At 38.5% G+C, this 144,179-nt stretch overlaps 2 protein-coding genes and 3 long non-coding RNA genes across 15 annotated transcripts; 2 read left to right on the forward strand and 3 right to left on the reverse strand.

Moving 5' to 3' along the window:
• The first annotated feature begins 13,885 nt into the window (after window positions 1–13,885).
• LOC132477473 (uncharacterized) lies at window positions 13,886–84,286 on the forward strand. Of its 3 annotated transcripts, none has more exons than XR_009530272.1 (5): window positions 13,886–14,124; window positions 59,793–59,887; window positions 67,122–67,187; window positions 79,313–79,394; window positions 82,553–84,286. It is a non-coding gene; the product is annotated as an uncharacterized LOC132477473 (long non-coding RNA). The 3 variants fall into 3 exon arrangements; XR_009530271.1 differs by lacking the exon at window positions 13,886–14,124 and adding an exon at window positions 53,633–53,829; XR_009530273.1 differs by lacking the exon at window positions 13,886–14,124 and adding an exon at window positions 54,133–54,414.
• Window positions 27,667–53,420, reverse strand: LOC132477629 (uncharacterized). Of its 3 annotated transcripts, XR_009530301.1 has the most exons (6): window positions 53,098–53,420; window positions 39,334–39,457; window positions 33,602–33,642; window positions 30,662–30,749; window positions 28,976–29,071; window positions 27,667–28,287 (listed from the first exon to the last, which is right to left on the reverse strand). It is a non-coding gene; the product is annotated as an uncharacterized LOC132477629 (long non-coding RNA). The 3 variants fall into 3 exon arrangements; XR_009530302.1 differs by lacking the exon at window positions 33,602–33,642 and having other exon boundaries at window positions 28,986–29,071; XR_009530300.1 differs by lacking the exon at window positions 33,602–33,642.
• Window positions 84,287–98,238: 13,952 nt separating the features above from the next.
• Window positions 98,239–118,818, forward strand: LOC132477477 (uncharacterized). 2 transcript variants are annotated; one of them, XR_009530275.1, is made up of 4 exons: window positions 98,239–98,444; window positions 99,690–99,748; window positions 101,105–101,171; window positions 117,947–118,818. It is a non-coding gene; the product is annotated as an uncharacterized LOC132477477 (long non-coding RNA). The 2 variants fall into 2 exon arrangements; XR_009530276.1 differs by lacking the exon at window positions 117,947–118,818 and adding an exon at window positions 116,641–116,748.
• Window positions 106,967–111,206, reverse strand: KCNRG (potassium channel regulator). Its single transcript, XM_060080265.1, has 2 exons — window positions 110,626–111,206; window positions 106,967–107,207 (listed from the first exon to the last, which is right to left on the reverse strand). Exons 1-2 carry the CDS (start codon window positions 111,204–111,206, stop codon window positions 106,967–106,969), a joined length of 822 nt encoding a protein of 273 aa, XP_059936248.1.
• TRIM13 (tripartite motif containing 13) lies at window positions 112,585–125,069 on the reverse strand. 6 transcript variants are annotated; one of them, XM_060079841.1, is made up of 4 exons: window positions 124,970–125,069; window positions 124,534–124,709; window positions 124,305–124,414; window positions 112,585–114,173 (listed from the first exon to the last, which is right to left on the reverse strand). In XM_060079841.1, exon 4 carries the CDS (start codon window positions 114,163–114,165, stop codon window positions 112,942–112,944), a length of 1,224 nt encoding a protein of 407 aa, XP_059935824.1. In that variant the 5' UTR covers window positions 114,166–114,173; window positions 124,305–124,414; window positions 124,534–124,709; window positions 124,970–125,069; the 3' UTR covers window positions 112,585–112,941. The 6 variants fall into 6 exon arrangements, 5 of the variants coding, with proteins under 5 accessions (XP_059935824.1, XP_059935821.1, XP_059935825.1 ...); XM_060079838.1 differs by having other exon boundaries at window positions 124,305–124,417; XR_009530274.1 differs by lacking the exon at window positions 112,585–114,173 and adding an exon at window positions 118,911–119,085 and having other exon boundaries at window positions 124,305–124,417.
• Window positions 125,070–144,179: the final 19,110 nt, after the last annotated feature.

A 144,179-nucleotide genomic window follows, 5' to 3' on the forward strand; every position in this document is an offset into this window, starting at 1 on the left:
ATGTAGAAATTTTAAAATGATGTTATAGAACAATACTTAATGACATAGGAAATATTCATGTATATCATTTAATGATAAAAGCAAGTTTAAAACACATTAGGATGTGATCCTAATTTGAAAAAAAAGACTACTGTATAAAGATATGACTGGAATGATAGACACCAATAACAGCATTATCTCTGGGTAATGATAGGAAAAGTAAATTTTATTTCGTTCTTTGTGCTTTACTGTATTTTCCATACTTTCTACAGTGAAAATATATTATTTTCATCATCAGGTAAAAAATAAATTTTATTTTTAAAATTAATCACATGTCATTCTTACAGAGAAATGGTTTCCTTTCTTCCTTTTTGTCCTATCCTACACCTCCACCCCCCCCCCCAAAAAAACAGCCTGAATTTCGCCAGTTTTCCTGACTTCACCTGGGTTCTTTTCCTGATTAAGTCAAGTGGAAACAGTCCTGGAGGAAATTAGACTGTAAAGACCAAATGCTTCATAAATTCATGTTCAAAGAAGGCAAGTAAGACCATAAGTGGCCAAAAGAATTTGGTGATGAAAATAAGCCACTAAATGGATTATTTACTTTAGTCTTTACGGATAAAAAATGTTAGCAAGCTTTGCATTCTTCAATTACATTTTGAAGCAGAAATGATGGCATTTTATTCATTTATTCATTCAGTCACTTTAGTCCATTTGGGCTAATATAACAGAATACCATAGATGGGGTAACTTAGAGATAAGAGAATTTATTTCTTACTGTTTTGGTGGCTGGGAAGTCCAAGATCTTGGTGCCAGCAGAGTCAGTGTCCGGTGTGGGTCTGCTTCCTGGTTTATAGACAGAAGTCCTTTCACTGTAGCCTCACCTGGTGGAAGGAGCAAGGGAGCTCTCTGGGGTCTCTTTTACAAGGGCAGTAATCTCATTCATGAGGGTTCTACCCTCATAAGCTATCATCTCCTAAAGACCCCATCTTCAAAATACCATCACATTGGGGATTAGGTTTCAACATAGGAATCTGGCGGGGGTGGGACACATTCAGTCCATAGAAGTCATCAAACACTATGCACTTCTTATGTGCCCACATGGTGCCAGGCTTGGAACACAAGCCTGGTCCTTGGCTCAAATCCCTCACAGGCTGCTGAATTCACAGCTGCACTTGTGGTTTTCAGGGCACCCACCTCTTCCTCACCCATCCTTTTCTTCAGCCACGGCAGTTCTTCTTTAGGTGTCAGCCTTCCATTAAAGTTTCACTGGAATAAAAGATTCTTTGGCTTAAAAAAATAAAAGAACATTTGGAACTCTCTGCTCTACTCTTATTTAATCAACTAGATGCTCTGGAGTTGAGTGGCAACCACTCACAATTTTAAATTAACTCATGGGTAAGACTATTAGCCCAAATGCTCCCCACCCCCAATATGATGTGTTATAATTGTATGTTATCATCATCTGCTTTGAAAATTTCCCATCAACCTTTCCCACCCTTTAGCACACCAAATTCCTTAAGTGGGTTTGAATTCTTAACCTTTGCTGGTAGAGTATAACCACATCCCAGTTGGGGACCAGGGGACTGTTTTTCTTTAGGCCACTTGACTATAATCAAGTGCTCTAGCTCTTTTCCCCGAATTCTGACCTAGAACTAGAATAAGAACTATTGGAGAATTTGTTTAAAATGGAGAGTCAGGCCCCACCTCTAGAAAATCTGATTCTATGAGAGTGAAGTGGGATTCTATGTTTTTAACGAGCTGCCCAGGTGTCTTCTAGCTTGATAAACACTTTTGGAGACAAAGATTCTAGCCTTGGTTAGGGAGGCTCAGAATGTTGTTAGATCTCAAGAAACCTTGGGCATCTGTTATAGCACATTTTCATTATTTACCTGTTTATATATTCTGTTTCACCCACTAGATTTGAAGCCCCTTTTGGAAAAGTAACTTGCCATAGTCTCTGTATCCACTGGCTCATTGCAATTCTACTATGTCCAATAAATGTTTGGCATTAAATTAATTAATAAAACAAAGAACAGCAATCATTCATCAAATTATGATCCTACTGGACTAAAGTATTTTTTTCCATCAATAGACTACTATTAATAAACCTGTTATTAGAGTTCATATGTTTTTTTCTCCTGTGAGATTCAATTCAGCTAAACAATTAGGAACAGTTTTTTTTTAAAAAATTTCTTACAGTTTGAATTTTAAGAGTGTTCCATGAGGTAAACAGGATAAGAATAGTTATCCAGCTGTTTTAGCTGAGGACACAGGCCAAGGAAGGATAAAATGACTAGCAAGTACTCACAGTTTTTAGTATTTGCACAGGCAAAACTGCAGTGTGTTGTAGTGAAAAAGCATACTCTTTATTGCTGCGTTTGAATTGGAGCCCTGCCATTTACAAGCTGTGTGATCTTGAACAAGTTATTTAAATTTTCTGAGCCTCCCTTTTTTTGTGCATGTACTCTATACACAGGGACAGACAGCAGGTTTGTCTGAAGCATTAAATGTGTCTAGGAGAGTGTTTGGCACATAGCAGGAGCTGAGCACACATTGTATTCCTTCCTTCCTGACACACTCTCCACAGCAAGGACTCGGTTTGTCTTTGCCTGGCAGTAGTATGTGCTCAACAAATATTTATTGAGTTGATTGATTAATGTAATCCTGGGATTAAAAAAAATACAAACGTCTTTTCCTTTTACCTATCAAATGTTATCAATCTATAAAATTATAATATTACCATAATCCCTCCCCCAATCACAAACCCCAGATGGTCTACATACTAATGACAAGCTATATTCAGTCACAACCCAGGGAGAGTGACTTAGAGACTACAAACTGTGAAATAAAGAGGGAGTTTCCATTTAAATATAAGACTATACATATGTTTCTCTGTATAATAAAACAAAACTAATACATCAGCATCTCTTTATTCTGAAATTTTTCTAGCAAGCAAGGATGGTAAAACAAATTAATCACATGTGTGAATTCAGTCTGTATAAAACATTCCTACTTATTGTGATCTCCTTAATTTTTATATTGGCAACCCTAAAATAACTTATAGGGATACTATAAGTTTACTCAACCCTATTTTTTCCACAGGGATTGAAAGTCCTCAAATGTGAACACTCTTAATATGATTTTCTTTTCAAGGATCATCACTCTCTGGGTTGCAAAAAGCCCTCATGAGAAGAGTGAACAGAACACAGACTTGGAGTCAGATAGCTCTGCCACTTTTACTCACCAAGTGACCTTGCATAATAAACTCACTAGGCCTCAGTTTCCTCATCTATAAAATGGAAATATAATAGAAATATAAACACCTACTTCATGGAGTTGCTATGAGGGTTAGGAAAGGCAATGTACGTGAAGTGCCTATGAAACACAGCAGGGACTCAATTTATTGTCCCTTCTGCCCCTACCAAAATGCTACAAACGGATTCAGTGGTTCCAATTAAAAGTACAACATCTAGGTATTTTCATAATTAATCATTAAGACATCAAACTAACATTTTTTTAAAGTCTAGTTATTTGCAAGACTTTTCCTTTGTCCCTCTAGAGAAGAGTCATTAGCTTATAGCAGTCCTGAGACTCACAAATGTCATGAAGGCGCCGGCATTTCCAGAGAGGATAAGGGCTGTGTCAACCCATGAAAGCTTTCTCTTTCCTATGAATGTTCTCCAGATTTCCCCTTTGGACTTCTTTGAGCTACCTTGAGCTAAATGCCCCACCCCCATGATCTGACTTTCTGAGAGTTTAAAGCCTGCCCTGTCTGGTGCCCTTTATATTCCAGGGATGTTGAACAACTTGTATTTATTTCTCTCTCTGTATCTTCCACTGGATTGTAAACTCCATGAGGTCAGGACAGTGTCTTCTTCACTATTTTAGGTTTCATCTCAAATGTCAATTTTCTAACTGCAGTATCTTCACAAAATTTTCTGCTAGATGAGTTCTCTTAAAATTAATTTTTAAGGGGAATTCCCTGGTGGTCCAGTGGTTAGGACTCGAGGGCCCGGGTTTGATCCCTGGTCAGGGAACTAAGATCCCACAAGCCTCACAGCACAGCCAAAATTTTTTTTCAAAATTTTTTAAATTCGTTTTTAGGTTTTTTTTTTCTTTTCAAGGTGTGAAATATTAACCATGTAGGTAGAATAAGCATAGATTTTTTTTAAATCTATACATGCTTCAGCAGATGCTGGCACAGAATACCAGGTCCTTTAATAAAATAAAAGTGAATCTCCAAATCTTAACACCAGAAGGGAAATCTAGAGGGCATCTGATCTAGTGCAGCACCATGCCCCCCTTAGCATCATTTCCTGCCACCACCATGAAGGCCCCATGATGCACTGCTCACACTTTAAACCCCTCTTTTGGGTCCAGGTTAATCACCCAAGGCTGTCTCTCTACACCCCCACCCGGTCCTCTCCCCTCTATGTTCCAGAAATGTTTAATTTCTTGTAAGTAGCCCTAAACAGCCATGCTCACTTCACCATATATAAGCCCATGTGTCCCTTTTCACAGGATATTTTAATTGCCTGTTTTTTTCTCTATAGAGAAAATTGGATTGTGAGCCCTGTGAAGTCAGGAAATGTCCTATTAATTATCCCATTCCTATTCCTGGCATGCAGTGGGCTCTCAATAAATATGTTAACTGAATGACCTCCTTTGGGCAAGATTTTCAGAAACACTTGACTAAAGAGTAAACAGAAAACAAATGGGAAAGGATTAAAATACAAGGAACAGCCAGGAAAATATAGATTTGCCATCCTAGTTTGGTCTCTGGGAGCTGGGAGTCTTGTGCCATCCACCTTTAGACTGGGCGTATCCCCCCTGTCTTCTTAGTCCAGGCAGCAAAACTCCACAGGCCTCTTTTTCTTAGGGAGAGGGCTACCCTCACCACCTCCAGCCCTCCACACACAGCTCAGGGCCTGTCTCCTCCTCCTTTCCGTGCCTCCCCTGCCATCCTCCAGGTAGGCCTCTCACCCCCATCAGACTAGTCCTGCAGGGAAGCTCACCTCCCCATCACAGCGCAGGACCTCCTCCCCCCACCCACCCCGCAGGCCCAGCAGTGTGTGGGACACACCACGTCCCAAGAAGGAGGCACAGACCTGAATGTGCCTGGGATGAATCCTTACCAGGCCCGTGACCAGCTCACAAGAGGGAAAGAGGAATGGTTCAAATTCACTTCTACAGGCAAAAATACCTATAGGCTCCTAAGAAAGCAGTCGGCCTTGAGATCACTGCAGATCTGGAAAACTTGTGTAATTCTTTTTTGGTGGAAGCAGAAACCTGACTCTGAGCTAACCCCTGCCCAGAGGCCGCTGGGGCCTGGAAATACCCTTGTGAATTCTCCGCGTCTAGGCCGGGGCCTGGGGGTTCCCTGCCGTCCGGCCATCTGCAGAGGCCTCCCTAAGGACTAGGCCGGCCCCAACTGGACGACCTGTGGCCCGACTGCGGCCCGCACGCAGAAGGCGGAGACCGCCGCGCCGCCTGGGATGGGAGCGCCGCCGGGTCGCTCAGGCCAGGCCCAGCGCGGCCGCTTCGAGCTCTCAGAATCCTGCGACCCGCACCCCAAGCGCTTGCTATGACCGACCAGACCCTCAGGAACAGAGAGTTCCTCCCCGCCTTCCCCTCCCCGCCAGACTTGCCTGCGCCACGAAGCTCGAGAAGCGGTTCCCCCTGCGTGCCCCTCACTCCAGGCCGAGCTTGGAAGCGCCTCTGACTTCGCTGCGGCGCCGGAACCCGCGTGGGCTGCCCTGGGCCGCCGCTGCTCGGTGGCCCCGGCTCAGCGCGCGAAGCCGTCCCCGCTGCCCCGCGCTCCTCGGTGCGAGGCCCGATCGGGACCCCAGGGGTCCTGGGAGCCGTGGCCCTTCCGACCCCTAGACATCCAAACCAGAGAGCCCTGGAGTTATTCCGGGCCGCGGGGGTGGTGGAGGATGGGGGTTCCATTCACGTCTCCGTTTGCAACAATAATGACACGTCCTGGTCCCACTGATGCCAGGAACCCCCCGAAGGCAAGCCGGTGGCTCCGCCGGCCCCTCAGGCGCGACGTCCAGTTTGCACGAAGTAATCACCAACTTCTGCACTCTGGGAAGGATTCTGAGGGGGAGCCGGGCTGAGCCCCAGACAGCAGCTCCGGGCCGGACTTGGAATATACTTCTTTTTTTTTTTTTTTTTCAAATCTGACCCGGATCCGTGGCTCTGAACTTACTGTGACCTCAGCGGCCGGCCTTGGGCTCTGCGCGAGCGGGAACCCGGTGCGGGACTCAGGATTCACGCTCGCATCCGGGGCTTGCAGACCACTGGAGGGGAGAGCGGGGAGGTATTCGTATGGATTCATGTATGGGGTATTTTTCTAGAACGAGATAAATAGATCTCAAAACAGTAAAGTCCTGGTCCGGAAGCCACGACCGCGCCCCTAGGTCTCTCCAAAGATCCCCTCCGGGCGCTTGTCTAAAGAGGGAACTTTGGTGCCCCAAGTTTTCCTCAGGCGCGTTGGGTTGAACTTGGGTGCAGCTCTCGCGAAGCGCGCATTGCGCCCACGCGCTCACCTTGGCGGGAGCCACGGACTAATTAGGTGCCCCTGTTCTCCCGCTCAGCCGACGGGGCAGCCCGGCTCCAAGGGGCTGAGACCTGCGGCAGACGCCAAAGTCACCCGCCGTGACCGGCCTCGTCATTTAGAAGGAGAAAGGGCAAAAGGGCTGCTCGGAACGCTTTTTTAATACTTGACAGTTTGAGGCAGGAGCCTTGTAAGCGGAGACGAACGTGCGATAATTCTCTGCTCTTTGAAGAGCAATGCAAAGCTGCCAAGAAACTCACTACGACGTGACCGTTTACTCCTGCGAATGGGCCGCAAAGAAAATATGCTTGGACCAGGTGACCTGGCGAGATCAGCAAAGCCGCTCCCGGCGACTCTCTCCTCCAGCGAGTCCGAGACCTGGGAGAGGGGAGCGGGCAGGTGGGTTTCCTCCACCCCTGAGTGCTACAACCTCCTTCTCTATCTTCTCATTTTATTTTTTTAAATTAAAAAGAGAGAGAGCGCGCACGCACAAGTCTTAAAAATGGATAGCTGAATAGCGTCTGATAAAATTTGCGCTATGAAAAATATGAGGTCGAGATAGATCAGTGCGTGGGTGAAGGCTGCTCTAGCAGAAACTCGAGAAGTGAGCGGGAGCCCACAGTTTTCGTTTTTACTGTAGAAATTGGTAAACGAAATCAAATGGTAATGGTTACCTATTACAGCCACTGAAAAGTTCGGAATAATTTAATGTGTTTCGGATTTATATGTATGTAATCACCATACTTTTTATTTTGTCTAGCTATTTCCATTAAGTTTTAATAAGCTATCAAAGTTCTCTGGGTAAATTTTGTGAGGGGTTTTTTGGGGGGTTTGTGTGTGCGTTTTATTTGTTTGGTTGTTTTTGTTTTTGTCTGAGTGAGTGGAGATTACATGAACCAGAAGCGAAGTTTGAGCATAATTTTCTTAGCCACTGGGAAGTCTGAATCTCCTGCCAAAATTCCAAGGATGGGAAGAAGAAAGGGAGACTAAATACTCATTGAGTACCTACTATGTGCAGACACCCTGATAGGGCTGGCTTTATAAATTTTATTTAATATTAATAATTGTTTATCAATAAGAGCTCTTTTTAAAAAGACCAAACACTTTCTTCTGCATCCGGACCTCAAAGGGACAGCTTCCATAATTTTATTTTATTTGCAAGAATTTTGTTTTTATTACTTCCTTCTTCGAAGTGACGTAACTGCTAAGGTTAGTGGAGAGATCCATGTTTAATGATATTAAAGTCTGTTGGTTTAACTGATTACATCTTTTAGTGTTAATCCTGTCTGGGGCGGGGGGTTCGGGGTGGGGAAGTGAAGGTGAGTCAGCACACGGTGAATTTCTCCTAACTCTTTAGGTCCCTGTAAAAATCCCTAACTTCTCGGGAGGAGAAGGAACTTGTAACTGGGAGGAGAGCACTGTCACTGAAAGCGATGGCGGTGGCGGGGGGGGGGGGAGGGAAATGCAAAGCAAAAGTTTTTCGTCTCTGTGGATCTAAGGAACCGAAAACATGACCCGTTTTGTAAGGGCTATGCAAACACTGTGGCTTGTGCTGACCACTGACAGAGGCTGAGTTAGACTAGAGGCTATATATGTTACAAAGAATACGATGCAATTGCGTATGCGGAGCTTTAAAAAAAAAAATGAGAAGGGAGTTGACAGTCAGATGAAGTGGGAAAGGAGGGGAGGAGAATACACCCAGAAGCCTGAGCAGCCAGGTAAATCATCAAAAATTCAGTTCCTGCAATTAATGAAAAAACCAATCTCACTGTAGTCCAGGGGAAATGGTTCGCTGACGCAAGGCTGATGGTGAGTCCATTTGTCGTGCTTCTTTTCCGGACTATCAAAAAAGTTATTTCGAGATTCAGCCAAATGTTTTGACTGGGAGACTGAAAACGGGACGAGGCGTTTCCTGCCTTAACGTCCGAGCCCGCAGCGGGGCCCAGAGCGGAGCGCGCTCCGAATCGCGCGCTTCCCGCCCGGGGCTGTTCAGAAAGGACGCTCCCCGCCGCCCTGGGAGAAGCGAGCCCGAGGTCAGGCGGCGGGGGCTGCTCGGTTTCCACGTGGGGCCTGAACTTCAGCCTTCCTTTGGAGGAATGCTCCTCTAGTTCTGTTCTGGAAGGGAAAAATGGGCTCAGCTCTCCGAGAGCTATCAAGAGTCCCACTCGCTGGACAAACCTGGAAACTCTGGAAGTTCTAAACTGAGCTTCCCTCGTTCCCTGAGTCCCTTTCTATCTTCTTTACCGGCGCTAAAGGGCTGCTTGCCGAGGGGGTGCTCTTTTAGATGATTTTTTTCCACGTAGACCGGAGAAGGGCCGCCGCCCGCTCCAAACGCGACTTGCCGACCTCAGCGCCCTGGGCTCGCGCGGCGCACCGCCCGCCCCTCCGCGCCCGCCCGGCCCCGCTCGCGGAGAGAGCCCGAGGGGGGAGTATCTTCTCCGCGGGCCAGAGCTCGGTGCCAGAGCGCTCTCCTGACATAACCTTGCCCAGGGTGGGCCAAGACGTGCACTAAGCATCGCTTGGCTCCCTTCCTGCTGCCGCTGCCGTCCCCATTACCGCCGGCAACTGCCTTGGACCCAACCCCCAAGGGCAGAAACTCTTGCCTCACAGCTCCCCTTGGTCCCCGCTTTCCCAGCCCTTTCCGGGATCCCACACCCCCACCCCACTTCTCCCGCCCGTCGGGGCCGAACACTGGCACCGCTTCTCGAGCCTGTTCTGCCGCGCCATTTTAACCCCTTGGACGTTTCCGCTGCGAAGAGGGCGGGAAACAGAGAAGGGCCGCCATCCTCACCTCACCTCACCCCCACGCCACCCCGCCCGGGTCCTCACCTAAGGCGGCCCAGAGGAAACAACCCCGTGGTGGGCGCGGGTGGGGGACAGGCTACCTCCGGACTCCCGAATCTTTGGCAAAGTCTCGGGAACACTTGTGCTCCCTCAGGACAGTTTTCTTCGCCTCGGGGCGAGCGCGGGGTGTCCGACTTTCTTGGCACTAGCTGCGAAGAGCTTCTCCCTTTCCCCAGCCCCTTTAAGGACATCTGATCTTCAGTCTCCAACTTTCTCCTCTCGTCTACAAGCTTCGTCTGCCGCGGAGAGCGACCCCAGGCGAGGCCGGCAAGGGAGAGAACTAGTGTGGGGTTAACCCAAACCAGGGCGCCCAGAGGTTGGCTGAGGCCCTGCGGGTCGAGGCCCCGCGCGCTCTTAAGCAGGAGGGAGCCCCCGGGGATCCGCGCGGGGCATGTTGCCGCGCCTGAAACAGGCGTTCCCTTTTCCAGATCATATTCCGCATAAAATCTAAAGCCAGATGCATCGCTTGGGCAAGTTACCATTTTACTGCGAAAAGCACAGATGTGTTTCCAAACTGGACTCCAGATCAAGGTTTCTGGTGCGGGTTGCAGTGGCCTGAGCAAGGTTGGGCTTTCGATGCCTTAAGGGACTACCCGGACGGGTAACGTTTTAGATGCTGTAGTCTGAACCTAGCCCAGGCAAAGCATCATTTGCGAATGCGAAGATTTAAAATAAAAAGAAAGGGGGGAGGGGGGGTGCGAAGTAAAGACAACTGCGGGCTTTCAAGGCCGTGTGTGTACTTTTTAAGTGGGGCGGAGGAGAAAAGACCAACTTCATAATTATAGACACCCAGTTTAGCAAGATAACCTGATGGAATCACTGTTTCACGAAAATAAGTTACAAGAGGAAAAACTTGTAAGAAAGTGAGAACAGTGGCCACATATGAAACCAAAGGGCGAGCATGGTGAAAGCAGGCATTTTAATCAGTCTGTTGAGTCAAAAATAGCTTTTGCTGAGTTTTTTTTTAAAGAAATAGAAGAGTCTTTCCAAAAGTAATAGCCTACGTTTCTATTTCACCTGCAGGTCTCCTCTCATCATTGTATAAAGAAATTTGGGTGGAGTGGGCCATGTTTTTCACAGAACTTTCTGGTATTTGCAGTTGTGGTGAGGAGGGAAGGAATAAAAATGAACAAAATTAGTCTGGGATTGACTGCTGCCTGTTACCGGCATAACATTAGCAGGAAACCAAGACTGCCTTCTCGAGATTCGCTTAAAAGAATTCAATTTTGCATCTTTTAAAATTATAGCCGTTTTTGAGTCCTTTCGGTAAAATGAATAACCAGAGATGCAAAATCTAAACAATGTACACATGTACATAATTCCAAGTCTACTTATTTACAGAGTGAAAGGGCGCGGTGCGAAAGCACCCCTGCACAGGTAGAGGTGTAACAGCTATGCGCTGCGCCGTGCATTAGGTGCCAGTGAGAGAAAGCACAAACCCAAACTACTCGCACAGAAAACTGTTTCCACATTCGACTCATTTAGGATCAAATGATTTTTTAACACTTGCCAAAACCCACAGCTATTGCTACAAGAAAGGTACCATGCAATGGAATAAAGTTAGCTGTTTATGTGGGCAAGGTGGGGCTTTTCGGGCATTTGGCTACACAAATGTACTGGAGTGACAGGGCGAGCATCTTGCAGGCCAATCTCCCAGTGTTTGTTCATTGCGGGGGCAGGTGGGGGAACGAGGACGCCTTTTAGCTGATCAGACTGTGGCTGTCACCCCTGAGGGGTGGTTGTGGAGGTTACCTTCACCTCATAAAGATACTCATCCTTCTCTTAACTGAAAAAGTCTGCGGCCGCTAAGGCCGCCCACACGGGCCGCGCCTCGTCCAAGTCTGCGCAGGCCGCCTTTGTCCCCGCAGTGACTACCGGGAGGGAGGAGGGCGGGCGCGGAGGTTGTCACCAAAGTTCCCTGAAGTCCTTATACCGCGTAGAACTCTGGTTTTTGCGGGGAAGCGGGCTGCTTATCCAACCTCAGTGGAGCAACAATTCCGTGGGCCTCCACTCCCCGGCGGCCTCTGCGCGCCCTCGCTGCGCTCCCGCTCGCCCGGACCTCTCCCCGGGATCATCCGCCGGGGGCCAACGCTCGTGCCCGCGCCACCCTCCTTTGCCTCTGCGACCCCTCCGCACGGTCCCAATCAGTCTCGAATTTCAACTCAAAACCCAGACGAAACTTTTCCTTCGGGCCGGTATATTCTCACACGCGGTGGCTTTTCCCAAGGGAGGAGGAGCGATGGAGCTCCCGGCAGCTCCCGGGGGCCCTGCGGGGACCACCCGCCACCCGGTTTCCACGCAGCCCCCGCGCCCACCCTTGCCTCCCGACCCCAGACCTTGGCCTCCCACCGCCGCGCTCAGGGAAGCCGCCGCGACTAATGCGCCCCGGGTGCTTTCGTTTTGCTTTCGCTCCTTTCTCTCCGCAGCTGGGAAGACTGCAGAAGAACAAAGTAGGGGTGAAAAGCGCGTGTCCTGACAAAGTGATGGGTACACCGCTGTTCGGTCCGAAGCGGGCCGGGGGGAGGGGAAGGTTCAGGCTGAGGCCTGGGTACCCCTCTCCCTTGCAGGGGCGAGAAAAGCCAGGAGGCCCTGGCTTGTTTTCTTCGCGCAAAGAAACGTGATTTGTAGATATTGATGCAACAAAATTGGCGCGGAAACGAATTCGCCTTCTTAGGACTGTGCCTTTCGAATACAGAAGAATAGGCAGGGTAGAAAGGCGGGAAGAGAGAAGGCCGGGGCCTTTCACTAAACTGGAAGGAAACCGAGAGAGAAGGCTCGACAGCCGGGATCCGGCTCCCACACCAGGCCCTGAGCACCATCAGGTGTGAGGGGACTAACGCCCAGTTCCATTTGCTGCTGGTCCACTCAGCTCTGCGCTTTGGAAACCCAGCAACCACTGCACAGGCTCGCTTTTCTTCATCTCGCCTCCCTCTTTATGGCGAGCGAAGCACACGTATCCTACATCGATGAACCCATGGCCTAAGGTCTCCCCCTTTATTAAAAAAAAAAAAGCCAAACCTGGAAAGGTTTCTCAAATAGAGGCAAGCTTGCTGCTGCCCCGTGTGGCCCGTGCGAAAGCTCCCCTAGGACTGCACGCTCCCAGTGCAGGGCCAGGAAGCACGGCTCCGCGTAAGGGCCCATGCAGAGTCCCGCCCCCACCCCCGGCCTGCACTTGAGCCCGAACGAGGAGGGGTGCAACGGAAAAGTCTCTCCAAACTCTTTAGAAAATAACATTAGTCTTCCAGACTGTTTACCACACTGTCCAGCTGCCCGGAAAGGTCCGACGCGTTTCCTGCACTCGTCCCAGCTCAGCCCGGGCTTTCCTCCACCCATGATCTGAAGGGCTAAATTATTTTATTCCGACACTGTAAAGTTAAACTGCGATCTAAATAAATCACTTAGGGAAATGACCGGAAGCTGCGAAGGTAAATTACACTCAAACCAGCTACTTGCACTTGGTTTTGTTAAAATAAGTCCTTCCTCTCGTATTTACCGCCCTCCTTGTTTACATCGAGCTCAGGAACAGAGGCTTTAGGCCGGCAAGTGAGCTCAGTTTCATTTCGGGGCGTATGGCGGGGCCTATCATTTCGTCATCAGGTTTTAAAGAAAAGTTCGAATGTTGTTGTCACAGATCTAACTTCCAGTAACTCCTCAAAAACTATATTACCCCCACTGTAGCTCAGGCCTGCAAACTCCTTGGTCCGCAGATGTCCGGGAAGCAGTTAAGTGAGCTCGCGCAACGCCCCGCTGCACCTGCGGAGGAGGGAAAACGTCTCCGCGCGTCTCGGCACTGCCGCACCGTACTTCCCGCGCTCCGCCGGCCAGCCTTCGAGCTGCCGCCAGCCACCCCGGCGTCCCTCAGTCCCCCGCCCACAACCAGTCGTGCGGGGGCCTGGGGGGCCTGGCATCCCAGCTTCTGGGGAAGCGGCCGCGCGAAGCACAAGTCAGGCCCCTGTCTCCCAGCGAGGCCCGAACGCGCGCACACTCCGCGCCGGGGCGGTGGCGCTCCCGAGACTGGGCGGGGTGGGGGAGGAGGGCGGAAGCACGGAAGGCTTGTGAGCACACCCAAGAGTCGCGGACCCCGGCTCTCCCCCCGAGTGACTAGGGTGCGGGTGCCCACGCTGTGCGCGACGCCTGGGCCACGGCCGGAGCCCACGAGCTGGGCGCACAGCTGAGCGAGGCAGCCGCTGCCGCCGCCACGGAGCCTGGCGGGCGGCGCGGAGCCCCGGGGAGCTGGTTTTCCCGGGCGGGCACGTGACGGGGTTGGCAGCGCTCTGGCCCGGGCAGGGAGGAGGGGGAAGCGGCGAGCAGGAGGCCGGAGGCGGGCGGGCGGCTGGCGCGCTGTGTACTTAGGTCGTGTGCTGGGGCTTTTCTCTCCCAGGAGCCGGCGGAGGGAGGGGAGGGGGAGGGGCCACCGCTCCGCCTTCTCCTTTTCGCAATGTTGACGCAATCTATAAATAGTGGAACAAAAGGACCAACTTCCTCGGAGCTTTGCTGAAACTGCACAAAAAATCGAGCTGGGGGGTTCCCTGGTCCCTGGCGATGGGGCGGGGAGCGCGGCGCCAGGGGAGGGGGCGGGCGCGGCAGCGCGGGCCCCGCCGAGAGAGGACACCTGGCTGAGGCACAGCTGCTGCCCGCCGCGCCGCGCCGCGCCGCTCCGCGCGAACCCAGGGCTCCGGTCCCTGCGCGGGCTCGAGAGCTCGCCCCGACCGGGGGGCTTCCTCCTCCGCCGTTGACAGGTCAGTCCGCACCGCCCCTTTCTACACTGGGTTTTCTTTTCCCTCCCCCAAGCGTCTACTTAGAATTGAGGGGGGAAAAAATGGAACGAGGCGCAGCAGTGACAGCCACCCAATCTGGAACCCCAGCAGTGCACGGCGGGGTGACCGAGGGGGCTCAAGGAGATGGTCCGCGCCTGCCCCTCGTCGTACAGCCCGTGGCCGCGCCGCGGCCCGCGAGGAAGCCAGGAGTAGCGTGCGCCGCCCAGGCGGCAGGGAGAGTGGAGGCGGGAGCGCCGCGGAGGCGCGCGCCGCCGGGCAGGGGGTCGACGGCGGGCTCCCTGCTGCCGCTCCCGCCTGGGGGCCGACCCCCAGCGGAGACGTGCCAGGACCTGGAGGCTGCTGAGCACAACTCGCCCCCTCTGAGCTCGGACCTGGCGTCTCCACCTCGTCCTGCGGTTGCTGTGGGAGGGCTGAACGGAGAAGCGCTGTCGCCGCACGCCACCGCACACCCTGGCTCCGGTGCCCACGCACACAGCGCGCCGTCAACTGGGGGCTAGGTGAGGACATAAGGCATGCCCTCCTCCAGGAGCCCTGACCTGAGCGCGAGCGCCCGCCGCGCCGCCGTGGCGGTTACACTGGGCGCGGGGGAGGGGGCGGAGCTGGCGCTGTTGACAGCCTTGCTGGAGCGGGGAGGGCGAAAGTTGGGGAGAAGGGGTTGGGGGAGGGAGCGCGCGCGCGCGCGCGGGATTCGGCTGCGAGTGGGGGGGCTGGGGTCACGTGACGGGCAGACGCCCCCGCTACAGGCCGACAGTAGGGGTGACGTCACTATCCCCTGACTGCAGGGGGTGGCACTTCCGCTCCCTCCCCCAGCCCTGCTCCCCCAGCCCCCAAACCAGCGGCTGCAGCCATTTCGAAGTGTGGGAGTGGGCAGAGGGGAGACGGGGGTTTTCGTTATCGCCCTAGCTCCTGGCTGCTTCCCCAGCTGCCCATAGTCCTGGGCCTGGGACCAGAGCGGGTGCCGAGGCCGTCCTCTCCCGACGCGCCCCATTGTGTGAGCAGGCGGCGCAGGGCGGAGGCCTGTGCCGGCCCCCTGCGGCTCCCAGCTCCGGAGGGGGCGGAGACGGTCCCTGAGCGGTCAAGGCCAAGTCCGGCCGCGTCCCGAGAGCGCCATCCGCGCTCAAAAGGTCCAACACTCAACTCCTGGCTGGGAATAGGTGGCTTTGCCCGCGTTCTCCGGGAGCTGGGTGGTTGGGGACCCGCCTAGGGTCCAGCCTCGCGGGTGTGTGATAGGAGCCTGTCACCGCTCTGGAGGACTCGATTCCAGCAGTCGTTATAAGCTATTTGGGGAAACTCCGGGTTTTGGTGACTCAGCGCGGTAAGCGCTATTTATAAGTTTATGCGTTAGTAGCAGGGAAATACACTTCGTTCAGATCCGTCCGCCCAAGAAGGGCAAAGAGCTCTGTTTCGAGGCAACAATTAAAAGACTTAACTTTTTGAAAGAGTAAAGGGTTGACTTAAAGCCTGTGCTGTAAGACAAAGCAGGTCTCACAAGCAGACTTAGTACACGGTTTATCTCAAAAAGTTGGAACATCTTCCTGGGTAGATGGAGAATTTTAAGGACACATCATGATGTTAGACCGTCTTTTTTGGGGGGTGTTGCGTGAACCAAGGAGAAATAATTCAGATTAATGACCCAGCAGTCCTAGTAGATGGCAGAATATCAGAACTATGTTGTTTATTAATTTCAGTATTTGTTAAATACTGGATGGCTGGATGATGTTGAAAATTCGTATAGGATATTCTCTAACAGGAAGGTGTGTGTTGTATTTATCATCAACACTCTGAGGGAACTATAAACTGCACATTTACTACCCAATCTCACCCTCCCAAGAAAGCACTACAGAAATGTATACTACAGTCTGGGGTTCTTCTTCTGTATAAGTGCTGCACAATTATTAGTCACTGCTTGTTTTACAGGTTTTACTTTATGTTTTATCTTCTTTTCTCCCACCCCCCACCCCAGTTTGGAAATCCAGGAGGTAGATGCTAAAAGAAAGAGCAATTGCTAGGCTGGATTCAGGGAGGCAAGAGTTCACACCCAGTTTGCCTAGCCTGCACAGATTTCTGTAGGTAGCATGGCCTGAGGTGCTTCTTAAAGAAGGCAGTTTCCTGGATGGGCAAAAGTTAGACCAGCTAAGAAGAGAGGAAAGGATTTCCCAAGCTGAGCAAGCAAAGCAGCATGTACAAAGGCCTGTAGTGAACAACTACAGCCAAGTAAGAATGAGTGGGATGTGAAAGGGGTAAAGAGAAGGGAAAGAAAGGAGGCTGGAAGAATGGCCAGGTCACACAGAACTTTGTAGTCCATGCTGGGGAGTTTGGACTTTAGCCTGAGACCTACAAGTCTTTATCTATTGGGGGAACACATACCCTTTTGAGAACCTAGGGAAAGCAATCTGGTCTCTCTCCAGGGGGAAAAAAAAGGAACCTATAGACCTCTACTAGAATTTTGCATACAATTTCAAGGGTTCAGGCTGCTTTGTGAGTAAATGACTATTGGGCCTCAGGATTGAAACCTGCAGGAAAGGGAGAACCATGAAAGGATTTTTTTTTTTTTTTAGTGGAAATGCATGGTCAGGTATGAAAAGATTACAGGTCCTTGAAAAGATTACACCAGTTGGGGTCCTGGAGACTGGAAGATGGAAAATAAAATATCCTGTGATCTAAGTAAGAATCAACTAGAACCACTGCTGTGTACCTAGTGGCAGTGGGGATAGAGAGAAGAGGGGTTCAAGAAAGGTAATTTGAAAGAGTTGGTGGGATGGGAAAGTGACTGGCTGGTGGGGCCAGAGCAAGGGATCCATCCCCATTCTGGTCTGGGAAGGGAGGAGATGTAGGCCTCGGGTTCAGGAGGAGGAACTCTGTTTTGCTTCCTTCATAAGGAATAAAAAGCTGTGGCTGGTTTGGTCCCTTTATAAGACTGAAAAGGCTGTGTACCTTTTCAGTGAAAAAGAAAGCACCTTTCCAAAGACTGGAATTCAGAAGGGAGATGAGGGCAGGAGAAGATTAAATCTTGCTTTCCCCTCTTTTTTAAAACTAGGGATACCTAGTGAAGAAGAAAAGGAGAGATGGAGAGCATCAAGCTTTCTTTTTCCCCTGCTCAACCACTAAGCCTTCAAGGAAAAGGACTTTGGCTAGAATGGGTCCCCATAATGGTGGGTTTTGTTCCTAACAGCACTTCAAAACCACTCTTAATCATCCACAATTAGTACCTGGAGGTGCTAAGATCTCAGTCTGGCTAGGGAAACAAGGAAAAGTGGAGGGAAAGTGTTCCTAGTTGTTACAGTTAACCTGAGCTAGAGATTTAATGGAAGCAGGGACTCAAATACGAAACAAACCACCCCCAAAACTTAGTTGTTTAAAACACTACTTGCTCATGAATATGCAGTATGGGTAGGGCTCTGCAGACAGCTTGTTTCCGGTCCACTGGGAGTCAGCTGGGGCAGCTCATAGGCTGAAGGCTTGCATCATCCGAAGGCATGTTAAATTCCACGCCTAGCAATCCATACTCATGTATGGCTGGCACCTTAGCTAGGGCTTTCAGCCAGAACACCTGCACATGGCCTCTCCTTGTGGCATGGGCTTCCTCACAACAGGGCTCTGGGCTCCAAGGGTCCCAAGACTGAGAGCCAGGTGAAACTGTATCACTTATGACCTAAGTGTAGAAGTCTGGAGCATCCTATCCACATTCTGTTCGCTAGAGGCAAATCACTAATGCCATACCAATTCCAGACAGGAGAATCAGACTCTACCTTTTAATGGGAAGAGAATTTGCAACGTGTTTAAAATCACACATATTAACTTCAGATAAATAGATGTATAAATAATATATTGTATATGAAAAATGTTTAAACATAAGAAACCAAATAAATATCCTCTTTTTGATATTAGAATGGAATATAAAAACCCAAACATTTCATCATTACAGCAAAGCAAATCGAGAGCCAATCTGAATGGGCAGTCTCATAATTGTCCCCCATTTTTCTCCCCCATGACCATTCCCTCCTCTCCAGGTCAGGCCTCCTGTACACAGACACTTCTCTCTCTCCCAAGCTAGGTAGGACACCCACAGTGGCTGCACCTTCAAGGAGATAATCAGGTCCTAAAAGTTTTTCCATTCCCTCCTTGAATTGTCCCTGACTTTGGACCTCACTAGATCATTGGCAAGGCCATCAACGACTTCTCAAAGTTAAAAAACAAAATGCTATCGAGATTATTCCTATAAGTAATTTTATAATAAACTCATGTTACATAATTAAAACAAAATGACATTTAAAGGGTTGCATGTTTTTAGATGTCGGGATTTTTTTTTTTTGGCTGCGTTGGGTCTTTGTTGCTGCGCGCGGGCTTTCTCTAGTTGTGGTGAGTGGGGGCTACTCTTCGTTGTGGCACGCGGGCTTCTCATTGTGGTGGCTTCTCATTGTGTAGCATGGGCTCTAGGAGCGTGGGCTTCAGTAGTTGCAGCATGTGGGCTCAGTAGTTGTGGCACGTGGGCTCAGTAGTTGTGGCTCGTGGGCTCTAGAGCACAGGCTCAGTAGTTGTGGCGCACAGGCTTAGTTGCTCTGCAGCACGTGGGATCTTGCCGGACCAGGGCTCGAACCTGTGTCCCCTGCATTGGCAGGCGGATTGTTAGCCGCTGTGCCACCAGGGAAGTCCCAGATGTCAGGATCTTGACTTGACTTGGGCTTGTTGATTCATAAAACTCAGTAATTTTAAAGTGATGGTTGAGATTTTAGGTATTTTATAAGAATTTGCATGTTTCCTTGAGGTGATATAATACTTGATTAATATACAAAATCGGAATGACTCTTATCCCCCTTGTACAATGCACATTGCATGACACATTCTTATTTAGTTGGTAAAGGAGCTCAAGAGTTCTCTCTCTAAGGAACTGAAGATACTACCTTTCTCTGTGTAATCAAGATAAAATAATCTTATAACCTAGTATCTTTTTAAATTCTCCCAAAGCTGATATTATTATAATTTATATATCTTTGATGTTCTCATAGAAAACTTCCTTTATGACTTACAGATAGAAATAGTGCTTAGGCCGTTTTAATAATTCATACTCTCTTAAAGGCTGTGCTCTATACATTTTGGTAATTTTGCATAATTATTTATAAGTCAAAATCACACTGTGAATTCATGCTATAGAGTACGGGTTTTAAAATAAGTACATTTAGGTAATGAGCAAATGTACATTTATGAACCCTTTTTGTGTCTGTGTGTGTATTTCTTAATGATTTTTGAAGTAGCAAACTTTTTACAAAAATAAAATGAATTAATATCCTTGTTTTTAAAGTTCCTTATATGGCAGTGATAAAAAAAATTGACAGTGTTCACATTAAACTAATAGACTTTGTTATCAGGCCCCCAAACTGTTCCTAATTCTCAGTGACTTCATAGCTACCATGGAGGCAGCCCAAAGGAGCTTAAGTAAACACTTTAAAATTACGTAATGCAGTTCTGAAGGAGGAACAACCCCAGCCAAACTATGCAATATAGTTTTACAGAAACTATTTTTCTGTATGCCAGAATGCTTATTAACCTATCTATAGAATGACTTCATAGTAAAGATAACATGAAAGAAAGTTGGAAGTGGGCCAGTCTGTTTTTAGGCCTCTTGAATGAAGGCAGAGTTGAGGAAATTATTTCAAAGTAGTTATCTAGTGAATGTTTTTCTTAACCTTATAGACTAAGCATTTTGAAAAGTATTGTAGTAAAAATGGCACATTAAGCAATAAATTCAATATGATTTCAATAAATAAAATATGATATTGCTGGCTTATAGTAATAATGCTCTATGATTACATTAAGAATTGAATACAATCTTACTTTTTATTAAGTAAAATAATTTGGATCCTTTTTTTTTTTTTTGCGGTACGCGGGCCTCTCACTGTTGTGGCCTCTCCCGTTGAGGAGCACAGGCTCTGGACAGGCAGGCTCAGTGGCCATGGCTCACGGGCCCAGCCGCTCCACGGCATGTGGGATCCTCCCGGACCGGGGCACGAACCCATGTTCCCTGCATCAGCAGGCGGACTCTCAACCACTGCGCCACCAGGGAAGCCCTGGATCCTTTTTGATGTTACCTTTCTTCACCTTTCTATGTGTTCAAGATATAATGTATTTTAAAAGAAATGCTGCCAAGCCAATAAAAAAAGACATTTCTTCTGTATCTCAGCAAGGCTCTGTTAAGCATCATGGAGAAGACAAAGAATTATAAGTCCTTGAAATAGTAAAGTTATTAATATGAGTGTATCGGCAAAAATGCAACTTTATCAAACTAAATTACAGAAAGTCTTCCCATCAGATTGACAGAGATTGAAAATAAGTGCTAACATGAAAGGATGCTCAACATCACTAATCATTAGAGAAATGCAAATCAAAACTGCAATGAGGTATCACCTCACACCAGTCAGAATGGCCATCATCAAAAAATCTACAAACAGGGGCCTCCCTGGTGGCGCAGTGGTTAAGAGTCCGCCTGCCGATGCAGGGGATACGGGTTCGTGCCCCGGTCTGGGAGGATCCCATATGCCGCGGAGCGGCTGGGCCCGTGAGCCATGGCCGCTGGGCCTGCGCATCCGGAGCCTGTGCTCCGCAACGGGGGAGGCCACAACAGTGAGAGGCCCGCATACCGCAAAAAGAAAAAAAAAAAAAAAAAATCTACAAACAATGAATGCTGGAGAGAGTGTGGAGAAAAGGGAACCCTCTTGCACTGTTGGTGGGAATGTAAATTGATACAGCCACTATGGAGAACAGTATGGAGGTTCCTTAAAAAACTAAAAATAGAACTATCATACGACCCAGCAATCCTGCTAACTGGGCATATACCCTGAGAAAACCATAATTCAAGAAGAGTCATGTACCACAATGTTCATTGCAGCACTATTTACAATAGCCAGGGCAACCTAATTGTCCATCGACAGATGAATGGATAAAGAAGATGTGGCACGTATATACAATGGAATATTAGCCATAAAAAGAACCGAAATTGAGTTATTTGTAGTGAGGTGGATGGATGTAGAGTCTGTCATAGAGAGTGAAGTAAGTCAGAAAGAGAAAAACAAATACTGTATGCTAACACATATATATGGAATCTGAAAAAAAAAAAGTGGTTCTGAAGAACCTAGGGGCAGGACAGAAATAAAGACTCAGATGTAGAGAATGGACTTGAGGACACGGGGAGGGGGAAGGGTAAGCTGGGGTGAAGTGAGAGAGTTGCATTGACATACATACACTACCAAACGTAAAATAGATAGCTAGTGGGAAGCAGCCACATAGCACAGGGAGATCAGCTCGGTGCTTTGTGACCACCTAGAGGGGTGGGATAGGGAGGGTGGGAGGGAGATGCAAGAGGGAGGGGATGTGGGAATATATGTATAAATACAGCTGATTCACTCTGTTACACAGCAGAAACACAACACTGTAATGCAATTATACTCCAATAAAGATGTTAAAAAAAGAAAAAAAGAAAAGAAGTGCTAACAGCTAGTGTTGCTAAGAATGCAATGAAATTTACAAACTCATCTATTACTATATTACTTTTCTGGAGTCAAAAGTGTCCAAATCTTTGATAATAGTAGTTCCACTTCCAGGAACCAATCCTAAAAAAATTAGTCAGATATGAAGTCAAAGATTTATATATGGTCATTACAGCACCTATAGAGAGGAGACAATCTGAATATTCAGTAGTAAAGGAGTGATTAAATAAACCATGGTACATCAATCTAATGGAATTTTTGCAACCACTAAAAACACTTAATGCCACAGAGAAACACTAATATTTAATGTACAGATAAATCTTTTAGGTTATAAAACTTTCTCCTCAAGGGTTGGGAGAAAAAATATACCAAAGTATATTATGTAATTATGGTGGTTTTTACCTTCTTTTTCATATTTTCTAAAATGGGCACATATTTTAACAATCAGAAAAAAAATCATTAAAAGATTTCCACTAAAATATGTAAATCAAATGACATATATTTACATTTTCATAACACTAAGATATTTAATAGAGTAATACAACATATTAGTTACTTTTTACATGCATCTTTTCATTTTGCATACTTATAACAATGTCTGCCAGTGAATGGTCTCTGTTTCTAAAATTAAATTAGATAAGGTATAAGCAAGTACAGAGTATTGTGTGAAGGGTATAATTTGAGGGGTAATCTTTGGTGGAAAAAATTGATTTGAGGAGAATTTGGGATAGTCAAAATCCATCTGTAAAGCCATAATGGCTGGACCTATATCATAATTTTTGTAATAGTATTTTTTATTTTTAATTGTGGTAAAAAAACACATAACAAACTTTACCATCTTAATAATTTTAAAATGTACAGTTCAGTAGTATTAAGTATATTCACACTGTTGTATATAATAGTATTTTAAGGATAGTGTTTTTATTGGTTTCATAAAAACAATACATGTTCATTTATAAATAATTCAAACAATATAGAAAGTTACAGGAAGGTTGTTTTTTTTTTTTTTTTTTTTTTTTTTTTTGGCGGGCCTCTCACTGTTGTGGCCTCTCCCGTTGCAGAGCACAGGCTCAGCAGCCATGGCTCACGGGCCCAGCCGCTCCGCGGCATGTGGGATCTTCCCGGACTGGGGCACGAACCCGTGTCCCCTGCATCGGCAGGCGGACTCTCAACCACTGTGCCACCAGGGAAGCCCTACAGGAAGGTTTTTAAATCTCCTCAGATCCCAGATTTTACCATCAATATTAAGTGACCATAGTGGTAGGCATATTTCTATGCACTTACACAAATAAGATAATCTTATTTAAGATGAGAATGTGCATACGTTTTAAATTTTTAAAGTGTTAAAATTATTTGAATTTGGTACTAGTAAGATAAGCTGAAGGAATTGCTGAACTCTAGAAAAATGTTTCTTTGCCACAAGAGACCTTATGTCCTAAAATATCCGAAGTTTAAAAAATTAAGAGTTTGGAGATTTTTTTATCTGTATGTTTCCAATTTAGAAATGCAAGTTGACTCTGCTATGAAAAAGATATATTTTTATTTATGTCATTATTTTTTAAAGTGAAGGTTTTAATGTTCCTGTTTTGTAACCTTAATTCCTTTGGTCATTTGGTCTTGATCTCTATTTTAAAATCCAGTGGTCGCAACACACCTCAGTTCTCAATTCCTACTTATTAATTTTGATTCATCATTTAGCTATCTGCTCTTCACTAAGTAGTCTTTTTTTTTTTTTACATGGATTCGTGGATGTTATGTTTGCCTTTTTCTTCAATTTCTGAATGTCACTTACTTAGATATCATAGTTTGGGGTCATGCTGGCTTTGCCTTAAGACTGCAAACATTTTTCCTTTGTTTTCTGGCTTTGAATATTGCTTAGAGGAAGTCTAAGGCCAGCATGATTTCCTCCCTCTGATAAGTTAGTTTTCGGCCTGGAGGTCTGAAGTTTTTCCTTCATTCTTCATGGCTAATAGCTTAACCAGTATATGCCTTGATATGAATAGTATATGTCCATTTTTCTTTGAACATTTTATTCTGCAGATTCAGTTCTTTCATGATTTTGTGGAAATTCTCTCTGTTACATCTTTAAGTGCTTTTTCTGATTCCTTTGTTGCATTATGTACTCAGGGAGTTGAATTAGGCTATATCATGTTGTCTTTGTCTCACTTGCATATTATCTTGTTTGCAATTACTTTGGTCCACTTTTCTTCTGCATTCACTTATTAAATTCAGTTGTCAACTGGAATTTATTGAGTACTAGCACCAGTGATAAATAAGATCACATCCCTTCCTTTATGTGAAGCTATGAAACTTTTTACTTGAGAATAGGGGAGGGAGAAATAAACATAACAAAGTCAGGTAGTGAGAATAAGAAACCCAGGTAAGGAAATGGGGGGGGGGGATTGTGCATTTTAGATAATGCAGTGAGAGTAGGCCTCTCCGAGATGACATCTGAGAATAAACGTGAATGGAACGAGGCTGTGAGATAGGCAAAGACCTGGGCAATCCAGATGTAGAGAAGAGCCAGTACAAAGGCCCTGCAGTGGAAAAGTGGTGTGTTCAAGACAGAATGATTAGAGCTGAATGAGTAATCAGAAACTGGTGAGAGGTGAGACTAGAAAATTGGATAGGCCGGGTCACAAAAGGGGGCGAAGGCCCGAAAGAGGAGGCTGAATTTTTTTCCAACTGTGATGAGGAGCAAGGAGATGATATATGCTTTAGAGGAGTCACTCTGGCTGCTGCTAAGTATTTCAACAGCAATAAATTGAGTATAAAGAATTGGTCAGACAGGTGTTATCTAACTAAAAAAGGAAAAGGGGAGCACTGAGATAATATAATAACTTCAGGAAGTAACCTAGCCCTGGATAAACTTGGGAAGACCTGAAGTTACTAGAACCCCAGAGCTAGGAGGGGAGACCCAGCAGAGTTGGAACCCTGACCTGGGGCAGGGGGTGCTGCCCACTTGCTGCTGGTGCCTCTGAGAGTTATGCTGGGGCTGGTTCTAGGAAAGTGGAAAATAGTTGAAATTTGGGGCTCACTGCTGCTGTGAGGGTGAAGGTCCATAACTGGGGCAATGCTGGCAGGTGCAGAAAGCCAACAAGGAGGAGCAAGTTCTTCTTCCCTCTTCTTGACTTTTAGTCTTTTTTTCTAATGTCGCTTACTGACAGACTGTAGCAAGGATTCAGCTGGCAAAGTATAGAAATGTAGCTTGCAGAGTCCCAGTCCCAGCATCACAGAGTATGGAATGGTTTATTGCTAAGAGATAACAGCCTAATAACTGGCACAAAGAGAATTAAGGATGACTTCTAGGTTTTTGTCTTGAGCAACTGGATGAAAATAATGCCACTTGTTGACATGGGGGAAACCTGGGGAGAAGTAAATTGAGAGGGAGAAGAAAATCAATATGTTTGTTTTGAATGAGTTAACTTTGCAGTCCTTATTAGACATCTGAATGGAGTTGGTAGATAGGGGTTCGGAGTTCGACAAAGGTATTAGGGATAGAATACAAATTTCAGGAGTCCTAAGAACACAGACAATAGTTAAAATCAGAAAAATTGGATAAGATGACTGAGGGGGAAATTAATATTATGGTGAAGAAAAAAAAAAGGGTGAGGAATATACCTGGGAGTCCCAAACATTTGGGAAAAGGAAAATGATCTGGCAAGAAGGTAACTGATGATCTCAACAAGAGCAGTTTAAGTGGAGCTATGGAGACAATAATCCTAATTGGAATGGACTGAAGAGATGATGTATGGTGAGGAAGTGGAAACTGCCCAGTACAGACAACCTTTTAAAAGTTTGTTATAGGGGCTTCCCTGGTGGCGCAGTGGTTGAGAGTCCGCCTGCCGATGCAGGAGACACGGGTTCGTGCCCCAGTCCGGGAAGATCCCACATGCCGCGGAGCGGCTGGGCCCATGAGCCATGGCCGCTGAGCCTGCGCGTCCGGAGCCTGTGCTCCGCAACGGGAGAGGCCACAACAGTGAGAGGCCACAACAGTGAGAGGCCCACGTACCGCAAAAAAAAAGTTTGTTATAAAAGGGAGCAGAAAAAATGGGCTCCTACTCACCAACTAAGTGGAGGAGGATATGAGGTCTAGGGTGATGGTATTTTTATAAGGAAATACTACAGTATGTTTACTGATTGGAATAATCCAGTAAGGAGAGAAACTGAGGATGCAGGAAATGGAGGGGGTAATCACAGGAGCACAGTCCTTGACTATACAAGAAAAGATGGGATCCAGGGTACAAGTAGAGGGGCTTGCCTTAGATAAGAGCAGGGAGAGTTGACCCTTTATAAAGGAAGAGTATATATGAGTACAGATGAAGTCAGGTTGATAGGTATAACGTGGGAAAAAGGAGTTTCTCTTGTGATAGCTTCTATTTATCAATAAAATGAGAGTTTGAAGTGAGGAGCAGGGAAATGTGGGAGATTTAGGAGAGTGGAGACAAGGCATAATCATCTTGATGAATTGACTAGGGAATGTGCTGGGATTGCCAGTCTTTTCTTTTGGTGAGAATTTGATTTCCAGCCATGCTTATTTCATTTCTTGCTGATCCAAATTTATGTATGTATGTATGTATGTATGTATGTATGTACTATTTTGGCCTTCATTGGCTTAGGTTGCAGACTTTTCTTTTTTCTCGCTGCTTCTGGTAATGTTTTTATAAATTTATTTATTTATTTATTTTTGGCTGCCTTGGGTCTTTGTTGCTGCGCGCGGGCTTTCTCTCGTTACTGCGAGCGGGGGCTACTCTTCGTTGCGGTGCACAAGCTTCTCATTGCGGTGGCTTCTCTTGTTGCGGAGCACGGGCTCTAGGCACACTCAGGCTCAGCAGCTGTGGCTCGCGGGCTCCAGAGCACAGGCTCAGTAGTTGTGGCACACGGGCTTAGTTGTTCCGCAGCATGTGGGATCTTCCCGGACCAGGGCTGAAACCTGTGTCCCCTGCATTGGCAGGCAGATTCCCAACCACTGTGCCACCGGGGAAGTCCCTGGTAAGGTTTTTAAAGGAGTTTTTACTGTTCTTTGTTTCACACAAATTATTTTGTAAAGTATTTGGACAGGAAGATTTTGTGATCAGCCTTCACTCCCCATCTTTATCTGAAAGTCTAGAATAATGTTTTAAAATAGACTGCACTTCATATTTTTTCAACTCAACCTATATATAACAGATAATAAATCATAGTAATATTATATATTGTATTATTATAATAGCCACCATTTACTGAATGCCTAGGTGCCATGTACTATGCTGGGTACTTTACATACATGATTTCTAAAACATAACAACCTTACAAGGTAAGTATTGTTGCCAGTTATTTCCACAAGAAGCCTTTTTTACTGGTGGTTTACAGATCACAGAATCTTACCTGAAGCTCATAGCTGGCCAACATAAATAAGGTAAGAATCAATTTTTCTCCCTTTTGTGTCTGTAAAAAATTAGCACTTAAGAGACTGTTCTTTTTGAAGTACAAAATAATAGTTTGCAAAAGTGCACCACACAAACTAAGGGAGATTTTTATGGACAGCTTTTTAACATAGGACTATATCATTAATCTCTTGGTGGGAGAGTTGCTAACTGACAGATTCAAGGAACTTGGTAAATTAATTGAGGTATCCCTTCTCTAACCATCTCATCATCAACGAACATACTAAGAGCCTATGTCGAAATAATTAATAAATTATACTAAACCACTATAATTTTACAAGTTATAGGATATGTACCAGTGTTTGTTTTGGAAACTCCATTATTTGGATTTAAATCAATATCAAACTTTTCTTTTGGGCAACAATATTTATACTCGTGGTGATACTGAAAACACATCATTGGGACATAAACACATATCTACGCCAAGTAATAGGTTTCTTTTTCTGATTATAAAAGTAGTACATGTAAGTGAAGAAAAATTTGAAAATATGTTTAAATAAAGAAAAAATATTTTTTAAAGAGACAGCAAAAATAAAAAACAACCAATAATTCCTTTATTTAGAAGTAACTGACTATTGGTTGACATATTTCCACGCAGTTTTTTAAGCTTATGAAGTTTAAACTGTTTGCTTGAGCACACTGTCTTTTTTTCATAACGATTTATCAGAAATGTTTCCTCAAGTTATTTAAAACTCTTTAAAAACATTTTCAATGGCTGCATTAATGATCCTTGTGTATAGTAGTGTTTCCTTAAGTGGTCATTTAAGCTATTTTCCTTACTTTCTTATAAATAATGTTGCTATGAACTTTTTATGCATAAATCTGTTTTAGCATTTCAGATTATTTCCTAAATTAGGATGAATTCCTAGAAATAGACTACAAGGCCAACATTTTTTTTTCTTTATTTATTTTTGCTGTGTTGGGTCTTCGTTTCTGTGCGAGGGCTTTCTCTAGTTGTGGCAAGCAGGGGCCACTCTTCATCATGGTGCGCGGGCCTCTCACTATTGTGGCCTCTGTTGTTGCGGAGCACCGGCTCCAGACGCGCAGGCTCAGTAGTTGCGGCTCATGGGCCTAGTTGCTCCGCAGCATGTGGAATCCTCCCAGACCAGGGCTCGAACCCGTGTCCCCTGCATTAGCAGGCAGATTCTCAACGACTGCGCCACCAGTGAAGCCCCAAGGCCAACATTTTTAAGCTTCTTCATCTGGTAAAAATTTTGCTGTTAAAAAAATATATATCTCTTTTAATTCTCTACATATATTTATATTGAAAATAAACCTAAGGAGAAAAAGGTATGAGGCCTACGTTTTAAAATTGAGATTAATGTTTAAATTTAGGCTCAGTGTTTTTGTTTTGCTTTGTTTTTATTTTAATATCTTACCTTTAAGGAAAAATCCACTCTTCAAAATACTAGTTACTTCTTTTTATCAGGTTTGAAACATACTTAATTTGAGATAGAATTTTAAATGTATACTTACTTCAGCCTAATATTTCTATTTTTCAAGGTTTACCATCTCTTTTTTCCTATTTCCAAATTTGTTCACCCAACAGTGTTGCCTCCTGACTCATCATCAGTTTAATTTCACATGCACACCACTAATTCATGGTGGTGAATTACACATTCATCTGTGGATAAAAACCTAAATAAAATTACAGATCAAGGTCATTCCCAAATTTAGCAAATTTGGCACAAGAGTTTAAGAGTACCAAAATTAATATTATAGAACAGTTCAATTGTGCTAGACTGAACTTCAGAGCATATGAAGAATAGAGCACGTTCACCCAATTCTAAAATTAATTTAGAATGGTGATGGAATCACAAAACTTGGGAAAACCTCCAGAAGAAATAGAGCCAAAGCAAATAAGATTACTGCTTTGTAGTAGTTATGATTTAATAATTCACTCACCAATACTTACTGAACATCTTTTATGTGTCAAACACTTGCTAGAAGGGAGGTGGAGTAAGCAAAAAGATATAGGCCTGCCCTCCTGGAAGATACATTCTAGTGGAAGAGACAGACAAAAGTAAATGAACAAAGTAAAAGTGATAAGTTGTAATCGAGTCACTTTTATTACTTAGTGTTATTTATGTGAGACAAAGAAGTGATCTGAGTTCTCCCCCAAGAATTTTTAAAGCAGTACTGAGGAAGAAAAAAGTTAAAGATTTAGAATTATTAGGAAATAGATGATCTCCACAAATATTTTATGACTCTGATCATTACCATTCCATTACCATTGTGCCCTGTATCCACCCTCTCCAGAAGTACTCTCTCTAATCTGGTCTGACCCAACCTCAGATGAAGCATGTTACAGTAGAAGGTAAAATGTGCCAGATTTGGGGGATCAAGGAAACCCAGGTTTTGGCAAGTAGCAATGCTGATATAGAGACCTTAAGTGAGACATTTAATTTTCCAGTGTCAGTTTCCTTTGCAAAACGATGAATTTTGACTAAATGATCTCTGAAATCCCTTCAAGCTTTAAAATTCACTGTCTGTGCATCTGTCCTTAAAACCTTTCTTCCATTATGCTCTTATTTATACTGGGGGTGGGGAGGAAATGGCATGAGGAAGGCTACAGATGTTGGAAAGAATAAGATTGATTCCTGTTTTCTTGTTTTTTTTTTTTTTTTTTTGCGGTACGCAGGCCTCTCACTGTTATGGCCTCTCCTGTTGCAGAGCACAGGCTCTGGACGCGCAGGCTCAGCGGCCATGGCTCACAGGCCCAGCCGCTCCGTGGCATGTGGGATCTTCCCAGACCGGGGCACGAACCCGTGTCCCCTGCATCGGCAGGTGGACTCTCAACCACTGCGCCACCAGGGAAGCCCAAGTATATTGTTTTAATAAATGTCAAATTCTGCATTGGTTTGATAGTTCACCAACTGAGTAAAGAAATCAGAGAGGTGACATAGTGCTTTATAATTACTCTAAAAACTATCCTGAGTGAGTTAAAAATCATTTCAATTTAATAGTTTTTGTTTGGGAGAAGAGTAGAACCTTTGTTGTGCCTCTTTGTGAACTGGTGCAAGTTAAACATCTTTTTTATAATTTCAAGTTACTTTTAAGCACCTATACAGTATCAATTTGGAATCTGAAGGAACATTCACATTAACAATTATTTCTACGAATAGCTATGGACTTTGTAGTCATAGATAGTAGAATTTTAGTGAAGGGATCTTTGGGGTCATATAATCCAGCTCTTATTTTGCAGAAAAGGAAAATGAAGCCCAGAAAAGTTTTTATGACTCACAGCAGTAAGCTTGGCGGGCAGAGGGGAAGGGCGCTGCTAACACTCTCTGTTGGCCTAATGCACGCCAGAGGGTAATAGGTTATAAGAGTCTGTAGCTAACACAGTTGAATAAATCTAACAAAGAGGTCTGATGTGGTTCATAAGTATACATTTTCCCCTTAAGATTCTTGTTGGATGATCCATTCCACCTTAATTTATTACCACAAACACAAAAGGAAAGTGCCTTTACACAAATGGATGCTCCTACAAAATAAAACCCAAGAGAGAAGTTGGAGTTGGTTTGGCAGAGCTACAATGTTACACAACCCCTGGGGGGAACATTTATATATATCCATATGGATACATACCTGTAGCCTCTTAATTGTGCTTCAGGAAATGCCATTTACATACATTACAATGTAAATGTTGCCCACGGGAGTTGTACATCACAGGACACTGCAAATATAAGTTTTGTACATTGAATTAATTACAGTAAGCTAATTGTCATTAACAGATCAACCCCAAAATGTATAATGGCTCAAGTTTGTTTCTTGCTAAAATAAACAAGTACTTCAGTACTTAGTTTTCAAGGTCTTTCTGTACCTAAGCTTTCAGTACCAAAGTTCCAAGATCTCCCTGGGGGTCTTTTCTCTTTCAGCCCATAGGAAGGGGAGTTTTTAGGGGCGGGGACTCAAAGTAGTACATATAACTTCCATTCTCATTCCATTGGCTGTAACTTAAGTCACATGTCCACAGCTACTTAAGTCACATGTCCACAGCTAACTGCAAGGGAGGCTGGGAATAAGCTTATCTGTATGGCCAAGAAGTGAGAACATGGATTTTGAAGTCTAGCTAGCAGCCACTGCTCATGGGTACTCTCTACACACACACACACACACACACACACACACACACACACACACACACACACACACACACACACACACACACACACACACACACACACACACACACACACACACACACACACACACACACACACACACATTCTGAAGTGATCACCAAAATTAAATTAACGCATATAATTATGCTTCAAATAGAATAAATTAGTAGTGGAAGAAAGGACCTTTCATTTAAGAATTGTATTCACTTCTACCCTTTCCCTCCTTCAGCCAGAACTAACTGTTAATTAATGCATAACAACAGTCAACTGAAATCTCAAAATGAGGGGAAAGAAGCAAATGTTTGCAAGAACTACCTTTATAGATATATAGATATAGATAGATATAGATTAGAAGGGCGTTGGCTTGGTTTCCTTATCCCATCAACTAGTCAAATTCAGAACTAAGACTCTCGACTGGGCTGCTTGTTTTAAAGGCACAAGGCCATCAAGTTCCCTTTTAATTACACTATTAGTAAATGATGTTTGAAAAATATTCAACTTTTTACACAACAAAGATAACAATTCCACAAACATTAAATTTAGTGGGGGTTTTTTTCCTTTGAATAAGTTGCCATTTTAATCCTCAAAAGTGTTCCCAATTACTCAGTTTTTAATAGAAGCGTTGCATGGCTGCACTTTTGAAATCATAAACAGGAAGTGTGGTATATAAATGTCAGTAAAACTAAAACTGAATTCTGTGGTTTGATGTTTTTCTTCCCCTCATATTTTCATGTTAATGTCTGATTTTGTATGTACTTAGAATGACTACCTAAGGCAAACAGTAATTCATTACCTGATCAGTTTTCTCTGGCAACCTAACAATTTTGGGGCATGGGGGAAATACATGGAATAACCTAAATGTTGTACATTTTCATGGAGGAAGGAATGGAAATGACCTAGAAACTGCTGTTGATTTGGCGTTGTTAGAAATTGCTTTCATGTATAGGGTGCACTTTATTGTTGCCAGAAGACAGTGTAGACGGAGAAAGAGGCCAGAGAATGAATGACTTTAACTATTTGAAAACTATTATAGAAACTATTATAGAAAACACTCTTACACTTTGTACAGTCTTATTCTGAACCTCAGTAATTCCTTGAATGTGTTCCTCTGCACTAAATTCCCTTGTGAGACAACTAAGCAGTAGCTTAAGTACTGCAAAAATCCAGGATATTATCTCTGGTTCTTCTCTATGAAGAAGCTATGGTTCTTTCTATAGTTAATATTTTCTATATAACATTATTTCAGTGTCTCTGCTACATGGACTTTTCTATGGAAATTCCAAGGAAAGATTAAAATTGACCAGTCCAGACTTGTATATTACATTAAATATTTCTGGAGAAATGTTACCAACATACAAATGCTTCTGTAACTCTAAAATGTTTTTCTTTAGGAAACTGTTTCTTGTCTTAATTTGTTCTTAAACTGAACACTGAAGGAATGAATTTGCTCAAAGTCACACAATATATGAGTGAAATACAAAAAAACAGAACCTATGTATCTAAACTCCCTTTCAAGGCAGATCACGCTGATCCAGAGAATATGTTTCAAAAGGAGGTAGGTAGCCTGCCCATCTATTGAGGGTCTATCTTTCTGCAGCACATGAGGCATTGTTGAACAGCACATACGGTATTTAACACTCGAGGCATTATCTTTTAGTTGAAAATACAACATATATAGAAAAGATATAGGAATATGTGAAAAGTAACATAATAAGAGTATATTAATCAAGTACAAACTACAAATAATTGCTAAGGGGATGTGAAAAATGAAGTGATTCAAAACTAGATTGATATGGACAGAAGTTTAGTGGAATCGGAAAATCTCATGTGGATTTTTTCAAAGTGGCAATGGGTTTGGATTGCCAGGGAGAAAAGATAACCATTCATTCATTCATCAAATATTTACTGACTGCTTCCTATGTGCTATGTGCTAGGCACTGTTCGAGGCACTAGAGATGCAACAATATACAGAACTACTGCAGAGCAGGAATAGGCAGGTCGTCTCACAGACACGATAAGAACAGAGAACACAAATATGGGAGTAGAGAGAAATGAAATACTAGGTCTTAAATACTAGGATGTTTCTAAATGGGAGAAAGATGTTTGGTATGACTTGAACTCCTTTTGTCATCACTGTTAGAACAGACTGCTTTCCCTTCTCAGTTGGTCAGCTCTCTTAGCCTCCTAGATAACTTTATAATGACCAGGATAACACAAGCCAAATAAATACTGCACATATAAAGATTCCCAGCTGAGGTGTATGGACAGCAAAAAGGGAAAGAATGGCTAGCAGAAGTTGAATTTTATGGCTCCTTTTATCTTTCCAGTGGTTTCTATTGTATATTATCAGTCTCTTGCCAGCCACGTCTCCCATTTGGTATCTGTCAAAGTTGTGATTCAATACCTGAAGGTTCTGCTCTCCTCCGTTCCTTTCAAGTAGAATCACTGAAAGGAAGGGAGATTCCAGTTAAATTCCTTTTTTCTACTTAATCAGGTTTTCCGTATTCACCGAGCAATACTTCTCTACAGAGTGTTTGATGGAAAGTATTTTATGTTTTGTGTAGACTAGTGGGGAAGGGGATAAGATAGGATGGGGGCTAGGGAGAATACCAAGAGGCTGCAATATAACTCTATACAATACAGTACAAGAGGCTACAATACAAACTTGACATTTAAGAGCTTGGATTAAATGGGCAATTTTAAAAATGAAAAGGGATATATCAAGTACCACTGTAGAGAAGTAGCTATAAGAAGTAACAAGTTTAGCAACTGTTTACCTATGGGAGGGAAAGAAGGCAATGAACCTAAGATTGTAAGTTTGAAGGTCCCAAAATTTGTGTTGTCACCAATAATAGCCAAGAAATTTGGAAAAAATAGCTTGAAGGAAAAAAATGAACTTAATGTCCGATCTAAGTGGGATATCACTAGAAGACAGAGGACTCAAGCTTTCTCAATAAGCTACTGATGACATGTGAAAGTCATCATTATATAGAAATAGATTGAAACCCTATGGGCTAAAAAGGGAATGCAATAAACATCAAATGGCTGCATACTAACTTTGACTGTAAGATGAGGAAAGCAATTTCAAAGCAATTTCAAAAGAGGTAATCTAGCTCTGGAACTCTTTCCTTCAGGTCAGACAAAGCTGTCCTTTATTAAACATTATCTCTTCATTTTAGCTGACCCTTTAGTGGGTGAGAATAACAAACTGAATGAATAAAACTAAAAGACTTTGTTTCTCTGGATTATCTCACTCAATGTTCTGAATTTTTAATTGAATGTCCTCCTAGCCAGCTTAAACAAATTATGTGCCTTAAGATAAAACACACAAAATAAATACCTACAACTTTTCTTCGCTATGGTACTCCCGTATAAGGGCTATGGCACTCCCGTATAAAGGCTATGGCTTCAAAAAGTATAAAAGGTACATTAATGCAAGTCATCCAAACTATTTAGCCCTTAAATGTGGGTTTTAATGTAAAACTGTCAGGCCAACATAAATTTCCATCCCCAAAGCAAATCTTGGCTATGGAACTAAATAAAAAAGCACCTTTAAAGAAGGTTCAATTTTAGAATGTGCTACCCTACATGTTTCTTTAAATAGCAAAGGATCAAGTTTGACCCTCCCTGAACTAAGGGTTTTTGTGATACGATTTCTGTAAACAGAAGATTATATCATAAAATATATTCAGCATCTTACCATTATCTAATCTAATATGGCTTTGGATTCCTACATTTATGTAGAAGTATCTTCATAGTAGCTAACAGTGGAACATTTATTTAGTACATGCTGTATGTCGGACACTGTGTTAAGTGCTCAAATATTTATTATTTCATTTAATATTCACAACAGCTTCTTGAGGTATTATTAACCCATTTCACAGATGGGCAAAACCAAGGCCCAAGTAAAGTTATATCTTCAAGATAACGTAGATAGTAAGTGGGCAGAGCTAGGATTTAAGTCCAGATCTGTCTGATTCCAATGCTACTTTTTTTTTAAACATCTTTATTGGAGTATAATTGCTTTATAATGTGTTAGTTTCTGCTTGATAACAAAGTGAATCAGCTATACATACACATATACCCCCGTATCTCCTCCCTCTTGCATCTCCCTCCCACCCCTCTGGGTGGTCACCAATGCTACCTTTCTTAAGTCCTACTTTGCCTCCAAAAGTTACCTAAAAGCAATAAATAAGTAAAGAAAAAAATAAAACTTAATTGTTTTGGCTATTCTAGATCTTTTGCATTTCTATACAAATTTTAGAATCAGCTTCTCAGCTTTTTTTTTTTTTAAGCCTACTGGAATTTTTATTTGGACTGTACTGAACCGTTAGATCAATTTGGGGAGAACTGACATCTTAACAATATGAACCCATGAGCCAGGCAAATCTCTCCAATTATTTAAGTCATCTTTAATTCCTCTCAGTGTTATCTGTAGCTTTCAGTGTACAGGTCTTTCATGCCTTTTTCAGATTTATTCCTAAGAACTTCATATTTTTTATGCTATTGTAAATGTTCTGTATTTTTTGCACTTCCATTTTTAATGTTTGGTGCTAGAATATAGAAATATAAATGACTGTTATATATTGATCTTGTATCCTACAATCTTGCTAAACTCACTTATTCTGGCAGCTTTTTGTCAGTTCCACCAAGTGGAATAGATGGACGATTATGTCAGTTTTATTTTCTCTTTTCCAATCTGAAATTGTTTTATTCCTTTTCTTTCCTGATTGTACTGGTCAGAACCTCCAATCAGTCTTTCATCAGTAGGTATGAGGTTATCTGTAGGTTTTGTGTAGATACCCTTTATCTGGTTGAAGAAGTATCCTTGCATTCCTAGTTTGTTGAGAGTTTTTAAAATCAGAAATGAAAATTGGGTTTTGTCAAATTTTCTTCTACATCTATTAAGATGATCAATTTTTCTTTTTTAGTTTAATATGGTGAATTATACTCATTGATTTTTGAATGTTAAAACAAATCCTGTATTCTTGGGATAAACCGCACTCAATAATACTATCCTTCTTATATATGGTTGGATTTTGATAAAATTTTGTTTAGAATTTTTACACTTATGTTTATGAGGGGGATTGGCCTGAGTTTTCTTGTTATGTCTTTGTGTGGTTTGGGTATCAGGGTAATGCTGGCCTCAAAGAACAAGTTGGGAAGTATTCCCTCCTCTTCACGTTTCTGGAAGAGTGTAACTGGTATTATTTTTTTTCCTAAATGTTTGGAAGGATTTGTCAGTGAAGCCCTGTGGACCAGAAGTTTTCTTTGTGGGAATATTTTAAACTAATAATTCAACAGACAAATGACCATTCAGGTTATCTATTTCTTCTTGAATGAGCTTTGGTAGTTTATGTCTTTCAAGGACTGTGGCCATTTCATCTAAGTTATTGACTTTTTTTTTTTTTGCCTAAAGTTGTTCATAATATCCCCTTATTATCCTTTCAGTATTTGTAGAATTTGTAATGATGTGACCTCCTCTCATTCCTGGTTACTTGTCTTCCTGATAGGTGTCTTTTTTTGTTTGTTTTTCCTGACTAGTCTGGCTAAAAGTTTATCAACTTTACTGACCTCAAGGAACCAGGCTTTGATTCCACAGATATTCTCAATTGATTTTTGTTTTCCATTTCATTGATTTCTACTTTGATCTTTATTATTTCATGATTTATTTTTTTGCTTCTTTGTGTTTAACTTGCTCTTTTTTTCTAGTATCTTAATATCAAGTTGAGGTCATTGATTTGACATCTTTTTTGTATTTTCTAATATAGGCATTTCATTTATTCAAAATTTGATGTTATATTTTTATTTCCTTCAGTTCAAAATACTTTCTAATATCACTTTTGAGTCCTTCTTTAATCAATGGATTATATAAAAGCATGTTATTTTGTTTCAAAATATTTGGGGATTTTCCAGTTAGCTTTGTGTTACTGATTTCTTATTTAATTCCTTTGTGGTCAGGTCATACTTCAGCATGACTTGAATCCTTTAAAATATACTGAGACATGTTTTATGACCTAAAACAAAGGTCAGCAAACTTTTTCTGTAGAGGGTCAGATAGTAAATACTTTAAGCTTTGTGGGCCACATACAGTCTCTGTCAATTTTTTTTTTTAGAAATCTTTCAAAATGTGAAAACCATTCTTAGTTCATAGGCCAATACAAAACCAGGCTAGATTTGGCCCCAGGGCAATAGTTTGCTGACCCCTGGCCTAAAATATGCTCACTCTAGGTAAATGTTTCATGTTAAAGAGAATGTGTATTCTACTACTGTAAGTGGAATGTTCTAGGAAAGTCAATTAGGTAATATTGGTGGGTAGTGTTGTTTAAGTTTACTATATCCTTGCTAGGTTCCAACTTGTTCTAGCAATTATTGAAAGAGGGGTACTGAGATCTCTGACTATAATTGTAGATTTTTCTGTTTCTCCTTGCAGTTCTATCATTTTTTGCTTCACATATTTTGAATCTACTGTCATTTGGGGCATAAACATTATGTTTTGGACTGTTATGTACTCATTAACTGGCCCCTTTATTATCATGAAATGACCTTCATTATCTCTGGTAATATTCTTCACTTTGAAATCTTGCTTTGTTTCTATATGTTAAACTAGCCACACCAGTTTTCTTTTGACTAGGGTGAGCAACAGCATGGTATATCTTTTTCCATCCTTCCACTCTTAGTGTTTTTGTGTTTTCATATGTAAAGTGTGTTGGGTCTTTCTTTCTATCAATCTGATAAGTTCTGCCTTTTAATAAGGATTTTTAGATCATTTATATTTAATGTGATTATTGATATGATTAGATTTAAGTCTATCATCTTACTGTTTTCTATTTGTTCCTTTTGTCCTATGTTCCATTTGTTTATTGTTCCTTTCTTCCTTTTTCTGCCTTCTTTCAGAGTGAATTTTTTATGGTTCCATTTTTTCTCATTTGTTGGCTTATTACCTAATAATGTTTTATTATTCTACTGGTTGCTTGAGGGTTTATAGTCTACATATATTAACTTATCACAGCCTACTTTCAAGTGATATTATACCACTTCACATATAGCAAATATCATACTTCCGTTTTTCCCCTCCTGCCCTTTATGCTATTGTTATCATATATTTTACTTATGCATGTTGTAACCCCCATTATACATTGTTATTATTTTTGTTTAAACAGTCAATTTTCTTTTTTTTTAATATTTATTTATTTTTATGGCTCTGTCGGGTCTTTAGTTGTAGCCCACGGGCTCTTTGTTGCTGCATGTGGGCTTCTCTCTAATTGTGGCACTCAGGCTCAGTAGTTGTGGTGCGTGGGCTCTGTAGTTTGCAGCACGCAGGCTCTCCAGTTGAAGCGCACAAGCTCAGGAATTGTGGCGCGCTAACATTTATACTAACTGTGGTATAAATGGTATACCACGTGGTGTGGTATTTATACTAACCATAGGACTATTACGGTATATAATGCACATTCATTTTAAATTTAAGATAAAATGTGAAACTAAAGAAAATTCTATCTTGGGACCAAGTTTCTAGGGCTATTATTCACTCTTCTCTGCTATTAACCAAACCACACGTTTGTGAAAAAGTCTTGAGGAGCAGTGACTTTGATGACTCTTCACAATTTTGTTTTGGCTCTGTCGGGTCCTAGTTGCTGCATGCGGGATCTCTGTTGTGGCTCACAGGCTTCTCTCTAGTTGTGGCATGCAGGTTTTCTCTCTCTAGTTGTGGTGCGCGGGCTCCAGAGCGCACGGGCTCTGTAGTTTGCAGCACACAGGTTCTCTAGTTGAGGTGCTCGGGCTCAGCAGTTGTGGCGCACAGGCTTAGTTGTCCGGCAGCATGTGGGATCTTAGTTCCCTGACCAGGGATCGAACCCACATCCCTTGCATTGGAAGGCAGATTCTTTACCACTGGACCACCATGGAAGTCCCTATTCATGATTTTTTAAAATTTCTCCTAAAATTGGATGCTGTCAACAAATGTAGGTCATTCATAGAGGTTTTTATTTAATTTGAGTATGTATTTCTGAACTGACCACTATATCCTGTTATTCAGCTCATGAATCATTTCTTATTGTAATCATGAAAAGTGTACTTGATTCCAAGTTTTTAAAACACCCATCATTATTCCTGTGAAGGAGAACTTTTACTTACCAGTTCTCACTTTCATCACTGTCGGTGTGCCTGCATCAGTCAGAACCTGCAACACTGTCCAATATTCTGATTCCAATCCAGGATAGAATAAGAATTCATATAAACAAGCCTGTTAGAAGTAGACCTAAAATAAAGATAAATAGGCTCATTATGAAGACCCTACCAGAAAATCCACTTCTAAGACTGAATCCTAAGGAAATAAATAAGGCAAAAATTTAACGATTATTGATACATTGTTCCTTTTACCACTAGAGAAAAACTGGTAGGCATCAATATAAATACTCCCAAATAAGAAACTGCTTATGGTACATCCTTATATTCTATAGTAGAATACTTATTCAGTCATTAAAGTACATTATACTTGAATATTTACTGCTAGGAAGTATATATGAACAAAAAACAGGTGTGAAAATTTAATAACGGGTTAATAGTGGTTATTTCTGGGTGTGGGATTATTCACCTTTTTCTACCTCTTGCCCATTTGTATCTTCTTTAATACCAATTTCTTATAATAGAAAAACACAAAGTTTTCAGAAATACTTATTCAACATGAATAAATACTATTCAAAATGATAAGGTCATCATTTGTTTATTCATTAATTCAACAAATATTTGCAGCATTAAATAAGACCTAGTCCTTGCCCTCATGACTCTTCATTTGTGGGCATGATTAACAGTCTTGGAAATTTTTTATTCCTTGTTCCTCTCTTTCATTGTCATTACTTAATTGCCCAGTCACTCCCTCCCTTCCTCATCAAGGACTTTTTGGCACTTGGCTGCCAGTATCCACCTCCCCTGCATTTTCTGCTATTGTGCGCCATTTCCATGTCCATACAGACAACCCATCCAACAACCTTGAACTCTGACTCCACCATCTTACAACCACTTCATTCAGCCTTCCAGACCCAGAGCCACACACCAAGAAATTACTCCATGGCCTTAGACTCCAATATCTTGATCTCTGACCACAACCGCTTACCACTCCAGCTTTTTTCACTCCATTTACTCACTTAAGACCTGCTTTCTTACCTTATTTTAACCTCTATTCCAAGCATTACTTCCCTAGTGCAAAATCTCATTATTTCCCTCCATGGCTGTAAAAACACACAAAAATACTTCCATTTATTTAAAAAATAAAATGAAATTAAAACAGCTTTTATAACATTCCCTTAGTATTTAAATTAAGAAACAACAACCATGATACCTTATTAGCAAACCATGAAGTTTTATACAGAAACATATATAGCTTGCACTATTTCCAGAGATTAGAAGGCTTGTTAATACCCCTGTACATAAAGGTGTTTAGCATATAGCAGTTATTGCTTAACTATCTGTTCATTTTTGAATAAAGTAAATGTGGCATATTTGAAGATATCCATAATAATTATTAAGCTGCATTTTAAACAGTTCAATAAATAATAGGAATCATATATTATTTTATAATTAGGGAGGAAATGTTCAAAAGCAAGTCCACAGGTTCAGTTTTAAGGGCAAATAAAAGTTATATACAAAGTATCTTTACATCAAGTAATTTAGAAGAAGCTTTGAACTTTATCACAATTAACAACTACATGTACTAACATTTTTTACATCTAAATGATTCAAATTTAGGAATTTCAATTTTATGATAGGAAGGGAAATTGGGTATAAGTACAGGTAGATGGAAGGACCATTAGATTTAGTTACATGCTATAAGAATTTCTTATCAGGAAAAGGTTTCATATCTACCATACTGTATTAGTTGTTTTACAGTTTATTAGAAATATTGCAGTTCAGTCACATCAGCTTTGGGTTGTTTTGCCAATGGCATAAACATCTAATTGTAAAAACCGCATGTTTATAAAAATACATCCTCCAAAGGGGAAAAAAGTTATTTGGTTAAGTATGTGTGATACTTCTCTACATGGAACATTGAAATGAATTTAATCTTCTGTTTCACTTCAAACATTATTTTTCTTTAAGAGTTTCTTTAAAATGGTCTGTATATACCATCCCGAGTTCACTGGTATATGGTCTGTATATACCATCCCGAGTTCACTGGGTCAAAAGTTAACAGTATCGGGTCATCAAGTAAATTAAATGTTAACAGCAAAAATTAAAGGAGTTAAATTAAAAACATAGAGCCTAATTCTATGACCAAGAAAAGTAAGGAAAAAGTGTTCCCATAAGAGCTGTAAACTGTTCACCTATTTAAAATAAACTACTTCTTCAGAGCTGCCTTAAAAAGTTAATTTGTTTTAAACACGTAAGCATTTCTTTGCTAAAAGAGAATGTGCTGTATTTCATTCTCCTTATTTCCCTATAGATTTTTTCTACACGAAGTAATTTTTTTTTACATATTAAGAATAGAAATGTAGCATGAGGCTCAACTGTCATAGAGAACAGGTCATACATCCTCAGTCATATCTCCTAGAGACCAGAGAGTCCCAATTTTACTTCTGTTTACTAGAAATGAATAAGAAATAAATGTTAATAGATTGCTGTCCTCCTCAACTTCCAGGACAAGGCTGATCCCAAGTCAATAAAGTCTCTGAGAAAGCCATGAGTTGCCATTTTAAACGTTTTTTACTCAATGTAAGGTTTATTATTCAATTTTCCTTTGATAAAGGGTCAATAGATCCATGACTATTATTTACCAGTCCTTTTTATTACTTAAATTGCTCCCCAAATACACACAGTTTTAATGACCAGACAAAAAGTTAACCAATGCTTGTGTATTTTAGACCATATATGGTATATGATTTACCATTTGGGGTGTCACTTTTTGAGATAGGTTCTGTTAAACTGGAGAAAAAACAAGAGAAGGAAACCAAGACTGTGAAGGGTTTAAAATCATAGATGTTTGGAGAATGGAGATTCAGTTGTCCTCCTGGTTGAAAGTACTAGAAGTCATACTTAAGGGGTTATCACATGTAGGTGGGAATGAGTTTGTTCTCAGCAGCTCCAGGGGGCAGTTACAAATAGGTGTGTTTTAACTATTAATATTCTACGATTCCAAACCTGAATAGGCTAAATTTCCTTTACTAAGGAAATTTAAATTATTTTAAAACAATGTTTCAAAACACTGTATTTAATATATCATTTAAGGCCAGCATTTTCACACTAATTTTTTAGAAAGTAAATAAACAAATGGGTTTATCCCTTTCCAGGTATCCTTATTGGTAATGGGTTGTGAGGTGGGTAGTTCATACTTCTTCAGTAAATATTACAATTATTAATTGTAAATGAATGTTAATTCAGTCCTATAATATTAGTTCCACGAATATGGAAGCAAAACAATTCTTTATATAGGAGAAAAAAAACCTTAAACCTCCATAATCCTAACAGAATCAGAGTTGAAAATATGTACGAATCTGTTATAAATGACTTTCAGAAACTGGGGCTCTAAACCATGCAAAGTAAATTTCCCCAAACAGAAGTATATTTCCTGATCCATGTGTAAATTTTCTCCCCTATAACTAATATGGATATACTCTAAAAAGAAACTACTCTAAGAGTAGTTTCTTTTTTAGCCTTTTGTGATTTTTAAAGGGTCATCCAAAAATATTTATGGATAATAAAGTACTTATAAACTGATATGTAATTACTTAAAGCATATAGTTATGAACCATTTAAGTAACTTTTTAAATTATTTTTTTAACATCTTTATTGAAGTATAATTGCTTTACATTGTTGTGTTAGTTTCTGCTGTATAACAAAGTAAATCAGCTATACGTATACATATATCCCCATATCCCCTCCCTCTTGTGTCTCCCTCCCCCCTCCCTATCCCACCCCTCTAGGTGGTCACAAAGCACCGAGCTGATCTCCCTGTGCTATGTGGCTGCTTCCCACTAGCTATCTGTTTGACATTTGGTAGTGTATATATGTCAATGCCACTCTCTCACTTTGTCCCAGCTTACCCTTCCCCCTCCCCATGTCCTAAGTCCATTCTCTTCTGAGGAGGATTTTATCATTGCTTTTTTAATGTATCAGTTAGCTACAGGGAAAACAAACTACCAAAGTTACTTCACAGAACAAAGATTCTGTCAATATCTGAAATAAATGACACACTTGCATTTTAAAAAGGGAATGTAAATGGGTGAATATGTGGGAAAAACTCACCACATTACCAACAGATTTCAGTAAATGTTATACAGGTTTATGATTAGTGCACTAGATACTGTGAACCTAATGAAACAGTTGTTGTCTGTCTTGAGGTCTGACCTCAAGACAGACCTAAAAAAGACAAAAAGTACTTTGATGTATTTGTTAAACAAAAAAAGTACAGAAAAATACTTAGATTTAGTATTTTACCAATATATACAATATTTTTACCAATACACTAACCTGATTAGAAGCTTAATTTGAAATTATCAGGTAAATATTAAATTTGAAAAATTAGGGCTTCCCTGGTGGCACAGTGGTTGAGAGTCCGCCTGCCGATGCAGGGCACACGGGTTCATGCCCTGGTCCGGGAAGATCCCACATGCCGCAGAGCAGCTGGGCCCGTGAGCCATGGCCGCTGAGCCTGCGCGTCCAGAGCCTGTGCTCTGCAACGGGAGAGGCCACAACAGTGAGAGGCCCGCGTACCGCAAAAAAAAAAAAAAAATTGAAAAAATTGAAAAAAAAATTTGAAAAATTAAAAACTCATAGTAGAAAATAAATAGCTATAGATATATGACACAGATTAGAGACATTTTCAAACCAGCCATTGTTAAACCTTATTCTTTTTGCCTTTTATTATAATTCTTCTAGTTTACTAGTTATAATATTCCTGGAGGGGGAAAATCCTAAGCATACCTATTTATAGCACAATGTTATAAATATATGATAATAAACAAGTACAGTCTTAAAATACCTTGTTCATAAGTGATACTCAGTAAACATCAATTTATTTCAGAAAACAGCCTTAACAATCAATATAGAGCAGTTTGAACGCACAGATTATACGAATGCACAGAACATAATGGAGTAAAACAAGTGATTCTCAGATTTGTTCAGGTGGCAGAGCAATTGGCGATCCTGTCTCTCTTTGCTGAGTTCCATTCATTCCCGTTAAATATTAACGCCAGTAACTGTGCTGAAGACACAGAACAAGGACAGACAGAATCCAGGCCATTATGAAACTCTCAAAACCAGAATTGGGGAATTCCCTGGTGGTCCAGTGGTTAGGACTCAGCACTTTCACTGCTGTGGCGGGGGGGTTCAATCATTGTTCGGGAAACTAAGATCCCGCAAGAGCTACATTCCTTTCTGGAGGATCTAAGAAAGAATCTGTTTTCTTGCCTTTTCCAGCTTCTAGAGGTTGCCCTCCTTCCTTGGCTCATGGCCCCCTTCTATCTTCAAAGCCAGCAATAGCTGGTCGAGTCTTTCTCACATCTCACCACCCTGACACTGACTATTCTGCTGCCCTCTTCCACATTTAGAAAAATTGTGGAATTATATTGAGCCTACTCAGATAATTCAGGATAATCTATTTTTAGGTCATCTGAGTAGCAACCTTAATTCTATCTGCAACCTGAATACTCCCTGCCATGTAACATAACATATTCACAGATTCCAGGGATTAGGATACGGACATCTTTAGGAGAACCACTATTATGCCTATCATATAAATGAATCATTTTCCTCTACCTTTCTTCAGGAACTCCATCGACCATCATCCATCTCTAAAATTACGTGCTAACAGTTCACATATGCACATGATTCTAGAGAAAGAATCTGTAACTGTCAACAAATTCTCAACGTTTAAGAATCACTGGGGGCTCCCCTGGTGGCGCAGTGGTTGAGAGCCTGCCTGCCGATGCAGGGGACACGGGTTCGTGCCCCGGTCCAGGAAGATCCCACATGCCACGGAGCGGCTGGGCCTGTGAGCCATGGCCGCTGAGCCTGCGCGTCTGGAGCCTGTGCTCCGCAATGGGAGAGACCACAGCAGTGAGAGGCCCGCGTACCGCAAAAAAAAAAAAAAAAAAATCACTGGACTAGCTCATAAGACTATCAATGTTCCTTAGAAGGATAGTTTGGCAGTGTCAACAATGCCAAATTTTAGACTGGCTTTTATTTTTTTAGCTTTGATCAGAAAACCTTGATATGCGTTGAAAGTTTTTTCTTGTATTTTTCCTCTGTGTGTTTTTAGAAGCAGTTCCAATCATCCTAATTATACCTCTACATCTTGCACTTACAAACATTTTTCCAGTTGGTATGCATCATTTTGTGATGATGCTAATAGTAAGTCCAGTGAATTTCCCACAGTTTACTCAATAATCTTACTACTACTAGACATTTCAACCCCCCCCTTTTTGCTATTTTATTTAATATGCTGGAATGGGCATCTTTCTGTATGGATCTTTTTCCATAGTTTGGACTTATTTCACCTAGATTCCTGAAATTGGAATTTCTGGCAGGAAAAACATGACTATTTCTATAATCTTTTTTATTATTGCTAAATTACTTTCCAAAAGGTCTGCTTTAATTTACATTGCCACCAGCCTATACTCACTCATACCATCAATGTGAGGAGGTTTTTTAAATGTCTTTTGTGCATTGAAAAGAATATTCAGGGGTCATTTAAATTCTTATCAAAGTTATGAACTAAAAAACTTAGTTCTTCCTTAACTTTTAAATTCAACTTGAAACTCTGGTTAGTCTTCGTAAATTTTAACAGCAATCGCTTTTAAGGATGCTTTTTAAGGTCTCTTAAATATTTAGCATTTAGAATTTTATAACTTCTATAACTTCTGCTTTCCTTAAGTACTTAAAGGTTGATTAATAAATAAAACCTTTCCAAGAACTTATTTGAAAAAGAAAAACAAGAAAAAATTGTATTTGTTTTTCTCCTTTTGCTAACTGTGTATTGGTTAACTCTATTTTTCTTATAGACCTATCTCTTTATATATTGAGGATATTAACCCTTTACCTACTTTATATGTTAAAAATATTTTTTAGTTTGTCATGTGTCTTCACTATTTATAGCAAATTTTTTTCCAGTGTATACTTTTTTGTGTAGCTACCAATGTTCTCCAAGATTCTGTGTTGCACCTTTTTATCAGTCTACATACCTCCCTCAGTGATCTCATCCAATCCCACAGTTTAAACTACCATCTACAATTGGTCAACTAGTAAATCTACAGACAACATACAAACCAGACCTTCCCCCAAATTCCAGACTTCCAAATCAAAAATCCAATCCTAATATCCAGTTACCTCTACAGAGGATGGAAGGATGTACTTGGCCCAAAGGCACATAAAAATCAACATTTCTGGGCTTCCCTGGTGGTGCAGTGGCTGAGAGTCCACCTGCAGATGCAGGGGACACGGGTTCGTGCCCCGGTCCGGGGAGATCCCACATGCTGCGGAGCGGCTGGGTCCGTGAGCCATGGCCGCTGAGCCTGCGTGTCCGGAGACTGTGCTCCGCAACGGGAGAGGCCACAACAGTGAGAGGCCCGCGTACCACAAAAAAAAAATCAACATTTCACATATCAAAATCCACCAAACCTGTTATATTTGCCCTCAGGAAATGGTACCAAGAGACACTCAGTTGCCCACACCAGAAACCTACGAGTCCTGCTACACGCCTCCTCTCTCTCTTCTCCATGTATTATACAAAAGCTCCTAAACCTCTTTAGTCTTACCTTCCAACTTTTTCCATCCTATCTAACTCTGGTCTGGCCTCATGGGCATTGAATTTACTGGTCCTTTCTGCTCAGGACATTAACATACACTCCTCTTTTGCCTAGAGTGGTCTTCCTTCCTAAGTCTCAGTTTAACTGTCCAGCCTTAGAAAGGCCTTACTTAAATCTTCAGTGTTAGTTCCCCATGGTGTACGCTTTTAGGGCATCCTGTGTTTTTCTGCTGTAGTACTTATCACAGTTGTAATTTCTATGATTATTAACTTAATCCTTGTTTCTCTCAGTAGACTACACCATAAAGGGAGGAACTGTGGCTGTTATGCTCATCCCTATATGCTCAGTACCTTGAACAATACATAACACAGAGTAGGTGCTAAATAGTTACGTGGGAATAGTTATATAGTTAATACTGAGTAAGAAAATCCTATCTTGTTTATACTTTATTTCTAATTCTTTGGTTCAAATACTTCTTTCTTTTTTTTTTTTTTTTTGCGGTACGCGGGCCTCTCACTGTTGTGGCCTCTCCCGTCGCGGAGCACAGGCTCCGAACGCGCAGGCTCAGCGGCCATGGCTCACGGGCCTAGCCGCTCCGCGGCATGTGGGATCTTCCCGGACCAGGGCACGAACCTGTGTCCCCTGCATCGGCAGGCGGACTCTCAACCACTGCGCCACCAGGGAAGCCCAAATACTTTTTTATTTCTTGCCTAGATACTACAATACCCTCTGCAGGACTTTCTATCACCACTCTTGCATTTTCTAATCTGTTCTCCAGTATCCTTGTTAAAGTGAATTTCTAAAATATAAATCTGATCGTATTACTCATTGGTTTAAGATTTTTCAATTGCATCAATATAAAAGTGATATGTAAGGCCCTTCATGGTTTAACCTCTATCCACTTGATCAGGCTAACCTTTCTCAACTCCTCCAAAGCACCTAGGCAACAAATCACACAACTACCTGAATATTCTTGACCATGCCAGGTTCTTTCTGACTTCTCTGTTTCCTTACGCTCCAGTGATTCTGCTTAAAATGCTTTCTATGGCCTATTTCTGCTCTCTCTTTTACACTGGTTCCTCGAAGCGTTCGCCAAGGTATCCTTCAAGACACAGCTCAACCACCACCTCCCTCCTAAAAAGCTTTCCTGAGCCACCTATTCCTTACCTGGGTTAATGTTCTTCCTGTGCATTTCAAATTATAATTTTTAAAGAATTTATCTTTCTTCCATTAGACTTTCAGCTCCTTGCTAACAGGGACTACATACTTCTCATCTCTAAATATCCAATTCTGATATGGACTTTGGTAAATGTTTGACTAATCTGTGTGCCAGACATATCAAACCCATCAAAACACACCTACCTTTTGGGAACTGGTATTCCCACTTCTGAGAAATCATCTAATAAATAAATGAATAAATAAGAAAGTTAATTAGGAAAACATAAAAATGTTCACTTCAGAATTATTTATAATAACAAAAAATTGAAAACAACCTAGATGTCCACCAATAAAAGAATGGTAGAATCTGCTAAATGATACATAGCAGAGAAATTTAGAATGAGATTGTAAAAATGATTATAGTAACTCAGATGCTTCTTACATGTTAAGCGGAAAAAGACAAAGAAAACTATTTCACACTATGACCCTATAAAATTATATGTACAGACATTTACTAAGGGAACATGAAAATTGTATGAGTTGTTAATGTGGATTGTGATTTCACTGACTTTATTCAGAACTTTATAAATATTGCTACGATATCTTCTCAATTATAATACAAATAATAATATACATGAGCTTAATTTATTAACATATACGTACATCTTAGTGAATGCATATTTTAATGTGCATATATATGTATATATTTCCTAGCTCTGTCTCCTGAAAGGTCCAAGAAGCAGCAATGAGCATACCTAACCTTGATCTCTAATACCATTCTCCACTAAGAGGAAACAGGGCTCTGGAGAAAAAGCTAACACCAGGGCTAGGGCAGGGTAAGCACAAGCTAAACTTGGAACATCTTATTATACCAGAAAGCAAGGAAGTACTACCAAAAAATGATATAAGCATACCACAAAGACATAGGACCGAAACTAAAGGTGCTTCCACTAGCTAAATCTGGGACAATTTGAACACCAAAATAATTAAATACAGGCTTAAATATTTAGACGTGAAAGGTCATGATATGTGTAACTTATATTCAAATGGTTCAGAAAAAATGTACAAAATATACACATATAAATATAGTAGAAAGAATAAAGGAAAACAAGGTAAATACAGAAATGGAAAAACATAGGAATTCATAAGTTAATGTAGATAATAAATAGATAAATAGAGGAGAAGAAAGGGCTCTTTGTTTGCAGTAGAATGCTGTGGGCTGACTGGTAAATGTGAAAGGAGTATTAGATTTGTTGAATCATTTTGCAACCATCATGGTAAAATTATATCAGCAATAATGGATGCTATATTTAAATGGGAACTTTGATGAAGAGCAAGCTTTATCTTCAAATATTTCCCCACAAATTGCTTATTTGCCAGGAAGGAAAAAAACAGTAACTATACATTGGAAAATTCGGGCCATATATGGACCAGGTGGTCAAAATTAACATCATCAGTGAGGGACATATGGATATCATGTGCTTCCAGAAGTGGTACCCTGAGAAAAACACAATACCACCTGTGCAGTTGTCCAATTAAAAATGCAAAACCTCAATTTAATCATGAGGAAACGTCAGACAAAAACAAAATAAGGAATGTTCTATCAGAAAGGAGGGTGGAGGGAGAAACTATATTCTTCAAAAATATCAAGGTCATAAAAGATAAAGAAAGGCTGTGGAAATGTTTCAGTAAAAGAAGCTAGAGTCAAGACCCACTAAATGTAGTGCCTGACCCCAGACTGGCTCCTGTACTGGCGGGGGAAATGCTATAAGGGCCAACCTACAAAATGCAAATGTGGATGGTAGACTGAAGTATTTTCTCAATGTAAATTTATGAAGTTGACAGGAAATACACACTTAAGTATTTAGGGATCAAGGGCCAGGATGTATGTAACTTAACCTCAAATGGTTCAGAAAAAAATTGCATATAAAGAAATATATATATATTTGGAGAGAGACAGAGACCTTGCAAAAGAGCAAGTAAATGATATGGGTGTTCTCTGAGCTATATTTTTGCAACTTTTTGTAAATTTGAAATTATTTACAAGTAAAAAAGTTTTTTTTAAAACTAAGTCCACCTCAGAAAAACAAGACCAACAGGAAAATAAAAGCTATTTATGTAGCTTTTACATCTATGCAATTTGCATCTATGCAAATTGTTTTTAAAACATTCACCAGTGTATACTGAGTTACTGTTCAAAATGTTTTTCTTTAAGAGGCTTCATTCTTCCTTAAAAGATGAACAGACCTATAGCTTTCACAGTTTTATCTAAATAAGCTAATATGTTGAAGCCAACATTCCATCAGTCGCAGCTTACTCATCAGAAACAGCAGGAGGGAAAAAAAGCATTGAAATTACAAGACCTCTGCTCTCCACACTACCCATATTTACCATTCATTTGCTGGTGATTGCACTGCAGTTTCCAAGTAAAACCTCAAATTTTAAATTATGACTTCAGTTTTACTCTTATGACAAGTCAAGAAGAGTATGCAGAAAAACAAACTGGGTGGGTGGAAAGGGGTGGGGGTAGGGTGATTAACTCTTCACTGTATTGAAAATGAAAGAAAGTTGACAACTTCTACCCCAGCTGAGTCCCTAAATAATTGAGTTCTTTCTTCTCATAAAGTATATCACTGTGTGGAGTATTAAACTTCAAGGAAGGTATTCTTGCTAGTTTTTTACCTGTGAATCTGATGATCTGAAGTAAAAGTTCTTTTTTTTTTTTTTCCTTTAAAATTCAACTCGGGAATTTGCACCCCCTTGTGGTCAAACATAAAATTCTTCATTTTCAAAACACCATTTTTTTTCCAGTTGGGTTCAGGCTTAGGAACCAAGTTACCTGATTTTGTTTTCTCCCATATTAGTAAATCAAGAAGCTTTAATGAAGGATTGGTGGTTTATTAAATAGGATCTTAAAACAGGACTTAAGTCTTCTAAAAGTGACCTCTATATAAACTTTAGTATGTGGAAAATGGAGATAATAATTGCACCCACCTCCTGAGTTATTATAAGGATTCAAGGAGAAAATGGATATGCATGCTTAGCTGACACATTGTAGGTACTCAATAAATGTTATTATTTATTAATATCATTATCACTTTGGAATTCTCTTGACAGAATAAATCTTAAAAGGGGACTGGATTTAAAAATTTACCAATTCATGATGTTCTAGTACAATCTTGCAAATAAATTCCCCAAATATACCACTTATCCAGACTTCACCTAGCCGATTCTCTCCACAGGTATATTTTTAAATTACAAAGGATATGTATTTATCTGTAGATGATAGAAATTTGGATGGTTTTTACTTTATATTTTAGAGTGGTTTTTTCCCTTTTCCCTTTAACTTTAATAATTAGAAAAAGCAGTAAGACGATTCCATCTTCTTAGGTTATTCTTAACATCTTTATTCACCTGACAGAAATCATTACTCTATTTGGCAAAAATAATTCATCAGGTTGATTTATCATTTTAAGGGGCTCTTGAACACAAATGCTAATTCCTAATGGCCCTAACTGTAGTTTTTTAAAATACCTCTAAAGAAACCATTTTAAAAGATCAGTGTTAATAACTGACCTACAACAATAGCTAACATTCACTAATATACCAAGCACTGTTCAAATACCTTTAATATATTAGCTCATTTACATCCTTACAACAACCGGTTGAGGTACTAGCATTAATCCTTTTACAAAAGATCAAACTGAGAAAAAGTAACTCATGCAGGGTCACAAAGCTAATAAATAGCAGAGCTGAGCTCCAACCCAAGCAGTTTGGTTCCAGAGTCTACTCACTTAACCAGTGCACAAACGTACCACAGAGATGTAAGCCCCATACTACTCAACCATGTTACTTCTTGATGATGTCAAATTATTAAAATCCATTTATCTTCCAACTGTACCACAATAATGCAAACCATGCTAGCCTTCTCCCATTTCCTTACTTCTTAGCACTTCAGGCATTTTCACCTGCGTTGTCTAATTTAACCCTCACAATGATGTATGTCTTTGTACACTCAGTTATGATTCATCACGAGTTGTTTTACAACAAAAACTAGAAAAAAGTGTAGCAATGCCCCAGATTTTAAACTGTTGGATTCTTTAGAAGATTCACTGTAACTTGGGATGAGGAAAAAAGCAACCAGTTTTAAAATAATCTTAAAATGTAATCATTTAGAATCAATGGCAGTTTGTTTTGTTTTGTTTTCCATCTTAACTAGCCTGTGGCAGGTAGGATAATTCTCTCAAGCAAATAAATGATTAAAAGAGATTTTTAAAGAAGGTGTTCCAGTATTGACAAATGTATCATCATCTACTGTCTTACCATAGTGCCCAGTTTTTGACGTTGGACAGATTTGCCTAGGTCTTGTGCTTCTACTTACTAGTTATAAAACTTTGGGGCAAGTTTCTTAATCTGAGTCTCAGGTATCCTCTTGTGTAAAATAAAGATAATGCCTACTTCATAGGGCTGATGGGGGCAGTAAACATGATCATTCCGTAAAGCGTTTATTTAGCACCATGGCAGCCCAGAGTACCGTCAATATATGGTATCTAGCTATTATTACTTTACCAGTGCGTGACACAACAGAAACCCGTCTTTGCAAGATTAAGTTCCCTTGCCAACCGTTTTTTAAAAGTCACCCTAAGCGATCCCAAAGACTGCCCAATAACCCATTTACCTCTCCAAAATCGAGCAGAATGTTTAAGAACAAGAACGCGGTGAGAGAAACTAGATTCAGTGAAAGTGCCTTCATAACAGGGAACCTAGAACCGGGCTCCAGCACACGCGCGCGCGGGGCTCGGCAGGCAGAACACACACACACACACACACACGCACACAGGTTGGGTCGCACAGCATGGTAGAGAACGGCCCGGGCTCCAGAATCTGACAGATGCGGACTCGTCCACGTGCTTGCTACCTGTGCTACCTTAGGGAAATTACTTACAAAGTCTCTGAGCCTTGGTTTCCTGGTCTGCAAACGGAGAATGATAATAGTACCTACCTCATAAAGTTGTTCTGAGGCTTAAGTGCGATAGCTCCGGTAAAGCGTTGACTTACAGCAAGAGCTGTACAGACAGGCGGGGCTGTTTCAAGTACACGTGTATCCATACACACGGTCTCAGACACATTCCGTTGGAGTTTAGACACTGGCAATAAGATGTTTTTCTTTTCGCCTAAGCTGCACCTTATTTGTTTTCCTCGAACAGTAGAATAAATGCCTATCGACTGATAACGTCATCTATGGACCCTCGGGCCCACACTCTGCACGGCCCCTCCACTTCTTAGGGTGAGCATAGGAGCTGCACGCACGCGCAAGAAAAGAGGTAGAAGGGCAGCGACTGAGGAAGCGAAGGCAGAACGGCGAACACGCGATGATTCTGCGCATGTTCAAGGCGTGGGGGGTTGGGGTAGGAGTTTGCGCATGAGCAGAAGTGTCAGGAAAGCTAGAGTACGGAGGTTAGGAGGCGGTATTGACAGCTGTGGAGGCAGCCCGCGTTCCCGGCATGCCCCGGGGCGGCGGGGTTGGCTCTAACGAATTTGAATGAGGAGCCTCAGCGCTTTCGGCGCCATTTTCGAGTGATGCCTGATCTCATCAATCTAGCGGGAGAGACGGGATAACCTGTCGGAGAGCGTAGCGCCACTAGGACTCAGCCGAAAAATTACTAAAAAAATCGCCAAAAATTACTTCGAGCAAAGGGCAGTTGGCGGAGCTTCGCCAGGGTTGGCGCAGCCGGTAAGAGCCTGAAGAAGTAGCAGAGCGGGACTCGGGAGGTGGCAGTGGTGGGACCGACAGGCGGTGGGGGGGTGCAGGGAGTGGGAACTGGGTCCGCCTTCATTTTAATCGCAAAAAATGCGAGGAGGTAGGGTTGGGGGTAATTGGGTGTCTGAGTAGGCGGCGGCGGGCAGAATGTGGCGGGAGCGCGGAGAGTCGGGGGTGTGGGGGGAGGGGAGTTGCAGTTTGAGCGGGACGCGGACGCGCTGCGGCTGAGCGGCCGCCGCCCAGCGGATCTGTCAGCAGGACCCCCCGCCCGGGGCCGGGGCCGGGGACGGGGCGCGGCGGGGCTCGGCAGGCAGAGGCTCCTTGACAGGAGGAGGGGGACGAGCGCCCCCTCCCCCATTGCCGAACCGAGCAGTCTTTTATGGCAGTTTTCCCGGCCCGCTGCGGCTGTCTTCCCGTGACAAGAAACTTAAGGTCGGCGGAAAATTGAGGACCCGGAGTAGCGGGTGCCTCCCGGCCGACGTGCGGACAGTACCCTCCGCGGGACCCAGTCGTGTATATTGTCGTCTTTGATGCCAAAGCATGAGATGCCCTAGCAATGTGAGTTTCTCCACGCCGCCCTCCGGCTCTGCGCGCCTGGGTCTCGGCACGGGTAGCACTGACCGCGTCTGGCTTTTCCAATTTGGACAAGATGGGGCGGGGGCAGGCTTTTGAGGTTTTAGCGGGCTCCTAGGAAAGATGCTGGACTTTCGCTTTTTGCTCAGGATTTTTGTCGTTTGCTCTCACGGTGTCGTCCTTTCTTGGGTTGGGGGGGCCGGGGGTGTGTTCTTGGGTGAGATGAAAGATGGGGCTTCGACCTTGCGATTTCCTTCTCAGAGTCGCACTTTTCTGAGAAGACTTTTTCCTTCTCCAGTCTTTGAAACGTGTCGCAAGGAAAAAGGCAATCTTTGAAACTGTATTGATGTTTTCCTCCCGAAAAGTCTTTACCCGAAGAACTTAACGGTAATTTTGCAATCCCCACCTTTTCTTGGGAGCTCTCTTGGCTTTGACGCGGAGGGAAAAGGGCTATTTGTCTTTCCCTTTAGTGATTTTTTTTTCTCGTAGTTTCTACCAGTTTTTACTCGACAACTCTTGAATGATTTGAGCCAGTGACGCCTTTAACTTTAAGTAATACTTTATAGTTAGATAATGGCTTTTGTAAAATTCCTCATTAAAGATGTACCGGGTCATGAAACCTTTTCTGCGCTGAAGGCACCCTAGATTAACCCTTTGCTGGTGTGATGTATTGCGTATGGGGCGCGCGACTCTGAGTTGCGAATATGCAGGAGATGATTTTTGCAGCAGCTATTCAGTTGTTCGAAAAGAGGGATAAGGCTTCTAGTCACACACTTTTTAGGACCGCCTGCCTAAAGTTTTTCCCTCTGGAATTGATGTAACGATTGATTGATTTCTTATTTCTGTAAAGATTGGGGGACCCGCCCTCACTTAGAATCTTTCCCCGAAGAGAGTAGGAGAGCGCAAAGTGATGTTTTTCAAATTGTGTCTAACGGAGCTCCCAAAACACCGAACTTGTTACCCACTGATTGGCTGAAAGGAAGCGGGACTGGGGGGTTTGAATGTTGAATACTAGATTATAATTCTCGGCTTTCCAAAAAATTATACATTTAGAAAACCACGTTATGAAACATTAAGACGGGGAGTTTAAAAAAAAAAGCTGGTGTTTAGTATTTTTTCTTCCATAAAGGATTTTCGAGTGATTTTGAAATGTATATTAAAAGAAAAACCCAGAGAAGACGATTTTCGCAAAATTGTGATTCTGCTGGCTGAAATTACAAGACTTTTATATATTTGCCCCTGTTCTCTATTGGTTAAAAACTGAGTTTAGGATTTAGGATTTTTTTATTCCTCTGACAGAATTTTTTCATCTTAACCTACATGTATTTGTTAGATGCAGATTATGGGAGAATTGTTTCTTTTATTTCCATGAAAAGAAACTTCAATTTTCTTAATGTTAAGAATGAGCACATTCCACATTTTCCACAAAAATTGGATACATTTCTTAAACTTTTCACATAGAATTTAAAATATATAGGTTTTGCTAATTCAGCCATTGCAATGGACTTAAAACCTTATTTGCAATAAATTTATGTTGCTTAATTTAGACAATACAACAGGTAAGTAGCACAGGTGCGTGTGTATGATTTAATTCATTATGAAGAAATATATTGCATAGAACAGTGTGGATGTGTTGTGTTTTATTTGGTTAGTTTTCAGTTGTTTAATGTTGCTTAAGACAGCCGTCAATATATTTCTTTTTATTACCAAGCTTGTCATTCCGTTTAGTTGCATCTTGATAAAAGGCGGGTGTGGTTTTCAAAGAACATCGGTAAACTCACTGATAAACAAGATAGCCGTAGATGGTTTTTTAAAGATTTTTTAATAGAAATTTATATCCTTTTATTAATAGTAATTGAAATTTTGAAACTTAGAGTTTGTATTCTCACATTAGGTCAGATGTGTATTGTGAGAAAATATTCAAATGAAAAGATCCTACGACTTTTATAAATCTCTGTAGAGCTATAAATATAATTTATATTAATAAGGGGAATAGCTGAGTTTATAAGTCATACTATTTTGTGTTGCCTTCAAAACAAGAATTGGAATGACACAACCTATGTTCATTGCTTTTTTTCAAAGCTGTTTATTTTGAGTCATCTCATGAAAATTTCATAAGAGATGCTAATTATCCTCTCTATAAAATCTGCTTTAATGAAACTGTAGAAGACCCTATTTCTATTTTAAATGTAATTTTACCTAAGATACCAGAACCAGTGGGTTTTGCTTTTTCGTTATTTTGGTTTTTGTGTTTTAATTTTCATTCAAATTATTATGTGACTTGGAGAGTTTTGAGGGTAGGATGGGGAAAGGCTTTAAATTCCACCAGGCTGGTTAAATTTAACCATACTTTTTTAGTGTTTTGGTTTATGGGGTTTTTTCGTTTGTTTTGGGAGGTGATAGGTGAAGGACTGTTTTGTTTAATAAGCCATTTTGAAAAGAAGTGAAGGGGTTCCTTTATTTAAAATACTACACTAAACCTTGAGAACACACTAGCACCTAAATAAAATCCACAAACAAAATATTTTCCCTTTTATGTGGTGCTAGATAAGAGGAAGATTTTGGTTTTAGACTTGTGGGCTTGTAGGTATGAGTTCCAGCAGATGTATATTATTATATTATGTATATTATCCATATTTCTCTGCAGAAATGGATAATTCTAATTTATTTTCTATTGTAAGGGCTAGAAAAGTCTTGTATTACCACAGGAAAACAATGGTGGAGAAAGGTGTTGCTACCGTAGCTCAGCTCTTTTCAAAGCTATGTTTACATATTGTGGGGGAGAGGGAACTAGAGAAGGTAAGGTATCAGTCTTCCTGGTAGCATTGATTTTCATTTGTTTGCCCTTCATACTATTTTATAAAAATGCGGTTTTAGACTTTGTTTTAATGCTGTTGTATTAGTTGTACATTTACAAAATGTAGCCTCAGGTGTTTGTATGTAACACTGCTTTTTTCCTAATCAGATTAATAATCACTTTTAATGTTTATCTAGAGCTAAGGATGAAAATTTCAAAATACCTTTCATATTCTGGATCCCCTGTTTCATCATGCTTTGTGTGCTACATTCTTGTTTATTTTTTGTTTTGTGGAGACATATATTTTTATCTCTGCTTACTTATTAGTATGTAGTAACTGTTCAGAATGTCACTAAATAACTTCAATCCAGAAATATTAGTCGGTTGATTTGGTTTACAAAAAGAAAAAAAAAAATGCCCAGCAACTGTATTAGAGATTTCTTCTACAGGATACATAAGCTTTCTCCAATTAAAAACATCAGAGTATAAATTTACACACGATTTTGAAATTTTATTCTATAAAAATTTGTCTCTCTTATTTTAAAATATTACTGGGCTAAAATTGGCTCTTGTCTTTTTTTCCTTTTGTTTAATGAAGCTTAATAATCTTCACTGATTTCTTTTTAACCCTTTTTTAGAAGAAACAGATTACTGGTCTGATTATAACTAGAAAACACATCTTAGAAAGAATTGTCAGAGTATTACTATACATGTTGTTTTATTTTGTTTTGTTTTAATTCAGAAAACTTAGAAACATTGTGTGCCAGGCAACTAATTTTGGCATGTAATTAGAATTCAAACTATGACTTGCTGAAATTTGGTAGCTCCAAATCTCTTAAGGAAATCAGTAATAAACTACCACTTTCTTTGAAATAAGTGTCAAAAATGAGATTAAGCCGCTTTTGCATTTAATTTTTACAAGTGATAGTAGTAGAACTTTAAAGTCTCGATTGTCTTAATGTTATAGGAGTAACATCAGTTGTAGAATGTCACATTACTAATATGTGTTTATATATTTTTCTGATTATTTGCATGAACAAATGACTGTAGAGCCTTCCTAGAAATATTGCTTTCTGGTAGGGAAATGATTTTCTCTTGCCTTTTTTTTTTCCTTTGCCTGTCTTAAAGATACTTTAAAGGATCTTTCTTTTAGAAAGACAAGTTTAAAGTATTGGAAATATATAAAAGTATTAAATATATATATGAATTATATTCTTAATATTTTTATCAAATTATAAGAAGTTAAATACACTTTTGTTTAATCCTGTCATATTTCACTGAATAATCTTTGCACTGGAAAGACTTGTCGTGGGTTCTGAGTGTAAAAAGCTGTATTTTATAATAGATTTGAGATTTGAATTTTAATATTTTAAGGTTTTCTTAACATCTTTTTTATCATACACATTTGATTTAATATTTGTCTTATATCTGAACCTCTTTTGTTCTTTATTATCTAGTATTTTTTGTTTCCCTACTATTTAAAAACAACACTTGCCATGGAGTACATATTGGTTTCTTCTATTATCCTGTGATTTTTTTAAATTAAGATATCTTCCTTTACTGTATGCTCACATATAGAAAACTGTCTATGTCTTTTGAGGAAGACTATGTACAATTATTCTAATTTTTTAAAATGTCATGGTTTCAGGGTTAGTGTTTGTGAGTTACATATGTGTGTTTTTTGTTATTAATCAGATATTTGGCTGCAGAGGAATAAAGGGTTATTTTATTTTAAATAAAAATGGAAAGCTCAGAGCATTGTGGTTCACATATAGTACATTATAAACGTGTGGAAATTTAACAATTTAATATTTTTATATAGTTGATTGCCACTAAATTATTAAGATTCAGGTGAAACAAATGAAAACACCCTTATATACATTTAGTCACACCACCTCTACTTGGACACATTAAAAAAGCCAGTGGCCCGATACTCATCCATTTATTACTTATAAATATTTTAATTTGTTTTAAAAGTAATTTCTAAGTTTTGTTCTGTTAGACTGTAATGTCTTAAAACGTTTGGAAGTATCAGTATTATTATTCACTCAGGCTTGGCAAAAGACTGAAGTTGAAAATGATGGTAATTTCTGTCACCATTAAAACATACGATAATTTGGGGAGAAAGGTATTTAAAAATTTGTCTCTATCACTTTGAGTAACTTCTTAAACTGTGGATTTTATAAGTTTTAGAGGCACAAACAAACTATATTTCTGTTTTCCTTATGTAGTCCCCTTTACCAGTCCTCTTACAACTACTTACATAAACACACACAATCATCTACACTGCTTTCAAAATGAATGCTCTAAAGAGAAATGAAAGCAGAAACATATTAATCTGATTTGTTTGAAGAGGCTTCGGATGATAAACCATATCACAGGTGTTTCTAATCAAGATATTTCTATTTTTAAAACATATTTTCAAGTTAGGGTTTCTTTGAATATAGGCAAGATTGGGGTCGTTTTGAAGATCTTACTTCTGTGTTCAGGGATCCACTGTGAAACTGCAGGAGGCGGAAATCTGTTGAGTGTCTTCATGCTATAATACATGACATTTTTATTGCAGGTTTTGACCTTTAGGAGAGAGCCAATTCTGGAGAACAACCTAACTTCTTTGATTGAACATTCACATAATGCATTGGAACATGATAGGAGGTTAAGGTATACTAATGAATTTTAAAAGCATACAATTTTATATCTTTGCAATATAATTGAGCTAGACAGTTGGTAAAGCCAGAACAATTTGGTGAGCTAAAATCAATATTTACTAATAGATAGAAATCATCCAGCGAAGTGGCCACAGTTGAGTACTCTTGATTTATTAAAACTTCAGGGGTTTTTTCGTATAAGTGATGTTCTTATCATCTTGTATTAGGTCCAACAAATGAATTTATTTATTCTAAAAATAAGTGTATATATAATGATCTTTCTTTTTTTTTTCTTAACGTTGTTATTACAGTGTTATATGTAAAAGTCTTAAATAGTGGATTTTTCATATTATAAAATGGAAGGTTTAAATCAAATGGAATTTGGTGTTTCGCTCTTTGACAGGTATAGTGGTAGATAGACCCTACAAAATCAGATAAAATTAATGAGAATATTTTAAGAGAATTTAAAGTATTCCAAGGACTGTCCTAACCATAAGTGGCAAGTTGGTTGAAACTGAAAAACCCACTTTCTTAAGCAGAAACTAGCATCTTACTCATAGGTACTCTGAGTAAAATATTTAAATTGTTCATATCAAAAGTTGCAAACTCTTTAAAAATAAACTGTAGAATTCCAGAACTTCCAGTGACTTTGGTCTTTACCTCCAAAATACTTTATCACAGAACCACTTTTCCAGCATGTTTATTTGCTTTGAAATAAATTTATTTTATAGTTTTAGTTGAAGTTTTCAGATACTTAGCTGATAAAAATTTTGGCTGTTTTCTAAATTGTAATCTGGTGTAGTGAAAACTCATTGAACAGTATTACTAAGTATTGGTTAAGTTTTGATTAGTAAAGTATAAATTACATGAAACACTAACCATAATATGTTTTTTTAAACACTATTTGCTAAATAAAGTGAGGTTTACTAAAAAATAACAATATAATTTTTTCTTTAAATTTTTTTCACCTAAAAATATTTACTTTATATACTTAAGACATAGGAAATCACAAAGGTTTGTTTTCATAAGAAGAGTGTAATCTTAGTCTTTAAGAGTGAAGTGTATTTATCACCATGGGCATAGAACTGCCTTTATCTTTAAAGAATGTTAAAATGTTTAAGTAAATTCTCAGATGCGTATTTAAGAATGTGTTTGAACATTGAGATACATATCAAAATACTTTAAAAATCAGATATTTCTGTTTTATTAGATATTAGGTGATCCAGGAATGTGAATCCGTTGACAGTTAAGGTTAAGTAAAACGTTAAAATTTAATAGAAATCAGTTTGATATAAGGGTGGAGTTCAGATATTGGTGTCATTATACTGTAAGGTGCTTGTTTGAGATAAATGCAAGGTATAGAAAGTCTTCATAACTTTGATTTGAGAATGTTATAAAAAAGCAGCTTAGTTTGGATAGGATGAAAATGAATACAGTTTTTGCCCTTTAACTTAACCAGTGTTTTCTAGGTTAGAGAACATTAAGATGAAAAGTGAAAAATCCAATTTCGGGGTATCTGGTGGTGGGGGGAATCCAGGTTCAGTTTATCACTTTCAATTCAGATATCTTGATACACAGCCTTAATGAGTTAAATGGGGAAAGAGAGACAGGTTTTGAATTTATATTGTGGAAAAGATATAAATTAGAGTTGTTCCTGATTTAGAGAGTTTATGATTTGTGATCTCTGAAGTTGTCAAAACTTATTGTTTAGACACAAGTATTTAGCATCATGAAATTGTCCCATCGATAGCTTATAAACTTACAAATTTTTAGCTTAGTAAGTAATTTAACATCTAAAAGAGTTGGTGTAGATATTAACAGTTTTCTTCTATTTGGTCAATTCTTACAGAGTAAGAAACTTTAACCTAATTAGTAGTATGTGTTATTTTAGGAGACAGGTTAATAAGGACTTTACTGCTACATGTGGTTGGCTATCCCTTAAAGGACATTTTGTAAGGATTTTGGCTGTTTTTAATTTACAAACCTGATTATCTAACTAAGCCTTAACATGTAGTTCATTATAACAGAATTTGGGGGAAAGGATTTATTGTGTTATTTTTTTTACAGTGATAGATTTCTGTCTTATTTGTACAATATTTATATTTTTGGATAAGTGCATTTTCAGGGTTAAATAATGTTTATTTTCAGGAAAATTCTTAATTGTTCCCAAAATACAGTTATACTGTCAGTGTTCTAGTTTTATTGAAATAGTTATCCTTAGGGGGAGAAGAATATTTGGATAAACTAGAATAGAGGTAATTTAACATATCTATGTATGAAGGGACTTGAAATTATTCATATTTGTCGTTGATGTATAATGCTAGTATATAAGGACAACTTATATTTTAAGCAGTTTGTCAGCTATAAAAATTTTCATTGAGGTTTTATGGTGTTGCTGAGGATTCATTAAAGAGTAGATACAATTTCTTAATTAAAAAATTTTAAATGTCTATTTGAGGCAGTTTTGTACATGTGTGTATTTTATGTTTTCTTTTTCTGACTAGCAAATAGATCCTTAATCTGTTTCAGTTTTCTTCAGATAAGACGTAATGCATCAGAATTGTATTGTCTGATAAGCATTTTCAAAAGGCAATATTTAATTAATGTCAGGACTTAGTTTTTTAATTTAATATCATTTTGAAGTAGAATTTCAGTTCTCAGCACCACAAACCACACTTTTGATATTTCATTAACATATGTGATTTGGCTTAGTTTTACTTTCCTATTTTCATGGTTAGAGTCACTTGGAAGAGAAACATGCAGCCTGATTCAAATGTAGTTGCTGAGACTGATTAATTGACTGGTTAATCATTTATTAATTTATTACTGTTTGTAAATGTCTTAATTTTTAAAAATCTTTGATATTTGCTGTTACTCTTTTTTATTGGATAGCTTTCATAATAAACAAATATATTTAGTAATTTTGTTATCCTATGATCCTCAGATTTTTTTTTTAATTTTTATTATTAACATTGTTTGTTATTGAGCTGCTGCTAAGCAGAAAAATGACTTTTTCAATTTTGATAAAAATTAAAGACTGGGGGTTTTAACAAAATATTATCTGAATTGTAAATATTACTGTATTTTATACTTTTATTTATCTGAAACCTAGCCTTCTTGACTAGCTATTTAAGTTTATCAGCCTATTCTTGCATTTAAAAAATAATTTACAGATTTCCTAATTTTTCTGACTTTTAAAATATTTTTCAGAATCAAAAATACTTAAATGTTAAAGAATAAGAATTTCTTTTAAATTTAAAGTTATAAGTCCGTAAATAGAATCATTTAAGTTTAAAGATAATTTGACAGAACAAATATTTCTATTTCTGTTAGTCATCAATTGATATGTACTTACTAAGTTTTTAGCTTTGTATTACACATTCATAGTAGGTTAATTACATGTGGAAATTTTTTTTAATAGCTGGAATTTTTGTAAAAACTTTATGAGCTAAAATCTTACTTATTTGCTAATAGTGTCTGATGTCAAACATATATTGGTGATTAGATATGTGGAAACTGGGAGACTGGAGCTCTTTATTAAGCATAATATAATTTCATTTCTTGATTAAAGTTTAGATGCTTTCTTATTTTCCAGAAGAATGGCTAGGGAAGATAGTCTTTATGAATTCACCCTGAACCTGGTTAAAACTCTTCTGAGAATTTTGATAATTGAGCAGTTAAATCTAAACTAGGAGCTGAAGTGTCATTACATGTGTCATTAATTTTTTTCCTTAGATACATTACAGGTTCCATTTCTAATCAATTTTGTCTTTTCTTCTCTCTCTATCCCACTTTTTAAAGAAAAAATTCCTTCTTAACTAATTTTATCATGTAATGAGAAAAGCAGACTTACTAGGTAGGTTGAGCTGAGCCAATTTTTTCCTCTGTGTGTTAGTTGCATATGCTTTTCTCAGCTTGCTGCTTCAGTGGAAGCAACAGTGAATAAACAAGTATCACCACAGCCCTTGTTCTTGCTCTTTACAGTTGGGAGCAGGGTCTGAGAGATTGCTGCTGCTTGTCAGCTATTGTACAGAATAGCATCAATATACAGTAATGGTGGCCAACAGAGCCTGCACCCACCAGCTTTTACAGACCAAGTGAGAGAGGCCAAACTGTCAGTGTAATCCATATATAGTATAATGAATACATTCTTTGACAAAAAGGTATTTTATTCCCAAAGCAGCTTAAAGAGAGCAGTAGATGCTTATAGTTCTTAGACTTTTACTGTTTTTTTACTATTTACTCTGGTTTTAGTTCATTTAGTTTTTATTCGGTTAATTCCATCTCTTTGAATGGAAAACCTTCTTGATTCTGAAAGTATTTATGGTATGTTTCATGCTTTGGTAGGCTAGAATAAATTATTAATAGTTAGTTGCTGATAACACAAGTTAGGTAGTACACTTGAGGAAAGAAAAGTTGACTATGGCCACATAGGAGTGTTTCTTTCACTTTGGGACCATATGCTAAGCCCCATATTATCTTTATTTTATAGCCCAGTCTAAACAAGGCCAAATTTTTGTTGATTTCACTGTAACTAAAAAGAACAACACCCTGTACTACTTGGTGTTGTGTATAAAGACAAAACGGGCTGCAGGTGAAAGTGCATAAGTCTTTACTTTTTCTCACTATTAAAATAATTTCTTATATCTGAACTTTGTATATGGAAATTTCAGATCATTCTAAATCTTTTGGAAATAGGACTCTGTAATTTCAAATAGTATAAAACAGTGTTTTTGATTTTTAATGATTTGAATTTGCACAGATGTGCATAACCTAAATACTATCTGTATATTTTTCTCCTCTTTTGTATCCAAATTCCAATAGGTTGTAGTTAAAGGGAAGTGAATATTGGATTTCTGTTACAATTCTGATTTCATTTGTAACATTCTTGGTGGAAAACTACAAACGGTGTTGTTAGTGTGTAAGCTTAATGCCCCATCTTAAAGTCCAGCATTTACAATAGCATTCTTTTAAAAAGGTAACCATGGGGTGTTTTGTTGGTTGGTTGGTTGGTATGGGGTTTTTTCCCCTACTACTACAGTGTGTTTTCATTAATATGTTGATGTAATTTAACAGATAACATATTAATTACTCTTACCTACCCTTAACCAAATAAGTGAGTTACATAATGCTTTATATTGAAAATACCTTGTTTTTACTACTAATTACTGTGTAAAGTATCTGTGGACCACCTGTACCAGAATAACCTAGAATAAAGCATTTTTCCAGATGTGCTGAATCAGAATCTCTGGAGCTGGACTTAGGAATTTGTGTTTTTTATAAACACTAAGTCAGTTTTTTTTTTTTTTTAGAAGCACCACATGTGAGAACACTGCCCAAAATGAATTGGGGAAGGATTCTTCACATTAATAAACCATTTACATTTTCTGCTTTTTTTTTCCTCTAAGCTCAGTAACTAATTATGAATCTTATCATTTCTAACACAGTAGCTCTAGATTAAGTCTTGCTATTTCTTCAGTCATATGAAGAAAACCTATATTATGAGAGCTTATTTTTGTTCAAGTACCTTGGACCAAATTTTAAGTATTTGTTTGGAACATTTAGTATACCTCTATTTAACCTGTACTTGATGAAAACAGAGGGAATTGATCACTTAAGAATTTTTTAAATTTTCAGTTAGATAGTAGCTCTTCATCTTAAATGTACTTCTAAATATGTATTGGAGAAAATACAGAAAGGAGAACTTTTCATATGCTGCTTGTGAGAGCATGTGGCAACATCCTACTAAAGTTGAAGATATACATAGGCTTTAACTCAACAATTCCATTCCTAGATGTTTTAGATAAACTAACAGATCTGTAGTAAAGTCTTATTTATTTTTACTTTTAATAGGAAAAAATTGAAAGCAATGTAAATGTCAAGTAACAGGAGAATGGCAAATTTGTGACATAGTCATGTGATAAAAAATGTTTATTATACAGCTATTAAAATGAGAGCTATGTTTATCATCAAGATGAATGTCTTCAGCAAACAAAAAAAGTTGCAAAAGGTTAGATACAGTATAATAACATTATATGAAGCTTGAAAGCAATGATATATATTGTTTTAAATATTTGAATTTGTAATAATAGTGTAAAAAGATGCATAGGAATTAAATACCAAATTCAGGATTATGATTATGTCTTAGGAGAGAGGGGAATGGGATCCAAGGTATGGTACAAAAGGAACTCAACTATATATGTAGTCTTTTTTTCTTCAAAAAAAAAAAGTAAATAAAAGCAAAGCAAGTATGACAGAATATTAGAATTCAATACAGCTGCATTGGAGGGCCAGGGGTAGGATGTGGGGATTCATTTTACTATTCTCTTGATTTTTCTGTGGATTTGAAATATTTATTTTTCAAATAAGTTTTTAAAATGTACTGTCCTTTTTGGTGAAGATATTCTACAATAAGATATACACTTGGAATACTCCATTAAGGGCATGGATTGGATTTATTCTATTCTATGTCTTGTAGTAAGTGCTTAACTGTTAGTTGGTGTACAAACTATAACTTATAATCATGGCCCACAGAAATCAAACATTCTAACCAACTTAAGTTGCTAGGATATTTTTAAATTTTAAATAAATTCTTTTTGAAGATGAGCCATACTGTTTCCTTCCTTTGCATACTGGCTTTTAATCCTTCCTACTCTTATAAGTAAAGGACAACCATGGAAATAGTTTCTCTTTTTTTACCACTACTCTTTCGTTTACTCTTTAATTCAGGCAATTTCATGACTGTGTTTTCTTTTCTTTGGGCCATAGATCATAGCATACTGTTTTCAGAAATTTCTTCATGCATTTTAAGCTCCAACTTAAGCTTTGTATTTATACTGTATTACAGTAGAATTCATGGAATTGGGCAGTATACAGATTTGTAGATTTCATGTGTATGTGTGTGAGAGAAAGAGAAAGAGATTGGTCAATGTTGAGGTATGATACTGAATTTATCTTAAAATATCTGCAATTATATGATGTCTTCCAGAAGGCTCAGTGTGGTCCAAGTTAGATATTGAAGTGTGAGTTTTAGTTACACTTACATATTTGACTTTTAAACTTCAAGAGGGTGATAGTAATAGAAAAGTGAATTTAAAAAATTAATGATAGTACTCTGTACTGAAATATATAAATGCTGCTGCTAGGTATTTCTAATCTGTGATTGTTCAGTGCTATATAAGGATCAAAAAACAATGATTGTCAACCTCAGTTGAAAATTTTAAGTCTTCCCTCTTATTTTTTCCTAGGTGAATAACAACAAAATGAAGACCATATAAAACAAGCCCCCTACTTAGCCCTGCAATTCTTACCTTGTAAGTATGAACTCACAGTCCCCCTGCCATTGCTATAAAAAGTTACTGTTTGGTGTCATATTTTGCTTTATTTCTGAATTTTTTTTCTACCATCCTAGAATGACAACTTTCTAACCTCCCCTGACCCCCCAACACATTGAAGTTCGATGTTAATTTAGTCCATTTTAGAGCAAAAATAATGTCATTGCCTTGGGTAAGTTTTCTGTTTTGAAAAGGATTTTACAGCCAGGCCCTATCATCTCTAAATCTGAGAATCATAATTTTAAACCCTTTTCCTTCAAAGGAATTTACAAATAAGTAGTGGTCTCTTTTATTATCATCATTATTCAGGTTTATTGACAGTTATTTTATGGTTTTATAAAGTGGAAGTGTCCTCTCCACTGGAGAAATCGTTTTTTTCATTTATCTGTTTTTACATTTTACTAGATTACACTTCTGACTTCTTTGTGACGTGCTTAAAATTTAGCTGTTAAACTTCAAGAGGTGGGAAAAACAGGAAGACAATCCCTTTTCCTTCCTTTTATATATACACATGCACACCTCTTAGAATAAGAAACATTTTTACCCTGATTCATTTTACTTTTGAGAAACTTGTAAATTCTAAGGGAATAATTCTAATAAGTTAGCTGAAATTAATATCATACCCCTAGAAAAACTGTCAAAAACAAGGTTATGGTAAATGCACAAGATACTTATTTCCCTAAATTTGAGACCCTAAAATCAGTTACCAAAAAGATTCATTTCCATGTATTCCTTCAGCTAATTTTACATCTCTAAATAAAAGAAACTCAACTGCTACTGTTTCTGTTCTTGATATTGAGGGATGGCCCTGTTTAAATGAAAACTAGTGCTTCAGGTGCTTCTCTTACATTACCTCATACCACTGCATTAGTGACCCAGTAATAATGTGTATTATTATTAAATAATGTGTATATGTCAAGGAGTGACTTTATGATCATAGATCAGCCATTGAGCTCAATTAAGTAGTTTGTAGGGTGTGAATCAATTAAATATTGAAAATTTGTAGTAATGAGCCAGTTTGAAGAATAGTAACCAAATGCCACTGATCACTTCTTTTTATAATTTTTTCCCTTTATATTTTTGTTGCTGGAAAACTAGAATGGAAACATTTGCAAATCCCCAAAGAATCCTATATAATCCAGGCTTGGCTTTCTTAATTGGTCCCTTGGAAGCCAGCTCAGCTTTTCTTCAACTTAAATCTTAGAAAGAAATCTTTTCAATTGGTATCGCAGTCTCACTGTAGACTGGAGGGCAGTCCACTTTTCAAAAAGAAATAGGTATCATTAATTTCCAACAGATTTATAAGTACAGATGACATCACATTCTTAAGCTCATTTCATCTCCTTTATAAATTTCTAAGCAAGCAGCCTTGCTTGGATACTCTCCAGCATCTTTTAAAATAGGTCATTTGCGGTATTTCATAGTTGAAATGCTTACTCTTGTCTCTTCTATGTAACGTGCCTGAAGTTACTTTTAATCTTAGATACTAGAATAGTGTTGTTTCCAATTAAACAATACCCAGAAGAATAGGCACATAGTGATAGTGGTCATTGATTCTTCATGATTGTGTGTGTATTCCGTCTTTCTCTCTTTTATGTTTATTTTACGCTATTGTTTCTTTTTTAATATTTATTTATTTTTTTGTTTATTTGGCTGTGTCGGGTCTTAGCTGCGGCACACAGGATCTTCGTTGAGGCAGGCGGGATCTTTCATTGCAATGCATGGCCTCTTCGTTATGGCGCGTGGGCTTCTCTCTAGTTGTGGTGTGCAGGTTTTCTCTTTAGTTGTGGCACTCAGGCTCCAGAGTATGTGGGCTCTGTAGTTTTGCGGCATGCAGGCTCTCTAGTTGAGGCCCGCAAGCTCAGTAGTTGTGGCACACGGGCTTAGTTGCCCCACGGCATGTGGGATCTTAGTTCCCCAACCAGGGATCGAACCTGCGCCCCCTGAATTGGAAGGTGGATTCTTTTACCACTGGACCACCAGGGAAGTCCCCATTGTTTTTTAAGATAGGGATTTTTTTGAACTATTCACTTGTGGAACATGGATGTTCCAGAAATTGTGGAGTATGAGTGTTCCATATGTTTGATACTGTAAAAATTAAATAATGATAGTGTTTTTTATTCATTTTTACAAATTGAGTAGAGATGAAATATGTTTCAAGTTTGTTTTTCAATTTTAAGCTCTTAAACTTTTGTTGCTTAACATAAAACATTCAGAAATAGTCACACTTCTTCCTACTTTTTCTTTTTTGAGCTATGTTTTTTGATTTTTATATATTTCTGTTATGTGAATTTAAAATAAATTAATGTATCATTTGGTGCTAAATAAAATAACATCTTTAGGTTCATTGTCAGCAGTTAATATCATTGCTTCTGTCTCTTTAATCTACAACAACAAAAATTTTAAGCGATTGACTTTGTAAATAGGAAACAAAAGATAAAGCAGAAAATTCACTATTCAATGCTGTCAATGTTAGTAGTCCTGTAAACAAAAGTGATGGAGATAAATTACCTTGTAATTCAGGAGACTTATTAAATTTGCCTGCTATCCAAGAGATAAGCTAGTGAAAAGAAATGACAACTATTTCTCACATAGGACTGGTTATCGTTTTTAGAAATCAAGTTATCAAGTTAGCCATAGAATGGCAATGGCATGTAATTATACCATTATAGAAAATATTGTCAGTTCTTGAATTATAAATAGTGTAAATGTAGGATTGACTGAAAGTACTGGAAATAAAACCAGAATGTTGTAATCAGTAGGGCAGTAAGCAATCAGTATGGCAAATGATATAAAATCTGTTGTATTTTCAGTGAAAATGTAATGCTTTTTTTATGATGTAGCTGAAATTTCTCCTGTTTTTAATTTATTTGTGATGGAAATTTACTGGTGTAAATTACTGTACCTATGCCATTCATGGGGAAATTTTAGTTATCTTAAATAATTTTATAATGTGAATGTTTCTGAGAGAAAGATGTGTGCCAAAAGAGAAAAAAACAAATTGCTTTTTTGGCACTTGAATTAGTAAAGAGTGTTATAATCCAAAGCAGAAAATTTTATAAGGATGCTAGGTACTGTCAGCATTTGGTGGTAAAGAAGGATTTGCAAACTTAATAACATCATCAATTGATATTAATTTAGTAAACATATCATATCTAAGCTCTTAAAGCTGTATATTATTTTACATTTTGTGAACATAGAGAAAGTTGACAATATGCAACAGCCATTTTTCAGTCATTGTTCAAATAACAGCTATTTTTGAGAAGTAGACAATGCTTAATCAAATGCCAGGTGTTCCTGTCCTCAAAATTTTATATATTTGACACATGTATGTTTAAGAGAACGAGTTAAATTTGAGCTTTAATGTTTAAGGCAGTGCTGTGTTTCTGATCTCACAAGAATTATAGCTATAAAATTTGAATTTTAATGCCAAAACTATAGAAAGGGAATGAATTCACTGTTTTCCCACCCTGAACAACTTCTCAGTTCAAGATGGATGATTCAAAGAAGAATAATAGAAAACTTATTACTTGTGAACTTACTTTGGATATTTTCTTAGGAAATGAAAACAAGGCAGAATTTAATAGCACAGGCCTTGATTTAAATAGGAAATGAATATACAAATATAATGAACTCTAGTATGATAGGGATTTCAAGTTCTAAGCATAAGTACAGTAGGTAACATCCCAGACTATTGTCTGCAGTCTTGCCCTTTGCCTATTTGTCTGAAATTTGAGTCTTCAAAATTATCTCCCTGTAAAAACAGGAATAAATTGAATGCAGATTGACATAAACATATATCCACTTGTCAGCAGTCACACCTGACTTTTTGCCTAGACTGTCAGTTTCACTCTTCCTGTTATATCCAGTAAGTTTATTAAAATATTTTTCAGTTTGTTTTCCTTAATTTGGCTCTACAAGCTGTTTCTTATGCCTCTGGAATTTGGTGCCCTATAGTCAGAACTTAAAATTGGCAGTTGGTCCTCCAAATCCTTAACAAGACAGCTTAGTAGAATACATTGAATTTTTCTAAAAGTCAATTTTTAAACTGATCTGTATTCATTTTATTTTAGAATTAGAACCATAATAAATAGACTTTTCCCTTAGTGTTATAAATTGTATTTATGTCATTAATAACTCATAGAAAATAAAATTCTTCTAAGAGAGCAGGTTTCAGTTTAGCATACAACTTAATTTTTGGCCCTAGATTTATCTTCTAAAAATAGCTTTTGTATCTTTTCTCTAAGCTAACCATACCCAAGTCCTTCCACTGGTTCTCACAATATGAATTCTAGACCATTAGTATCCTGGGTATTTCACTTTGGATCTGCTACATTTTGTCAGTATTCCTTTCAAAATATTGTATATAAAACTGAACCCAGTATGCTCAATGTGTTTTGAGGTACAAAATACAGTATGTCTCTTATGAATAAGATACTTCTATTAATGCATCCTGATTCCACTTTCTCTTTGTCATCATTACTGTTGGTTCATGTTGAATCACAGTCCACTGAAACCCTAAGTTTGTCTGAGGTGTGTTTCAAATCCTACTATAAATTTAGATTCAGCAGGTATTTGTTGAATACTTGTTCACTACTAGATGTACTCATAAAAGTTTAAGATTGTGCAGTCTTAACTGCAGTTTCGTGAAGTAGGCCTTAATAGGCCCATTTTACAAAGAGGAAACGGAGGCTCTGTGTACTGAAGTAATTTATCCAAGATCTTGATTCCTAAGGGGCAGAGCCAGGATTCCATCTTGGGTCTTCTGCCTTCAAATTCACTGCTCTATGTAATTGCTGCCTCAATAAATTATTTCTACTATTCATTTCATTGATGAAGTTAAAAATGCAGAAATTGACCAGTGAATTCCACTGCACTCAGGATGATTTAAGAGCTTAGGAGACATGTCTAGAACTTCTTATTTTCTGATTTTTTTTAATAGCTTTATTTTTTTTGGTTTTGCATTTAGTCATCAGGGCTCTTTCCATATCTACTTGTTGAAGGTGGCTCTTGTTTTAGCCAGCAAACTTGGAAGGAGAGATTAAAGGATGTAGGCACTATGAGTGCCAGTGGACTGAGATGTAGCAGTGGAGAAATGGCATGGTCCATACCATTGGAAGCATTGCCACATAGTCCAGTTTGAAAGGAGGATAGGTATGAAATAATGAAACCAGTTGTCTGCTCAGCACAGTACAAAATCCTGGGAATAATAGTCTGTATTCAAAACTTACTGTGAATGGACAGTTCAATATCCGAAACCTTCAGAAAGGTTGAAGTAAGAATCCACCAGAGAAGATAGACTTAAATTTTCTTTAAAAGTAGGGATAAGTGGAAAAGGGGTTAGTGAGTATTTTAGCCTCCAGCAGTAGGTTCAGTGAAGATTCAAAGATGAGGTAGGAATATACAGCTTAGGGGAGGAAAGAACTGAAAAACAATTTATTATAAGCATCTCAGTTCTTGTGGGAGCCTTGAAAAATCACTCAATGGGAGAGGATAGTCACACTCAAACGATGAGTAATTGTGTTTGTTCCACTTGCTACTCACCTGGTGGCCACAGTAGCATCAGGCTTGATCAGTCTTTTGTCCACTCACAAATAGTTCATGTGCTTCTCCAACTTATAGGGACCCTTTCCCCCTAAGTATATAGCCACCATACTTTGAACACACTAACAAAATTAATAATGATCCCTTACTATAATAATATCTAGTTCCTGTTAAAATTTCTGATTATTTCAAAAAGGTCCACATGGGCTTCCCTGGTGGCACAGTGGTTGAGAGTCCGCCTGCCGATGCAGGGGACACGGGTTCATGCCCCGGTCCAGGAAGATCCCACATGCCGCGGAGCGGCTGGGCCCGTGAGCCATGGCCGCTGAGCCTGCACGTCCGGAGCCTGTGCTCCGCAACGGGAGAGGCCACAGCAGTGAGAGGCCCGCGTACCGCAAAAAAAAAAAAGTCCATATAAGGCATTTAAAAGATATCTTTTAACTTGAATTGTAGAGTGTTTTCATTGGAGAGAAATAGAAAATATTGGTTTGGTCCTGATTATACAGACCTTGATACTAGGCAGAGAAGTACACACTCCATTTGGGAAACCACAGATCTATTCTTGAATATATGAGTTTCAGGAAGTTTATTAGTTGACTAAACACGGGAAGTCAAGCTGAAATGCAATTTTAGTTATCAGGTACTTAGACCTGATTTTAAGGTATGAAATTAAGAATGGCAAAGAAATTGATGAATTGCGATCTCAAAGAAAGTGTCGGTTGGTTTTATTGACCAACTGAATACAAGGAATGATTGACACAGCATCAAAATTGTAAAGAAAGAATAGCAATGGGTAAGTATCCATAATTTGAATGCAAAAGAATGTGTCTAAGAAAAAAAGTTAAGATAAACAGCATATTTATTTATTAAACTTTCTCATTAAACTTTATATTGCATTTCTTGGCTGACATTATGGTATATTTATAATTTATTCATATCTAGGGAGTAAAGTCATCAAAAATTAAAAACTCAATATAAATGTTTAGCTTGTAAGTAGTTTAACTTTGTATATAAGGAAACTATTGTTAGGAAATCTAATAATAAAATGATAACATATCTAATAAAGTGATAACATATATAACTCTATATATTGTACCATATATATATATATATATATATATATATATATATATATATGTTGTGTAAATACATATATATATCTCCTGACTTTTCTGGAGTAAATTATTTAGCTTGAAATCCATTTCACACAGTTTTTAAGTAATCATTCATTAATTTCTTCATCAGAAAAAAATCAAGAGAGTGTAGCAACAGTACAAATTTATATTCACTTAAACTGAAAAACTAGGTTTTTTTTAGATTATAAAACAGGCTTTCTGGATTATATCTGAATATTATTTCAAGCCTGTTCTCAACACTGAATTTTAAATGTATGTCATCTAGTTAATAAAATCCTTGTTTTTAAGCATTTGTATCCAAAAAACAGAAGTAAAAGAAAAGCAAGTTTTAATCTGTCATCTGTGAATTTTATTTTCTCCAGGTATAATATCTATATATCATACCACTTGTGTAGTATTCCACTGTCCTGAGCAAGGGTAGTCACTCTGTGGCCCAGGGGCTATATATAGCCAGCTCCTTAGAGATTTATGTGCATAATTTGAAGCATACTTGAAGAAAGTAATTACTATTATAAATTGTATTAATACCAGATTAAAAGTAAAATTAAGTATTTGAAAAATCTAAAGTAATTTAGTGACACATAAAGGATATGTGTAAACAACAAAGTAGCATAAATATTTTCATGACATGTATTAGCATCTGAATATCCCTATCATGTGACAATGGAAACTGTCTATAGATTAAAGAAATTTTGAGTTTAAAATAACCCCTTCCTGAAGGCATAATATGAAACCTATTTTGGCACCCCAAAGTAGAAGTTTATTATAAATGGAAAGGAAAAATCAAAGCTTACCAGCTCGAGAGATTATTGTTGCTGTTGAACACAGGTAAAGAGAGATGTACATTCCCTATTTCTGGAATTGCTCCACTGGAATCTTTCACTTTAATAAATACATTTAAATAAAGAATTTCCATATTTTTCTGGCATGTGGAAATAACTGTTTTCTAATATTTTAAATTTATCAGGCTTTCACATAGAAAGCCATGATTTTTGTTTCAGAGTTAAAAATAGAAATAAAAATAGGAAAAAATTTTTCTCTGAGCATTTATTAAAACATCAGTGATAAAATTGCAATATTATCACAGAAAGTAATAATCTGTAAGGGATGAAATAAATTATAACATGTTTGCTTATAGGAATGATCCAATAGAGAGAAAAATTAAAGATGTAGGAGAGAGTGTTACAGGAATATCCTTAAGTAAGCAAGAGAGGATAAAATCTAGTATAAAAGGGAAGAGATTGGTCTTATGAACAGTGATTGTTCATCCATAATTCAAAGAAAGAGTTATATGGGGACAGATGCATGTATGTAGATAGGTGTGGTGGAAACTGGCAGAAATTCTCTTCTCATAGCTTCTGTTTTTTGAGTGAAAGTGAGGATGAAAGGGAGATATTGGAAGTTTGAAGAGAGAAGAGACACCTGTCTGATGTTTTTCTAGAAGAATGAATGAATAGGCCAAGATTGCCAGACAGCTATGAACCGATTTTAGGTATAAAAGATTTATAAAGTAAAATTATTTCTGTTCACAGATGACATGATCTTACATGTAGAAAAACCTTGATTACACACACACACACACACACACACACACACACACACACACACACACACACACAAAACCCTGTTGTAACTAATAAGCAAAATCAGCATTCAAAAATCAGTTGCATTTCTGTGCATTAACAGTGAATAACCCAAAAAGGAAATTAAGAAAACAGTTCCATTTACAATAGCATCAAAAAGAATAAAGTGCCTAGGAATAATATTAAACACAATGGTGAAAGACTTGTATACTGCCAACTATATAACATTGCTAAAAGAAATAAAGAAGACACAAGTAAATGGAAAGACATCCCATGTTCATATATTGGGAGTATTAAGATGAAATACTACCCAAAGTGGTCTAGAGATACAGTGCCATCTGTATCAAAATCTCAATGACAGGGCTTCCCTGGTGGCGCAGTGGTTGAGAGTCCGCCTGCCGATGCGGGGGACGCGGGTTCGTGCCCCGGTCCGGGAGGATCCCGCATGCCGCGGAGCCTGCGCGTCCGGAGCTTGTGCTCCGCAACGGGAGAGGCCACAGCAGTGAGAGGCCCGCATACCGCAAAAAAAAAAAAAAAAAAAATCTCAATGACATTCTTTGCAGAAAGAGAAAAATACATCCTAAAATTCATATGGAATCTCAAGGGACACCAGATAGCCAAAACAATCTTGAAGAAGAAGAACAATGTTGAAGCTCTCACAATTCCTGATTTCAAAACTTAATATAAAGCTGTAGTAATCAAACAGTATGGTACTGCCATTAAAGACAGACATATAGACCAATTGGAATAAACTAGAGGCCCCAGAAAATAAATTAGGTGCCCCAGGCCCCTTGCATATATATGTTCAAATGATTTTCAACAAATGTGCCAAGACGATTAAATGCGAAAAAGGGCAGTCTTTTCAACAAATGGTCTTGGCAAAACTGGATATCCAAAAGAAAAGTTGGACACTTACCTCACACCGTATACAAAAATTAACTTAAAATGGATCAAAGACCTAAATGTTAGAACTAAAACAATAAAACTCTTAGAAGAAGACATAGGGGGAAATCTTCATGACATTGGACTTGGCAATGATTTCTTGGATATGACACCAAAAGCACAGGCCTATGCAAAAGATAAGTTGGACCTTATCAAAATTTAAAACCTCTGTGCATCAAAGGACGCTATCAATAGAGTGAAAAGGCAACCTACAAAATAGAAAATATTTGCAAGTCATGTATCCGATAAGGGATTAATATCCAGAATATATCAAGAACTCCTATAACAAACAAACAAAAAAAACCTCAGTTAAAAAGTGAGCGAAAGACTTGTATAGACATTTCTCCAGAGAAGATATACGCATGGCCAATAAATACAAGAAAAGATGCTCAACATCACTAATCATTAGGAAAATGAATATCAAAACCACAACGAGATAGTACTTCACTCACATTAAGATGGCCATTATCAAAAAAAAAGAGGTCTTGACAAGGATGTAGAAAAATTGGAATTTTTGTACACTGCTGATGGAGGTGTAAAATTGAACAACCACTGGAAAACAGTATGGCAGGTCCTCAAAAAATTAGAATTACTGTATGATCCAGTGTTACCTAATGGGGTATATACCCAAAAGAATTGAAATCAGGACTCAAATAGATAGTTATAAAAAATGTTCATAGCAGCATTTATCATAATAACCAAAAGATCAAACAAAACAAATGTCTGTAGATTAGTGGACAAAATAAAATGTAGTAATATACACAATTGAATGACTACCCAGCCATAAGAAGGAAAGTCTGATATGTGCAACAACGTGGGTGAACCTCGAAAAAGTTAGGCTAAGTAAAAAAAGACACAAAAGGACAAATACTGTATGATTCCACTTACATGAAGTACCTAGAATAGGCAAATTCAAAAGTAGAATTGTGGTTTCCAGGGGCTGAGGTGATTGGGGGGTTGGGCAGTTAGTATTTAGTGGGTACAATTTCAGTTGATATAGATGAAAAGGTTCTGGAGATGGGTGGAGGCGATGGTTGTGCAACAAAGTAAATGGACTTAATACCACAGAGCTATGCACTTTAAAATGGTAGAATTTATATTATGTATATTTAACCACAATTTTTAAAAATAAAACATAAGTGAAGACATTCACTGTGAAGGTTTTTTAAAGATTTATAAAACGATTTGCATTTTGCAGTATTCACAATTATTTCTTTCAAGTTCGGCACACTTGGCTTAGTTTAAAATATATAGATTTAGGGGAACTCCCTGGCAGTCCAGTGGTTAGGACTCTGCACTTTCACTGCTGAATATGTATATAGAGAGATACATAATAGATTTTGCAAAAAAAAAAAGATAAGAATTGAAATAACCCATTTGATTTTGGAATAATCATTTAATGTATATGTCTACTTTGCATGGGCAAAGAAAAAATATGCAGTCTTGAACAATTATTTGCTTTATGTTTTTGTGTCTTATAATTTAAATGCTTTTAGATTCTTTCTTGAGAAGGGATTATGTCTATTCTGTACACCAGTATACCGACTCACATAACAACTGGGACGGTACCTGGAACATAGTAGATGTTCAATAAAATATTTTTAAATGAAAACTGTGCATATATAAATTATGTATATTTGAAAATCTGTTCACATTTTTGTCTGGAAAGTGGGTTTGAGCAGGGAGGGTAGCCTAAAAGGACAGTTCCTTAATATAATTGATAAATACAGATATGTGTTTCTCAAGTCATTACAAACATTTATTTTGGTTACATATTAAAAACTGTGCCGAAACTTGAGACAATAATAGAGTAAGATGTGAAACTGGTTGCTCAAATAGAAAATTAGCTACCTGGGAATTCCCTGGCAGTCCAGTGGTTAGGACTCCACGCTCTCACTGCCGAAGGGCCCGGTTCAACCCCTGGTCGGGGAACTAAGATCCCACAAGCCTAGCGGCAGGCCAAAAAAAAAAAAAGAAAAGAAAAGAAGATTAGCTATATTTTTTTTTTTAAGTTTTTTTTTGCGGTACGCGGGCCTCTCACTGTTGTGGCCTCTCCCGTTGCGGAGCACAGGCTCCGGACGCGCAGGCTCAGCGGCCATGGTTCACGGGCCCAGGCGCTCCGCGGCATGTGGGATCTTCCTGGACCGGGGCATGAACCCGTGTCCCCTGCATCGGCAGGAGGACTCTCAACCACTGCGCCACCAGGGAAGCCCTACATATACTTTTAATGGGAAAATATTCACAAAAAATTAATGTGGAATATAGGACAGTTATGCTTTGTATAAACAATTAGATATTAGAAGGGAGGGGCAAATTTCAGTGCACATCTCCTTATTCTGTAATAGAAGTAGTGTAGCTTTAGCGTAGCCATTTTAGTGGTAAGAAAACTGCAATAAAAGAGGTCGTCAAAGCTTGAGCTACAGTGGTGGTAGTTTTCTGGTATCTTCTAGAGAAGAAATTTCATTCCAACATCTGAGTATGTGGAAACTGTTTAGGAGTAAACTTCCTTACCTGGTGAAGAGTGGGGACAGGAAGAGACTAGGAAGATCAAGAGCCACAGGGTTCCTGTTTTATTTCTCATCTCTGGGTACAAAATTAACTCATTTTTCCAGGGTTCATATTTTAGAATTACTTCCTATATAAAGTGATATCCAAGTCTAACAATAGCTATTCTAATAGATAAATGTTGAGGGTAAAATAATATTTGGATTTTTTAAAACAAATTAAGAGAAAATTGGTTTGTTTTAGGCCTTCTGTATATTTTTACTGTATTTAGTATTAAAATATTTCACATGACTTCTGATTTTTTTCCTTTAAAAGTATATTTGCATTTTGCTAGCTTAAGTTTATTGAAACTTAGCTCTTGTATGTCATTTCTTATTTTTCCCTTGACATGAAGTCTTACCTACTTGATGAAGATGTCATTTGAATGGTGTACTGCAAGGAATTAAATGCTGTTTGTAAATTATGCTTTTACCAAGGTAAAGACCAAATTTTATGAATTCACTTTTTGTTTATAAAAGGAAAAAATAGCTTCATATATTTAATACATTCAAAAGTTTGATTAAATATTTAATTGTATTTACTTATTAAGTTGACACAGAAAAAAATGCTTTTATTTTTCTCATATTATACAACTTTGTGTTCCTAACCTATAGCAAGGTGCTTCGCACATAATAGGCTTTCCTTAAATTTTCAATGTAGGAATAAGTTTTATTATGTTACTCAAAAGCTTCCAAGAAATAACTAATTATGCATACTATGTTAATGTTTGAATCTTTAAACATGGGTTTTTAATGTATTTACCCTCTTTTTCTAAAAGACAATTTTTTTTGTATCTTTAGGTGCTAATGTGTGTTTAAAAAAACAAAACCTTGGAGTAAAGTAGCAGCACATAATGGTTTGTGGATTTTGAAAAGGTGCAGGCCATATTGTGCTGCCTCAAAAATACAAGGATCTGATCTTCTGAAGAAAATATATTTCTTTTTATTCATAGCTCTTATGATAGCAATGTCAGCAGTGCCTTAGCAGCACGTAAATATTGGCGTTAAACTTCTAAAATTATCTCCAGTATTAACTGTGCTGCTGAAGTAAGGTTGGCCATACTCTACAGTCATATTTTAATGTATATTAATATTACCAATGTATTTTCAGCTTTATTATAATTAATTTTCAGTATTACTGATAATCTTGTTATTTTTAGTATGATTCAATAAAAATAAGTTAGAACTAACTTTTAGATGTTTTTATTAAAATAGTATAATTGCAATTTAATAGTTGTGTTGAATGCCATCAAGTTTATTGAAAGAGCTCATACAGCATCAAATAAATTTATTTTAATGCATATTTGTATTCAGTCTAAATATTCAATTTTTACTTCAGGTAGAATGGAAATATTAGTTTTCCCTTTATTTCTCTAGTAAAATGAAATTATATTAAGACATTTGCTTATCTCACAGATAAATGTACATTATAAAATACACATTTTGAACAGAACTTAGAGGACAATTTTTAGTAATATTTCTAAATATTCTCTTATAAGGGAAAGGGGAAAGTATCAAAACATGTGAATTAAATTCCTGATATCCTGTGTCTCAAAAAAAAGTTTTCTCAAAAAAAAGTTAATCATAACTTTAAAGGTAGGAAAGACCTTATAAATGACCAGTATATTTGTTGGTTAGTTCAGGAAACAGAAACTCAAATTGAGTAATCTGCTACACATGCAGATTAGGATCTTTAACCCTATGTCTTCTGACTTTATACTATCATATTGGTTTTTTTCTTGTTTTTATTAAAAAAATTTTTTTAATCCTTAACCACAGATTTTTGTTAGAAAGTAAAGTCGAAAATATGAAGGCCTTGTTTGCTTTTTTTTATATCTAGTATTTAACTTTATCATAAGACCAAAAATTATTATGATAGTCACTAATTTTATAGATTCAAACAGTCAAAATTTTTTAATTTAATTGAAGTTTGAAGGAAAATGCTTTCTTTACCTTCTATTCCTTATTTGTTGGTGTTTAATTAAGTCATTAAACTAAAAATTGATGTTTAGGATAAGAGTGTAGTGTAGTGTACTATACTCCTGGTCCTATTTCCTACAAGGAATATCTCACTCCTTTCAGTTGAAACCAAGCAGGAAATCTATAAAATACAAGCAGTTCTTAACAAATCATTTCAGTTATAATTGTCTATGTTGGAAACCCTAAAAGTATTTCAGGTGTAATTTAAGGAGTTGTATTTGAGCATCTTCTGTTTAAATTCTTATTTCAAGGTAAAGAAAATATATAAGACAAAGCTGTTATTTTTAAGAACAATCTCACTTTTTTCCAGCAAAATTTTTTTCCCAAAATAAAGAAGTAGTATACCATATTGGCGAGAATCAAATGCCAGCTTTCACATGGAAATATTGCCTTGGGGCTTTTAAAAGTCATTCATCAAGCTTTTAGCCTGTTCCCTTTATTTTATCTCAGCCATTTCATGAAAGACCGTAACAAATATATGGTAATTTTTGGTTCCACTAAGAATATTTCAGGAACTAATACATAGATGCTTAGAAATATTTATTGAATGAATTACAAAGTTTGTCCAGTATTTTCCAGAACAAGCCAGGAATTAGATTTCTATTTTTTTCTTTTGTTTTCCGTAATATATTTGAAGTCAGATTTTAGAAAATTATATTTAGTCTAATTTGCCTTCTAAATGCATTTTATATTTACTAAATAAATCTTTATATCTTAGGTGCTCAAGATGTGTAAAAGGATCATTTGGGGCTAAATAAAAACTTTATTTAATTCAATCCTGAGAATAGATTAAAGAAAAATTGAAATATTGGGAGAATAAGAAAGTATAGAAAAACTGTTGCATTGAAATTCATTATAACAGTATGCAACTTCTTTCCAGTCTCTTATTAGAGAAGGTGAAATAGCCTGTCAGTACCTAATGAAACACTCATTTAGGTAACTCAACAGGCCTTAAAGTTTTATTTGTAAGAGTTAATATATTTCCATCTTTGTGTAATTTTGAAACACAAAGAGCAAATAATAAAATAAAAGTTATACCCTTTCATGTTAGTCTTAATATGGCCATTTATTTTTTTGCAAAGAAGAAATAATTATATATGGGTGTATATTAAGCTTTCATTTTTTCCACCTTCTTTGGAAAAAAATCCTAATCTTTTTCATTCAGGTTTAAGTTGATGCCAAATAATTCCAATATTGAGCAACTTAAATCTGTTACTTGGAGTATGGATTGAGTTTGGAGCTAACTCAGAGGACTACAGGCAAGTATTCAGGAGGTAGTCAGAGGAATATCTTAATAGTTAAACAATTCAGCTTGCATACTATATTCAAATTCAAGTCTCTTAAGATCACATATATATGAAAGTAGAATTAACAATTTGATCATAGACTAAATGCCATACTTAACAGTAAAGATTTTCTTCACTCAATTATGTAACCTTTTAATTGTTATAGAATTAGAGGTGTTTTTAAGCCACCAGGTATCATTACTGATATATGTTCAGGTTAGCCATAACTGGATTAGCAAGATTATACTTTAATAAACTATGATTTCTAAGTTAATGTATTTATTTATTTAGAAGTTGACATTCTAAATCAATGTTTTTTTCCTTTTGCAGGTGGATATTACTATCCCTTATTCATGGAAAAAGTTATATTCTAAGTGTTGTTTCCCATTGAGTATTAGCAAAAAGGAGAAAAATTAATGTCCTAAACTTTTGAGATAGATTTGGCTCTAGTAAGTATTTAGACTTATTATTAATAGGGTTGGCCAAAAAGTTCGTTCGGTTTTTTTTCCATAAGGCTCTAGTAGCGAGCACTTAGTTGTCTTTAACTTCATTCGAAACAGTTTTGTTAGGTTGTATTGTGACAGCTGTCATATCAGAGTGCATTTTTAAAAAAACTTATCAAAATTGGTGAATTTTTGTGTAGCCATTTTAGTATTGAAGATGGAAGAAAAAAGCAACATTTTCGGCATATTATTGCTTTATTATTTCAAGAAAGGGAAAAACACAACTGAAACGTAAAAAAGGATTTGTGCATTGTGTGGAGAAGGTGCTGTGACTGATCGAACGTGTCAAAAGTGGTTTGCAAAGTTTTGTGCTGGAGATTTCTTGCTGGACGATGCTCCACGGTTGGGTAGACCAATTGAAGTTGATAGGGATCAAATCAAGACATTAATTGAGAACGACCAACGTTATACCACGTGGGAGATAGCCGACATACTCACAATATCCAAATCAAGCTTTGAAAATCATTTGCAGCAGCTTGGTTATGTTAATCGCTTTGATGTTTGGGTTCCACATAAGTTAAGCGAAAAAAACCTTCCTGACCACATTTCCGCCTGTGATTCTCTACTTAAACGTAACGAAAACATTCCGTTTTTAAAACAAATTGTGATGGGCAATGAAAACTGGATACTGTACAATAATGTGGAACAGAAGAGATCGTGGGGCAAGTGAAATGAACCACCACCAACCACACCAAAGTCCGGTCTTCATCCAAAGAAGGTGACGTTGTGTATTTGGTGGGATTGGAAGGGAGTCCCCTCTTATGAGCTCCTTCCAGAAAACCAAACAATTAATTCCAAGAAGTACTGCTCCCAGTTAGACCTACTGAAATCAGCACTCGATGAAAAGCATCCAGAATTAGTCAACAGAAAACACATAATCTGGGACTTCCCTGGCTGTCCAGTGGTTAAGACTCCGTGCTTCCACTGCAGGGGGTGCAGGTCCGATCCCTGGTCAGGGAACTAAGATTCCACGTGCCACACAACACGGCCAAAAATAAATGAATAAATTTAAAAAGCAAAAAGAAAACGCATAATCTTCCATCAGGATACTGCAAGACTGCATGTTTCTTTGATGACTAGGCAAAAAGTGTTACAGCTTGGCTAGGAAGTTCTGATTCATCCATCATATTCACCGGACATTGCACCTTCGGATTTCCATTTATTTCGGTCTTTACAAAATTCTCTTAATGGAAAAAATTTCAATTCCCTGCAAGACTATAAAAGGCACCTAGAATAGTTCTTTGCTCAAAAAGATAAAAAATTTTGGGAAGAAGGAATTATGAAGTTGCCTGAAAAATGGCAGAAGGTAGTAGAACAAAAGGGCGAATACGTTGTTCAATAAAGTTCTTGGTGAAAATGAAAAATGTGTCTTTTATTTTTACTTAAAACCCAAAGGAATTTTTTGGCCAACCCAATACTTACATGTCTGGGAGAAGAAGTAAGAGACCATCATCAGTACATTTCCAGCTAAAATTTTTTATTTTCTTACCTCTTATCAAGGGATTTCCTAAAATTTCTGTTTTATTACTAATAGTTTGAGGCCCTTTAATGGAGAATTAATTTCTCCAGCAGAATTTAAGAGTTTATGTTCTTACCTTGTTTATTTATAAAATAAATCTCACAGATTTCTGATTTTTTTTTTTTAGGCTATTTGCAATGAAGAAAATGTTGGCAAAATAAGTTTAAACTTTTTATGTTAAAATTACTGTGCAAGGTAACAAGTTAGTTGCTGGGTTTTTGTTTTTATTACACTGAAATTAAATTTAACATTTATCATTTCTCTTTGGGTCTATTTCTTGATTTTTAATCCATGGGATTCATGCAAAAATTTCATGAATAATACATTTAGATTAGCATATATATGAGTACAGGTCCCCCTTAATTCTGTGGAACTTTGAATAATCTGATACTTATCATATTCTTGTGATTGAACTTTTGTGTTTTGAAAAAGTGTAAACTGCCTGGAGAATCTTGTTATTGTTTATATTTATCTTATGCTATAGCGTTAGATTTTGTTTGAGAAATTATGCTGAGAAAAAAATTTTTAAGCCACCTTTACACTAAATGTCCTCAATTTGATTAACTTGTTATTAAAGTTATTCTGTATATCTTCATTTTATAATTTAAGCACTTAGCATGGATTAATATCTTTAGGAAGTAGTAGAAACTTTAAAATCACTCCAGAGTTTGCTTATTTCCACATCTCATTATTTTATAATCTTTGGGAATGCTTGTATTTATGAAAGTAACATTTTTCAGGGATATAAATTCTAATAGAACCACTAAAACTTTTTTTCTGTTTGGACTTTAATGCATACGATACTAAACTATAGGATAATTTTTTTTAAGTTTTCATGTGATCAGTTAAAAATACCACTTTAGCATGAAGCAACGAAGTAGAAAGTCGTCCCATAGTTAGAAGTAAAGAAAGTTTAAGTACATCATTTCTTAAGAGAATTTGTACATTTTAACATAGTCTATGCAGATTTTTATGTTAATTTGTTTTTCCATAAATGTCTTTTCTGGCTTATGTTTAACAAGGAGCATTAAAATAGATTTGAAGCATTTATATAGAGAGGACTACAAATTTATTTATTCTACTATATTGGCACTGAGGATCAGCACTGAACAAAACAGGTAAATTCCAGCCCTTATGAGCTTACAATTTTGGGAGTGAGGCATGGGTAATAGAACAGACAAACTGATAGGTACTATATGTGGTATGTCAGATGGTGATAAGTTCTATGAAGAAAAATAAAGCAAGGGAAGTGGGAGGGATGGGTTAAACGTGTTTGGAAGGCAGGCAGATGTGTTTTTAAATAGTGTGGTCCAAAAATGCCTCACAAAAATGACATTTGAACAAAGATCTAAAAAACAGGGAGCAAACCATTAGGTTTCTGGGAGAAGAGCCTTTCAAGCAGGTGAAATAACAACTACAGAGACCTTGAGGCTGAAACATTTTTGGTGTGTACCAAAAAAAGCAGCAAAAAGGTCTGGATGGCTATGATCAAATACACAAGAGGGAGAATCATAGCCCAAAAAGTTTATAGGAGCCAGATCTTAGGGCTGTTCAAGTTCTTAGCTTAATGTACATTTAATTTTCCTTACTTAAAGAGAAACTTGACAGTTGTATGTGCATCAGCCTATGTGACCTTTGTAGATCGAGTATTTTTTTGGATCTCACTCAAGGTTAGAACCTCCATCTGAGACCATTTAGAACATAAACAAAATGTTTAAATGGTTAATAGGTGTATATGTGATGATCAGGTTTTTATGAATTGTGATTTGATTGGTCTGAAATTGTTTTTTACTTGCTCAGTTTAGCTAGTCAAAGCTAATAGCTCCAAGAGACACTCTGAACTTGTTCGCATTTGTCATTTACTCAAACGAACCTCAGTTGTCTTCAACTCCTCCATTCTAGGAATTGCTGCCATTTTTCTCACTTATTCCTATTAGCATTTTAGCTGAAGAGTTCTTTGCCTGTAATTGTTTCATCATGCTTTTGCTAATAAGATAAAATTCAGACTTCTTAACTTAGACCTCATGATCTTGCCCCAGCCTTAAGTTTTTCCATTTTTCTTCAAGCTAACTAGTCCCGCTCCGTCTGTTTTTCTATCTCTGTGCCTTTATTTATGCCATTTCACCACCCCAGTTCTCCCCCGACTAATTCCTGTACATTTTTAAAAAGCAGGTCAAACCTCTTGTGTGTGCTAAGTGTTTCCTGACTTTTAACAGTCTGGCATTATCCCTCCTTCCCATGTTATGAATGGTTTATACCTGTAGCTCTTAACCTTTTTCTCTCACTTAACAGGGAAGTACATTCATTATCATTAATTGTATCTCATTTATTCATGCATATTAACCTTTTATAAATGTATTGGCAATGTGAAGAAAAAATTTAAATTTAAGAAACAACAAAAAGCAAGTGAACTAAGACATCCAGAACTTCAAAACACCAGCCTAAATATTAGGTCCCAAAGTTCAAATATTAATTTTATGCTGACAAGTGATATAGTTGATTTTTTCTCAGTTATATTAAAATATATATCACATACAGTAGAGTGTGGACCAGTCATAATATATTTCTAGGATTTTAGCACGTTAAAAGAATTAATGAATTAAAAGAATTCTTTGTGAGTAGGACCCAGGCATCATGATTTTAAAGCTTTATAGTTGATCTGTATCTGGCCAAAGTTGAGTGACCTAGAGCATCATAGCACATAAAAAGGCATTCAATAAAGAGCTGAATGATTGAGAAAAAAAAATTTTTTTAAAGAATACTGGATTCTGTTTCAATTTTCTAATACTGTAAAAGCTATTAATAAATATACTCATTTAAGAAGTAATCCATGTGTTTATTATAGTGTTGTTTATAATATTAAAAGATTAAAAGTTTTTAAAGTGTCCAATAATAAAAAACTGATTAAATAACATGCTGAGTGGAATAATGTGCAGCTGTTTAAAATAATGTAATCAGTATTTTAATGAGCTAGAAACTTCATGATTAAGTGAAAAAAGGTTACCAAATAGTGTGAACAGACTCATTAAAAGAATACATATGCTAAAATGCTATTACTGGTTCACTATGGATGTGAGATAAATCTTACTTATTCTTGATAAATAAGCATGTATGATTTTTGTGAGTGAGGGGGAGAAAAGGAGAGAGAGCTCCTTGAAATATATAAAAACAGTTACTTGCAGCAGCCTTACCACCACTTAATCACCTCCTTTAGAAATCTGTAAATGGAAACCCTAAGTTCCTTTGGGTTCAGGAAATTTAGAAGTGATAATGAAGAATTAACTATCATGGGAAGGACTGAACAGGTAATTTCAAAAATCAGATAACTTTAAAATCAGCTTCAGGGGAGCAATCTACTCTGTGTTCTCAAAGGAATGGTGAAAAGGAATTCAAGAATCACTTCTTGAATTCTCTGTTGAGAGGTTTTGCTGTCTTTTCCCCGGTCTTCCAGCCCCCAAAACCTCAAAAGGTAAGTATAAGAAAAGGAGTAGTTACCTATTTTAATTTTGAAACTATATTAATAAGCTGTAAAAGAAAACAAATCTGGTTTATTTTATAGTTATAGATATTTAATAGCACAGTGAAACTGACTTTCAGATCTTAAAAGGATTTTTGTTTAAAATGAAGTTTGTTTTAATTTTTCCCAGCATAAAAATAATGTATAGGCATAGAAACCTCGAAAAAGGCAAAAAATTCTATTTAAAAATTACATTTTTACCATCCAGTGGCAACTATTATTAGCAGTATATTGTTTCCTTCTAGTTGTATAGTTGGATTAGCAAATTCATTTCTTAATTCATGACTATGCCAGAAACTGGAAAGAACATCACCCTCTGGAAAAGAGATATGAGATATGCTCCTGGCTCAAAAAGTTTTTCTTTACATTTATCTACAATACAGTTGATCCCCAAACAACATGGGTTTGAACTGTGAGAGTCCACTTATTTTTTTCAATAAGTATGTACTACAATACTACACCATCTGTGGATGAGGAACCGCGAGTACAGAGGGCAAACTCTAAAGTTACACGTGGATTTTCAGCTGCAAGTTGGGTCAGTTCCCTTAACCCCCTTGTTCAGGGGTCAACTGTATACCCAAAAACTACCACTAATTTTATCATTTGTTCCATAATGTTTTACTGTAAAAATGCGTACATTTAAAAATTTCTTTTTCTCAAAATATTTTAGTAAATTTGAGTACATGAGAAGATGCATCTTGTTTACCCTCTGGCTTCCTCTTTCACACCTGCATGTCATCCCCAAGCGTACCTTTGCATAGTTTGAGAGCCTTTCTGAAGCAAGGGAGGTCATTGAAGGGTTTTCATTGGGAGAGAAAGAAAAATAATTACTGAAAATGTATTGTTCAAGATTTGCTGAAGTAAGACCATTAGAGAAATTATGTGCTTCTTTTGTACCCCAATAATCACATCAAATTTATCAAAAAGCTGAGCTGGTGTTCTAAAATTGTGGAATTCACATTTGATATTCAAAAAACATTTACTAATTACGGACATTTCAGTTCAAACACATGGCTATGGTTATCAAAATGTAAACATGACACATATATAAATTCATAGTGTATGACCTGTCTGTTAGAGTGACCCATTTAGAATGTAAAAATAGTATGTCTCAACCTATTTTTCTCACATTTCAATATTTTATAATTTAAAACTCTTTAACAGTAGTTTTAGACAGGCAGGTTTAGAATCTGACAACTTGGCTAATCAAATAAACATTTGGGAGTCTAAAAATCTGACTCAGAGGGGTGTTTGTCACCAGAACTCACCTATGGTACAGATGTCAAGTTAGACCCTCTGTTATGCCACTTTTGTCACCATTCTAGTGGACATTGCATCCTTTGAAATAATAGGGAAAGCACCCAAAAGTAAGGCCTCAGGTCCATAATAGTTAAGCTATCAGACCAGTTTTTTGAATATAATTCTTTAGATGTATTTACCCCTAAAACCCAAGGAATTTGGATCTTTAAAAATTGATGACTTACTCTTTCTAAAAAGTTCCTTATAGTTATATTCTTCAGGAAAAAATTTGTGATGAGTTTACAATACTTCTATATTCATTTAAATTCCTTTTTATAAAAAAAGGAATTGTGGATGGTTTTTTGGGTAGTCAAATTGGATAATTTAGTTTGGAATTTAGGTAAAGGTTCAACAAATTTCAAAACTAGCATGAAAATTCTTCATTTATTTAGGCTAAACTATTGCTATATGCTAATAAACACGTGTTCTCCCAAATCATTGTTGATTGAAAGTCTTGGTTTATATAGTTCATGTCAGGACACATGCAGACTGGATGTGAACCAGTTTTAGAGGGCATTCAGAGAACTGAAAAAATATGAGATGTCAAATGTCCTCAGGGGTGGGTGGAGGTATTAAGAAGCTTGCTTGAAAGAGAACAATACTGAGACTTTTATTCTGTATTGCAAAATATAGAAGGGCAAAACTGGGGAGATTGAGTTTCAGGGATGCAGTTATAAACTGTTAAGCAAGGGATTTCTACCGACTATGGATGTGTGTGTGCATTAAGGAAATGGACTGCTTTACCAAGGGCCTCAGAGCGATGAAATGGGGGCGGGGGAGGGAATAAGATTTAAAGACATCATTTGAGATGAAGAAAATCAATACATCAGCTTGAACAAATTCTTGCCTTTAAAATGAGCGCACTGTGCTAACAATTTTTGACTAAAGGAAACTACAGGGATATTTCTAGATTTTTTGTTTTAGCACAGCTTTTACTGAAAACTTATTTTAACAGAACTGACAGTATCTAAGGAAGGTACTCCCTTAAGAAGTTCAAGATCACGGTTTCAAGAAGTATGTGTCACTTGTCTGAAAACTGTGAAATTATGAAAATAAATTAATGAGTTACTGAAATTGGAACATAATTTTTGAATACTAAAAACTTAAAAGTTGGCATTTGTTTTCAAGAAGGATTACTTTATCAAGGCTGTTGGGTAAATCCAGTATAGAACCGGATCATTAAGTTTTCATTTTCCTCTTAAGACTTCAAAGGAGAATAAAGTTGAAGAATTTGGATAAACAGGAAGGAACCAATTCCAGAGAAATTCTTAATCATACCGTTTTGATTTGAAGAGAGTTGAATCATAGTGTCAATGGGATATTCTCTGATATTTATATTCCAGGGTGCTTGGATTTTTCAAAAGACTGCTGCGCCATAGCTTGGGCTTAGAATTGCCACTTTTGGAATTCTCTTTCTGTAGTTAAATATAGGGGGATTCAGCTTCAATTGGAGCTTTTCTTACCTTACTAGACACATAGTAGGTGCTCAGTTATTTATTAAGTGGAGTGTTCCTAGGAAGATCAATCTCACTCTGAAATTGGCACTGGGTCTAGTTGATTCTGTCATCACATGTACAGGAAATAATCATTCTGTATATTCTTTGCCAGTCTTTTGAGCCTAAATCATAGTTGAGACTTGATTAAGAAGTGTTACGCCTTGGCTGAGAAGATAGTTTTTATGACATCTTTTAATGCAGGCTTCTTAGTTTTTACAGTTCAAGTACTTTTCAGACTACTCTGGTTCTCTTTCAAATTTATATAGAGATTCTTGATAGGAGAGAATTGTTAATAGAGTAAGGAACATCAGCCCTGGCACATTTGTTAATGTTTATTTGCCCCTCTGGGAAATAGGCCTGTAAATTTTTATTATTTATTTTGAGTGCTTATTTTAGTGAAAGTGACCCAAATCAATCAAATCAAAACATTTAAATACCACCCCTTGGGTTGTGGATGAATTTTTTTTTTAAGTACATATGGAAACCACTCAAGCTTTAGGTGCGATTAGTGACAGAAATAACTGCTGACACATTGTCCTTTGCCAGAAACTTTCACATTTAAAAATCCTTTCAATTCTCATAACCACCTTATGGGGGAGATACGTCATTATTCCCATGTTATAAGGTAAGGAAACAGTCACAGGGAAATAGCATGCCTGATGTCACATAACTAGTAGGTGGGAGAGTCAGGATTCAAGCTCAGGTAGTTTCATTGCAGAGCTCATGCTCTTAATAATTATATACAACCTCTGTCCTATAGTTAACAAAAGGTAGGGGAGAGAAAACTAAATATTAAGCCCTAAAATGCTCAAAATGATCGTGATACCTTCCAAAGAATGTTAAGACTTTAAAATAGGTTTGTATGTGGAAGTACTATACTAAGCACAAATTATCTTCTCAAATATTCCATGATGGTGCTACCATCCCACTGCAAGGAGGCATGCTCTGAGAAGTGTGTTTTGGTAACGCTGGACGTGGGTGTTTATGTGTCCATGTCCTTCTGTATGTATGTGTAGTCCATGAATATACATGCAGCTATATGAATTCAGTCAGCCCTTAGTAGCATTGCCCTCCCTGAGAAAACTGCCCCACCTAGTTGTCCAGAGTAAGTCTACACAATCTATAGGTCATACTTGGTTGTACTGTTTTTAAGGTGTCAAAGCATCAAACAGCATTGTTCTCTCACTTCATGTCTCTTTGGAAGCTAATCAAAATCTAAGAGAAAATAAACCTTTTGTAACTAAAAGGCTGCAAATTATACATTTAAATTGTAAACTTACTTTGCAGTTTACCTATTCCTAAGCTATGAGACATACCATTTTCTTTGTATTTTATGTTAATTTAAAGAATTGGACTTCTGGCAGGCTTAAAAATCATTAACTTCATTCTGTCTTATAGAGCAATTGCAGGCAGTATAGCAGGTTCTTACTGAGCCTTCAGAAATACTCTCGGGTATTGCCTCAGAAGGGGAACCTCCTCCCACCCCGTTCACATACACACACAGAAAATTAATAGCTTCCTTTTCTGTTCTATCATCCCTATAGTAGTTTCATTATTGCTTATGTTACATCATATTGTGATTATTTTTCTTATTTCTCTATGATTAACCTGTAAGCTTAATAGGCTTGAGCCCAGACTATCTTAACTCAGCTCATTTGGTGACTGATATAGTAAATAGAGCCCATGATCGCACATAGCACTCAGTATTATGTTACTTCCCTTCCTTATCATGGAATACATTGATACCAGTATTAGTATGGCTACTCAAAACAACTCACTTGTTAGATAGACAGAAGATAGATCTTTTCAGTGGAATCCTCCTAGGATCAATTAGGTGAAATTTCCAGATCACAAATATCATAGTTTCATCGAAGGATCACAAGGAAAGAGAAATGAGAAACATGAAATAGTTCTTGCCAGGTAATAGTAAGTTTTATATGTGAAATAAGTCTTTGTGAAGGCTCTTTATCTCTTACTGAGATGATGCATTAGTTAAGGAATAAAAAATTTCACAGAGCATATTTTATCTCCTAGGTAAGAGACAAAAGAAACTTTGACAGTATACCTTATGTAAGTCTTAGGAAAACTGTCTCTAGCAGATTGAAATTGTTTCCCAGATGTTCTTCCTGAAGTGTCACAAGAACACTATGGAGGTCAGGAATTCCAGTTAGCTTTGCTACCATCTCAAGATTCAGGGTTTTTAAAAAATATTAAGTGCTCTTAAAAGGGTTAAAATTATTTAATTGCTGTTTTTCCCACTTCATCATTCATCTGACTGACCCTACAGTTGATTGCTTAAGACAGCTTTTAAAATCCAAGTCAACCTTGTTTAGGCCAGTGAATTCATACCAGCTTGTATGTAAGAATCCAACCAGAACAACGATTTATGACTGCCTCTGTTTCTACCTCATCAAGAAATAGTTTTCACTTTAATCTTTCGCGCTGAGGTCATAGGGTGTGACCTTTTTTCCTAGCACTGTATTTGTGTTCTTTTCTTACTATCTCCCAGACTCTGAACTTTACCAGCTTCCTGAACCCACAGAACCCAGCCCCTAAATCCTACCTGCCTAAATCCATGTCATTCAGATGCTTTGTCCTACATTGGGAAATCATCTGGCTTCCGGGCTCTACTTTTGTTTGGAGGACCCAAGTATATTCCCAAATTAACTGAAGCTCTAGCCTTAATACTCTGCTTGCTCTCAGATCAATTTCACATGGTGGCCTCTGTTGCTCTTCATAGTTAATGCCTTCCAAACTAGGTTTGGCCTACCTGTCAATAAAATATTTGAGTGTTTTATAATTAATAAATGTATGATTGATAATATACCTGATATGTCTTGCTACTCTAAGATTGTTTTTATCTTTAAGATGTTTTCTAAAATTAATTGCTCACTGCCAGTAATACTCATTACCCTCATTTTTAAATAAGGAAAAAGCCTAAGATACTCTTGCATTAGTATAGGATTTTGGCATCAAGATTCTAAATACAACACATGGCACAGTGTCAACAGTTAGTTAGCTTTAAATAGATAATTGCTCAATAGAATTTATCCAGAGACCTACGAAATGAAGCATGAGAATGATGAAATCATCTTATAACCTCATCTTCAATCCAGGCCTGCCTAATTGCTTGCCACGGAGAAGTCTAAAATTGTTGGAAATTCCTTTTTTTGGCTAAGTTTACTTTTCATCTTGTTTCATTTCCTGTCTTAGTATGATAATCTTTTTATATGAAATTGTGCTGTTTAAATTTTCATAATTAATTTATTCATGTGTAGAATGTGTAATTTTATAATTTGTGATAGCTGATGTACTTCAAGTAACATAATTTCCTTACACATATAAGAACAACACTAAAATTAAACTGACACAGAGTAGATATCCAATAAACATTTAAATTAATATTGAATGAATTAATAAGTTAATTTATTTAACATGGTGGTAAGTCAGAATTTTTAGAATTCTGTTATCGACAAATAGTCTTATAACTTTTCAACCTTCTCTGTGTTTTCAAAGTGTCTACTTTTAATACTCAATATTTTTGTATTTAATTTCCCACAGTTGAAAAGATGAAGCTTCTCATAGAAACAAAATATTTTTTTAGATTAAATAATCCTTTTTAGACTATGTTTTTGGTTCTGTTACTGGCTCCTAGGGAAAAGAAATTGCAATAAAATAGGCATTTCTAAAGAAATAACTTAGGATTAGTATTCCTTCAAGAATTCATACAAGAATTAAGAACACTGTAGAAAATCAAGTAATATAAATTAGAAGTGAAAATATCCATTAGATTAATTTGATGATTCTAGACATGAGAATCTAAGTTATTTTCTATCATTTTGTCCTCATTTTTAAAGTCTCAGACAATGAAACTTCCATCACTTGAATCTCATTCAGTAATGTGTATACAGCTATTCATTCATTCAACAAGTCACTTTGTTCAGAGGCATTTGCCTCTGATACTAGTATCTTCAATGTCATCAAAATGCATTTTATTAAGATGACAATTGAGCATGTAGGAGAAGCTTAAGCTTTCCCACTGGTTTAGAAGACCATGAAATGAAGCAGAATAAAAAGTTATAATTCAGTATAATAAAATTTGTGAATATTATCCTAAAGAAGTGTTCAGGTAGCTTGGTTACTTTGCCAGAGGAATGACAATGTAAACAGAAGCTTAAACTGTTCCTATCCTAGAGAAGTTAAATGTGGTCCTATTCAAATACTTAAAAATTGGCTTGGCTTAAATTTGTGTGACCTTAAGCAAATTGCTCTCTCCAAGCCTCAGCTGTAAATTTTAAGTAAGAGGTTGAACTTGGACCTTTTTCGTCCCAAATTTTTATAATCCTAGAACAGAGTCAGCCTCCAATGTATTTATTTTATGAATAATTCTGTACGCTGACATATTACTCATTAAAGCAAAGGAAAAAAAGTTAAATAATCTTGTAGATTTATGTGGAAACCTTAGTTATCACCTTAGAATTTTGGATATTATATATTTAAGTTTTCCATTCTAGAAAAAATTTAGATTTGTTTTTCCTACCCTTTTGTCAGATTGTCACCTTGACTGTGTGAGACATGGCCAACAAAAGGAAAACAACCCCCATAGAAACTTGAAGAAGGAGAGGCACTCACTGTAAATGAAAAATAAGAAATCTTTTAATGTTTATCAGATAAAGAAAGCATTTAATTGAATTAATGGGACACTATGGAGTACCAGATGATTTAGTTAACTGACATTTACAATGATCTTAAACCTTGTTTGAATATTTTGTAAAACATTAATAAAAATTACAGTATTTCAGTATATTTTCTTAAACAGTATGCTGAATATTGTTAAATTTTATGTAAGGATCAAGTCATATAAAGTATTATGTAATAATAAGTATAGAAGTTTGGAGAGTGGTGTTTAGTGTGTTTTAAGCCATAACATCCAGAGGGTGTTTGATTATAATTTTTCTTAAAGTTAACTTCTTTTTTCTTGAAGTAGAGTGTGAGAGACAAATTCAGGTTAACTAAGGATTCAATTTGAAGAATTCCAGTCTCCTTTAAGCAAAATTTCACTTTATTTCAAACTGAACAAAATTATGTTGTATTCATAATTTGACAACACACTTGAAAGGTGTACACTCTAAAGGATTCAAATTATAAACCTTTCAGTTATAATCTGTTGGTTGTAAGCAAGGCCATGTACTTGTAAGTTTCCCCTACTGCCAGAAATTGTATCAGAAGGGACTAAATTATCAAAAATGGCTACTGGTGTTTTGTTTTGTTTTGTTTTGTTTTTGACTCTGCGGCATGGGGGATCTTATTTCCCCGACCAGGGATCAAACCCGTGCCACCTGCCATGGAAACACAGAGTCTCAACCACTGGACCATCAGGGAATCCCAAGAATGGCTACTAGTTTTGATCATCGTTATGTACATAAATGTATGTTATATACTCTACCAAAGTAGAGTGGGACAGTTTTATTCATATGCAAATCTATTTTTGAATAGTGTGAAAAATCTGAGGTGGTGATAATTTGAGGTGTCATATTCTGTAAATGAGAGTGAATATAATTTCATCTCATCAAGAATAGTTATTATAATAATACTTAAAATGCCTTGAAAGTTTTCTCTTTGCATTTTTCAAGTGAGACAATTTTTATTATTTAAGACCTATTCAATGCCCAGTACTTCACTATAGTCTAAAAAAGATGGTCATTGTTGGCAAAGAACTTCTGGCCTAGATGGTAATATTATACTAACTTACAGGAAACAACTAGAGAAGAGTGGAGTGTAAAGTCTGTCTTGCTGACCTGAAGTGCAGTAGAAGCTCAAAGGAAATGTGGATTTGGACAACAGAGAAGACTTCCTAGAGGAGGTTGAAAATGAGCTGGGCTTAAAGAATAGATAGGATTAATTCAGTGAAATGAAGGAATTGGAGACTTACAAGTGCAGAAAATATGAACCAAAGCATGATCAAGTAGGAAGGAGTAAAGTAGAATTACTGGGTTGAAAACAGATTGGTACTGGGGAATAGGTAGGGAAATGAGTGTAACCATGCTTGAGATTGTTTTCCTTCCTTTGCATAAAATGCCCTAATTTCTAATTGAAGAAAATGAGAGTATATTCGGATTGCCTGCAGCCCTTCGAAAATCAAGGTGTGATGATTTGAAGAAAAATCACGATTTGTAAGAAATGTTGGAAGGAATCTAGGCTTAAATTAGACGAGTTTACCTGAAACATTGGGGGTCTGTAGCCTTTAACTGAGCAAATCAAGTGAGAAATCTTGAGAGGCAGGGGTTGCATAGCCAAAAGTCTATGATCAGGGATATTTTTTGCCCAGGTGAGATTGACCTTATCACTATGGGAATGATCGCAAGTACCACAGTACTGTTGTTAAGCCAAATAAAAACACTGTACTACTTTTCCAAACTTCTAATTTGCATACAAGCCTTAGCTCAAGTTATGTCCTTTCCCTCATCTTCAGCCGTCTAAATATTCTTAGGCTATCTAGCCCCTGCATGAAGTTTTCCCAGTTCACTTTTCTTCCTCACCCAGAAATACCATTTCTCTCTTTTGTGCTCCTATACCTGACCTAGAACAATTAATACATCCTGCTTTATGGGCAGAGGCTATTTAATTTTTTATTGTATACTCTGCAAGTCTAACATAGTGGGTGCTTGATAAATGGCAGTTGATTGCTGAAAATCAGTAGTGATTTGGTGATAAATTAATATGTTCTGGAAAGGCTGAATACCAGCTAGATAAATATAGAAATGCCCAAGCTCTTGCCTGGTCATTTAGAAGTTCTCCACCTTTTACTGTTTCACTTACCAGGGCTCAGGGCTCCTCTCATTCTATGCTACCTATTAACATTCAAGTCTTAGCTACCTTAAAGTTTTTTTAAAAAAACTTAAAGCCAGAAACCTGTGGGTGGGGGTATGAATAGCTGGAAAACCTATGAAATTTTGAGGGTTATAAATTATCTGATTGATCATCTAAAACTTTCCAGCAAAGTATAATTTAACTGTTTCCTATTGGCTTTTATTTGTTGTCTCTCTGAGGAGATGGGAGATGGTAGTAGAATAAAAAGTCCTTACATTAAAAAATACTTTTCAAAAAAAACTTTTTCAAGAAGCATCGTTACCATAATCACAAAAATAAATGTATTGAACATCTGCTGCAGTTCTTTAAAGTGACTCTCTAAAGTTAATTGTATGCTTCTGAATCCCTCCGCTTACTAGAGCTACCTTATTGAGTGAAATGGGTTTTCTTATAAACTTTCTTGGACAATTTTGTAAGAGAGTATCCAAGTCGCACGAAAAAGCTTTCAGAAATCTCAGAAGGCAAAGAAAATTGTGGATCAAATATGTAGCATTTGTTTTCTGCTAGGACATTTAAGTCATATTTATAATGTGATAAGGATTTATTTTTATGTATCCTTAAGAGCTTTTATATAAAATCTATAGGACATTTATGTTTGATTTCCAGAACCTATATAAATATAAATTATATTTTTTTGAAAAGTCTAATGTTGCTGTTGGGTTGGGTTTGGCTTTGAGGGAGGTTGACATATTTGTTATACTTAACATTTAGCCAGAAGTCAGGAATTCAACCAGCAATTAAATAATGGTTCCCACGGTGAAGCAGTTTCCCCTCTACACTGATTTGCTTTATGACCTGTTTTCTAGGCACTCATTTTGACATCACCACTGCCCCCACAAAAAAAAAAAAAAAAAAAAAGTGAGAACTGACTATATCACGGGTACCTAGACCATGTGGAGAAAGGACTGAGACTGGAAGCAGAAAACACATTGTCCCTACAGAGCAAAGTGCCAGACAACAGCTCACTCTAGTAAAGGGCGATAAATGCCACATGAGATGGTCTCCTCAGTTCAAAACTGTAAGTAACTTTAGGGAATTGCAGGGGGACTAGACAGTTGTCTCTGCTGACTCAATAAAAAAATGTCTTCATTTTGTAATTTGTGGCCTGAATGCTTGTAAATAAGATGCACTGAATTGTCAAGTGGTGGACTTTTCTGGTTTGTGGGTGAGAAATAGAATGCAGCCAAAATAGAATGCAGTATTCCCCCAAAAGTAACTTGGGACCTTTGCCTTAAGACCTGAGACAAAAGTTACATGAATTTAGATAACCAGGTTAGAACTAAGTTATTGGGCCTTTGCCTAGATAACCAATTAGAGGACTCTTAGTCTTGATATAGCAAGGAATAGGGAGGTATTATGGCCTCTTGCAACAAAATAATGAAAACTTAAAAAATAATGGAATTTTTGGAAATTAAATGTGGCTATACTATATATAGAAGGATTCTAAGAAAGTCTGTTGGCAAAGAAACTGGGCATGTGACTACTGTGGTGATCTAGGAGTGAAGAAAACCTGAACAGAATGGTGGCAATGAGAATGGAGAGAAGAGAATAAATTTAAGATATTTCAAAAGAAAAAATTGTAGAACATCATGATGAGTTGGATAAAAGGGGGGGGTGTAAAAAATTACACATTTTCTGTACTGGAAGACAATGATAGTATCACTGAAAGGAGAGAGTTAAGAGAAGCTTGTTTGAGAAGGAAAGATTTTGAGTCCCATTTTTGTAATATTGAATTTAAGATGATATCCAGGCATTCCTTTTGAAATGCTTTGATTAAAAGTCGCTGAAGGGCTTCCCTGGTGGCGCAGTGGTTGAGAGTCCACCTGCCGATGCAGGGGACACGGGTTCGTGCTCCGGTCGGGGAAGATCCCACATGCCACGGAGCGCCTGGGCCCGTGAGCCATGGCTGCTGGGCCTGCGCGTCCGGAGCCTGTGCTCTGCAACGGGAGAGGCCACAACAGTGAGAGGCCCGCGTACTGCAAAAAAAAAAAAAAAAAAAAAAAAAAAAAAAAAAAAAAGTCGCTGAATATACAGAACTGGAATCCTATGTAAAAGTCTGGCTGGAGAGGTAAATTTGTCAGTTATCCACTCAAAACTGATAAGGGTAGACAAGCTAACTGAAGTTCTTTATTAAAGACAGTATATCCCTTTATTTTAAAAAGAAGTACATAAACACATTTACATAAAAAAAATTATTTGATTAGGCATGTTGTCTTAAATGAACATTTCCAAAATGGAATTAAAACTCTCCTTTTTTTCTTAGAGTGTCATATCTCAAGCTTGTGCCTATAGGAAAACCCTACACTGGTATCAGTTATGAAGGTCAGTGACTAAAATGTGTTAATTATTCTTTTTTAAAAAAATTTATTTATTTTATTTATTTATTTTTGGCTGCGTTGGGTCTTAATTGCTGCGCACTGGCTTTCTCTAGTTGTGGTGAGCAGGGGCTACTCTTCGTTGCGGGTGCATGGGCTTCTCAGTGCAGTGGCTTCTCTTATTGTGGAGCACGGGCTCTCGGGCACGCAGGCTTCGGTAGATGTGGCGCATGGGCTCAGTAGTCGTGGCTCGTGGTCTCTAGAGCACAGGCTCAGTAGCTATGGTGCACGGGCTTAGTTGCTCCGCAGCATGTGGGATCTTCCCGGACCAGGGCTCGAACCCATGTCCCCTGCATTAGCAGGCAGATTCTTAACCACTGTGCCACCAGGGAAGCCCCTAATTATTCTTGAACCTTACCTTTGCTTCTATTCATTAAACAAAGATCTTTCCCAGTATTACATTGAGGGAATGAAATTGAGAACTTAAAGTCCAAATAATTCAGTCAGTTAAAACTATAAAATTGACATGGCTTTAATTTCTCAAATGGAAAAGCAAGTAATTGAACTGTGGGAAGTGTGCTGGTCTCCAGTTTCAAGACACAGTACAGCACAAAGACCTGGCATTCTGGCTGAAGAGTTGTAATAATAAACAGAAATTTGAAAACCAGGAAGACAAGTTTTCCAAGAGTGCAACTGTGGCATTTCAAAAGAGATATAACAAGAAATTCCAGAAGATGGCCAAAAATAGGTTTAGATAATTGAGATTCCTTATTTGAATACTTGATTTTGATGGAGAAACACAGTTAAGAGGAAATAAAGCTTCTGTCTAAGAGGTCTAAAACATTTTCTCCTTTTCACCCTAAATTAGGTTTGCTTCTGAAGAAACGTGTTAGCCAAAAAAAATCAAATAGGAATTCAGTACTGCTTAAATTGTAGCCAGAAGTTTAAAAAGTGACCAAAGCAAAACAAAAAAAAATTTTTTTAATTAATTGAAAGCAAGTATTTTGATTTTCTAGGAGCTAAAACTTGTTTTATAGGATTCCTATTTAGAAAGTCAAAGCATCTTGATCTGTTTACCTAGTAATTACATGCCCATCATGGGACAGAAATACCACATTACTCTATGTTTTAAATTTCTAATATGTTCTACTTTAATGATATGTAAGGAAACCTAAAATGTTAATCTATGTATCCAAAATAGCCTTTAAAAAACTCAGTAACATGTCTTCTGAATATACCAGAGTCTTTTATACCATTTTACCTAAATCCTTGAACCATTTGATTAATCCAAATTCAGTGAACCTATGTCTTCAAGGCAGGTTATCCAGAACTGGGAACATTTGTTTCTATATTTCCATCCTAGTTGCATCTGACTTATGTGCCTGGTCTGATGACTTCGACTATCTTTTCATGACTCCTAAATTATGGAGGTAAGTCAAGATTTAATATTGATTATAGTCATGTAACATTCATTCTGAATTTGTATTCCGGTAATATTTATTTAATTACTAAGCACTCGTGGCATTGCATTTTTATTAGCAAATTATGGTATATTCCAGTTTTGACTGAGCTATTTTACTCTGATTAAATGTATAATTTTGCATAACTATTTCTTTTAATTTATTTATTTTTGGCAGCGTTGGGTCTTCGTTGCTGTGCGTGGGCTTTCTCTAGTTGCAGTGAGCGGGGGCTGCTCTTTGTTGTGGTGCGCGGGCTTCTCATTGTGGTGGCTTCTCTTGTTGTGGAGCACGGGCTCTAGGTGCATGGGCTCCAGTAGTCGTGGCACACAGGCTCAGTAGTTGAGGCTCGCAAGCTCTAGAGCGCAGGCTCAGTAGTTGTGGCGCACAGGCTTAGTTGCTCCACGGCATGTGGAATCTTCCTGAACCAGGGCTCGAAACCGTGTCCCCTGCATTGGCAGGAGGATTCTTAACCACTGCCCCACCAGGAAAGTCCAGTTTTGCATAACTTTCAATTACTTAGTATTTCTATATACATCTAGACTTTCGTCTCATTTTTTGTGTGATTACCCACATAAACTTCTAGTAGAAGATACCATGGGTTTTTTTCTGTAGTCTTTAACTTGAATCAACTCTTTCAGACTCTTTATGTAAAGTATCCTCATCTATCTTTGAATCTACTATAATTCTTGTTTTTCCAAGTGCCTGTTTACTGAGACTATAGTGTTCCAAATTTTTCAGTTCAGTTCAGTTAAGACTCTTACATGTCCAGCACTGTGGGGGAATATAAAGACCAATATAAAGCACAATCCCAGTCCTCATCTTAAAAGAACTCATGGAACCTCAGACATTCAGCCAGACTTTCTTGGGGTCTCTTATTACAAGAAGGGTAAGATAAACCTCTCCTGTTTGGCTTCCAACTTGGGAACTCAAAGACATTCAAATTCTTACCAGATTGTGAAATGAGAAAAGTAACATGAAATAGAAACACTTGGTAGTTGGTGTGTTTTACTCAACTGATAGAGTAAAAAAAACACTTTAAAACAATGATTTATGGATTTGAGGTGTTGGTGTGAAATCTGAAGGTGCAGAAAGCTCTGTATGATTAAATAAGTCTTAGGCACATTTCAGTTTTGGGAGCAAATTCCTATTTGTTTTGCTGTGTTTTGTTGCTTATTTATTCTGTGCCATGCTTAATACTCATTTCCCCTTCACCATGTAAGGTGTTAGCTTTTTAATCTATTAAAATATTTTGGGAGTTGGATCGACCTCATAGCTTAGATATATATTAAGGCATTTTCTGAGCTCAGAAATATTGAGATGATGAGTCTTTTGGTGAAATTTGCACATAACTTTTCATCTCAGATAGATCCAATAGAAGGCCTAACAATTCATGACAAAGCTGTTCTGGGACCAAGCTGGTGAGTAATTATGGTTTTTATGATGTTGTTGATTTTCCAGAAATCTAAGTATTTTTAGTAATATATTTTCATCTCATCTCCATACTTCTTGAACTTTTGTTTAAAACACTAAGTTTGATGTCACACTGGTGTTTTCCACGGGTTCACTGGCTCCAGGAAGGTAATAAAATTTCCCAAATTTCTTTTTAAAAATTTCCTCTTAGTGGCTTTTACATTGCTAAGTGTGCTATTACAGAGTCAACTTCCCCAGCACAGAGGAAAAATAAAAGTAGAATATAGGATAGTTAGAGGTCTTAGCAAGTCTTTTGTTATTCCAGCAAGGTCTCTGTTAATGTGACCATTTCTGTTATTTATGATAGAGAACCAATACAAAGACTTATAAAACTAAGCTGACATTTGTCAGATGTAAACAGAATACAAGACAAATAGAAACAGCTTACAATTCCCTAAATCATATATTTCTCAAGCTCCTTTCCCTTGACCATTTTATATTACTTCAGGCTCCTGAATTCAGATATATTTTGAAAGCAGCCCGAATTAATTTTGACTTTAACATAACCTAAGGATTCTTTGTAATTATGACTTGTAGATTCTTTGTAATTATGACTTGTATATTAAATTCGAGAGTAAAATTCAACACCAGAGCTCCTTTTCAGAAAATCTTTGTAGGGAGAACTTCCAACAACTTATAAGGTTACATTGTTGAGGTTCAAGAATAAGCTAAAATCTTTAGTGCCTAATCAGAAATGAAACTGTAGGTGATGGAAAGAGGCTGAAACAAACATAAGTGGAAGAATAGGGGAGGCCCAACTATCACTGGTATCATTAAGACTGACAAACCATGCTTTGTGATGACTCATACCTGTGTATCTGAGATGGATTGATAGGAGTATATGATTTGATAGACTAAAGTTTTCAGTTTGGTTGGCCAAGACAAGCTTCTGCCATTATTTTCTTATAATTTCTTATGATTTTCTTATAATCAATTCAGTCGAGAAGTTAAGTGATGCTCATATGAAGATGTTAAAGTCTTTTTTTTTTTTTCCTAAAGCAGGCAAGAGTTTAAATTTGCCTGTGGTGCATCTAACATAAGCCTGTTTTCTTCCAGCCATATGCCTGCCTCCTTTTCTAAAACAAGACTCTTTTTTGCACGTCTTGACATCCCAGTTACAGTGCCCCACTCTATGTTGGAGTGAAGACAAGAGGCTTATTACTTAGATAATCTTGACAGATGTGTCTCCAGATAATATCATCTCTAAAATATTTACTAAAATAAGAAACTCAATCCACTCTGAAAGTACACTTTTCCTAATGAATAATATACATTTTTAAATTTTGGTTAACTATCTCCTTCTAAAAACCTCTGGATTGTGAACCCATGACTTTTGAGGAACTGTTTAATTAAAGGCTTAAGTTATTTTAATTTAAGCCAATTGTCAGTGTTATGAACTGTAGTTAGTGAGCTCTAGAAGGGAAGACCTTCTTTTGCTCCTTGCAGCTCCTTGCTCCCCAGTGTCTAGAATAGTATTTGGCACACAGTAGATGTCAATAAATATTTTCTGACTGAATTAATTAAACGTGTATATATTACATGTTTCCATAGGGTCATGTTTCTATTAGCACATTAAAAAGAACATTTTATTTCTCATCTCAAGCTAATTTCCGGCAAGTGTGAATGACTAAGAACACATAATAGCAGTTTAAACATTTCCTGTCTTATTCCTTGCCAACCTGTAGTTACAGTATTTTTTGCTTCACTATTCTTTTAACCACTTATCAGTTTTGAATCATCTTATCAGCAAAGCCCTATACGGAATTAAACAGTGTAACATATATAACCATGCCAACTACACCCAGCTAGTTAAATCACACGCGTGCCCAAAACTTAGCAGACTAGAAATATTGTGCCCTCGAATATGATGCTAGCAAGGGAACCAGGCCAGACACATCATCCCCAAAACTAAGATGACAGACTAAAACAACTAAGTTGGTTTTTTCTGCAGTAAAGAGAGGATGTGTGCCACCAAAAACAAAACACTCATTCATAAGGCTTTTTTTCTTATTTGGGCCATTATTTTCCGTTGCTAACCTTAACGTTACTAATCTTGAAGTATTTTGCACTTTTCCATTATACATAATCTTTTGAGGTACTATTAGGAAATTTTTTTTAAAAACCTTTCTTCCCTGCAACTTAGTACACAAATCTATAAGTAATTACTAGAAATTTCTGGAGTGTAATTTCTTTACTAACTGTAGGGGTTTCACAGAAAGGATGGAAGAGTAAAATTTATGTCAGTATGAGATAATAGGCCATACTATGCCATAACATGCCTCCAACCCTGGCACACACACACACAATCTTTCAGGTATGGCTTTTTCTTCCTTTTTTAAAAAAGACCTACCTGGTCTGATGAAAAGTAAATCTTCCTCCCACACCCAAACCCCACTCACCCAGTTTCCTCTCTACAGGTGACACATATCTTTGCTGAAAATTCCATGAATATAGTTATATGAGTGTCATATATCTTTCCGCAGATGGAAACTAGGTACTGCATATAAAGTGGAAATATATTTTTCCCCTTTACACATTGTCTTACACCTTGCTTTTTTTCAATTTGTATATATTTGACAACCCTCCCTTCTTAGTTTATAAACTGCTGTCTCATTCTTTTTAAAGGCTGCACGGTATTCCACTGTATGAACCATAATTTATACCCATTCCCTGTTGATGCACTTTGAGTTTACTTCCAATTTTTCGCTGTTATGATGATACACTGTCTCACTTGAATGTGAGTTCCTTGAGAATACGGATTTTTGTCATGAGTAAATGTTTTAATTCTGAAAAGTTAGTATAGTGTTCAACAAATGTTTAACAGATGTTTTTGAATGAATGAATGGTACTTTTTAAAATGCTTCTCAACTGCTTCCACTCAATGTTTTTTAACCCTGCTATGTGCAGAGTACTTGGTACTCTTTGATCTAATGATTCCCTTTCTAGATATTTATCCTAACGTTTTAAAGACATGTGTATAAGAGAAATTCCTACAAGAGGACTCACTAAGTCAAAGTAATATGTGTAGGGGACTTCCCTGGTGGTCCAGTGGCTAAGACTCTGCACTCCCAATGCAGGGGGCTCAGGTTCGGTCCCTGGTCAGGGAGCTAGATCCCACGTGCCTCAACTAAGAGTTCGCATGCCACAACTAAAAGATTCTGCATGCCACAACTAAAAGATCCCACATGCTGCAACTAAGACCCGGCGCAGCCAAATAAATAAATATTTTTAAAAAAGTAATATGTGTATTTTAAATGTTAGTAGAAGTTATATGCAAAAGCTTTTTACCAGAGTAGGTGCTAATTGGTAACAAAGGTATTTCTCAACAAGTGGTCAGCACAGTGCTTTGCACATAGTAGAGTTAAAACTGTTGAGTGGATTGAGCTCACATTCAAGTGAGAAAAATTTGTTTTTATGATGGCATGTAAGTCTAGATAGAGGAAAGGGCTGATTACTATGCCTAGGAAAGGAGGAAAACAAGGCCTTACAGAAGAGGTACAGTTGAAAGTGGGTCACCCATCTTCTTCATCATTATCATCACTGATAGTTACTGAGTGCCTGCCATGTGCCAGGCAGTGTGTTGAGTGCTTTACATTATCTCCTTTAATCCTCATATATCCTATAAGGGAGATATATATATATATATATATATATATATATATATTTTTTTTTTTTTTTTTTTTTTTGCGGTATGCGGGCCTCTCACTGTTGTGGCCTCTCCCGTTGTGGAGCACAGGCTCCGGATGCGCAGGCCCAGCGGCCATTGCTCACGGGCCCAGCCGCTCCGCGGGATATGGGATCCTCCCAGACCGGGGCACGAACCCGTATCCCCTGCATCGGCAGGCGGACTCTCAACCACTGCGCCACCAGGGAGGCCCGGAGATACATTTATTATCCTCATTTGATAGATGAAAAAGTTGAGGCAGAGAGATGTTAAATGACTTGCCCAAGCCATATAGCTAGTAAGTGACTTAGTTGGGATTAGAAATCAAGCAGTCTGATTCCATAGTCCATTCTTGAACGTTTTATAAGTGTTCATGAAGAAGAGAAAGGGAAAGAGGCATTGAAGGTAGAAGGAATGTGTGCCAAAGCACCAAGTGTACGGTGTTGTTTAGAGAGCAGCGTGTAGTCAGTGTGGCCTAAGCACTGTTAAGCTGTGGTTGCCCAAAGATGGCATGGTAGAAGGCCAGAAAGTTAGGGTGAGTACATATTTGACTAACATATATGCCCTAAATATGGAATTTCCAAACAAGAAAATGGCAATTTCTTTTTACTCTAAAAGAGAACAGAGAACCTCATTTCTTTTTCTGAGATTGCTCTGGCATGAGGGTAGTCTCTGGTTTCAGTGTTTTGTTCATGGCAAGAGCTTCAGGCTTTTTTATCCTTTCAAAGCTATAGCATTCAGTTTTGTCTTCAGAGGATACTGTTCTGGTGCTGACCAGATGGAAGCCTTCCATTAATAAAGTGTCAATCAGTAAGCCGAGGACATTAGTTCCGTTGGCCAGTTTTCGGTTATCAGGTTTTATAGAAACATACCTAGGACACACAAAAATGTTCAATTATAAAACATCCCTTTAATAACCAGCAAAACTAAACAGAAATATTTGATTTATAACCTCAAATAAAGGTATCAAACCATTTTCTGATCAGATATTTTTAAAGACTTCATTTATAAATCCAAGCCAGGACTTTCAGGCTACGGAAAACAGAGACCTTGCTGTGATCTCCAAAGTCATTTTAATTCCACATTTAGGAATATAGCTAACATTGATGAATTTTCATTGAGAAATTATTTTCTGGAGCAAACAATTTGATCAAACAATTAAATTAGCTTAATTTTCATATAATGTAATTTAACTATTTCCAAATTTTGTTTTCAACTTACTAAATATTGTTTTAATCGATTTAATTAATTGATTCCATCTTTTTAATGAACATCTGATACATTTACAGTTTCCCCCATATCTAATTTTACCCATTACCAGCACTGACATTACAAATTTTCTTTTGTGACTTTCTCCTATCAAATGCATTTTTCATGTGAAATTTTGCAGATGTTAAATGTCAAGAAGACTTTATTGTCAATTTTTCTCAATAACTGTCCATTGTTGAAGAGCAAAACATGGGGTCCAAAGGCTTCTGGAGTCAAAATGACAAAACTTTCTGGAAAACTCGATAGATACACAGTATTCAAGAAAAATATACCTGAACTTTTCAGATTGACTATATGTTGCTTTAATAATGTCAACGTAACATGTCCATAAAGATATAGCTATATTGCCCCTTCTTTATCTACCATCAGGATATTTTTATATCCTTTGTGTCCTCCCACCATTTGTTTATGAGATGTGAAAAAAAAAAAAAAGGCTTTAGTTCCAGGCAGCAACCTAAACTATCTGTGGTTTTATGGGATAAAAAGAGCCTTGGGGTCATCCCTAGCCTCCTTTTAATTATGATTGATAGAGTGGTTATTGTAGCTCACATTTAGAAACTCATTCTAGGCAAAGAAAAAAATTCAATAATAAAATGTAAGAATTATAAAACTACAAAGTACATATCAAAAGCACATTTATGTTTAATACAGCAAATTTTTAACATTAGTAAATCATTTCATCTACCCCCAAACCCCAGATCTTGATTTTATAACCTAGAAACTTTTGTCAAAGAGAAAAAATGTTACAGAACGTCTCACAAAATTAAGATGCAAATAGTATATAGTAGGTGATAACAAAGTGGAATGTACTTGCAAGAAATCACTTGGCCTAAATACTTGATTCCCTAAGAGGCCAAAATGAAAAATGGAAGATTTCAAGGCATAAAAAAAAGATAAAAGAAACTAATGGGAAATGGAAAATCAAAACTTATTTTTAAAACTTAAAAGGCAAGTACACTTTTCCATTTGAGCTAGTTTATAAAGGAAAGGTCAGATAGAAGATGGCTACCAAAGAGACTCTAGAATCCTGTGACCATAACTTGACTTGATAATGTGGTATGGCCCTCTGCAAGATGCGCGCCAAGTATTTCTAGTACTGTGAACTTGAGAGATAATAACTGAGCAACTTGCTAGGTTACCAAGACCTCAGAGTGATAAATCATATTAGTAGAACATTACTGAACAGCTGGATGATACACCAGGCTCTGAGCAGCCGTTCAGGCTCACTCCTCCACTTTCCACCTTCAAGAAAAACATCTGAATGGACAGATTCAGACCACAAGGAGTGAGCAAGAAATAAAAATGATTGTAGCTAAATAATTATATACCTAAGGTGGGCCCCTTAAGACCAAGAGCTTTCATCCGATCACCTGAACTCCCAATAATGTCACCTTATTTGGGTTATCCACCTCTACTTTGAAATTGGAACTATAGAAAAAAATCACGACCACTTATAAGCTGAAAAAAATTCTAAACTTCAAACAACTGAAAAGAATACTCTTTGGGGATGCAAGAAAAAGTTTTAAAAATAGCTTCTGGTTTTGGAATTATCTATTTTGGAATTTAAATATAATGTCATTCTCTCATTAAGATGAAAAAAAATTTTGTACTATTTGTAAAACACAAACACTTAACAGCAAAGGGAAAACTACTGTCACTGTGTACACACAAAGAATATCCCAACTTGAGTTTCTAATGTTTTTCAAGATTATAGTCATTTTCTCCAAATGCATAGCTTTTAAAGAGCATTTAGTATTTCCAGGATAACTTTTTATCTTGCATGTTTCTTCTTGAAATCAATGACACCATTTTTCCTTAGTTTTTTAACTTTTTAGAAAGGAATCCCCAAAGATCTTAATCATACAAATTAAAAAACAAAAAACTGGTTAGTTCCCGTCTATTTATGTTAGTACCCCACCAACTGTGCCCAGAGGTATCTTAAAACATTTTGAGGTGAAGATAGGGTCTTAGGTTTTCTTCACAATCAGCCTGTTAGCTGGATCTCTTTCCCCAAAATGACATTTCATGCCTCTTTGGAAAGGCAGGAAATTATAAAGCGTAAAAACTTAAGAATTGTCCTACTGTCCTACTGTCCTACTGGGTTCTTCAGCTGGTATGCAGGACCAAGGGGTATGTTGTGGGAGGGGTAAACATTGATCATTTCTTATGGTTACTGCAGAAGTTAAGAAAATATCCCAAAATATGTCTGTCTACCTTGACCCCAAAAACGTGCATCTTATTTAAATACTGTCAGTAAAGAACATATGTAGACCTTTTTTTTTCCCCTCCTGAAAATTAAAGCCAGCTTTCACAGTAAAATAATAGTGGGACAGCATTAAGACATTTCTAAGGGGCGAAAAAAAAGTGTCCATGACAGTAGAGTGGAAATCCGCCTTAGGGTCCAGCCAAGGATAACAGGAGGAGAAAGTGACTGACTCAGAAGCAACTATCCTTAATATACTGACAGCCTATCCCAGTATTTTGAGTTGTGTAAGAGTGCCAACAATGTAACAGGAGACCAGATTTGCCATGAGATATATCTGCCTTAATGGTGTTTAAAAATAAAGTGGAATGGAGAAAAATCAGTAGCCAAATCAGAAGGACTGAAAGAACAACTGTACATAGTGTAAGGAAATCATGACAAACTGTTGAGCCTTTACTATATACCAGCAACGAAAAGAAACCCTTGGGGAGAAAAAGACTTCTCATTCCATAGTAACAGAACATAATCTATAAAATTGTTTCCTCCTACAACTTGAATGACCATAGTCCCAGTTTTCCCTAGACAATTTTGATTTATTCCTATTGTCCCACATAATAACAACTTCTTCTTTCACTCTGAAAAGTATCCCAGTTTGGACAATAATTACCTGGTCATTCCACCCAACTCTGCTGGTTACTCCCCCCACAAAAAATCATTTTGAGTAATCATTTTTTTCCAAAACTGAAATGCGAAAATTTCAATTTTGAGGGGAAACATCAGGAACCGGTGTAGAATAGAGGCTTCAAAATACAAAATACCTGATTCCAGTTTGGTTATCAGTCGTGCTGTCAGAGCCGCACTGGAAAACCAGGTCATGGTAAGAAGGTCTTTGTGGAGGCAGTGCAAGTAAGGTCATCTGAGGAGGGAAGGAGTTACTACTCCAGGTCGGTGCTGAAGGTTGCTCTATAAACACTGTAATTCTCCCAGTTAACATCTCGATTGTTCTGCTGCAAGAGCCAAACACCCTGAAAAAAGCTTGAGTGTTTCGGCTTAGGAAATGTACCTCCACAAGAGCGGGTCTTGGCTGTAGCAGGTGTTCTTGGTTTAAGAGATCCACCAGAGGATCAAGTTCATAGAATATAGCCTCCCTCTGAAGCCTGAGATAGTCTGAAAAGTCAGTGGGTAATAAAAGCTGGTGAGTTCTCAAAAAATCTAAGATGAAACTGAATAAAACACCATCTCTGTCCACAAAAATCTGGCCACCAACCATCTTGAATTCTTGGTCTCTGCCATCTAACATACGTGTCAACCGAGACGCAGGAAACTGCTTTAAGGTTGAAGACCTTGTGGTGAATATCTTCCCTCCCACGTTCAAAGTGACCAGTTCCTGACTACTCATTTTCCTCTTGCTTCACACTGGAGGCTACAAACCATCAGGCACAGACTTAGGAACTTGAAAATCAACCTGTAACCACAAACGTTACATATGATTAAGAAATGTAGGGGAGGGGAATATAACAAAAACAGAGACCTCGATTTCCAGGTAACTACTGTTAAAGCAAATAGTGTGTCCATAGCTGTGTTTACAAATTTGAGAGTTGCCTGGGAACGTACAGTATACAGAATGAAAAAATAACAGATGAGGAACTCCATAGTTTAAGGAAAACTGCCAATATGTCTGAGGACATGTGTCAAATTGATCCCTTTACTGTATCCCATTAAAAAAAAAACCTTCATAAAAACCTCTTGTAAATCTATATTTAAAAATTATATATATATATATATATATATATATATATATATATACTGGGAGAAGAAAAGCATTCCCCCTCTCCAAACCTCTTATCTACTATGAGTCCTCATGGCAGAGGTAATATTTATAGATAAACATTGTCTTAATTTTTTATATCCCTTTAGCAATTTAGTGGCTAATCTTGGATTGTCAGTTGGGGATAAGGCAGTCATTACCTCAACTAGCAGCTTATTTTGACTACTCTTCTCATAACTAGAATGATTCTTCTGTACTTGAAATTTAGTTGCCACCTTCTTTTCCTGTCCCTGCTTGTATTACCTCCTCTCAATCAAATTAATGGACTTGGGTAAAGACCCTCTGGACTGTCAAGGAATGTCTTGTCCCATGACAGAAATAAGGTTGACTGAAAGCAGTTCTAAGATAAAGTCACTTCTTGTTTTCATCTGAATTCTAAACAAGGTGAAAAAATTAAGTATTTTTGTTCTGTGGGAGACAGGGCATCTTTATCTCATGTGAGCAGATAGGACAGCCTTAGTGTTTAGCTGATTATTTTGTACTTTATAATAGCTGATAGATTGTTTCATCTATCGTTAAATTAGTCTTACTACTCTTAAAAAATTCTTTAAACAAGTGAATTGATTGGTTGTACAGTTGCCATGATACTTTGGAACAACACTTAGCTGCCAGTAAAAAGGCGGCTTTTCCATTTCCTGCTCTTGCAATGTGTTTTTTTGTTTGTTTTTACCCATGCCTTTGCTTGCACAGTCACCTAACAGTTTTGTAGTTTACCTCCAAACTCCTCTGGTGATAAATTTACAAAACCTAAGCAGATAAAAGGCAAGCTGAAATAAATCTCCACCCTCCTTAAAACGTAAACTTCACATAAGGTAATGCCAGTTTTTGTTTACATGAGATTTACACTGTACCAAAAAAAGAAATCAACCCTCTGCAGAAAAAGTTAGAAATTCAATCCATATCTTATTCCCTTTTTAAAGAATGTTCACTCTCAAAAAAAAGTTGCTTTACAAAAGTAGTCTTTATTACATGCTTAAGAACAATCATTATTACACTACCTCATCAATATTAAATCATGTACTCTCTCACATCCCCTTTTTTCATAGCATAAACACAACCAGTATTAGGGGTAGGATGCTTATTTCAAAAGCACTTTAAAAAGGAAGGAGGGTTCAGGACTACAGTATTAAATTTCACTTTTATCTTTATACTACCTAATTTCAACAACATGTGTAGGACATTGTTTTTGAAAGGAATACTTGTGGAGGAAAATATCTGACTGGAATCTTGACCAAATCTGAACTACCACTCTGTATTCTGACAAATTTCTAACAAAAGACACAGAACTATGTACTTCAAACAGATTTTATAACAGTTTATGTTTGCACACAAATTCTGCCACATTGTTCAGCACCACCAAAGTAAAATTCTTTAATCTTTCACTGAAAATGAAAAACCCATCTGCCAACTGTTCCCAGTAGAAAACTGATTGTTCTACAAAATCGGCTGATTTAGTCAGGTAGGAACTAAAGTTTGAAAGATTGTCTTTCCAAGTTGTGATTTCATCAAATAAAGACCATTCTAGTAATATGGTAGGACTGAAGAAAATGAGAAAGCCCAGCAGAATGATTACCACAAATAACAGATAAAAGTTCCAAGGAATCTTGCTAATGAATGTGCCGGTGTCTTGAGGCAAAGAAAGTTTATCCACATCTACTAGTTTTATGTCTTCCCACTGACTGGTATCAAAGTTCTTCATTAAAGGGCTTGAGGGCAAATTAGAGGGAGGCAAAGGAGTTTCCTTGATGACTTTTATTTTCTCCCTGAACTCCTGCATCTGTTGCAGAAATATGATGGGTTCTGACACATCTTTGAAAGCCTCAGCAATGTTAAAGGCCATTCGTTGTTCCTGCAAGATGGTGTTGAGTTTGTTGATCTCTGGGTCATAGGCCTGCATAACTGCAAGTTTCATGGTCTCAAAGTCAGAAAGGATTTCATTCTTCTTTTGATCTAATGTGTGTTGTAACTTCTCAAAAAACTCCTTCACTTTATCTGAATCTTTAGTCAGCAACTGTAGAGATTTCCTTTTGCTAGTTTCCAAGGTATCCAAGCGAGAAAGAGCATCTCCCCGACGCCAGGTCTCAAAGCTCTGGAAGAGGGACTCAAAGGCATCCCTTTCCTGAGCATAGGCATCTTCGATAGAACAGAAGACATGCTTGGTGTGGTCACCACGAGTAGCACAGATCCCACAAATCAGCTGCATATCAGTCAGGCAGAAAATGTTGAGAGGCTGCCCCAAGTGTCCTTTGCACACTGGCATTTTGGGAGAGATCTTGATCTTGTTATACTTTTCCACAATACCCTTCAGGGAGTAATTAACCTGCAGGCTACTGACCCCGGTGGCTGAAGTTTCCTTGCGGCATGTGGGGCACTTGAATGGAGATGATCTCCACAATGAATTCCGCACGTTCCCCTCTAAGATCCCTTCTAAGCATTTTTTGCAAAAGTTGTGCGAGCAAGGCAAAACTCGAGGATCGTCAAACAGACTGCAACAAATTGGGCACGTGAGATCTTCTTCAAGCAGCTCCATCACATCTCCTACCAGAGAGAAAGAAACATTTTATTTTACTCCAGTAACCCCTTCATTTGGACTATGGACTAGTTAGAAGAAACTATCTTCACAGCCATTAAAAATGATTTTTCACTGAAATAACCAAACAAAGGAAATAAGTGAGAAATTTGTGAAAGGAATGCACACCAAAGCAGATTTAATCTGCTGGGACTAGAACATGCTCCTTATTAGTAGGGCTCCCTGTACACAAGGCCTTTGTGTGGGCTTTCCAACAACAGTCTTTGGCTGAGACAGGGTTAGGAATAGGACAACTGCAAGTTGAGCCAGCAGGACCCAACTGCTTGTTTTAAAACAGAGCTGACTACTAGCTGTCAGAAACAAAGCCACTCAGTGTGTGAAGAGAATGAGCTCTTTAGTCTGGGCCCACAATTATAAAATGGTATGCTATTTAAAGAAAGCAGCACAGAAATATAAATCCAAGCCTGCACTCTCACGTAGACTTTTATTAAAAACTGGCATATTTTTCTATTTCAAAGGCTAGATTACAATTATTCAAATCAGAGGTAAAAACATAAAATGAGACAGCTGCAATTCACTCTTCCCTAGAGAATTAAGTGAATATGTTTTCAAACCACTGAACAGTAATCAAAGCCAGTGGGGACAAACCTGGGCGTCCCTAAGACTCTTCCAGGGCATCTGTGAGGACAATACTATTTTCATAGTAATACTGAGATGTTATTTACTTTGGGCACAGTGTTGGCAGTGCACTGTAAAAAAAGCAATGGTGAGTAGACACTGCTGGAGGCTTAGCAGGAATCGAACAAGGCAACAGGTAGCACCAAACTGGATTCCTGGTTATTGTATTCTTCACCACCACATACCCACGGTGGGGGCAGGGGTGAGGGCAGCCAGTTTCATTTTAGAATGTTCTAGATGAAGCAGTAAAAATTACTCATTTTACTAAATCTTGATCCTTGTGGACATGTCTTTTTAATATTTTGTGTGACAAAATATGAAGTAACCACAAAGCATTTCTACTGCATACCAGCAGATACTGTCTGGAGGAAAAGCAATTAGGTGATTGAGCTACAAGCTAAATCAGCTGCTTTTTTCATGGAACACCATTTTTACTTGAAACAACAAATGACGAACTATAGCTGTGCAGACTTAGGTATCTGGCAGATATTTTTTTGAAAATGAACAAAATGAACCCATCACTTCAAGGGAAACAAATGACAGTATTTCTCGCCAATGATAAAAAGTTGAATTTTTGAGTGAAAACTGGATTTTGGAAAATATATTTGCCACTTAAGAGCTTGTAATGAAACAAGTGGTGATATTAACATGTGGGTTTTGGCTTTTTTAGAGGAGAGATCATGTATAATGAAATATGTCACTATTTGGAGATCTACATTACACAGTGAACTAATTGGTTCAAATCACCAATGCATGTTATAAATCATACATTCTAATACAGTTAAATATCTACATATAATACACATGTAAATAAAAGCTCTTGGGAGCCTTAGTTTTTAAGTGTAAAGGGGTCCTGAGACCAAAATATTTGAGATCTCTGACCTAGAGAATACCATAGACAATACCAATTCTCAATTCAAGTTTATTCTTTTATAATGTACATTTTAAAACTTTTATCCCTGAAGTTTTAGAACCAAAAATAGTGCTAAATATGTCCTCATTCAGTTTACTGAGGGATATATACACACACACATATCACATTACCACCAAAGTAACAAAATAGGGTCTACTAGTCTCTATGCCATCTTATAACCAAAAGTAAGTAATTTTTATTATATAATACTTTTTTAAAAAAATATTAATTAATTTATTTATTTACTTGGTTGTGCCAGGTCTTAGTTGCGGCAGGTGGGCTCCTTAGTTGCGGCTCGTGGGCTCCTTAGTTGCGGCTTGCGGGCTCCTTAGTTGCAGCTTGCCCGCTTAGTTGCGGCACGTGGGCTTCTTAGTTGCAGCATGCATGTGGGGCCTATTTCCCTGACCAGGGGTAGAACCTGGGCCCCTTAACCACTGCTCCACCAGGGAAGTCCCAGTAAGTAAATAAATGTTAACAGTAATTTTAAGAATCACAAGTGGAGCTACAATCTAGAAGATAAATAGTATTTAAAAGATAAGCTGAGGGGCTTCCCTGGTGGCGCAGTGGTTGAGGGTCCGCCTGCCGATGCAGGGGACACGGGTTCGTGCCCCGGTCCGGGAGGATCCCACGTGCTGCGGAGCGGCTGGGTCTGTGAGCCATGGCCGCTGGGCCTGCGCGTCCGGAGCCTGTGCTCCGCAACGGGAGAGGCCACAACAGTGAGAGGCCCGCGTACAGCAAAAAAAAAAAACAAAAACAAAAAGATAAGCTGAACTTGCAAGACTAATTAGTTTATGGTTTTCTATTAGGTTGTGAGAGATATATGTATTACAAATATACAATACATATATATGTAGAATTAAAGCAGAGTATTCTGTCAAATTTAGTGTTACACGGCAAAAATGGTGATGAAGCTTATTTTTCTGAAAAATCTTCTGTGACATGGCAAATCATACAACCTCTGAAAAGCACTGAGAAGAGAACGGCTACAGAGACTGAGGTTAGTGTGCTCTCTAAGAAGTTACCAAGCAGCTATAAAACACTCTGACTCTTCAGAGCAAAGAAGGAAAACTTTTGATGATCTTCCATCACTAGTCCTGGGGTTCTACACTTTATCACCTCCATTGCTCTCTGTCGTCTTTCACCTAAGAATTTTATGCTAAGGCTAGATTTTGGAGTAAACTGTAGAGACAGGAAAGTAGTGGCAGCAGCATTCAATAAAGTAAACCTAATTTACTCATCCTTGCAAGGTTAATACTTCCAGAGAATCCTATCCAAGCATATTAAGTAAATAAAAGGAAAAACAACGGATACCAAGTTTTGTCATGAGAAGGAGAAAAAGGGCACCCAAGACAAAGAGAAAATTTGAAGAAAACTGAGGGACCAGGAATTGAAGAAAACTGAGGGACCAGGAAGAGTTTTAAGGCAATCAAATATGATCAAAAGGAAAATGTCACACACAGGAAAATTTAGAAATAATAAACAGTCATCCCAAAGCCACAATCAATTTACAGCTCTTAAAATGAACCAGAGGAAAAAAGTTGGTATTTGGAAAGTCCCTTTTAAAAAAAAATTGCATCAAAATCATGGTAGATCCTATTGTTCCACTTTTAGTGATATAACTTAAAAATTTTGGTTTATAATTTAAAGATTCTCATTTTAATCCACATTAAAACTAAACACTATTTTCTTTTCTTAGCTTTATACTCAAAACTTTAATCACAAAACTATGTGACCACTTCCACAGCTGACTTTTAGAGAAAACTGAGACATATAGCCTAACAACCCAAGAAACCATGGCAAGTTTGTTGCCTTAAAAGTTTTAAAGGAAAATACATAATAAGGTTTTTAGTCTCACTAAATGAAGGGTATGCTTTTCACAGTAAAGGAACTTATAGATCCTTTTCTTAAAGTGTGGCTAACACATAAGAATCTAAATAAATCAATTGAGCTTCCTTTGACGAAACCAAGGTACATATCCCCCCCTTCTGGGGGACAAATATAGATATCAAGAAATTTTATGTGAACAAAATTACTGTTCACCAGTGATAAAATTTCAACTTAACCAATGTCAAGTTAAGTATATAAAGGCAAATAAGTTTTCCAAGATTCATTTCTTCTTTTGAATTAAAAATTTCCCAAGAGTTATTTATTTATTTACTTATTTATGTATTTATGTATTTACTTATTTAGGCCACGCCATGCGACTTCTGGGATGTTAATTCCCCAACCAAGGATTGAGCCCATGCCCTCAGCAATGAAAGCGTGGAGTCCTAACTACTGCACCACCAGGGAATTCCCAACAACTTCCCAAGTTTTATACCAACAAAGAAAGTAGCCAAATATATACCTAGTTATCTACCACCTCTCTGGTTTTCAACTTCATTTTCCTACCATATTTATACTTTAAAATATACTTTTTAATTTATGTAGAATAAAACTCACTCCTTTCAGTATGCCGTTCTATGAGTTTTGACAAAGGCACAGTTGTATAACACCACCACAGATTTATTTTTAAGCAAACATTCAAGATACCCACACTTAAGGAGGACTATGAAAACTGTTTGATCAATACTACCTTGAGTGGGTATATAGCAACAACAGTCTCTGCAAATGAAAACAGTAACACAACAACCAGAATATTAAAAATGGAAAAGCCAACACTTACAAAGGAGTCATAAAATAGAAGTAAAAGTTAATATATATGACTTCTCCCTCCTGGAGGCCCTTTTGTTTTTATATGATCAACCCCAAATGATTACAATTGAACAGGTGCTCATTTTATTCACTCTTAAAAGGTAATTTTAATAAAACCTTTTGGGCTTCCCTGGTGGTGCAGTGGTTAAGAATCCACCTGCCAATGTAGAGGACGCGGGTTTGAGCCCTGGTCCGGGAAGATCCCACATGCTGCGGAGCAACTAAGCCCGTGCACCACAACTACTGAAGCCCATGCGCCCAGAGCCCATGCTCTGCAACGAGAAGCCACCGCAATGAGAAGCCCACACACCGCAACAAAGAATAGCCCCTGCCCGCCGCAACTAGAGAAAGCCTGTGTGCAACAATGAAGACCCAATGCAGTCAAAAGTAAATAAATTTATTTTAAAATAAATAAACCCTTTTTTTTTTTTTTTTTTTTTTTTTGCGGTACGCGGGCCTCTCACTGTTGTGGCCTCTCCCGTTGCAGAGCACAGGCTCCGGACGCGCAGGCTCAGCGGCCATGGCTCACGGGCCCAGCCGCTCCGCGGCATGTGGGATCTTCCCGGACCGGGGTACGAACCCGTGTTCCCTGCATCGGCAGGCGGACTCTCAACTGCTGCGCCACCAGGGAAGCCCTAAAATAAATAAACCCTTTTAATTAAAAGAAACTTTCCTATTAAATCTTTGAACTTCATTAGTTGATAGCAATATAAAGTTCAAAATAATACCCATGATTTCTTTTCCAAATCCCATTACAGAAGAAAAAGAAAAGCCAATATATTATACCTTATATCTGAGATTTAAATCAAATTTCCATCCTGCTTTGAGGCATCTTTGAATTCAGGAATTTCAAAGCAGTATCTAAATACCTAACAAGTAACTAGATAGCAAATTCTGAAACTCACTTCATAGACAAAACTAAATTATGTGAGCTCTACTAAACAGACAGCCACCAATCAACCTTATCTTGGAACAAAGCTTAGAATAAAAGAGCTCCCCTTTAAAAAAAATCACTTCCTCTCATCCCACTAGTTAATCTTATTTTCAAGTTGTATACTGTATTTTCAAGTAGTATACTGATATTTTAGTATGAGATCCACTAATAATCATTTCTTGAAACTTACTAAGAATCTATTAACAACTATTGAATCTAGGTAGAGGATGTAAGGATATCTATTGTAATATATATATATATATATATATATATATATATATATTTTTTTTTTTTTTTTTTTTTTTGCCGTACGCCGGCCTCTCACTGTTGTGGCCTCTCCCGCTGCGGAGCACAGGCTCCAGACGCACAGTCTCAGCGGCCATGGCTCACGGGCCTAGCCGCTCCGCGGCATGTGGGATCTTCCCGGACTGGGGCACGAACCCACGTCCCCTGCATCGGCAGGCGGACTCTCAACCACTGCGCCACCAGGGAAGCCCTCAAGTTTTTTTTTTTTTTAATACTCTATATCAATGTGTTATTAACACCTCATTCTGGCTTTTAGAGACTGTTCTAAAACTTATATGATACAAACAGGATAAAGTGTGATTAAGAAAAAGACAAAATTTCTGATAACTTAAAAAAGGAATATTAAAATTAATATACCATATACTCCAATAAAGATGTTAAAAAAAAACTTGAGCCATAAAAATAAAATAAAATAAATATACCACATATAGCATCTAAAATAGCTTATCTAATTGTTATGTGGCCCTTGCAAATAAAATGTAATTTACCTTTGTGTCCATATAAGACATAAGTAACTTACCTTTTCTGGCATTATCCTAGAATAAGTAGTAGTCAAAATTTCCTCCAAGGTATTTCTAGTAGAATTCCTGATAAGTAGGGCAAAATAAACCTAGTACAGAAGGTCCAGCAGCTTGGAAGGCCTACCTACTCAGAAAATTCACAAGTTTTTGGACTAAGGTGACAGTCTCAAAAACAAAAAAACTAGGTCATTACCTTCATAGTCCAGAAAAACTTGGAAAAAATGAGTTTTTTCCTTTCCTTCATTTTCTTCTCTGTGCCACTATTTTGCCTCGACTTTTCCTTTGTTTATTCTTCTTTTAACTCATCTTCCCCATTCTATTTCAAGGAATGAAATCTTTTGATTTCCTCTTATTCCTTCCTTATCTCACACCTCCTCTTTACCTTACTTCTTATGTTTCTTTCCCTATTTTCTTCTCCCTGTGTTACCTGATAATCACCCAAGATATTCTGTAATCCTGTAAATCGGCAGCATTAAATCAATAGTTTTAGGATACCAGCTAGATCAGATATCCCTATCCCATTTTTGTACAACTACTGAGAAATCTATGAGGACACCGAATGGTGTTGAATCCCATTCTCTCCCACCCAGATGAAATCAATTTGAATATAATGAGGGTCTGAATTTGAAGGAAACATACATACAGCCCAAATTATTCTTCTGGTCTGGTACGAACCAAACCCAGATTACTTATCTTTACCCGTTAAGAGTTAAAATTAACTTAAATTGGAACTACTGACTTCTGCAAAGGTTTTACAAACTAGAAATGTCTGGTTTCTTTTCTCCCAAATAAATGTCAACAGGTTTAAATGAAGGTAGCAAAATTCTACCCCTAGAACAAATTGTCTTCTTTCACAACAATAAACTTGGCAATCATTAACCTAAATTATTATCCCCAACAGGTTGGTATCTATTAAAAGTTTTCATCATCTAGCTCTGCATTTGAGGTTAATTCCAGCTTTCAGAAAGTACTGTCAAAGTCTAGCATTCAGTACACAGCAAGCTAGATCTATGTAGATAAGTGAAATTATTTACATAGTATGTAATACTGTGCCAAGTGAAAACAAGTATTTAGTGGATAACTAATAAGTACTACCTACCTGCTAATAAGAACTTACTTCTGAGATGGAAGTGTAATTGGTCTGAACAAAGTTCCTTTTGCTCCATGTAGAATTATATACGCATTTTATTTTAAGTAAAACTGATCTAGAAAATATTTCAAGTAGAAAGCTAATTATGCTAAACTTTAAGCAAGTTTTAGGTTGGCTATATTCTATATACTATGTTGGCACTCCTCACTCATATTCAATACTGCGCATATGCAGGGGAAGAAAGGAAGAGCTCCTCTGGGAGTTTTAAATGGGGAGCCAGGTTACTGCCAAGGAGATATACTTGTGGTGCTTATGCCACAGGAAAGACAATAATTTAAACTATTGGCAAAAATTTTCAGCGCAACTTTTCCTTAGAAATATATTTACATCTATAATGCAAATGAATTAGAAAGCGTTCACATTATGGGAATTTGCTTTATATTTACAGAAGGCTTAACTGGAATGTAACTATTCTGTATGTCAAAGGACACCTGTTTTTGGTTAACTGTTATGAGTACTATTCCTCTAGCACCATTCTAGTATCTAAGCGTCCCAAGGCAAGGTAATGATAATGGCAGTGTCTTTCACGAATAACAAAAATGGATAATCCAATGATCTAATGATATTTTAAAAGATGAAATATAAGCCAAAAGTCAATTCCTGCCCTAAATTCAGAAATATAGCACATTTACAAAGGTATTGTTACTATAAAAGGTATGATAACTGCCTTACAAAAGGACATAGAAAGCTGACACCATACTGAAGTTGGAGAGGTTATCCATGCAAGTGGACTATGTTTTTCTAAAATTATAAAAATAATTTGTGATTACAGAAAATTCAGAAAATACAGGAAAAAATTACCCATAGTTACATCGGCAAGGAATAACCATTATTATTATTTTGGTATATTTCTTCTAACATTATTTTGGCACATTCCTCCCAATCCTGTGTGTTTGCACACACACATATTTTAACAAAACTGGAAGCATAACACAACTTTGTATCCACTTTTTTCATTTGTTTTATCATATACATTTCCCCTATTGTTATAAATTCTTCTAAAACATGACAGTCTATCTTATGGATATGCTGTTTCTTACTGATTGTTTGTTTTGGGGGGATTATAACATTTTAATGAACACTCTGTAGAAAAGTCTTAGTCCAATTGTTAGGTGGGTCAAAGAGTAGGAACATTCTTTTTTAAATTTTTTTTTTTGGTACGCAGGCCTCTCACTGTTGTGGCCTCTCCCGCTGCGGAGCGCAGGCTCAGCGGCCATGGCTCACGGGCCCAGCGGCTCTGCGGCATGTGGGATCTTCCCAGACCGGGGCACGAACCCGTGTCCCCTGCATCGGCAGGCGGACTCTCACCCACTGCACCACCAGGGAAGCCCAAGTAGGAACATTCTTAAGGCTCTTTAAAAGACTGCCAAGTTTCCCTCCAGAAAGGACATACCACTTTCTGGACTCTGACCAATGATGTATGACAGTGCTCCACCTCTCCATGCAATTCCCAACCTTACAACAGAATCATACTTTTATAGAGCTTAGTAAAAAAATAAGAAAAAGGCATACTTTTTTACCATACACTTTTTTACCATACCTACCTAAGTTTAAAATATAAAACAGTTTAAGGCAGTTAATATTAGTATGTGTCTACATATTACCAATATATAAGAATATATGGTGCTAAAAGTTATGGGGTAGGAATAAAACAGAAGTACTGGGCTTAAAAACATCTTAGAGATCAGTTAGCTAAACACCTAACTTTACAAGTGAAAAACCTGAGCCTCCCCTGCTCCCCCAAATTGTACACACAGCAAGCAAGGCATAGGACCTGAGTTTCCCAATTCTCAGGCTTTAGCACTATCCAGAAAGTGGGTCAGGAATTCAGTATCCTCATTCATCAAATGGAGAAATTTAATCATGAGCTCTCTAAATCCCTTCTAAAATTCTATAATTTTTACAAACTAGGTTGTAACAGGTTCTCCAGTGAAGGGTAAAGAGCACTGAACCTGCATCTGAATACCTAGCTTTAAGCACTAGTTTTACCCTTCATGGAATGAGGATTTTTACAGTACCTACCTCATAATGTTCTTGGAAAGACTAAGTAATGTGTGATAATTTTGTAAACTACTGAGCTACATAAGTGTAAGGTGATTTAATTACATAGGTGTACAGATACTGTGAAAATTGTAAATACTCATTTACAGTGTTATGTTAGAGCATGAGTGTATTAACCAAGAAAGGTCCTAAAGGAGAGTTGGACTCCCTTGAACTGTAATTTCAAGGGAGGACAAAGTAACTATTACCTAGCATAGCAGGTACAAAGCATGTTCGTGGAAATGGGCATAGCTGAACAACAGCTATGGCAGAAGTAGGGCCAGGTAACCAATAAATGTAGAGCATGAAAATAACCTGGTGTTATGGAAGGACTTGCCAGAGAGGTTTAGTACATCAGCTGGTGCAAAACAGATGGTATTTTTAGGGAAAGATAGGAGAGCATGAAGAAACATATGTGCTTATTGTGCAAGACAGAAGTATAACCAATTAATCAATAGCTCCATCAAGTTCTACCAGAGGGAGTGGCTATGTAAAAGAAATTCTGCATTTAAAATACCTTTTATATAAAGGTCTGTAGAGTCAGAAAACTGAAGCCCTGTTGTATAAGCCCTAGCAGCAGTGACACAGAAGGAAAAAGAAACCTATTAAGAAAAAAGAAAGAAAAGCTATTGTAGCCTCTTTTCTTTTGCAGTATGAATCTTTGGATTATAGTACGTTTCAAATAATTGTCACATAAAGAATTTCCAAGTATGGAATCAATTTTTCTGAGTTTTGACAAAATATGAAAAGAACAAAGACCATCCATGAGGGTGGGAACACATACATTCTACACAGAGTTCAATTTTGAAAGGTTCTGGGCCTGACGAAATTGGGTGCTTTCTTTTTTTGTTGGTTCTTGTTTGTTTATTTGTTTTTAACGTAGGGAAAAGTATTGTAGTTTACCTCTGTCCCCTGCAAGCAGGTGTATTGGTCAGGGTTACTATTTCCCAGGGCAGAGCAATCAGGTTTTGGTTTTGTTTTGTTTTTTTTTTTTTTCACGTCGTGACTGGAGACTACTGTAAAGAAAGAACAAAGAAAGAGAGGGTATTATGCATTTATGTGCACAGGGTCCTTAGTCTTCACCCTCAATTTTTTCAATCATCCCCCACAAATAAAGCCAGCCTGCTAGGACCTGATGAAAAAGCCAGGAGCATGGGAGAGGCTGGCCATCTCTGTGCTAAGGAGCTTCTCGGTTAGGGCGCCCTCCCACGGGGCCAGGCAGCCTCCGCAGGTTCAGTGCCAGGGGGTGGTCGCGTGCTCTGACTCCGGTTCATGGTCGCCTTTTCTTTTGTAGGCGATCCCGAGGCGCTGGAAGTGAACCCAGGCGTGTTGGGTAGCGGACCAGGTTTTCAGCAGCCCGGACGCGCTGCCCCCGCCGCCCACCCGCACGCCGTTGCTCCCCATCCCCCCGTTCCGGGGCCTGGCTGCTTTCCGCTGTGCAGCCGGGACTGGAGCGCCGATTGAGCTCTCCGCCAGCCCCCCCGACTCACGCAGGTGCCTGCCCGGCCAGGGCAAGTCCCCACCCCCCTTCCCCGTAAGGACCCGGGCGGCGGGTACTTATCTCGGACCTCCGGGGCCGCTGGAGGGGACCCGCCGGGAGCCGCGCAGCGGCCAGTCCTCCAGCCGCGGGCACCGTGCGCTAAGAGCCGGAACGGCTGCAAAATGGATTCGCGGCGCCGACGGGCCCCGCCCCAAGGCCCTCCTCCCTCGGCACCTCGGTCCGCCTCCCAGCCCGGGCCTCGCCTTACCCCCGGGGAGTGAGTGGGTGAGGGGAGGCGGGAGTCCTTCCGGTATCTCCAACCGCCACCGACGACCGCCGCCGGCCGCGGTGCGCCTGGGAGAGGGGAGGGTTCCCGGCTGCTGGCTTTTCTCGTTTCCAGAGGGGCTGCGCGCGCCCGCGAAGCGCCGTGCCCCGGGCGCCGGGAAGGGGACGTGGATCGCGCAGACCCGCGGGCTCGGCCTGGACCGAGCGCGGGCGACGGGAGGCGGCGTTGTCCCCGGTGGAGCCGCCTGGGAAGAAAGCCGGCGCGCAACAAGATGGTTGGGTTTGGATTGTTGTACTTTTTTTTTTGTTCGTTGCATTTTTAGGAACAAAAAAAAAAGCCCAACCCTTCACACCGCTTCATCTGCATCTCTCAGGACCAGAGGCCCGGCCACAGCGGCTTGGGGGGACGGAGACGACTGTCCACCCCGCACCCCACAACCCGGGGTGGGTGGGACGGGCGCCCGCGCTGCTCCAGCCGCAGCACAATCAAAATAGTTAACTACTGCACCCACCCACACCTTGCATCTATGTATTTCTTTGCAGGCTTTAGGCCGAACACTAGCCACCCAATTCAAGGTTTCTTTTTAGGAAAAACACCACCGCCCTTTTCTTTGGAGAGAAGGAAAATCTCAAGTAAGGCTCTAAATTATCAGCCGCTAGCCTGACTCACTCTTCTGACGTCCAGCGCCCTGTATAGGGACCTTCTCTAACAGCAAAAGCATTAAGCACTTACCAAGGAGCGGTTGCAAGAAGATTGCAAAGATGAAAGGATGGCTTCTCCAAAACTTGCCATCTTGGGGGATGTGAAGCAAGGACAAAAATCACAGAATTTGCCCTGGGGTTGAGTTCTCCCCGCCCCCTGCCCACTTGGGGAAGTCTGGGATTTGGAAGTAGAATTGGGGGGAACGGTATTCGAGGTCTCTTTACAGTACTTGGACTCGGTGACTAATAATACTAGCTCAAACCCCATAAAAAGCTCCTCCCTACTCCCTTCTGAGATGTCCAGTTCCTCACCATGCCCGGGGTCCCATAAATCCAGTTTTGTGTGTGTCTCCCTTAAACCCGATTTTGCCTTTGAACAACAGTTCCTATATTTATGTCATTTTGTCTTCATAAGAACACTGTGGAATGGAAATTATGATCTTCATCCTATAGATGAGGAAACGGATGAAAGTGATTTCTCCAAGGCAAAAAACAAGAGGCAGCGCTGAGACTCTAAAGTCAGATTCCAGGTACACGGTCTTTCTACAGCACGGTAACTGTCAGTGCCAACGAAAACTGCACCCCAGTCTCCTACTAAATAAGTGTTATTAAAAGAAAATCAAACTCCTGATTTGTAGAAACATTTTGAATACCCTAATATTAAAATGATACAAGAGTGAAAGGTTATTAACTCATAAATCAGAAATTGTCCTATGTGTATCTGGTTGTTGGTAGATACTAATTAATTAACTTCTAACCAACTAAATGTAAAACATTGGTTAAATCTGCATAGAAATCCCTAGCTTGTTTTAAAAAATTAACTACTAAGAGACCATCGTATATTAAACTCTCTTAAGTGCAGAAAAATAGGGAAGGAAGAATAACCTATTTTCCCTCCCATGGTCCTAATAAAACAGCCAATCAGGGAATCACCACATATAGTGTGACTAGAAAGAGAGATTAAAACCTGCATACACGGGCTTCCCTGGTGGCGCAGTGGTTAAGAATCCGCCTGCCAGTGCAGGAGACCCGGGTTCAAGCCCTGGTCCAGGAGGATCCCACATGCCGCAGAGCGGCTAAGCCCATGCACCACAACTACTGAGCATGTGTGCCACAACTACTGAAGCCTGCACGCCTTAGAGCCCGAGCTCCGCAACAAGAGAAGCCACGGCAATGAGAATCCAGCGCACTAAAACGAAGAGTAGCCCCTGCTTGCCGCAACCAGAGAAAAGCCTGCTTGCAGCAACAAAGGCCCAATGCAACCAAAAATAAAATAAATTAAAAAATAAAAAAACCCTACATACATGGATTAAAACCCACCCACACAGCTACCTCCTTCCTGGAAGAGCACACTATAACTAGATCCCATACCGAGGGACTGTCAAAATTCTTATCACACTGGAATTTCCTTTTATTGACTGTTCTTCAAATAAGCAGACTAAGCTTAAGACTGGAATTCATATGTCACCACAGCAATAAGATGTAGTCTTATGTAGGTTTGTCTTTTGTGAAAAATATATTTTTACAGGTAGAATTTCTAATGTTATATATATATATATATATATATATATATATTTTTTTTTTTTTTTTTTTTTTTTTTTTTTTTGCGGTAGGCGGGCCTCTCACTGTTGTGGCCTCTCCCCTTGCGGAGCACAGGCTCCGGACGCGCAGGCTCAGCGGCCATGGCTCACGGGCCTAGCCGCTCCGCGGCATGTGGGATCTTCCCAGACCGGGGCACGAACCCGTGTCCCCTGCATCGGCAGGCGGACTCTCAACCACTGCGCCACCAGGGAAGCCCTATATTCTTATTTTTGTGATATATTTCATGGTGTTGTTTTTGTCCTGAGCCTTGATAAAGGTGAAATCCGCCAGCTTTCCTTCCACCTACCAAGATGTGATCAGATGTTCCATAACAAAAGGGACAGTGCCAAATTTGGTGTACACTGAAATGTAAATTATCAGAATGGGAAACGTCTAATAATTAAGACTGGAGCAGTTATGTGCAGGAGAGGGGTGCTGGTGAGCCTCTTTAGATATACTGGAACATTTCATTACTATTCTGTCCTTCCCTTCCCAATAGCTGCCAAAGTCATGAATGCAAGCCCCAACATTCCCCAACGAGAATTCCTGGCAATACAAGGCACTGACATTGCAAGGTGTAGCAAAAAGAGCAGACACTTTGGAACCAATTCTGCTTCCAAGCTCTAGCTCTGCCATATACAAGTTGTTCAAGTTACTAAGCATCTCTAAGCCTCAGTTTTCTGTAAAATGGGGATCATGTTTCACTTGATTGTGAAAATCAGATAACATACAAAGCAACCAACATGGTATCTGACATATAGGAGGTACTTAATAAATGGTTGCTACTGCTATATGGGAGAAGAAAACCATGCTGGTTTTGAATAACAGTTGTTTTGGATTTGTAATGTGAGGCTCAAGCACAATAGTCTTAAGCAGAGCTAAACTGCCTATGCAGTAGAGGAAGCTAGCACCATAATTTCTGCTTTTTTTACACCCAGCCCAGGGTGGCCTTTTATTTTATTTTATATATTTATTTATGTATTATTTATTTATTTTTGGCTGCGTTGGGTCTTCGTTGCTGCATGCATGCTTTCTCTAGTTGTTGAGAGTGGGGGCTACTCTTTGTTACATCGCGGTGGCTTCTCTTGTTGAGGAGCACGGGCTCCAGGCACATGGGCTTCAGTAGTTGTGGCTCGCAGGCTCTAGAGCGCAGGCTCAGTAGTCATGGTGCATGGGCTTAGTTCCTCCACATCCTGGACCAGGGCTTGAACCCGTGTCCCCTGCATTGGCAGGCAGATTCTTAACCACTGCACCACCAGGGAGGTCCCCAGGGTGGCCTTTTAAAAGCACTTATCTATCTTTCCACTGCTGTACCTCCTTCCTTGTGCTTAGGGAAAGGAGAGGAAAAGGAAAAAACATTTCACTTAATGAAAGGAAGACTCTGCAGTGTTTTTTAAAGCTTTACAATTTCAGTGAAATTGCTGGAACATCCAAAACATTCCATTAAAAGGAAAAGAATCTACCTGTAAAAATATATTTATCACAAAAGACCGAAACTTACCTAAGACTTGATGAAATTAAAGGAATTAAGCCTTGGTTTGAAGAAAATTACAGGTTGCATATATTTCAATTGCACAGTGAAGATCGTGCATTAGATGGAGCAAACAGCAAGATCAGTTAGCCTTGGGAGAGAATGAGAGATGCTTAAGGAACAGTAAACTTGGCCTTTAGTTGTGCTGTTTGTTTAGATGGAAAAATAAGTTATAAGAATAAAATGTCAGAGGTAATTAAGATGATATTAACATATGCTTATAATTATATACTCAGAATTGTGCTAGGTACCAATGACACTAACTGAGGAATTTCCCATTTGGTTGAAGAGACAAGTCTTAACAGCATGAACTAGTTCAGTAACAGTGGCTGTTTAAGAGTCAATGTGAGTGGTGTGGTGAAGACAAGATCAGAGGAAGGCATGGAAGCATCACGAAGATTTCACAGGGGAGGTGGGAGTCAAACAGAATTAAAGATCATAGGATTTGAAGGTAAGAGGAAGAGCATTGGAGGTGAGGGACACAAGTTCATGGTGGGAATTAGCTTCACTGATACTGAGTCAGGGAAGAGTATGGCCTAGTTTGGAAAAAAAGTCTGAGGCCAAATTGTGGAATGTTTTGATGTCAGAATAAAGAGTTGAACTTCGTTCTGTAGGAAATGGGAAGCCACTGAATAATTATGTATATGGCACTAACAAGATGAAAACAGAATTTTGGGAAGACTAATCTGATAACAGGGTCCAAGATTTAAGGGAGAAGAAATTTCCTTTATTTTAATAGTTTTGAGGTTATTGAAAATTATAGATTTTTTAATGCAGTAATGTATATAAAAGTACAACATATGTGCCTAGGTTAAATTCCATTGAACCATTTAATTTCAAGTGTATTGTTTACTAAAATTTTCAATTTGTAAATAAAATTAATGAATGTAAAAAGAATTAACAATGACAAATACTCCTAAAGTCCTCTGAGAGGAAATTATGTGTATATATATATATATATATATATATATTTATATATCAGTCCTATATAATTTATCTTAATATAATGATCTTAACTATATTGTATGACTAAAGTTAGTATGTTGCTTAAACATTAACTACATTTTAGAGTACGCCTCACTAGAGCTTTAAAAATCATTACATATACTCTGAAATGTAGTGCTCTGTTTTGATATTTTTAACAATGATTACACTCAATTATGTTAATATTTTTTTCTCTAAACTTAATTTCCATACATGTAGAATTTTATTCTTTTTTTTTTTTTTTTTTTTTTTCCGGTTCGCGGGCCTCTCACTGCTGTGGCCTCTCCCGTTGTGGAGCACAGGCTCCGGATGCGCAGGCTCAGCGGCCATGGCTCACGGGCCCAGCCGCTCCGCGGCATATGGGATCCTCCCAGACCGGGGCACGAACCCGTATCCCCTGCATCGGCAGGCGGACTCTCAACCACTGCGCCACCAGGGAGGCCCTAGAATTTTATTCTTGATGAAAGTCACTTTATGAGGGCCTTAAGAAATGACTCATTCAGGTAAAGACTACTGTTGTATAAATATTTGCAGTTGTTTAAGAGAACTTGATTTGTAGAAACTGTTTATTTTGGAATCTTTGTGTAGTGTTCACTAATCATTATATGCTCTAGTTTTATCTTGAAAAATGTCAGTTATAATAATCAATTTTCTTTTTTTTTTTTTTTTTTTGTGGTATGCGGGCCTCTCACCGCTGTGGCCTCTCCCGCTGCGGAGCACAGGCTCCGGACGCGCCCACTCAGCGGCCATGGCTCACGGGCCTAGCCGCTCCGCGGCATGTGGGATCCTCCCAGACCGGGGCACGAACCCGCGTCCCCTGCATCGGCAGGCGGACCCTCAACCACTGCGCCACCTGGGAAGCCCAATAATAAATTTTATAATTTCAATTTAGAAAACTACTCTCACCCTGCTCTATGAGACGTTTTTAGAACATTTCTTCTACAAATAAAGGTACAACAATTTTCTATTATAGTTTTCAATCGCTAGCAGATTCCTGTACTTTCTTTATCTTAAGTAAAGGCAGTAGTATATCTCATAGAACTTTGGCTCTGAAGGTCTAAATTTATCAGATACCTACCTATACAGCATTGCACAAGAAATACATGCTTCTGTTTTTTAACATGAGTCCAACTGAGTCTCTCTGATATCAAAGCATGTGGTAAAAAATGCCTTGTCAAAAATGTATTTATCTTATAATGGTCTTGTTGTTTATAACACTATGCTAGTTGTTGCTAGAATGTGGCCGGATCTCTGGGAACTTGTGCTGGATCTAAAGCAGCCCACACCCCTCCCAGTCAGGCAAAAGACACAGACAATCCAGAAGATGGGTGAGACTCGTTATACAATATGAACACAGGTTAGGCATTTTTGTGAAGGTCATTGACCTCTGTGCTGTGAAATTCAATGGACATTTTTTCAGCTCTCATTTGCTTTGATCTCTTAGCAGCTCTCACTGCCTCCTCCTTAAAAGGCCCTCTTTCCCTGGCGTTTAGTAACATCATGCTCACACCGGGCTTTTCTTTTTCCAACTCTTTCAGGAACTCTTGCTGGGTTGTACCCAGCATTTAAGTTCTGTAATTCTTTGAACACTCAGGTTCAAGACACTGTCAGGACTTCAGCTAACATTTAATGACTCTCACATTCCCTGTAAAGCAGGGATCACAAACTGTTAGCCCGTAGTTACACCATTTTTAAATTTAAATACACTTTAGCGAGGCATGCCCCTTCTTCCTCTCCCACAGTCCTCCCTCTCTGCAGGCATTTGTGTTAGCCATTGTGTTGTTGCTCGAGGCCCCTGCTCCTTCTAGATTCAGGATTCCTGCTCCCGAAGTCCCTTTTCTCCTGAAGGAACCCCCTCACCGGCCACCAGATTCCTCCTCGTCATCCTCATCCCCCAAGCACAGCACAGCTGACACATCCCAGGTATGTCAAGCTTTCCAAGAAGTTCCAGGCCAAGGTCAGATCCCTCATGATCATCTCATACCATCCTATGCTCTTCTTCCATTGCACACGCTGCAGTTTGTTATTATATATTTATTTGTGTAATAATTTAATAATGTTTCTCTCCCCACTTGACTGTAAAGTCCATAAGGTCAGAGATTGTGTGCGTTTGTATGAGTGTGTTTATCCGTGTTTTCTCATCATTGCAGCCCCAGCACCTAACCCAGTGATAATAATTGTTTTTTCATGAATGTTTTAGGGGACTAAGAATTCCCTTTTTCAGAGACTAGTGGTATATTTCAAACTTCTAAAAATTACCTGTTAAGACCAGCTGAAATGGTAATGTATTCTGAATTTTATTCACTTAAAATAGGCACTCTAATATATTTTATTTTATCAAAACAATATTTTCCCTCTTTATCTGCAAAGCAAAGTTTTCCAGACTCCTCCTATAGCTTACACAGATGTGTCAGTAGTCTTTAGTCTTTTACAGTAGAGCTTGTCTCTTAAAAATGAGGATAATTTGGGAGTTCCCTGGTGGTCTATTGGTTAGAATTCAGTGCTTTCACTGCCGTGGCCTGGGTTCAATCCCCGGTCAGGGAACAGAGATCCTGCAAGCCGTGCAGCACAGCCAAAAAAAATAAAGAAAGAAAAAAATTTTTAAAAAGGATGATTTCTTGAACAGTCCATCAGAGAATTTTTTTTTTTGCGGTACGCGGGCCTCTCACTGTTGTGGCCTCTCCTGTTGCAGAGCACAGGCTCCGGACGCGCAGGCTCAGCGGCCATGGCTCACGGGCCCAGCCGCTCTGCGGCATGTGGGATCTTCCCGGACCGGGGTACGAACCCGTGTTCCCTGCATCGGCAGGAGGACTCTCAACCACTGTGCCACCAGGGAAGCCCCCATCAGAGAATTCTTATAAAAAATTGGGAACCTTCTTTTTCAGCATAAAAATTAAGCAATATGCCATAAAAAAAGAGACTTAATGATATGACTAAATAAAAATGTAAAAAAAACTTTTATGTTAAAAATACAATATAGTGATAGTAGTATATAACTATTAAAAGAAGTTATAAAGCAGTACATATTAACATGTATAATGATATGTATAAGATATAGTAAGTGAAAAATCAAGTTAAAAACAGTATATGTACTATGATTCCAATTTTGAAAGGAAATGTAATTCATAATATATTGATAGGAAAAAACATTTGGAGGAATATACACCAAGTTATCAACTTGAGAAGATGGAAATGGGAAATTTTCAGTATCTATGTTTTATATTATTATATTTTTTTGTATTTTTATATCGAGCATCTATTACTTTTATACTGTATAAAAAAGAAAAAAGATAAATTTGTAAAAAACACAAACTCAATTAGAACAAATACATGCAATATATATGACTATGTTCTCTTCCAAATGAATAACAAATCAAACAAAAGGTAGAAAAACAAGCCAAGAACACGAAAAACAGGACACAAAAAGAAGAAATACAAATGACTGATAAGCATGCGAAAAAAAATTTCATTCTCATTGATAAAGAAATATCAAGCAAAACACTTATACAGCCTTTTTTTAATGACAATAGGCCAGCATTGAGTGGTACAGGCCATCCTGTTTGCTGCTGGAAACCAACATAGATGGATACAACATTTTGGAGGACAGTTAGGTAATCTGTATCAAAAACACTCAAAATATATATACTTAATTCAACTTCTAGAAATGTATCCTAAGAAAAGAATCAAAAACATAATTTATATAACAAGGATCTCGTTATGGAGCTTTCAAGGGAAAAGTAGAAGTATCCTAATTATCCATCAAAAGGACACGAGTTATATGAATCCTGGTACATTCAAACAAAATAATAATATGTAGCCATTTAAGTCATGTTTTAGAAGGCTATTTAACAACTTGAAAAATTCTTTTATTAAGTGAAGAAAAGCAAATTTCAAAACTATATATAGCATGATACTGATTATTTGTGTGTATGTGTGTGCATGCATATACACATATTAAAAAGCCATCACAGGATTAACAGTTGTTATCCATAAGTAGTAAAAAGTGAGAATGATTTTTATTTTGTCCTGATTCTTTAATGAATTTTTGAACATTTCTATAATGGTTATATAATGTATTACTTTTATAGTAATAAAAAAGAAGTTCTTTTAAAGTTGCTGGCCCATGCTTTGGAAAAAAGTTTGACCGTTCCTGTAAAGTTTAAACGTAGAGTTACTGTATGATCCAGCAAATCTACACCTAGATGTATACCCAAGATAACTGAAAGTATATGTTCACTCAAAAACTTTAACCTGAATGTTCATAACAGCATTATTCAGGATAGCAAAAAAAAAAAAAAAAAAAAAAAAAAGGAAGCAACTCAAATGTCCATCAATGGATGAGCAGAATGTGGTATATACATACGATGGAATATTATCCAGCCATAAAAAAGGAACAAAATACTGATTCATGCTACAACATGGATGAACCTTGAATACATCATGCTAAGTGAAAGGAAACTGACAAAAAGGACACATATTGTGTGACTCCATTCCGATGAATTGTCCAGAAGAAGCAAAACCATATAAACAGAAAGTTAGCTAGTGATTTCCAGGACTGGGGAGAGGGAAGAATGATAAGTGACTGCTAATGGTTACAAGGTTTCTTTTTGGGGTGATGAAAAATTCTGGAATTAAATAGTGGTGATGGTCACACAACCTTGTGAATGTACTAAAACCCACTGAATTATACACTTTTAAAAGGTGAATTTTATGGTATATGAATTATATCTCAATTCTTAAATATGGAAAAAAGTTTATGGCCCATCAAAGTTTCCTGGAAAAAAAGAATAGCGTTTAAATGTATAGAGTACTTTATATATAAACAACCTACAATATGGTTAGCGCTATGATAGAGGGATGGAACATAAAAAAAAAAAAAATCTAACAGTACCTGGGGGTTAGAGGAAGTTTCCATTAAAACAAAGATTCTTGAACTTTTTTAAAAATTTATTTATTTATTCATTTATTTAATTTTTGGCTGCATTGGGTCTTCGCTGCTGCACGCGGGCTTTCTCTAGTTGCAGCGAGTGGGACCTACCCTTCGTTGCGGGGCGCAGGCTTCTCATTGTGGTGGCTTCTCTTGTTGCAGAGCACAGGCTCTAGGCACACGGGCTTCAGTAGTTGTGGCACACGGGCTTCAGTAGTTGTGGCTCGTGGGCTCTAGAGCACAGGCTCAGTAGTTGTGGCGCACAAGCTCAGCTGCTCCACGGCATGCGGGATCTTCCTGGACCAGGGTTTGAACCTGTGTCCCCTGCATTGGCAGGCGTACTCCCAACCACTGCGCCACCAGGGAAGCCCCGAGATTCTTGAACTTTTTGAGAATAATAAATAAAATAACCTTTATTTATTAATCCATTTAAAATAATAATGATACATTGCATTACTCATTCCTCTCAATGATGACATCTTATATAACCATAGTACAGTACCAAAACTAGGAAATTAACATTAACAACTAAATAGACTACAGGCTATTCAGGTTTTACCAGTTTTAGCATGCACTCACTCTTTTAAACATTTTTGTAATTGAAAGGACAATACTGGGACATCCCTGGCAGTCCAGCAGTTAAGACTCCACACTCCCAATGCAGGGGGCATGGGTTCGATCCCTGGTTGGGGGAACTAAGAGCCCACATGCCACGCCATGCAGCCAAGAAAAAGAAAGAAAGAAAGGACAATACAACAATATTAAAAAATTTTAAATAAATGATTAGAGGGAATTCCCTGACGGTCCAGTGGTTGGGACTTCGTGCTTCCATTGCAGGGGGCACGGGTTCAATCCCTGGTCAGGGAACTAAGATCCCGCAAGCTGTGCAGCATGGCAAATAAATAAATAAATAAATAAACATCTTTAAAAAAAATTTTTAATAAAATAAATGAGTAGAACTACCTATAATCTCACATTAAAACCAACCTGATTACCTTATATAGAAATACATTAAATTTTTATTACAAAATAGTTTAAATATACAAAAAAGTGGTAACATAAAAAATAGCCAGGTACCCACATTATCTCCATGTATGTTTTTACACTTTTACCACATATGTAAATATCCATGAACATATGTTGTATTATTTTGCAAGTTTGAAAATCTTGTATAAAAGTTGTATCACAATACACAAGGATGCATCTTTTAAATACTGGGTTGGTCAGAAAGTTCATTCAGGTTTTTCCATAACATCTAATGTTTCTATCATAGTAATACATGCTGTCAACTGCTAGTTGGGGATGAAACTTTCCAACCTCTCTTCCTACTTTCCCCAGGAAGGGGTTATCATGGAGATCAGAGCTGAGACTCTAGAGAGGCCTTGCCTGGACTGGAATCCAGAATCTTCTATTCACCAGCAGTGGAACATTTGACAAATTACTTACTCTGGTCTTCAACTTCCTCATATGTAAAATAGAGGTAATGACAGTCCCTATTTCATAAAGTCATTTGAGTATAAATTAAGGCTATGCAGGGGAAGCACTTGGTACAGTGAAGCACAACATCTAGACATGCTCACTAAGTGTTTATCGTCATTGTCATCATCTTTATTATAGCAGATAATGAATCTAGATGTTGCTCTCTCTTCCTATAATGAAAGAGTGGTGCACATAACCAGAGCCAGCTCAGAGTAGGGGAGTAACATGTTCTCTGCCCTCTCCCAGTGGTGTGCTAATCAACAGTTAACATGCAGCTTTGGGCAAGGGTGGGGGATAGGGAGCCACACTTTGCAGTGTTTACCAGTTTCCACGTTGTAAATTCTCCCACCATGGCTGACTGCAAGCTGTCAACTTGAGTTCACTGAATGCTGACTGCAGAGTTGGGAAGAGTGATCAGAATCAGCTCTCAAGTCATGTGAGCCTGCTCCAGCACACTCAAGCGAGAATTTGTCTTTTTTGCTGCCTCTTTGTTCACTGCTGAAACCAGGATCTGTTCCCTCTCAGGCAAAGGACCAGGCATACATATCTGATGCGCTCCTGCCGAGGTAAGAGTTTATTTATGCCTGGAAGATAGAGGAAGTCTTCAGATCTGAAGCCCAAAGCAGTGCTCAAGCCCAGCTTACCAGAGTACACATAGCAAATGATACTTTAATTCTCATTTGTTACATTCCCTTTGTGTCCCTGAGGGATCTTAGGTGTGAGTGTGGGTGTGGCCACAGTCTAGGGTAAGATTCTGTTATCTTTGGTCATGTGGCCATAATGCCTTCTTAAGACCAACAGCACCTTTCCTATTTTTAACATGTAGCATTTTGCATTGCACTATTTCCACTTAAGACATTCAAGTAATCATCTTTCCACAGTCTTTATAGAGATACTTTCTAATGGCTGCATAATTCCATTAATACACCTAAGTATAAGGTATATGTAAAGGAAAAAGAACCAGGAGGCAAAAACTGGGAAAAATGACATAAATGTAAGAAAAAATAAGAATTTCAAAAACTGAGTATGGTCTTAGCTGTTGATGAGAAAAGTAAATTGAGTCCTGAAAAACAACTGAATAATTGAATCTTACAATTAGGTCTCTAATGCTTTCAGGAAGAGAAAGTTCATCTCCTTATGCGTGTGAGGTGGGTAGGGGGCGTGAAATGCATTACCTCGTGTAGAAGTCAAGTGGAGGAACTAAGGCTGGAGTGATTCATTAACCTGCTCAGGATCACACAGGGCAGATCACCCAGGCCAGGCTTCATCCCACTATAGTCAGGAGTGAATGAGAATTAAGGAAATGGAGACAGGAGGTATGAACAATTCTTTCCGGAAGCATGACGGGGAAAGAAGAGAAAGAGCAATAACTAAATAAAGTATGAGGACATGGAATCACTGCTTTTATAATAAATATAAGGCTCAGCTCCTCCAAAGATGACACTGAAAAAGGCCCCAGTGAGTGCAGGGCCAGAAGCAGACAGACCACAGAACCCTAAACCCTGTTCTGGAGATTTGTCTGTATTTTGGGACACTCATCATCTTTGCTCCATCAGAGCCTCCTCAGATCCATTCTTCCTTTCATATTTGAGGCCCATATGTGAGATGACAAAAGACATTTCTTAATATCCCGTGGCACAATCAAGTCAAAGCCAGAAAGTTTAACCCAGGGGTCCCCAACCCCGGGTCCGCGGACCAGTACCGGTCTGTGGCCTGTTAGGAGCTAGGCCGCACAGCAGGGGGTGAGCAGTGGGCCAGCAAGTGAGGCTTCATCTGCCACTCCCCATCGCTCCCCACTGCTCCCCATTACCGCCTGAGCCACCCTCCCCCCACCCAGTCTGTGGAAAAATTGTCTTCCATAAAACTGGTCCCTGCTGCCAAAAAAGTTGGGGACCACTGGTAAACAGCTTTTCTCAAGGCAAGGGCCATGTTTCCTAACCTTGCTGGTCATAGAGACTGCCCCAGACACTCATTTAAATATACAGAATGTCAGGAGATTTGGATTCAGTTCTCTGGTGGGGGCCTGGGAATGGGTATTTTAAAGCAATGCCAGTTATCCTTAAATTCCTGCAGGTTTGGGAATCACTGTGCTGGCAAGTAACAAAGAGAAATAAACACAGTAGCATAAATCCCCGTAGTTTGGCTCAAAAGAAACGGCCTACTCGTAAGCATGCTGGGGTCTCCAGCCTACCCCTGTGATTTGATGCCATCTTGGCACGTGCTGGCTTAATCTCCAGCCCAATCTGGGCACAATAGAGGGAGGTCCGTTGCCAAATTATAAGGTGGCAGAAGAGAAGGGAAAGAGGGCGTCTTCTGTTCTTAATATGTTTCACACTGACGACTAGTTCCCAACCAGCATGCCAATGCAGACAAGACCCGTCTTTGCCCACCTCATCCCCTAATTCTCTGTCCCTCCGGCAGGCACCTCCTTCCTACAGGCTTCTCAGTCTTCGGGAGGGTGACCCTAACATCTTGGTTTGCCTGGGGGAGAGTCTTGACTTAAGCCCAGAGTTCTCTCTGGTTTGGTGTCCCCTTTCATTCTCAAAAGGGTCCCAGTGTGGAGGTTAAATTATATCGTCATGCTATCTATGAACAGAGTGAGAACAAAAACACAAGTGCACAAAAGCAAGAAGTAGTCTGCCAGCAATTTACACAATGACTTCCAATTATCAAGCAAATCACTCCGTGACACTGCATACATCATTTCAATTAATTCTCACAGCAACCCCATGAGGGAGCTCTGGGCACATGGATTCTTGCAGGTAAGGAAAGTAACCGGGTTAAATGACTTGACCAGGGTCATCCAACTATGAGGAACAGAACTGGATTCAAACATCCATCTGAGTGACCGCAACTTCTGCTCTAAAGGGGGCCTGCCTGACTCCTCAGGCCATGTGGCCACCCCACCCACCAATTTCTGACTGCGTTAAGAAACAGAACTTTGCCAAGAACGTTGGGCAGTTTCAACACTAAAGGAACTCTCTCAATTTTTATAATTTTCATCTTACATTTGAAAGTAGAGTCTATTTCTGCAGCTGTGTATATAATTCAGCTCTTGTTTCTGTAACCTAATTTGAAAGAACACTTCCAAAAGAAGCAACGAAGTCTACAAAAGCACAGTTTGACTCAAGTGGATCCAACCAATTTGCAAGTGGAAAATAACACTGAGGAATAAGTTTTGCATCACAAGTGTGGCTGTTTCAAGTCATCCTTCATGAAACTAAAGATGTAAGTGTAACCCAGAAAAGGGATGGTTCAAAATCTTTGCTTTACATCTGCATAGCTTTATCTTCTAAACCAGTTGCTCTCCCAGGAAAGATGAACTTAAAGTTTCACCCTTTGCTTTCACCACCAGATTGACTGCAGTTTTCTTTCTTTTAAAAAATGGATAATTTTTAAATTTTTAATTTCAAAAGCACTGCCTTAATGCATTTTCTTTGGGAAAAAAAATCATAAATAAGTCTTAAGTGGCCTTCGATCCATACCCCAATCTCAGACCTGTACATTGTTACTGGTTTGTTTTTGTCCTTCTGTTTTTCTATCCAGGAAATTATTTTTTTACCTTCTGCCTTTTCCAATAAAGCTTCCAGTAGAGGAGTATTTTTCTTCTTCCCCTCAAACTCCATCCATAGGGAAGCTCCTAAAATCTCAGAGATTGAAAGCTCCAAGAGGGCTACAGCAGCTTCTCTCTCCTTCTAGTTCTTCTTTCTCTCTGTTGAGTGTTCAAGAGCAAAAGCTCTAGAGCCAGAGTGCTGGGTGGGAATCTTAGCTGCATCACCTATTAGCTGAGTACCTTGGGAAGTTCATGTATTCACTATTCATTTAAATTTATTTATTTACTGAGTGCCTTTTGCATATCAGGGATACAGTGGTATACAAGACAATGTTCCTACCCTTGTGGAACTTACATTCTAGTGGGAGACACAGAATGTAAACATATGAATGAATATAGCATAACTTCAGGTGGCAAGAAATGCCACAAGGAAAAATGAAACAGGGTCAGGGGACAGAGACTGCCTTTTACCTAGATGAGCAGAGAAAACCTCCCTGAGGATGTGACGACAGAGCAGAAAGCTGAGAATAGTTAGGGAGCAAATCATGCAAAGATGTGAAGGGAAGAGCAAGTGCAAAGGCCCTGAGGCAGAAACAAACGTGAAGTGTTGGAAGAACCGAAGAAGGCTAGTGAGCTGACATAGAGTGTAGGAGAGAGAATCATGGCACGTGAAGCCTCCCACTTTTCACCATCACCTCCCGTCTTCCAATCTCAGCTCCAAAAATTCCCCAACTCCATTCGATCCTATAGTCTACTGTTTCACTATCTTTTGCTTGCTCCCGTCCTCCCTCATGTCCTCACATCCCTCTTTAACCAGCTTAGATACGAGGTCCATTATTATAATCACTCCCCTGCGTAAACATTCAACTCCTTTTAGCTTCATACCATTTTCTCTTTCCTCAAACTTCCAACACTTCCTCCCCAACCCTTACTCTTCACTGATGAGCTTCCTATTTCACTGAGAAAATAGAAGCAAACAGTAAAGGAGGCCCACAAGCTCCCACTCCGACACCTGCCCACCCACCCGTGCTTGTGCCCGTATCCCCACCTCCCCTCCTATCATGGGGGCTGAAGGCCTTCCAAAGGTACACAAACTCACCCCCTCTCCTGCCCTAGCAAGTTTCTTTCCTCCTCCTCCATCAGTCCCATCAGCATAAGAAATCACTGTAATTTCTTCCATTTCAATAAAGGCTTCTCTTGACCCAACTTGCACCTCTAGCCACCACCCATTTTCTGACATTCTTTACAGCACAACCACTTTCACTCTCTGTCTTTACTTCCTCTTCCCCCATTTCCTCTGAACCCTCTCCTCTGCAGCCCAGCTTGAGCCACCATTCCACTGAAACTGCCTCCGTTGCTAAATCTTTCACCGTGGTAAATCCAACGATTACTTCTCACTTCTCACAGGCGCATCACCAACATTTGAGCCCTTTTCCTCCACTGCCACCATCCTGGCCCACGCCACCCTTATCGCTCCCACCTCTGACTCTGAACAAGTCTCCCTGCAGCCACTGCTGCCCTGCTACCCAGTCACATCACTGCACTGCTCATATTCCTCCCGGGGCTGCCCAGCCACCCACTCAAAGTCCCATGCCTACAATGGAGCAGGGGAGGGACCTACAAGTTCCTACATGGTCTGCCCTTTCCCCGACCACGCCCGGGACCTCTCTGCCCTCCGCTTACCCCCTGCATTACTCTCTCTGCTCTCGCCACATCGGCCCCCTTGCTGTTACTCAAACATGCCAAGCACACCTCTTCCTTGGGGCCTTTGCACTTGCCATCCCCACTGCCTGGAATGTTCCCCCAGAATCCATTTGACTCACTCCTTCCTCTTCTTCCAGTGTCTGCTCCCTTGTCACCTTCTCAGGAGGCCTTCCTGGTCATCTGCTCAGCCACCCAGTGGCCCCCTCACACTTCCTATTCTCCTTTCCCACTTCACTTTTGTCCATAGCACTCACCACCATCTGATAGCCTACATATTTCTTTTTTTCTTAATTGAAGTATAGCTGAGTTACAATATTGTGCTAGCTTCAGGTGTAAAGCCTCGTGATTTAGTATTTTTGTAGATTATGCTCCATTATAGGTTATTACAAGATAACGGGTATCATCCTACATACTTCTTTGATTATTGTCTCCTCCCACTAGAATGTAAGCTCTGGACAGGAACAGTATGCCCAGCATCTAGAACAGTGCCTGGGACATAGTAGGCCGTCAATAATTTTTTGTTAAATGAATGAAGACTGCACACGGCAACCAGGAACCAGCTCATGTAGGGCCTTGTAAGTCCCCCACTTTATTTTATATGTGAAGGACAGTCGTTGGAGAGTACGTGGTCTGACTTAACAGTTTAAAAAGACCACTCTGGCTGTAGTGTGGAGGGAAGATTGTACCTGGGGTAAGAGTGGCCTCGGGGGCAGTTGGAGGTTAATGCAACATCCAATCAAAAGATAATGAGGAGTTGAGCTAGGGTGAAGAAAGTTCAGATTTTTAGATATATTTTGGTGTTACAGCTGACAGAACTTGTTAATAATGAGGCGTCTGAGAAAAAAAAAGAGGAACTGAGAATAACATCTAGGGCTTCCCTGGTGGTTCAGTGCTTAGGAATCTGCCTGCCAATGCAGGGGACACAGGTTCGAGCCCTGGTCCAGGAAGATCCCACATGCTGCGGAGCAGCTAAGCCCGTGCGCCACAACTACTGAGCCTGCGTCCTAGAGCCTGCGAGCCACAACTACTGAAACCCGTGTGCCTAGAGACCATGCTCCACAAGAGAAGCCACTGCAATGAGAAGCCCGCGCACCATGACGAAGAGTAGCCCCCGCTTGCCGCAACTAGAGAAAGCCCACGAGCAGCAATGAAAACCCAATGCAGCCAAAGATAAATTTTAAAAATAATAAACAAACAACAAAAGAAGAGAATAACATCTAGGTTTTTGGCCTCAATACTTAATCTTTCTGAGCCTGTTTCCTCTTCTGTAAAATGAGGATAATTAGAGCATCTCTCTCGGGATTGTTGTGAGAAAGAGGGTAGAGGACGACCGTTGCTCACACAGTGTCAGGCACATGCTAAACACTCAATAAATGTTAGCTGTTCTTATTGCCCTAAAGATAACTATTTCCTAGGATTACAAAAATATCCACACCACAGAGACTGAGGGAAAAAATTGTTTTGTAGAGTGTACCCTCCCCTCCTAAGGGACAGACATTTACTTTATTTAACAGAATACTTAACATTAGTCTTGGAACAGTTTACTTGCACACAGATACCTAAAAGAATTCCTCACATTTCAAAAGGATCATAAGGTTCCTTTAAGTAGTGCTTGTCCATTTAATAGTTAGCAGGAGTAAATAAAAGCTGAAATTACAAACCTCTGCTGATTAAAAATCAATCAAAATGTAAGAAAAAGTATATCCAAAATAATAGTGATTTTTTTAAAAACAGGTATTTGCTGCATTTTAATACACCAGAAACCAAAATACCATGCTGTCTGGTTCAATACAGGACACCTGGCAACCCTCTTTGTCAGTGTAACTTAGCTTTCTGCAAAACCAACACCCAGCTCTTTTTGGCTGCACTGGCCTGTCCTCATTTCCCCCTGGAAAACTCTTTTAAACTTAGTACAGATAACATTTTGCCTCTGTTACAATTAGCAGCTTCTCTCAATGGGTCACCTGGCTTGGCGAGTGCTTGTATAGGTAACCCGGTATCTTCTTTCAAAGCCTCCCAATGGTGGCCTCCAGGTAGCATGTGAAGAGCTGCCTGTGGGGAATTTAGGGGCTGCTTCGGGCCCTTCAGGGACTTTCCTGCTAGCATCTTCTTCTGCCTCACCAGATCTTCCTGGTTATTGGTGATCTGAGGCCCCCACCCAACTGAAGACCAGCCATTTTTTTTCCCAGACACCTTCTCTGCCCTGCCCCCTCACAGCAAGGACCTCTTTTATGGACTCTTTTCTCTTCCTGGAGACCTCCCCCCACTCCTCTCCTCAGGTGAGACCCTAGGGCATTTCTTCTGCTGTGCTTCTCCCCAAGTAGGGCCTCTAATTCCGATCCAAGAGCTGACTCTTCTGCCCTCTTAGAGCTGCTTTGACCTATCCAGTGACAGCCCCTTAGAGCTGGGCCCGACTGCCCCGATCTGGTCCTCAGCTGGATCCTAGTGGCCTATCGCAGGGCAGGGACCCACCTTTCCCACGGCCAACCCTGGAGTCGAGATGTCCCATGTGGCCTGGACAGACTATCCTTGCTCATCTTTCTTGCCAGCCA

This window comes from Mesoplodon densirostris, chromosome 17 (assembly GCF_025265405.1).
Source record: "Mesoplodon densirostris isolate mMesDen1 chromosome 17, mMesDen1 primary haplotype, whole genome shotgun sequence".
In the NCBI taxonomy this organism is placed as follows: Eukaryota; Metazoa; Chordata; class Mammalia; order Artiodactyla; family Ziphiidae; genus Mesoplodon; species Mesoplodon densirostris.

Coding starts and splice junctions, on each gene's coding strand:
- KCNRG (XM_060080265.1), bottom strand. CDS start 111,206: ATGAGTAGTCAGGAACTGGTCACTTTGAACGTGGGAGGGAAGATATTC. Junction 107,208..110,625: donor GATAACCAAACTGGAATCAG/GTATTTTGTATT, acceptor TGTGTGTCCTAG/GTATGTTTCTATAAAACCTG.
- TRIM13 (XM_060079842.1), bottom strand. CDS start 114,165: ATGGAGCTGCTTGAAGAAGATCTCACGTGCCCAATTTGTTGCAGTCTG.